This window comes from Hippocampus zosterae, chromosome 13 (genome assembly GCF_025434085.1).
Source record: "Hippocampus zosterae strain Florida chromosome 13, ASM2543408v3, whole genome shotgun sequence".
Lineage (NCBI taxonomy): Eukaryota > Metazoa > Chordata > Actinopteri > Syngnathiformes > Syngnathidae > Hippocampus > Hippocampus zosterae.
The window spans coordinates 7,537,985-7,664,824 of record NC_067463.1 but is presented as its reverse complement, the minus strand read 5'-3'; the positions used below and the strand labels follow the sequence as shown (position 1 = coordinate 7,664,824).

Here is a 126,840-nt window from a genome sequence, read left to right as displayed (position 1 = left end):
ACCTGTCCGAAAACGTCTTTACGTTTGTAGAGTCGGGAATATTTGGTGCGTTTTCATATTTTTGAAAATATTTTATGCGTGGTAAAACCGACCTTTTAATGAAGCTACCCAGCGTGCACCGCGATAACAACTTGATGTTGAAGATTGGTCAAGATTTTGACTACCCTTTGACCTCCTTACGTTTATAAAAAAAAAAAGGTCCAACCAAAGGATCAATCCCACATCCAATTACTACATCATACGTTGTTAATCAGTCTATTTGACATCAAAACAACGTTGCCCCGCACAACTTGACATCAAGTTGACATGGATTGGATGTCTACAAACAAGGTATTGAATTGATGTCACAATAAAATTATAAGACAAACTTGTGCCTCACATTTCGCTCTAAAACACTCGGAGGCACACAGGTGTTTCGGGGGTGTCCAGATTGCACCGGCCGGGAAGTCAGGTGTGTTGTCTTCTCAACCAGCGCCCAGGTCTTCGTCGGCATTGCTCAAAGGTTTTTGATGGTAAATACCCACATTATGGTGATATTGTTATCATTATTACACCCCCCCCCCCCCGCCCCTGTCCTTCATTGTAAAAGGTGTATTGTCAATGTTTCGAAACGCTTGACATTAATGAATGCTAATAGCAGTTAGCCAACTAAGAGTACCGGTAGTCAAAGCTAATGACAATACACTTTTTCACTTTCAACTGCAGTAAATGCCACTATTAAAATATATACCGCGCATCGTCAAATTAAGGTAGTGTGTTTTGTTGTTTTTACCTTGATTAGTGCTTATCTTAATTTTACACTTGCGTTGTAGTTAATCAGAAAAAAGAAGTACTTAACATTGTATGCTGTGCACAACAAACAAAAAAACGGATTATGTCATGGCAATATTGGATATGACAATTATAACTAATTAAAAATGCATATGCGCTATATAGAAATAACCGTTTAATTTATTTGGACAACAAAGTGGTAAAATACAACCTATGAGCCAAAATCATGAGAGGACGCTCCCCTTCAATAGTGATGCAACACACGTCACTACCACACGATGGCGCCTGTTGACAGTACTCATCGGCCACTTTATAAGGTACAGGCAAAAATAACATCTCATCACTATTATTGATAATAATTTTATTATAATTAACTAATGAATAAAATAAGCATGATTCAAATGTAAGAGAATTGTGTATTTTAGCGACAAGATCATTCTCATCAATAATGTTAGGGTTAATTCCTTCACGATTAATCAAGCAATTATTTAATAATAAATACAATGTGTCACGTTCACCTTAATCTTTTTAAAAATATTTTCAGTGAATCAATTAAGCCATAACCTAAGATGACAAATGAATAAAAAAAACAGCATTTTAACGAGCTGAAAACTGCTAAATGGGTACAATAAATATGACCTTCAAATTAGGTCAATGCTGCGTGAGGCCAGATAAAAAATAAAAACGCTTCAGCCTTAAATGGTTTTCACTGGACAGCCGTGAGGTTGACCACTCCTTGAACTTCCCATATCAGCCAGTTGGTGGCACTGAGGAACTAAAAGGCAACTCTCAAACTGCCGCTTTTACTGGGCGACACATTAGTAGAAATAACACAGCACTTTATTCGCCTTGGTATAGAGGAGAAGCCCACTCTGAGTGGAGCTCCACGGCCCCCCTTCCTCCCTTGCCCCCCCACGAGGTCAGAGTTGAAGCTCAGCTGGCAGACACAGAAGGTTTGCTGGGGATTGAGCGTCCCTCTCACGTGAGCTCTTCACGCAGCCGGCCGGGCAGCAGGCTTGCTTGCACCTGCTTCTTGCCTCTCCTCTTGCGGCTTATTCCCTAAACTCGCTCCACTTGTTGTAGGCTACATCCCACATTATCGGCAATTTATCTGATCTAATTTCAACATCCTGCATTGTCAAGGTGGCACGATAGTGTCTTAACAGTGGAGATAAAAAGTCTACACACCCCTGGTGGTGATGGAAAAGTCAAAATGAGTCCAAATAAAGACATATTTTTACATATATGCCTCATCTTTCCGCATTTCTCAATCAAACCACAACAACAGAAAATTGTTAAGCACATTTGTTTTCCTATATTAGGTCACTATAACATTTTTTTCACATTTTCCATGACAAAATTCCCAAATTAAATCAGATTTTTTTTCAAACCATTTCTAAATTGATTTTCAAACCAAACTCTCAATGTTAAGCTAATTCAGGAGTTGTGAATTAAACAGTGATTTAATCCTTTCCAACTTCAAATTGTTTCGGTTTTTTTTTTCAGTTAAATTCTCATGTTAAGAGTTTCCAATATTTTAGCATAGCTATCACTAATGAAATACTGTTGTTCCTAAATGCAGCGCATGATGTAAAATCCTCATTGATTCTGCTGATTTTAGCTCATTTTGTTAATACTAGAAGCCAGTATTTCCCCTGACACTACGGCATTTCAGTTGTGCGTCAAACATTCAGCAGTCACATGCAATTACTCCGGAAATTACATTCTCGAGTTTGTTCATACATCTCGATATCATAGGGGTCACGTGGTGTGCGTGTGATGAAGATTTTGAGGTCGTGGACAAAAAAAGTCGTTTCTTGATAAGATCTGTCAGTTTGAAGGAGGGGATCATGGAGGGGATTTGCATTTTGAGTATGAAGAGCTGCAGGTGTCAGACAGTTAAAAAACGCCCCACGACTCTCATCAACATTCACTGAAAGCACCGCACATCCACTACAATCACTACCATGACGTATTTAGAGAAAGTGTGTGTGTGTGTTTGTTCAGGAGCATTACTGGTTCCATTTGGCAATAGTTAATGTGTATTTAAGGGGTGGCAAGCACAATTAAAATGTTGCATCTTAGCATGGAGCAGATCGAGAAACCTATTTGTTTGTGCGCGACTTCCAAAGTGTGTATGTTGAAATTGTCCATATTTCAAATTTTTTTAAATTAATACTACAGTATTTGATTATGGTTTTACCCTTTCAGTATTGGATATAGGACCACATACGGTGCAGCAACACATGTAGATAGATTATATACAATTGCCAAACGGTAGCTTATCTCATCTAATATATCATTTAATTTCAAAGTACCTACCAGATATTTTATTAGATTTAATCGCAGCTCACTTCATGCATTTCTCTCGTTTGGTCAAAACCAAAGATAACATCTCCTCTTTTCTCCGCTCATATCGATGTCACCAATCATGCCTCATTTTTTTTTTCATGCATATCAATTTAGATCTTCAAATCTCATCACATGCACTATGCCTGACAATATTGCTGCTGTACTGAGAAGCCAAGAGAGGAGCTGAGTCGCTCGCAAAGTATTCACGATGAGCAAAGGCTTTGGCGGGGTTTTATAGTTGACATGCCAAACCATTAGACCAGAGAATGCTTTTGTCGGTTTGACTTTGATTAAGATGAAATTCAGCAACTGACGGGAGACCGTTCACCCAATCAACAGTCCTAATGTCTTTTTTTTTTTTTTTTGTATCTTCTGCTTCAGTATGATTCCGATATAGAATTACCATCCTATATTTTAAAAACACTCGTGGCTTGTTTCTTGCTCCACAATGCTCAAATCCCACAGCTCTTTGAGGATGAGCTGGTGGCCTCAAATCCAAGGGGGCACGCGGGGAGGCTGACTGGAGCTGGAGCGAAAGGAGATTATTTGATTATTTCTCTTCTCTTGGCCTTGTTCCATGTAACTGCAAAAGAAGCCATGCGCAGACACGCCGTGTGTACCTTTGACACGAGTTTCAAACCACCACCGTATGAGGGTGGTGCCGCGGGCAGAGCGGTACCTACACACACGCATACACACACAGAAATCCCCATGACCAATCAGGACGAGATGGAGACACACAGTGAGCGGGGGGACAGGTTGATGGACATGGCAGGAGTAGTGGTGGAGGGAGTTTGGGAAAGACTGAAAGATGGCATTGGTGAGAAACCGTGAGGAAAAGAAGACAGGTTCAAGAGAATTCTTTTGGGTTTTTGCTTTTTAGAACTGATAAGTGGGAGATAAAATATTGAGTTGGTTTTGGTTCAAGGATGGGGTTACGGCAGGGGTGGGCAATTATTTTTTGCATAGGGCCACATGAGAACCAGAAAATATTATGGAGGGCCGGATCAAAAGGGTGAACTAATTTCGACATAATATTCATTGGATTTCTTTATTTAAAAAGCAGTATTTTGCATTTTTTGGCACGTTTTTCAGACTTTAAGAGTACATTATTCTGTCGTATCGAACGGGATTTGCTTGACTTGGCGCTACTGCGGGGTTCCATATCGTCTCCCCCTTCCTCCCTATGCTCTGCAACTTCAACTAACTGTGTCACCTGGCGTTGAAATGCCTGTCATTACAAGTCCAAATGAAATGAATGCAGTTGTTGACATCGAACCATAATTGTGTACCAACCTTCGGCGGGCCGGATTAAAAAGACCAACGGGCCGGATTTGGCTCGCTGGCCGTAGTTTGCCTACCACCGGGTTACGGTTTGGTTAAGAGTTAGGGTTAAGTTAACCATGACCCTCAAGTAAACAACCCTTTAAAAATATTTACATTCTATTCATCAGTATTGAAAACCAAATGGAAGCTGCGTTTCTCATGCCACGCAAGGTTGCATTTTAGCACCCGCATATCAACTCCGTTTATTTTACAGAGTTCACATTTACGTCAAGGCACTTTACACATTAAGCAGGTCAAGAGCCTGACTCCTCGCACATTATATATACACACACATTGTGGTCTTTACTAGTCAGTGTGTAATCTGAAAGGTTCAAAAGTCAAACTTTTACAAAGTTGCTATCAACTAAGGAGGGCGAAAATAGTCTTCCAGTCCCTTTTGTGATCCAATTTGGTAGTTTGTCAGGGTTCAAAAGTCTCTCTTTACACTGCAGCTCCGTGAGCCTGTGTAAGCAGAAGTATGCGCATCAGCACCACCAAATTGGATGAATTAGACAAAGTCAACGCTGCTCACAGTCTATGTTGGGAATAACAAGATCAGTCTCAAAGGGGGAGGAACGTCGATTCAGCATGTGCCCGTCAGCTTGGAAATAAGCTCCCTGGACACTTTATTAGGTGCACTTGCGCACGGTACAATGAGATGCAGTGAAACAGCTGATTGGAAAATTCTACCTTTGAAATATATACATTTTAAAATAGTAAAGATAAAATTAATAGGCAATCGGGGTGGTCACCCATCACCGATGGCCTACGACATTTTGCATTTTAAATTGAGTAACAATTGCTCGTCCATCGACGGCTCATTGATTCAAGTCGTATTTAAGAAGCATGGTTCTTCATTAGTACAAGGAGGCCTGATAAATCAATTTGTGTCCCTGGGCAATGCATCACTGACCTTTTGATTGAGGGATCAGCCGCCGTTTGTGCATCCAGCTTGTCTTGATGGCCGGAGAGAAGGCCCGATTGACCCCGTGACCCCTGTATGTGTGCTTATGTCCGGCGTTGCCTTCGGCGGGTTAATGAGTGCCGGCTGCTGGGGGCAGGCCGGGCCTGTAAGTGACACAGCCTCGTGACTGCCCCTTCACGCTAAACCTGCAGGCCGCACGACTGCCTTTGCAGTGTCCGCCGTCATTTGGACAGCTGCTGCACAAGCTTTTTTGCTGAAACGTCCTCCACAAAGAATCCCATCAAATGTCGACACACCCCTTTTCAAATAACCCCTGTTTATTTTGTGACATAAACCAACAAGACCAATATAAATTGTCTAAACAAAGAATTTTCACCGCAAGTGTGATGTACGTAATATAGTTGCATAATTGTGCACACACACTGAAAACTGGGCTCAGAATTAAACGGAATGGGAGTCAGCACGTGCCGGATTCATCCGAAATAATGTTATTATTATAAAGTATATTAGTAGCCTTTTTTCTGTTTAAATTATTAGTGTTATTATTATTATGAACAACAGTTATTTTTTATTTCTTAGCATTCAATGGTTTTTGTCATTGTTTATTTTAAAACTAAAAAACTAATATTTTGTAAAATTTAACATTGCATATCATTTAAATAAAATTGGAACACTGAAAAGTTGCTTAGGTAAATCAGCCTATTTGATATTACCGGTAAATATAAAAATACATTGTTTTTCAGTGCTGCGATTCGCTGGGAACCAGTTCAGGGTGTATCCCGCCTGCTGCCCGAAGGCAGCTGGGATAGGTGCCGGCACGCCCGCCACCCTCATGAGGACGAGAAAACGGATGGATGGACGCTTCCAAGTGACCGTTTTCAAGTTAAGTGAGTCATTCAAACGAATCACACTTCAAAGTAATGCATAGCAGTAATCATGTTCTCTTTTTAAAATGTGCCTAACTCATTGAAATATTATTTTGCCCTTCTCCAGTCGCCACTCTTGTTACTATGACGCCATACATCACGACAAGTAAACATTATAACCGCTCGTGTCACTACGATTAACACTATAATAACTCTGAACCCTTAAACTCTAAAAGCGATTGGGTGCATCGTAACGGTTTTAATGCATACCCTTTCTATTAATTGCATTGTGGCTTCCATGCATTGAAATGGCAGCTCCACACACACACACACACACACACACACACACACACACACACACGAGTGAGGTCATCACGCAGCAGATACACCACATTCCCAGCTTCCTTCCCTCCCGCCATTCTGTGCCAGGGTGGACGTTGGCTAACGTGAAGAGAGGGGTAATGAATTTTAAACTGCAAGAGTAACAGCTCTCAGACATGCGGTTTCAGTGTGCGAGCAAGGGGGCGAGTGGGTGGGCGTGTGTGCGTTTGGGATTTGTGTCTATGTATCTGTGAATGTGCGTGTGTGTGTGTGTGTCTGTGTGTGTGTATACGGAGGATAAAGACCTTGCAAACGGCCCTGGCTTAGCTGACAGGTGACAAGGGTGCTGGTGAAAGGGGATTTTGTAATACCCACAGTGGGCAAGCGAGGAAGGGACGTGTGAAAAGGGAGAAAAAGAAGACTTTTCTTGAGCCGCTGAAGGAGCAGAGAAAGGAGGCCTTGGAGGCTTTTGCATGGCCCTAATCAAACTGCTCCACCGTCTAGCGCGCTCATTTTTATTCAAAACCTCCAAATGCTCAAATGACGCCAATGGGATTGATCCCCGTGTCAGCGCCTGTGTGGTATTTCCTTTCTCCGCTTTTTCCGCCCCGTCCTCAACTTTGACATATCAGTCAAGCTGCGCTACAATACGCAAATAAGAGCCACACACGTTCTAATGGTTAGAAAGTGACGCTTAAATGTGGTTTGGCAGCATTAAGGGCAATGGCCGAAACGACACCACCTCATCATCAATCACTCATCTAACCAATGTTTAAAGCTCGTGTTGATCGCCATATTTGGTAACATGAGAGTGAGTTCAGTTTTCTCACAACGAGGACGTCAAACTGCAAAAATGATAACCATAAAAGCTTTATGACACTTCATTAAAACTGGTGGGTCTAAGTAACCCAAATTGAGTGAAAACCGAACCCAGCACTTGGTCCAAAAGGGACAGAGCCTTGTTTAGCTATGCTGCCCCTGCACATTGGGTCAAGATTTCACTTCCAGCAAGGGCACAAAACAACCCACAAGTTATCGGTATAGCTCTGGTAAAAAAAAAAAAAGTACATTTTGGAAGAAGCACACGTCTCTCTAACACGCAAACGGTATTCAGTGGCGACTCCTGCGCTGTCGAAGAAGCCGCACCCGCCCGCACTTGAATAGGCGTGGGAGTGCTCATCCCCCTCGAAGACCAACCTGGCATCTGTTACACTCACCCCGGAAAGACTCACTCAGGGCATCCAAACGCGACGCCGGTGAGACTTGAGTGTACAAAAATTAGTTTTGGTGACAAAATAGAACCTGATTCAGAAGGTGACACACTAAGCAGCACAGCGATCGCAGCACTTTCACGACTATTACAGAAGTATTTGAAGGTAAAATTAAAAAAAAAAAATCAAATATTTTTTCATTTCTTTATATTTATTTACAGTAATTGGATGTTGGTGGGGGGTTTTTTTGGCCCAGAAAAAAAAGTGCTTCGATTTAACGGCCAATCGTTATTCATGGACGATCCCTCTTCCTCATCCGCCAGTTAAATTGAGGTCTCGTGACCCTGAAAAAGTCTTGTCTGCTGAAATTGAACCAATTTCACTCGTAACATTTTTTCGAATATGTTGGCGGCGGTTGGCTGACTCGTTGGGTAATACCGGTGACATTGAAGAGAGGTATAGTCCAAAAATCAAATGAAAATCAATCAAAGTAACCCAGGGAATGACCCAACTTTTGGTGTGATTTGAGTCACAGTAAAATGAATACCGTATTGGCTCGAATATACTGTAAGATGGCCCTGATTACAAGACGCCCCCCTTTTTCAAGACTCGAGTGTGAAAAAATACTTTTTGAACACCAAATTAATTTTTACACAGAAAGTAATGACAGTACATCTGAAACAAATGATTATAATAATATATTTGAGAGGAAAAGCATGTTATTTTGCCTCCATCAAATCTTAATATCTGAACATTTAAATATGTTCCTTTTGACCCAGCAGTCTTCCAGAGGAAAGCACTCTGAATAAAGAACTGGGTAACTGAGTTAACCTGGGTTAAATCGCCCTGCTGTGTGCCCCAGTTGGTCCAACAGAGAACATTTACTCAGTCAAACAGTGACCCCCTCCCCACCCCTGTTGCTCCGCCACCCGACCACCCCCTCATCCCTTCATGCAGCCTTGTCGCCCAGTGCCGGTGAAAAGGCGAGCGCAGATTAATCACGCAATTGCCGAGTGTTTGTGTGGTCCTGCTCCGGAAGGACGGGGAGACACCGAGAGAGGAGGCCTCCATCTCAGCGTGTCAGTGTGTGGGAACCACATCGGCAGAAATCCCCGGCAAGACACTTTGTTTTTCCCTCCCTCGCGATCCCACCCCTTCTCTCCTTTTCCTATGAATCCATTTTTGGGGGGCTTTGGACATGGTTTCATTTTTATTCATAGGGTGGAGGCAAGGGTGTCCAAAAAGCAGGGGCCAAGCGTATGTGTGCGGATGTAGTAGGTGCGAGCCGGCTAACAATAGCGGCAGTGTTGTTTGGCGAGTTGCAATCCAGGACTTTCGGACATTCTTCCCATGTCAGTATAATCACTACTGGGAGGTAGCTCCATCGGGGATTACCATATCATTAATAGCAGCCGTGACTTTTGTTCAAAGGCCACTTGTGTAATGTTGCCTTGCGGACGACGCCTAATCCGCTGAGCCGCAGCTGTAGGAAAGCGCAAAAGACCCCGTCGCCGAGGTCTTCCCGGAGTCACACGGGAGACGCGGCGTCATCTCCATGTCCAAGCGAGGCGCTCAAAGACGCGCACAAACAAGCGTCAAATACAAAGTTCCTCCCCATAGAGGAAAGAGAAACATCCATTCGACACTTCCCAACTGATCCCTCATTCTCCTAAACCAACCGCGACCCCCACTGCCCCTCTCTTTGCCCCCCCCCCACCCTCCCGCCTACGAATCCTCAGTGCCCCTCTCAGATGGTGGGCCAGATTAGGAGGACAAACAATAACAGTTTTCAATGTAAAAATGTGCATCTTGCTAGTGTTTTTTTTTTACTTGTCTCCGTGACGAGGGGATGGCGAGAGAAAAGGAGTTAGTAGCCATTCACAAAGTTATCTGTGGGTGTCTTCTCGACACAAGCGGGGGCTTGTTGTCCATACCCTACATAATCCTACCCCAGGTGCACCTGCCGCCGGTGGATTGTAAAATGGGGAAAATCTTGATTGCGTCTTGAGAATGATGTCATTGTTTGTTTGTTTGTTTTGAGTCCAATAGGACAATCTCTGTTCAAATTTCTTTGCTCAAGGATCACATTTGATTTTTAAATAAAATTTGTGTTAATTAATTTTTTGGGGTTCGATAGCATTTACCTGAAGGGGAGTAGCTGGAAGAGGTGGTGGGCAGGGTGTGTGTGTGGAGGGGGTCCAGTAGGATTTTCCCTGCCTTGTCTTGATTCTCGCCATGTGCAAGTCCTTGAGAGTGGGTTGGGTGGTACCAATGATTTTTTTTCCTCAAGTCGTAATTGTCTATTTCCCTCAGATTTTTGTCCTTTTTTTTATGGCAGCCCAAAACCAGATTGGAATACGGGACTGATTGGCGACTCCTGTGTAGAACCGTCTCATTAGCTCATGTGGCAAGCTGTGCTTAGCTCAGTAGCCTCAGAAAGTACATCCTCTGCTGCGCCTTTTTTCAAGATGGGGTTAATATTGGTCTCCCACTTGATGTCCTGAGAGAATTGATTCCCAGGAACTTGAAGGTCTCGACGGTTGGTGATGTTATGAATCAGATGCTCGGTCAAAATGTTCCAATGCATAATGCAGCGTTTGGGAAAAAAAAAAATCAATCTCCACACAACACATACTGTAGGTGCAAATATAATACACAATATTCTTGTATTGCACAGTTATATTTATGCTATTTATGTAGACATTGGGCGGTGTACTCTCTTAAAGCATCCGACAGTGTTTGGCAGAGTAAAAAACGAGGCGTTGCCAAGTCAAGAGCGCAGCATGTTGCGCGCTTGTCCCCAAGCCCTTGTTTGTATTGCTAATAGCTACCAATGCTAATGTAACAAAACAACAACACTCCTTTTGTGTGTGTGCTGGCTGTGTGCAGATGGCAGAAGCTGGGCTTCTATGAGGAGGATTCTTGAGACTCACCTGCCACTTAACATTCTCATGCATAAAATGAGTCGAACTTTGAGCGCAAAAAAAAAAGAATGTAATGGAAATAGTATGAATATATTTATAGACTACATAAAATATTGCCACGTTGGGCTGAATTTGGACATTTTCACCTAGGGGTGGTCTTGCTTTTGTCGCCTGCTCTACACTTGCCCGAGTGATGTGTGTGACTTCCATGGGGTTGCCCTGCATGTGTTGTGTTGCAACATGTTGTCATGTCCTCTACACGGGCTCCCTGCTGAGAGGCTATAAGTGAGGTCAGCGGGGGGCTTTGGCTGTTCACCCCCGCTCCGTCCACCTCCGCCAAATTTAGTCTTTACTGTTACATATAGAGTATTTGCTCTTAGTTTTTCTACCGCTCAGTGTGAGAACATGTTGCCGTCTTTCTTTGCTTCAGTCCGTTGACGGAGCGGAATCCTCCCCCTCAATAAAAGCGTCACACTAGCAGCAGTCACACAGAAACATTTATAAGCTGCATCTTTCACTGGGTTCATTCAGTCACTTGGACTCCCCCTCTGGACGGGTAACTCACGGGGTGACCTCGCGGGGGCGACCGCCAGGCCCCGGGGGGCACCCTCTGGACGCGGATAAATACAGCGGAGCAGCCGTCAACCGGTGGCACAAAAGAGGCGGCCGTGGCACTTTTGGCCCCTCGTGAGTCCAGCCAAGCGCACGGGGAGCACATTAGGAACCCGAGGTTTTATTTTCCCTTTGGCCCACTCGGCCGTTGCGTTGATTATGTTAGGTGCCTGACCACATCACACACATCAGACACATGAATAGTACGCACGGTCATTCAGCGCAGCAAAGACTTGAAAGTTGCTCTCTCCCGATTGACGGTGTCACACTTCATGTGCACTTCTTGCCAATGAACCGTGATGTTTTTTTTTTTAAAGGAGTCGATATAAACGGCTTCCTAACCCATAATAATCAAACAAATATACAGAGTGATGATAATATACAACTTACTGTCTTGTTGCGGCCGTGTTGACATAACCAATGCACCCCTGGCAAAATGTCCTTTTTCAACATTTTGTCCGCCCAAAAACATAGAAGCGCACTATGGCTTGGCAAATGACGCCTTCATTGTGCAAATTAACAGGCTTGCTCTGTTTTGTCCTCGTGGATAACAAAAACCACGGGACACTTTTTGGCATTATTGTGTTGGGGATTCTTAATCTGTGGCACAGCCACCGTTAGGGGTGCTCGAGCACTACCCCTGGGGTGCACCATGCAGTCTGGCATAATAATTATGCCAGACTGCCATGAAGAATAAAATTGACAGAATGACCCCAAAAAAGATTCAAGTAAATAAATAATAAAATCAAATGTCAAAATGATTAAATATAAACATTTGGAAATGAGAATATAAAATTATAACAATACATTAAAAATCATTTAAAAAGATGAAAGAAACACATTTTAAAATGACAGCAAAAAAAATAAAATAAAAAAATGTGAACCAAAAAACAAGCCAGAAATTAAAAAAAAAAATCAAAAAGCCACAAAAATTTTCAAACAAAACACAAAAATACCTGTGTAAAAAAAAAGCCAATTACTAGTGCTCTAAAACTTCTAAACATAACGAATGTGACGTTTCAATAAAACAGAATGTTTTCCCCCACGCGTTAAACATTTAAACAAAGCACTTTGTTTTGACTTTTTTTTGAAAGAGTGTGAAGGGGGGTGTGCCAGCTCTGCAGGGATGTCGTGAGGGGGGTTTAAAAAAAAAATGGCAAAGGCCACTTGAAATCCCGGCCCTCCTTGTTCCCATAACAAACAAGAAAGAGGAATAAATGTGAGGGCGTGACAGAGACGAGCGTCCACCAGTGGGGTATTTCGTACAGTATTCAACATGTTTTCATTGATACAAGAAGATGCCTTTGAACCCCCCTCCTGTAAGACACCGCCACTTGTATGGCCCCATTCACTTCTGCCTCCGATATGTTGCTCCTAAATAGAGGTAGTGTTGATTGGGGGCAACTCGGACAGATTTGCATAATCTGATGGCATGGCGGCGGGATTGCCAAACGCTTGCCAAGTGCAAAATAGGTGAAAAAGACCGCAACTCTGCGTGACCCCCCTGGCATGTTAGATATTTTTTTAAGTCATTTAGATGGTCCACTTGGTTCAAGTGTAACAAAACAAATGTGTGTGTTTTTTTGTGTGCTTAAATTTGAATGTCTGCATACAGTAAAGTGACCTGTGTGTTGTTGTTGCCAAAGGGGCCTCATTCATTCATTCATTCACGTCTGCACTGCTCTTACAGTGAGCGCGGTGCCAAGCGGGGCTTCTCTTCTGATGGGAAAACTGTTCCTCGTGTGCTTGCCAAGTTTTGGCATTATTAGCCCATGAGGAGGGGGAGGTGGCATCGGGGAAGGGGTGGGGTGGGGGTGGGGGTTGGGCGGGGGAGGTGTGATAGATAGGGCTATCTCATGTGGGAATGATCCCTATCCACCCCCCTGCCCCACCCCCCTTTGCTCCCCCGTGTTAAGCCTCAGATCGGATTGTGAGGTGCGTAAAGGCAGCCAATGCGATGCCGATGCTGCACTCCGATTAACGGTTGGACTTCTCACAGCTTGTGTACGTCCAAACAAAACATCATTGTGCACACAATGATTGCGGGAATGTTCACCGGGGCCCACATGGAGCATGATGCGAGGGACTTCCATGGCTATGAATGTGATTTGGAGGAGACGTTTCTAATGAAAATGCATCGAAACTAGGCACTTCCAGAGCCAGAAAACAAAGTTTTGAAAACATTGCACAGGTCAATTATTTGGTTTGAGTGTGTATTGAAGATATTTGGCTTTCAAATCAAATGATGAATATGAGATAAAAGATCAATAACTTTTCAACTTTTCAAGTGAGCAAAAATCTTGAGACAGAAATCATGAAATGAACTGAACGTGAACAAATCGACTTCAGCAGACTCTTGCGTTCATTCATTTGAAATGCTTTTGCAGGCCTTTACCGCAGCCTCTTTCAGTTCTTGTTTATATTTGTTGGCTTCTTTCGTCAGTCTTCAATCAAATATTTAGGCAATCGATTTAATAAGCAACACCTGAACACCTTGAAACACCCGCTAGTTACATTTTCCAAAACGTTTACCCACTTAAAAATGAGTGCCTTTAAACAAAAGCTGCTCTATCCTGAATTGGGTATCTCCTGATTTTTATTCCGTGAAATAAAATTCAAACTTTGATCTGGATTTGTTGAAATACGCAATATTGATTTGAAATAGCTTCAAGCTAATTTAATTGGTTAATCAGGCAGCGCCTCTGTTTACATGACAATAAATGCAATTTCTTTTTATCCACGCTCACATTATTATTATTCATGCGATGTGTGTGTGAGGCTTTTTTCTTTTTTTTTTTTTGTTCATGTGGATGAACATGCCGAGGCCCTCGCTTCACTTTGTGTTTGCGGTCACCATTCATCCGCATGCATGGCCACTGTCTTCTTTTGGGGTTAGGGGGTGTGGGAGGTGTGGGGGGTGGTCTGCTTAATGCCGCTTAACGTGTTTTATTCAAGCATCCAGGCGAATGATGCAGGTTTATTCATATGCATCCATCACTGAGCCAGCCACCCTGAAATCATTCTTGTGTACACATATCAGCATGTGTACACAATAAGCTCTTTTTGTGTCTTTTATTAATATTGAATGCGTCTTGAGATACCACATGGGGAGACGTGGACTGTTTCATGTCTTAGGAAGAAAAAAAAATGAAAAAGAGTACAAGAAATAGCGTTTCCTTCAGAGTGAAACTTTAATTTCATGGTGTCGATGACGTTTCTTCGCAGTCACTCAAGGATGAAGCATGATTGTTCGCCTTTCAGCCTTCACTCACAATGAGGCGGCTCTCCTTTAGCTGTTTAAGCTCTCCTTTTTCCACATCCAAACGCCACGCATACAACTTTGTTATAAGAGCTGAGGAGAAACGCGTTATTCCTCCTCACAGGGCCGCTTCTGTCCCGACTGACGTGAGGACACTTCACTGTGGGATCATTGAAATAGTAAGAGCACATCACCAATTTGACGCTTTTGTGTGCATCGCTTGTGTAAATGTGTTTGTGTGAAGTGGAAATGCCATTTTGCAAGAAATAACAAAAAGACAAGAATGAACGACTTTAAAGTCGTCTTCCTTGACAAACGTACCTGTGGTCACTTTTGAGTTTCACTGGCCTGTGAATAGAACTTTATTGTTATTGTTTCATTATCGTGTTTGTTGTGGTGTACATCCGCACCGCATCATCACACCATGAGTGCAAATTGCCAAATCGCCACGCTGCGTCGGCTTGCACGCATCCGCAAGAATACTGAAACTCGGTCGAGCCCGCACATGTGCATATTGACCCAGCGCTTCACGCCAGACTAGCACCGGCCTAAAATGGAGCCCTCAGTCCCCATTTCTCCCCAATGGAACTTTACACCACACAATGGATTCACTCACAGTGGTGGAAAGGATTTACAAGAGAACTAATAGAAACTTGGGGTTTTTATTCATCCATTTTCCAAACCGCTTTATCCTCACAAGGGTCGTGGGGGGTGCTGGAGCCTATCCCAGCCGTGTTCGGGCAGTTGGCGGGGGACACCCTGAACCGGTTGCCAGCATATCGCAGGGCACACATACACGAACAACCATCTGCACTCTCACTCAACATTGGGGACACTTAAGAGCAGTGGTGGGCAAACTACGGCCTGCGGGTCGAATCCGTCCCGTTGGTTTTTTAATCCGGCCCGCCGAAGGTTGGTCCACAATTAAGGTCCGATGTGAATGATTGCATTCATTTCAATTGGACTTGTAATGACAGGCATTTCACCGCCAAGTGGCGCATTGTCTTGAAGTTGCAGAACACGGGGTGGGGGGCAATCTTTTCGACCACCTAGTACCTCTGTATCGCTCTACTTCTACTGGTCTGATCATAACCCATCTGCAGCGATGCACAGGCTAAAATAGGTCATCAACAACACCTTTGTCATTTAAAAAAAGTATATGAAAATCGTTTTTTTTAATGTACCATAGCTCATGCTGACCTGGCCCTTCTGTCAAATTTTAAAAGTCAATGCGGCCTCCGAGCCAAAAAGTTTGCCCACCCCTGCTTTAGAGTTATCAATCAGCCTGCCTTGCATAGGTTGACGTGCTAACCACTGGACTACCGGGCCGCCCCGCTGAACAAATTCAACACCCCCTCCCCGCATATTTACACAATTGTATTTTTTTTATGTGGCGTAGTTCCCTATAGGGCGCTCCTGAAAGATGTGCAACAAGAGGGACTTAAATTCAGCACTTCCTATATGTATCCTATAGATGCCCATTTAAAAGCGAGTGCTGCCTTATTTGAATTAGAAAAGAATATTTTAACTTATTTATTTTATTTGAATCTTTTTTTTATGTATAGCATTTGTTACAGATAGATGTTAAAAATCTGTACATTTTCGGAGTCGCTCCAGTAGTATCATGAGTAGTTGTTAATATTCCTGCTGCGGCTATCTAATAATCATAATGTGTATAAAAATGCCAAAGTAACAATAACTTTTCCTCCAAAAATTTATTCACATCATGTACATTTTACAAGTCCTATCTCCATCCTCCGCATTGATATAAATAAAACTACAAGGCAACAGGTTTGTGTGTGTGTGTGTGCGTGTGTGTGTGTGTGTGTGTTACATGGCGTGCTGCGCACTGTGCAAAGTGAACGTGTTGTGATGCGCGTGGCCGAGCAAATTGAAGTAGTGATGATGTTCGAGTCCCTGCACCGGCGACAAGTAACCGCCGTGCTGCTGCGCATGCGCCGCACTCAACGCTACTGCGGGCGGGTACGAGATGGCCGGCCCGCGGGACGAGCCGTGCCATGATAAGTGTCCCGGCGGACTCTGCTGCTGCTGCTGTTGGTGCTGGTGCTGGTGATGCTGGTACAGCGTGGCCTCTACGGGGCTGTGCAGAGTCTGGTGCTCCGGGGACGAGTGCAGCTGGTGACCCAGGTAGTCTGATGTCTCGGGGCCGGCGGAACCGAACACGGGATCGGTGACCGCGTGCGATTTGGACTGCAGGAAGGCGAGGATGCGCGCGTACTTGATGTCTTTGGTCTCGGCTCGGTCCTCCGTGGTCAGATAGTGGACCAGGTTCTTCATGCACTCGTGGTAGCCGTAGTGGAAGTAGTTGGCGAACTCGGTGAGCAACTCGCCTGCAGCGACGCACACGCGACAACTTTATGAATGAAACGAGCATGGCTGATGTTGTGATGAATGAATATGTGAAACCTCAGTGACACTTTTTAAAATGTCACTTTGTTGCCATTTCCTTATTATTATATTATTATTATTGGGGTTTTTTTTTCGTGGCCGTGTAATCGTTGAATCCAAATTTTCAAACACCCTTATCATATCTCCTCTCATTCTATCGTTCCACTTTGTAATATGACAACTTTTTCATGTTTGATCCACTGAAAAACGGATGTTTAATGCAGTCGTTTGTTTAATGTAGTCATCAAGGGTTTGCACGAAATAAGAATCATCTGGATCCAGCAACATTTTTAAGTAGATGCATTCATTCATTCATTCATTCATTCATTCATTCATCTTCCGAACCGCTTGATCCTCACTAGGGTCGCGGCGGGTGCTGGAGCCTATCCCTGCTGTCTTTAGGCACTAGTTGGGGGACACCCTGAATCGGTTGCCAGCCAATCACAGGGCACACAGAGACGAACAACCATCCACGCTCACACTCACACCTAGGGACAATTTAGAGTGTTCAATCAGCCTGCCACGCATGTTTTTGGAATGTGGGAGGAAACCGGAGCACTCGGAGAAAACCCACGCAGGCCCGCAGAGAACATGCAAACTCCACACAGGGAGGCCGGAGCTGGAATCGAACCCGGTACCTCTGCACTGTGAAGCCGACGTGCTAACCACTGGGCTACTGGGCCGCCCAAGTAGATGTGTAGCCTACTAAAAAAAAAAAAAAAAACCTGGACCCAGGTGCTTTTATTTCGCGCAACCACCTGATAAAACAAAGCTGACTGGATTTAACACGCAATTTTTTTCAGTGTGGGTAAAAGTGTCTTGTACCTCTCCAGACGTCATAAAACACAAAACAGGAGGACACCGATCTTTCATTTGTTATTGTCATTCTATTGTCATGTCTGCACTTTTTGTGCAGTATTTGGTTTTTTTGGGGGGGGGGCGTGTACTTTGACGTGTAAATGTAACTTTGTAATTTTTGTGTCAACTCAAAAGCTCATTTCAGAATCTGAATCTTTTTTTTTGTATCTTGTCTTTAGGTTTTCATTTTTTCACACCCGGTCACTTCATTAGGTACACGTGCAGATGTTCCAATACAAAAAAATGTACCCCCGACGTTAAAAAAGATGACTTTGAGCTATTCAACATAACATTGGTTCCTGTTGGAATTGTAATTTACTCTCGAGATGCACTGCAAAAGCAATCTGGGTAAAACCATTTTTCGCCGTGGGGGGAAGGGTTAAATAGAGACACTAAAAATAAGTCACGACAACGAACGTGTATATTATTGCCCGCTCACTATTTGTCGTTTTGAATCTCAAACGCCCCCATCGAGTTTCCCCCACTCACCTTTTTCTCTCCCTCTCGGGAAATCGGCAGAGTGGAGAGCCCTCAAATACTGCACTGTCATTTCCAAAATTTCAGCCTTCTCCAGCTTCCCAGAGTTCTTTATGGGGGAAGAAAATGACACGATAACCGTGCATGTATTGAACCAAAATCTCATTTGACGTCACCATGCGATGGGAAAAAAAAGAGATCAATACCTGTTTGGCCAGCGCCATCGGTACAGTTTTCCCCAGCTCGTTGAGGCAGCGATTGATACGATCTCGTCTTCGTTTCTCAATGACTTTGTGGGAAATGGGCGTTCTCTGCAAACACGGACAGAAATCAAGAAACACGTTTTTTTGTTTGTTTTTGTTTTATTTTTTTTTGTGGTAGAAACTGTTCTTATTTATTCCAAACAGAGAACAACGTCCACTTGCTGGAGTGGAACGAAAACGCAGTGGTGCGCGCCAGGCTGCTTTACGCACAGCTTCTGGCCAGCCTTCCTGCCTTAATTACGTCATTAAAACGTAGGGAGACTCCAGTGGCAAATGCAGTTCAAGTACATTTAGCACATTTTAAGGGACTGTATAGCCGAATAAGGTGATGTAATATGTGTGAGCGTGATGCCCGACCGACGCGAAGGAGTTGCCCACACGAAAAACATCATTCCAGCACCATAAAAATAAGCGACGATAAATATTCAAGTCGTGCAATATATTATAGCCTAACATTTTAAAAGTAGAAGAGTGACGTGCGCGTGCTTACCTTTCGTTCCTTCATTTTAGATGTCGTCGAAAGAAAATCTCGTTTCAAAAAAAAATAATCATAAAAAGGTCTCCCAAGGTGTTGCAACTTGCAGCAGACGCGCGAAGCCGTGGAAAGGAGAACGAAATGTAAGCACTGGAAAACAAGGCGACCCCTTTTAAAGGGGCTCATCCAGTGGGGGATTCGCTAAAATGTAAATTATTCCTGGCAGGGATTAGACGGGGACCATGCGTGCACACTGGGTTTAATGTGCGTTTAGGATCGGTTGGAGAAACTTTTAGGGGGGCGGTGGTGAGGGGGGGGGGGGCAGTGCTGGTGTCAGGGGGGCTAACCTGGCTTTGTTAACCCACGTGGCTGCTTGAAAGCCACGTGATTCGTCGTGGGATCCTATTTGCATTGTCGAGGGTGAGGCGGGAAAGCCTTGGAACGAAAGAGGCGCATGCATGAGCGCACGGCCAAAAAAAAACCAACCAAACAAGAATAAGAAAGAAAAACAAAAAAAGACAAGAGGGCGTCTGGTTTTTTTTCCTCACATGACGGCCTGTTTGGTCGTCCTCCGTTTCTCTCACACAAACAAACACACACACTCCCAATGTCATGTACGGCCTGTCCACTGCGGTTAGACTAATGAAATCAGCTTTAAATGGGCTGTTCCGCCAAGTTTACCAGAGCTCTTTTTTGGACACCCCTTTAGTGTCACACGATTTATTCTTGCATTTTGTTGTGTGTGTGTTTTGTTGTTCTTGGTTTCATTTTTATGCTTGATCTTTTCTTTGGGCGCAGGCGAGGGCAGGTGCATGCCTGCGTGCCTTGCGGGGGCCTGCTGGCACGCGAGCGTTGGTCCGCGTCAAGGCGCACGCGAGGACCCGCCACTGGAGACCCCTTTTTGGAGGGGGGCTCAATTTGTATCCTATTATCCTATAAGAAAATGTCCATTCAGTGCCTTGAATAGTTTCATTGGCCTAAATTTTAATAATGCTCTGCGAAGAAAGGGAGAAATAAAGAAGAATGCAGCTGGTGGGAGCGCGCATTATCCGCCGTCACCTGCGAGATGGATAGCTTGGAGACCCCTATTCATTTGCCTAATTTCGGTCAACTTAACAAACTTTGGGAGAAATTATACTGCCATTGTTGCGAGGGGTGAGGCCTTCTGATCGAATTAACAGCGTGTTTTGATCCGGTAAATGTCATTAGAAAGCGAGAAACAATCGCGTTTCAAGGCGCCCGGGGAATGCGCCAACGCGGGGACGCCAAGGCGCAAAGTGCACAAAGGCGGCTGCTGAAGGCCCTCAAAGTTTTTCCCCTCTCCAAACAAAGGGCATTATTTTATACTTGAATACATTTCGTACAACAATTGGCTGTTTGCTTCAAACATATCTGCAGCGGCAAGGTTAACAACAGGTTTATTGTGTGCGTGCACCCGGACGGCTCTCATGCGTCAAAACAAGACGGCTCGCATGCAGTCTCGCCTTTTCACGGAGCTTTTCATGCACCCCCCAACCAGACCCCCACCACTGCCCCCCCCCCCCCCCAAAAAAAGAACCGCTAGTCTATATTTGATCCCGCAAGCAATGTCAAAGAATTAAAATGAAAAAAGATTGAAAAAGAGCATGGGGAGATCGTGAAAGAAAAGCCTCAGCAGACGTCTGGAGAGTTTTGGACAGAGCTTCTTTTTCGGGGAGCACCATGGAGAGAAAGGCGCGAGCGAGCGCGAAGAGGGCATAAAATCCAATTACTTAACTGTGCACTTGTTTAAAAACACTTTCCCCCTCTTTTCTTTCAATGTGTTTGTACTTTCCAATGTGCACTTGTTGCACTCGTGTGTGTGTGTGTGTGTGTGTGTGTGTGCCGCACAACTGGAAGCATCTGCTCGTCCGCTTTGGTGGAAAAGCGCCAAAGCTGCATGCAGCCGAATAACGCGCCGCCGGTTTCGTGTGGAGTTCTCACTGCATAGTCTTTGATCACCATGAACCTCGTGAATTTTGATCTACATATCGCACGCTTTTGCAAATGTTGTCCTTTCCCCAAAATATATTTTATAAGGACGAGCTGTAAAACCATTTGGACCTGGCTTGCTGCCATATATTTACAAATGAACTTAGTCAATGTATAGAATGTTATATTCATCCCCCCACCTTTTGAATTTAATAATAATATCAAATGAATACTGAATTAAGTGATTAGCATTCGGAGTGGCAAATGCATTTTTCCTATATGACAACTTGACCGACATTTTAAACTGAGATTTTCTCATCTTGAAATGCAGTTGGCCTAATTTCTCATAAAACAATTCCTCAAACTGTAAATTTGGCATCCAAGCGCAAAAACAGCATCTCTATCAATCGAGTAATATTGCAAGAAATCAACCATGTCACCTTTTCATTATGTAGAAAATATGTGACAGATGAAATATAACGTTTGTGTATATACACACTAAAAATGCTGGGTTATGCTCCCAAACCACTTGCAGTTGTCGCTGTGGATTTTGAGCAGATGACACTCTTAACAACAGCTCGGTCAAAAATAAGACACATTGGGTCAAAAAGCATCGAACCTACTTTTTGGATTGTTCATTTACCCATGGGTCACCCCCCCCCCCCCCATATTGTTTTATTGGTTATTAATTCGACCCACCTTTTGGGCTAAATCAGAGGTGAGCAAACTACGGCCCGCGGGCCAGATCCGGCCCGTTGGTCTTTTTAATGCGGCCCGCAATTAGGACAATTAAGGTTCAATGTGAATGATTGCATTCATTTCATTTGGACTTGTAATGACATGCATTTCACCGGCAGGTGGCGCATTGACTTGAAGTTGCAGAACACAGGCTGACCTGGCCCTTCTGTCAAATTTTAAAAGTCAATGCGGCCCCCGAGCCAAAAAGTTTGCCCACCCCTGGGCTAAATAAATAACCCTAAATATTGGTTTGCTCCCTTTTTGACCCACTTTAGGTTATTTCTGACCCGACTGTTTTCATGTGTACACTCTAAAAACTATTTTGTCAAAAATAACACAACCTTGGTACAAAATAAAATAATTGGACTGACCTGCTATGTGGGCCTATTTGACACAACGTTCTGGGTTGTTTTGATAGAAAAACAAAAACCCCAATATTGAGTGAAATTGACCCAAGAACCGGGTCGGGTCCATTTTTTTTTTAACCAAGCAGTTTTAAAGGTATAAGTTACTTTTACCCAAGCTTTGGGTTCATTTTATTGACCCAATAGACTGGGTTGATGATAACATCTATCAAAGTTGGCATTTGGGTTTGGCAATGTTTTTCAGCTGTTTGAATAATGGACTAAAATAGACTTATAAATGTGGATGTCATGCACGGAGGCCCAGGGAAACAAACCTAGTATAAATGACCTTTTATTGTCATTGATATTTTACATAAATGCTTGTTACACCCTTTGCACTGTATGTGCATGTACCAATATGCGCTTTCTAACACAGTAGCACACGCTTTTATTGCTTGTTTATATTAAAGCCTCTTGTCTGCATAAGACAATCCTCCTTAAATAGTGGGGCGATGCTGGGGGAACGCGTATGACGTTGGGGAACGTGCTAACCACCCACCCAACCCCATCCTAGGTCATTGTAATTGCATTATTTTTACAGTAAGTGGCAGTGCTGCTCCCATTGTCAGAGTGTGCGCTCGGAGCATTGGCTCGAAGCGGAAGCTGAAAGTTGTATCGGGGTTTCAACCCTTGGAAAAGCTCTGCGATGCAAAACATTTTCATCGGAGCCATTAATGCTGATTTCCTCATTTTTAATTACAATAATATTATTTTACAAACCTGTTTACATTGTTGACTTCGTTTTTGTTTTGCGGTTTGAAGTAGTTTGAAGAGTGTGTTCCTGACTTCATGTGATTGATTAATTCGAATTTATTATTTATTTAATTAAATAGCTTTTTACAGTATCAGTAGAGTTTAAATCAGGATTTCATATTTGTTTGAATTTCAGGCAACTTGTTGCATTTTAAATATTTTGTGGCAGACTAAAAATAATGTTAATTATTCTTTGTTTGCTTTCCGTTTGTTCCTTCTTCAACGTTAATAGCGATACAACTGTTATGCAAAGCTGTACTTATGGATGGTGCTGTTCGCTGCAGCGGTGGAGAGTTGGTGGGGCATGAAGTATTTCCTCTCCCGGCCTGGGGGGCGTAGCAGAAAATAATTGAGAAGCGCTGGTATAAAGTAATAAAGTAACCACGGACTTGATTACACAATATGGTGAAATAGTTGCTTTTATCACATTCGTACATGACAGAAATGCTGACTGGAGAATCTCGGTGGAAGTCTCCATGCAGGCTGATGGGTGACAGAGGAACCGAGCAATGTGTGTCTCTGTGTGTTGTCTGGCGCTGCTTCGTGACCCGCGGTGACCCCTTGCCCCGCATTCACCCCCAACACACACGCTCGTAATTCTTTGGCTCGGCGCGCCACCCTCAGGCTCAAGAGAGTCACTTCACACAGCCCTGTTTGAGCCCTCGACAGAAAATTGGCATCAGATAAATGCCTCAATGGCTTTATGGAAAATCACGTGAGCATTTATTCCATATCAAAGCTCTCCAATAATTGCTCAAACAAAATTTCCTCATCAGTAACATTTAGTTGTCCTCTTCTGGTTCCTTCCTGATTCTTTCCTCCTTCCTTGTTGTGGTTGTAGTTGGACTCCGCCAAAGTGTGTGCCGATGTTGGGTATTGGGCCTTCGGTCAAACTCAGACAAGTCCTACATCAAGCCTCTACATCTACAGGTTCATCTATGTGATTGACAGATAACACTTGAAGAATCTGCACATGAACATCCTTGCCATGAGGTCCAAGAGGACACCTGACCTATGATGTATGATGTTTTCATCGCTCAAAACGGTTCCGCTTTATCAAATATTTTGGTTACCAATAGTCAATTCAGAGTTAAAATAACAGAAGTCTCATTCAGGGCGATGCAGTTCACTTCTACATTCTTGTAGAAGTGCTGCCACAATAAGGAACATTTTGACATACGAATCTTCTGTCGGTGTTATTTTTTTTACCGCGACCGATGTGATTTTGCTATGTAGCCTGTCAAAAATGTGTTGTAAGTCAACTTAATTCGTAAACAGCATTTTGTATTTTGCGGACGATGGGAAGGGTCGCGTGTTTTGCAAGAGGGAATGCAAAGTTTAAGGGATACAAACTGAAGCACACAGCAAAAGCACAAACATGAAAAGTTTATGGGCAAGTTTATCAAAGGTGATCATTCGAAACGGTGCATATCATTTGAACGTCGAGTGAAGGCGTGCCAGCAACTGGAACGCCTAATAACAAATCCGACCAATAGCAGCTCTACTGTCAAGTTTCAAGGAAGCACGTGAAGTAACGCGGCCTCTGATTGGCTGTTTTTGCAACTGCGATTTTCACAACAGTACGTTTGGTCTTCTTTCGGAAGTGTCACTCTTGTCTGTCACAGGTCAGTACCAATTTATTTTCCCACTACGCTCAACGTTACCCGTTTTGTTTTAAAATTTACGTTGCTCAAGTACGCGTTGTAGTCTGCACCGGAACTATGTTATGTTAAAAAGTCTGCTTTGCTTTGTTTACATGAAAATGCCGTTCTTGTTGATTTGAGTAAACGTTCCATGACGGCGTACGCATTTAGAAATCACCACGACACATTAAGCACCGCGTGGAATTTAATCTAGTCGAGGAAGAGTTGGATGACCACGCATGTATGAATTACGATTCCTTCGCCAGTAAATTCCACAAGTTTTCTGATAGCGCTTATCAAATGATGAACAGTTGAATGTGGCTCGCTCTGTGTCGGGCGAGCCCGGTTGTCAAGCAACCGTACAAATAAAAGACCGCAACATCCTCGCTATTGGTCATGTAAATCCACTTAAAAAACTAAAATGACAACAGTGTAAGGCATATTGGCAGCTGGAGTGGTTACCAGTATCACGTACGTCCAATTCAAATGGCTGCAGAGGGTTGGAATAACTTCACAATGACATAACGCGTCTGGCAAACGTGGAAGAATTTTTTTAAATTCCAGAATAAGAAACACTTTTTATGTAAAAACACCGAGCCCGGTTGTCCAGTGGTTAGCACGTCGGCTTCACAGCGCAGAGGTACCGGGTTCGATTGCAGCTCCGGCCTCACTGTGTGGAGTTTGCATGTTCTCCGCGAGCCTGCGTGGGTTTTCTCCGGGTGCTCCGGTTTCCTCCCACATTCTAAAAACATGCGTGGCAGGCTGATTGAACACTCTAAATTGTCCCTAGGTGTGAGTGTTGGCGCGGATGGTTGTTCGTCTCTATGTGCCCTGCGATTGGCTGGCAACCGATTCAGGGTGTCCCCCGCCTACTGCCCGAAGACGGCTGGGATAGGCTCCAGCGCCCCCCGCGACCCTAGTGAGGATCAAGCGGTTCGGAAAATGGATGTAAAAACACGTATGCAATACAGTAGCAACACAATGTATTAAGACACTTGTTTTAACTTAGGAAGCTTTGATTGTCATTGTGCAGGTAAACAAAAGTGGGATGCAACTCCTGCTTTATGTTTCAAAAATGAAAACTAAGAAAATCGTAAACAAAGAAGCAATATAAATTTTCTACACAGTGGTAATTGAGTCAAGGATATTGAATGTGCGAAGTAAACAGAACTTGGAAATAATCCCATAATGACACTCATATTTTGTGTGTTCTGTGATGTTTGTAATTGCGAGTAGCAAGAATATCTATTAGGTGTATTGTGATTTTAGTGCATTGTTGGGCTATGGGAAGAAGCTATGTCTGAGTTTTGCTTCATCGGGTCCTGATGCGCCTGCTGGAGGGAAAACAGGTCGGGGGGGCCGGGGGGGGTGGTTGGTGTCACCTGTGATGGAAATGCTGTCCTGATATCCTTATCTACGGAGTCCCTTGAGGTGACATGGCAAAAATAAATAACATCGCAAACATTGCAAGATAATGCAATTATTGCGTATTTGCGAGGACATGCAATGTTTTTTTTTTCTTACATGTCACCTTAAGGGCTCCGTACTTATCAAATGTTAACGCCAGCATGGTCAGAGCTCATCTGCGGAGTTTGAAAAAAGTACTAAGCCTATTTTAACAAATCAAGGGGTAGAAAGTCATCTTATATGTTTTCAAAAGTAAAATTTCATCAAAGATACAAATACTCAAGTATACACAGCTTTAAAAAAATAACTTACCGTTACAATGCAAACAAACTATTTTTCTGTTTTGTTACTTTCCATCCCTGTACATGCTCAGCGGCAATTATCTTGGTTTGATTTTAATTCTGTGCATGACACTGAAACATATGGCCTTGGCTTAAAAACGCCATGGTTGTTGTTTATGTTGCACTTGATGTCCGTTGGCTTGATTAGACTTCATGTGAAGCTTAACTTTTGTAAACCACATCAAACTTTGGGTGTCCAAAGTATTTTGAAGTCAGTAGGGTATCCGCTAGATAAGATTTTATTCTAGGCTATTATCATGACCAGGCTTTATATTAAGATAGCTATCCGCTAAATATTCTTTACGCAAGTGATTTGTAGCTTCTTGAGACTTAATACTTACCGGTAGTTGTCTTTTGGATGAGACAATGCTAAGCTAAGTGGCTAATGGCTTGATTCGAGTTGGCTCGTTGTGACCTTATCCTTTGATAAGTTCCTGGTACCCGAAGATGACTTTATGTTCTCCTGCAGATAAGACTTCATGCTAGATGTTGTGGGTGGGATGAGCTGTGAGTAAGTTCAAAGCATTTTTTGGAGAGAGGCGCCGTGAATTTAACAGCAGAACAAAGCATGTTTTCATTCGTGTGGAACAAACGTGTCCAATTGAATGTAACATGGAAAAGGCGGGCACCGGCGGGTTAACAAGATCGGATCGTACTTCTGTGGAATACAGACATTGCTTTCAACAGAAGTAAAAGAGAGGGTCACTTTGTGGCTGTTGTGAAAGCGCTATATAAATCAGCATGTATTGTATTGTATTGTTGTGTGGCTATCTGCAAACACCCGCTCTTGGTTTTGACACGCTATGATCACATTCAGACCTAGCAGTAGGGAACAGGAGCGGTGGCGCAGGGCTGGAATTTTTTTTAGCCTGAAAATAGAAAAGTAACCTTAATTGAATTGAAAGGAATCATGTGACGGCGTCTCAATGGAGAGTGGCGCATTCAGCTTGACTTGATCATCAGTCCACAGAAGTGATTCCGTTTCTTGTTTTGAGCACCAACTCTGTTTGTCTGTTGGGAGTTTGCGCAGTGTACGTTTCTCCCTGTTTTGCGGACATTTCTATGCATTACACTGCAACATATGGCCTTGGCTTAAAAACGCCATGGTTGTTGTTTTAAGTGGATTAGTAGGAACAGGGACATTTCCAGATGACTTGTGTGTACAAAGATGTACAGTATTAGGGCAATAGTAAAAAGAAGAAAAAAAAAATTAAGATTTACATCAGCATCTTTTGAGAATAAGTCTTATATGGTAAACACTTTACATTGGGGGTTGTGCTGAGCGTTTGATTTGATTTGAAGTACCAAGAACTAAACTGAGGCTCAGAGGGGATGGAGCCTTTTCTGTTGCTGGTCCCTCTCTCTGGAACGACCTCCCACTGAACATTCGGCAAGCCTCCTCGCTGCCCATCTTCAAAGCCCTCCTCAAAACTCACTTGTATTCTTTGGCGTTCGACTCAGCATGACTTGGATTTGTTCTTGATTTTACTGCTTGGTGCTTTCGACCGCCTTTATTACCGATTCGTCTTACTGTTTATTGTGTATGTTAAATCGCTCCACGTACAGCAGTTTGTATGCAGCGATGGCTGTTTGAAAGTGCTCTATAAATACTCTTGACTTGGCTTGACTTGATTTGACCAAGTAAACAAACAAAAGATTGAAGTCATATTTTTCAATGTGAATATATTTGCGACAGTAGTTTATTAATTTATTTATTCTTTTAGGATGAAAGTCATATTTTCAAAACAAAAAGTTATATATTTGTATGTTTCAGGGTTTTTTTTTTCAATAAAAATGTTGGATGGGTGTTGTTTTGTTTTCCAACAGATCTGTATCCCTTTCATAGGACGTCAATTAGATGCAAATTTTTTGATTTGCAGTCCTGGTCCCTAACCCCCGTGATTGGCAACTGAATATTTTCCAGATTCGTATTCATACATTTTCGAGGGAAGTTAAATATTTCAGATGTATTTCTCGGATGATATTTTTGAGGGAAAAAGGATTAAAGTCATGTATTTTACAGAAACAAAGTCATCCTTAATTTTCAAGCTAATTTTACTTTTATATGAAAGCATAAAAAGCAAGACTTCATTTTGTTTTTCGTTTGTATTTTCTTTTGTTCTTTTGATTACGGCAAAAATACATTTTGTACAATACTGGATATTTATATCTGAGACCCGCAAGCCAAACTCAACAGACCATATCCAGAAATGCTTCAAGCAAATTTGAGGAATTTTCCACTGTAAAGTGGCATTGCTGTCTCTGTGACCTCTATCGGCAGGTCATGTGCACTGATGCTGTGTTGGGAGCAAATGACGAGTGCACGCCCTTTGCCCCAGTTTACAAATCTCGTCCTCCCCCCTCCACTCCATACGCCAAGTGTCTTTCTCCTCTCTGGCCATGTGAGGTGTACAATTTCATGTCGGGGGTCAAGATCCGTAGCGTGAGCACACCCACCGCCAGTGAGAACTGTTGCCGCTGCCTCCGAGCTGACGTGTAGTGACACCATTTTCTGCTTCTTTTCTCCATGCTGCATATGACACATGGCATATGATATGATATTTCGAGTCAACAAGCAGGATGAGGATTCACGGAGCGCAAGGCGTCAAACTGGCTTTCACAACATCTTTATATTAGACTGACAGGATAACGTGGGCTGAAGTCAGAATTTAGAGTGTTCAATCCGCCTGCCATGCATGTTTTTGGAATGTGGGAGGAAACCGGCGCACCCGGAGAAAACCCACGCAGCCCGGGGAGAACATGCCGACTCCACACAGGGAGGCCGCAGCTGGAATTGAATCCGGTACCTGTGTACTCGGAAGTCGACGTGCGAACCACTGGACTACCGGGCCGCCCCCTAACAATTTACCAAGGCTTAAAACCACAGTTTGAGTGATTTGTGCCGCTCTCCATCCAAATATAATCGATTCCTCAGCAAAGCTTTTGGGATGGCTACCATATAGCATTGTAAGCTAACTATAAGTGGCATTTTTGCTCCTGCCAACTCCTGTAGCACGGCTCTCTTCTCTTATTCCCCAAACAGCATTTTACTGGACCATAAGTATTTCTTGCACTGAACTGAGCCAAAACGGACATTTCTGCCAACCAAACCACGGCTCTGACGCCCTGGCTATGGTAAATGTCAGCGGCTTGTGGTCCACGATGGCCTTTAAGTGACGGGTGGCGAGGAAAAATTCTAGGAGCTCCTTGTCAAAGGTGCTGTACATCCTGTCGCTGCTGAAGAAGGCCAGTCGTTGCCAGGCCCCGCCCACTCACTCCTCTGACTGCAAGGAGTCTGTCGTGAGAGCGACTGGGCATTGGGCGATTGGTGCGCCGGCAGCGCTGCATTGACCAACGCAGCCTTGGCAGAGTTGAAAGCTTGGTTCATCCCACGGGAGCAGTCCACCTCATCCTTGGGCTCACAGAGCCTTATTCAAGAGCCACATGATATGACTTGCGTGGCTAATGAAATGCTTATAAAAGTTCGCCATGCTCAAGAACTCACCGCAGTGTACTGACTGCTGTGAGTCATTCAAAACATTCTGGCATGCTGCAAATGGACTCGGGCCGTAGTTCAAACCCCGCCTACCCTGTGACCGCCTGCGTGATACAGTACTAGCTGTCAAACAGACCCGTTATGACAGTGTTTTAATATCGCAACTTCCTGTGTGTGTTTTGAAATGTGTGTTTGCACATGAGTTGAGTCCATCTTCATGTTGCGTTGTTTCCTATGACGCCGCTGCCCCAATGCCCCTTCCCCTCCACTGGTCCAGACTGTGGGTGGGTGGGGTTTTGGGGTCGGGGGTGGTGGTCTATGGGGTGACCTGCAAAGGCGATCTGTCATTGGCTCGCCGTCCTCCCAGGCCAAGTATGGAGAGTGGAGGTGTTGTTGGTTGGCAAAGTAACTTTTGCCTCCAATAACGCTCAGCCAAGTATGATATTGCTGGCCCGTGCTTGCAACTGTACAGTCGGTCAGGGTACAAAGACAAACTGACCTTCAAAAAAAAACAAAACATTGTGTACACATTCTGAGACCTCAGAAATCCATTTTTTTTTCAGACGAAATTCCCAAATGTGAATGGATACGTTTTACAAATGTCCTTCATCCTTGGATATTTATCAACCAATTCCCACAATTCCTTACATTGAGCTGGCCTCATCTTCTCCGTAATCTTGAGCAATATTAGATGCTCTTGGCAGAGGATCAAGAATATGCTCCAGCATATTGTTATCAGTCTACGTGTTGCTCATTTGGATTCAAATAGGCGTTGCTTCAAGGGTAACTTCACAGCTGATGTTTGTTAGCCTGTCTTCTATTTCCCAATAATAATTAGCATTGAGCTAGTGGGCCTTTAAGGAAAAGTTATATGGTTTGAAATAGATGCCGTGTAATTATTTTGTAAACTTCAGCTGGGGGATGGCAACCGAGGGCTTGTAGCCTCTTACAGCTGGCAAGTCAAAAAAGGATTTGCCCCCCGCCCCTCAGACGCACACACAAAACTCGTAAGATGGGTCACTTGTATCTCAAGGCACTTCACTTTTCCCCTTTTGTGCAGGGATTGTCTCAGGCTTGACCTTGTTGGCATTTAAGAGGTCAAAGGCCATCAACGGTAATTTGGAGTACACGTCAACTGAGTGACTTCAATTGTGTTGTCAGAGCAAAGCCAACAACAACAACAACAAAAATGTTGGATGGAGCTCTCCAGAATGAGAAAGAAATCCATCTTGTGCCCCTCTTTTGGAAGGTTGAGCAGTGACGTTGGTCGCACGTGTGTGTGTGTGTGTGTGTCTGTGTGTGTGTGTGTGCGCGTGTGTTCCTGCCTCAGAGGAGGAGTGAGGGGCGGCGTGTTTGTGCTATTCATAGTGCGAGAAGAGAACCTCCGAAGTCTTTTAGAAGTCACAGAGTCCTTCCTCGTAGAAAGCCCCTCGCTTCTGGAAAGACTTTCTCTCGCTCATTCACGGCACCTTTTGAACCCGTGAGTACGGTGATTTGACGTTGTTGCTGAATTTAAGTGCATGTCAGCACCCTGTTAGGTCTCATCGGACTCGTCTTGGTCACGTTTATTTTTGAATTGTCCTAAATATAACGCACGTACGACTTTTTGGTCTAGAGGTGAATAAAGGATGTTAGTGGTGAATTCATTTATGATTGAACAAAAAAGATGATGAATGTTATTCCCCCCCCCCCCCCAAAGTCCCCCCGTTCCCCCTCCAAGCATGCACTGGCCCCACTGGTCACGATATCAGCATTTAATTATAGAAGTAGGTGAGAAGTCAATTGTGTCGACCGCGGCTGTTCATTTACCTGTTGGCGTATGACGTAAGTGGATACCCGTCAAAAGTTTGGGCTCCATGAGACGTATCCTTATTTTGGAAATTCTGTTAGGATAACATTAAAACCCTTTTCGTGCACCCTGTAACACAATAATATAAGCTGTCCACTGTTGTAACCGCTGACCCTGAAAGGGTTCAATTAATCAGAAATACAGGATGGATATTTTTTTTCATGTTTAAAAACAATGTTTTCTTTGCAACATTTGAGTGTTTATCGAGTGCCCCCAATTTGGTGCTGGGCGTTGTTTTGATTTTGGACGATACTGATTCCAGTTCCTTGATTTTGGTTCAAGGTCCTCACGATACTCAATTCTGATTCTTACATTTAAAAAAATGCATGGTTTAAATGAGTCATTTTGGGAATGAAATCCATTTTTGAACATCTCCACCTTTTCATTTAAAAAACTTTAAAAATTTCTATCAATTTCTCACTAATTTCTCAATTTTTTTACCAATATATTAATATCAAACTTATGAAATGGAATTTTTCTCAAGAGAGCTTTATTTTTGAGAACATCAATACCATTTAATTATGCAAGGAAAATCTTGGCAGTCTAATGAAATCATGTTTACCTGTGGCTCATCTAATTTGCGTCAGGAATGAGACGTGCCCTATAAACTGCAGTTCCAAGTGTAGTATAAGACTTGCGACTGGTATCATAATGTGGTGATTTCTGAGCAATGCTTCCTTCGGTAGACATTTTGTGCACATGCTCGTGTTATCATTGAAATTTTAAAACCGTAAAGCAAAAGGTGAGGAGCTGCCCAAGAGCAAATCGCATGGCCCAGCCGTACGACGTTGACTCGAGATCATGGCGACCATTCATTCCATCAGTGACGTTATTCCACCGAGATACATTTGCTTCAGAGTCGCAGTTTGATTTGGAAAATATCCACATTGCTTTCGGAACGGTATTCAAATTCTGTCAAGGCGCTGAATATGCAAATGTTTCTCCTCTCTTGTCTCTAACTGCAGTCGCACAACAAGCATGCAGGCTCAGGAAGTCCTGAGACAGCTGCGGCTTCCAGAGCTGGACGACCTGCGCCAGTACATTCGCGGACTCCACGCTAACACGCTTTTGGGCATGGGCGCCGTTGCCGCCTTCACCACCTACTGGTTCTCCACCCGGCCGCGAGCCCTCCAGCCGCCGTGCGACCTCACCATGCAGTCGGTGGTCATGCAAGTATGGCGTCTCTTTTTTCTCCCAGCATGCGGAAGGACTTACAACTTTCATTCTAGGTGGCACAACGACCACAGAGATGTCAAAATTGAGCGACCGACAACTAATTCCCGATCAATTTTAATTCGAGGGCTATTTTAAGAATCACGTCATGGTTCAGAGCCATCGTTGAACTTGGAGCTGTCCAACCGCTCTATTGACAGCCTGTCAATAATTATTCTCTGAGTTCTCTAGTCCGCGAACAGCAGATGGATTATTTTGGTGTTGAATCCAAGTGAGACGTTTACTAACATCGACTTTCACTTTGTGACTAACTTCAAACCCTCTCGTGTGAGATTATTTGTTGATTTGTCGTATTTTGATTGCTAACAAACACCGAATAAAAATAATTGGCTTGTCGGAAACCGCAATTGGGGAAGAAAAAAGTTTTCTGCAAATGAAAATTTAAATCATTCATGCGCAAATGATGATAATCCGATAAACTGTCCACTGTCGTAATTGCTGTCCGTGAAAAGGTTAAAAGTAACTTTTTGTCCAACAGAACGACCGTCGTATGAGTTAGAATAGTGAGAATGTACAATTTTTTTTCCCGTAATACTTTCACTCAATGTAAGGTTGAGAAACACGGAGGTAAAAATCTGAAATGGAGGATTTTCCCTCAACTATGATCCTTTTTTAAAAAAAAAAAGTGTTATCATCACTCAGAGTACCGCCGATCTATTTTCTGTAACACTTTCTGTCCTCACCGGCGTCGCGACTCAACTGAAATCGTTCCCACTTTGGGAGTCGAGATTAGAATTGATAAGATTCCGATTCCACTATCGATTCCTCCCTTCGGTGCTATTTCGAATTTGCGAGTATTAAAAGTTGCCCTGTTGTTATATTTGCTTGTAAAAACGTCATCAAAATTTCGACCTTTGGCCGGTGCCGTAAATCATCCGAGCTGTGCTCGTAAGGTCAGTACGCAACGGGCGTCATTCGGCATGCCTGGCATTGAGAAGAGATTCGTTTCCCAAAACGGCAAACGATGCCCCGGTATTGAAACTCGGTATTGAAGCGGTTTTCGATTCCCATCCCTAAGTCGGCTGTACCTCGGAAATAAAACGGCCTTGGCTTGATCCGCGTGGGGCGGTTTTCCAACAGTTCTGGCTTTTCTCTCCATCAGAGTGAAGAACACGCGAGACGGTCGGCGCTCAACAGCAGCGATGAACACATGAGTTACTACCACAGCGATGCGACGACAATGTACGACGGGTTTCTACGAGGGCTCCGAGTGTCAGGTGAGTTGTTTTAGCAGCTGTAAAAGGCACCGATCCTCGTTGAGCCAGTCCGTAAAGATAAGCGCCGCTTCCTCTCCTAGATAACGGACCGTGTTTAGGAGCCAGAAAACCAAACGGGCCTTACGAGTGGCAGACTTACAGAGAGGTGAGGCATCTGCCGTGAGAATGTCATCCAAGACTGAACAAGTCACAGCCCGCACCCAGTGACAGAACTTTGTCTTTGTGCGGCACAGGTTGCGGACCGGGCCGAGAACGTGGGCTCCGCCTTGCTTCACAAGGGCCACTCTCAGTCGGGAGACAAGTTCATTGGGATCTTTGCCCAGAATAGACCAGAGGTAACGCGCATCCGCGTCGGTCATGTCGAACGTCACCGCGCGACAGCGGGACCTTCCATTGTCAATCACAAATCGTCGACTAGGTCACATCCAGTTTCTTTCTATCATTGACTTGACTTTGTTCTGCTGAGCGACAAGGACAGAAACAACGGAAAGGGGGCTAATTTTCACAAGACACACAAGCTGACTCTGCGGGATATTCCGTAATTGTGGGGGCTAGGCTTGGCCAACACAAAACGATTGCAACAATTGTCTTGGTTAGGTTGTTGAAGGGGGCGGGGCGCGTGTTACCCTTAACCAATAGAGAAAGCACGCCTTACGTCACCGATTCCAAAAATAGATCATTATTTCAGTATCCATACTTTGTGTTCCGTGACATTTTTTTCTACCGTCAAATGGGTGACTTGGCTCAATGAAATTTGGGAGCCATTGCTTTGGATGAGCTGAAGTCTTATAAGTTTGCAACGTGAACTCTGGATTTTTAAAATTGTATTTTTTTTGTGTGTGTGACATTTGGCTTGGAATTGTAAATTCAGGGGCATTCAAAGTGCTCCGAATTCGCTCCGTACATGTGTGTGAACGATCAAACCCAACGAGGCCTTCTCTGCTGTCCCAAATGTGATCAGAAACACTGACCCACGTTTCCTACTTCAATTCTAATATTCATTTCATAAAATTGTATTCATGGATTTCCGGCAGTCTATTCTCTTCATATCGTCAGCTTTCTCTTGGCTGCACTGCTTCCAGTATGTGCCCGTGGATGTGATATTTTTTTTCCATTTCATTTTTGGATTTGATTTTTTTCTGTCGTGTGCCGCTGTCTACGGACAAAACGACCAGAAGCAAGTCGGGTTTTCTGTCATTATCAAACAACTCATCATGATCATGTTTTCTATTTTTCAGTGGACCATTTCCGAGCTGGCTTGTTACACATACTCCCTCGTAACCGTTCCGCTGTACGACACGCTGGGCGCAGAGGCCATCAGTTTCATCATCGATAAAGGTGCCTTCGCTATCTCTGTGATGTCATCGGGGTGCAGGCGGGGAGGACAACGCCTATTGTCAATTTGCCACACGTTCTCCAGCCGCTATCAGCACGGTGATCTGCGACATGCCCGAAAAAGCCAGTTTGATTCTCGACTGTTTCGACGAGAGAGAGCGAACGGTGAAGACGATCGTGGTGATGGAGCCGTTTGACGGCGAGCTGGTGGCCCGCGGACAAACGTGCGGAGTCGACGTTGTGAGCCTGAAGGCGTTTGAGGTTTGCATATTTGACTGCTGTATTGTCTTTTTGCGCCAAACAAGTTCACATTTGGATATTTGTTTGTTTATCATTTGAATTGGAGATTTCACATCTCATTTAACATGAGTTCAATCAAAGGCAGAGGGGCATCTTGGTTTGCCGCTGAATCTTTAAAAGATAGATTCAAGCTTCTTGGGGGTCTATATTTCTAGCTGAGAGTTGTCAAATGGATGTCTCTGTTTGGAGTGGGGGCGGTCACATGGGAATCTGTTCTTCAATCGGCCAAATACGAAGAAGCCCATTTGTTCAGTTTGGCCATCTGAGATGATGAAGACAATTTTCCCAAGTGTACATTTTCACTGTTTTCGCAGGACTTGGGTAAAGCCAACTACCATGACCCTGTGGTGAGTAGAAGAAAGAAATGTCTCTCTCTCTATCTATCTATCTATCTATCCATCCATCCATCCATCCATCCATCCATCCATCCATCGCAAGCGAGCTAGTTGTCTAGCTGGCCGGCTGGCTCGAGATATATATCCACTTTAAAGGCACACTGATTATCAGCAATCCATTATTGTAACAATGACTAGACTTGGTGCATTTTTAGTTCCGATTTTTTTTGTGTGTAACACGATTACAGCCACCGAAACCAGAGGACCTTGCGCTGATCTGCTTCACATCTGGAACTACAGGTAATTATGGGAAAACTATCCTGTGTAACCGTTTAACTCACTCTATTTTATTATTATTATTTTTAAAGCTTTTAATCTACTTTCTCCTTTCAGGAAACCCGAAGGGTGCAATCCTCACTCATGGAAATGTCATCTCAAACACTGCAGCTTTTCTTAAAATAACAGAGGTAAAGGGGAGAGTGGGGGGGGGGGGGGTAATAATTTTATAGATTATTTTCAAATCCATTCATAGACTCAAAACGTGAGCAAGATAGTATCTGGTTTCTTTCATCTGCTCCTTGACCTCCTCTCCCATGTGTGTCCAGATCATCTGCAGCCAATGCTTTTATAGATTTTTTTTTTTTTTGCCCCCTCCAACCCCCTCCTTCTTCATCCTTACTCTTCTTCTGTGTGTGGCGTCAGGGCAAAATGCAAGCCACTGCCAAAGACGTACACATCTCCTTTCTCCCTTTGGCCCATATGTTAGAGAGAGTGGTGCAGGTATGCCACGCCCCCTTCACTAACCACGAGATGCGCATGTGGTTTGTGTGCGTCTTTTACAGGCGAATGGCATGCTGAGCTGTCGTGATGTTTTCATATCCTATCTCCCCTTAGCGCATATGTTTGAGAGAGTTCTTCAGGTACGCCACTGACTGTTCACTCGGGCATGTTTCATCACGAAAACCAATGTTTAAAATTCAAGCCGTTGTCGTCAGTATGCCAATGTGCGTCCTGGTCACTTATTGCAACAGTGTGGTTGTGTTGAGCACGAATATTCACTGGTTTGGATTCTGACTCTGGATGCTGCAACTTCTGAATTTTGCCCCCTAAGGTTGACACTACTAGCCCAGAAAATGTCCCTGACTGCTTTTTCTTACACCGACTCCAAGCCCATTTCAAGAGCAAGGTTATGACACCTGCCTGAGATGGAACATGAACTGGTTTCAACTTGCTCCATCAGGGCGTCATCCTCATGCAAGGAGCTCGTATCGGATTCTTCCAAGGCGACATTCGGCTCTTGATGGACGACCTGAAAGAACTGCGCCCGACGTTTTTCCCTGTGGTGCCACGTCTCCTAAACCGCATGTTTGACAAGGTCAGCCCACATTTAGGATTTTCTTGTTTTTGAGGGATGGGGGTGGGACTGCGCACTTGGAGCAGAAGGTCGCATGCAAAACTCTTTCTCTTCGCAGATATTTAGCCAAGCCAACACCCGACTAAAAAGATGGATGCTTGATCTGGCTTTCCGGAGGAAGCTTTCAGAGCTGAATAGCGGCGTGGTCAGGAGGGACAGTATCTGGGATAAGCTTATCTTCAAAAAAGTACAGGTAAGTGGCCAAAAATGCTAAACCCTTACTTCAACGTAGGGGCTATGCTCCAGATCAGCCGCGCGAGATGTTAAAGCCACAATACAGAAATACCCGATTTTAAATGCGGTGCATTTTTACAGCATTAGTTGGGTCAACATGGCCTCAGTTGTTCTTCACATTTACTTCCTTCTGCAGGCGAGCTTGGGTGGACGCGTGCGGCTGATGCTTACAGGCGCGGCGCCCGTGTCTCCCACCGTGCTCACTTTCCTACGAGTTGCGCTGGGGTGTCAGGTAGATGCGTAACCACAGCACCACTTGTATTTCGGATTGTTTTCAGTGACGCTCCGAGCGTTCTGCTTTTCCTCAGTTTTACGAAGGCTACGGCCAGACAGAATGCACGGCAGGATGCTCCATGTCCATGCCTGGTGACTGGACAGCTGGTAACGGTTCACCTCTTTCCAAATCTCCCCATCCAGGGAAAGGAAGACGATCGGCTCTCGAGGCAAGTCATTGAAGGGTGCGTGGTGTATTATTTTTCAGGTCACGTCGGACCTCCGTTGCCCTGCAATGCCATCAAACTGGTGGATGTGCCAGACATGAACTACTTAGCAAGCAACAATGAAGGAGAGGTGAGGAGTTCATACGTTTGTTGGGTTCCCAAATACTTTCCATTCCCCTCCTATCATCACTTTTGTCTAAAAAGTATTCAGGGAGAGAGAGCGGTTCAACGCAATCCATTCTTTTTGGCGGTTGAACTTTGATTTGTTCAACTTTCAAAACACTTTCGATTGAGTTTATGAAACAGATTGATTTAAAAAAAACAAAACATTTGCAATCTATCTATTCACGTTGTACATCTATTTTCTGTAAGGCGTGTCATCACTACCCAGTCAGCAAAATTGGTGTGGCCCAGCTCTGGGGCAGACACGGCAAGTACACTCTGCCCACATACCTCAATGAATGCAGTGGCCCACGTCTGGCATCCATGATGTGGGCCGCATTCGGCCCAGATCTGAGCCGCATTGTAAAACCAGATCTGGCCCGACGCCGGGCCAGAACAGGTTGCTCATATCAGCCTGAATTCAACCTCAACTAAGCCACATCTTTCATGAGCCATATTTGACCCACATTAAAAAAAAAAGTCTCAAAACAACTGAGATTTATGGATGAAGCTTTGTAACATGCCGCTCCAAAAATATACCAACTTCATTTGCTCCCTCTAAGTAACACGTTTGGTATTTTAAGTCCAGGTTTATCAAACATGTTCATTTTTGCAAAATAAATTTTATGGGGACTGTATCTTAATTTTAATTGTGTTCAAATATTACACTAAAACCTCCTGGCTAGCTCGCCACTTCACGCAACGTGTACGTAGGACAAAATACTCCAGTGAGCTTTTAGCCACAATCCAAATAATGAGCTACATGTATGTTCACCCCCTCCGTGAGTCGTCACCTTACCGTGGTGGAGGGGTTTGTGTGTCCCAATGATCCTAGAAGCTAAGTTGTCTGGGGCTTTATGCCCCTGGCAGGGTCACCCATGGCAAACAGGTTCTAGGTGAGGGGCCAGACAAAGCACGGCTCAAAGACCCCAATGATGATTACGATAAATGGATCTCGGTTTCCCTTGCCCGGACGCGGGTCACCGGGGCCCCCCTCTGGAGCCAGGCCTGGAGGTGGGGCTCGTTGGCAGGCGCCTGGTGGCCGGGCCTACACCCATGGGGCCCGGCCGGGCACAGCCCGAAGAGGCAATGTGGGTCCCCCTTCCCATGGGCTCACCACCCATGAGAGGGGCCAAAGGGGTCGGGTGCAATGTGAGCTGGGCGGCAGCCAAAGGCGGGGACCCTGGCGGTCCGATCCTCGGCTGCAGAAGCTAGCTCTTGGGACATGGAATGTCACAAGTCTGGCAGGGAAGGAGCCCGAGCTTGTGTGTGAGGCAGAGAATTTCCGACTGGATATAGTCGGACTTGCCTCCACACACAGCCTGGGTTCTGGTACCAGTTCTCTCGAGAGGGGTTGGACTCTCTTCCACTCTGGAGTTGCTCACGGTGAGAGGCGCAGAGCAGGTGTGGGCATACTCATTGCCCCCCGGCTCAGTGCCTGTACATTGGGGTTCACACCGGTAGACGAGAGGGTTGCCTCCCTCCGCCTTCGGGTGGGTGGACGGGCCGTGACTGTTGTTTGTGCATACGCACCCAACAACAGTTCAGCGTACCCACCCTTTTTGGAGTCCTTGGAGGGTGTGCTGGAGAGTACTCCTGCTGGGGACTCCCTTGTTCTGCTGGGGGACTTCAATGCTCACGTGGGCAATGACAGTGAGACCTGGAGGCGCGTGATTGGGAGGAACGGCCCCCCCGATCAGAACCCGAGTGGTGTTTTGTTATTGGACTTCTGTGCTCGTCACGGATTGTCCATAACGAACACCTTGTTCAAACATAAGAGTGTCCATATGTGCACTTGGCACCAGGACACCCTAGGCCGCAGTTCGATGATCGACTTTGTAGTTGTATCATCGGATTTGCGGCCGCATGTTCTGGACACTCGGGTGAAGAGAGGGGCGGAGCTGTCAACTGATCACCACCTGGTGGTGAGTAGGCTCCGATGGTGGGGGAAGATGCCGGTCCGTCCTGGCAGACCCAAACGTATTGTGAGGGTTTGTTGGGAGCGTCTGGCGGAATCCCCTGTCAGAAGGAGTTTCAACTCCCACCTCCGACAGAGCTTTTCCCATGTTCCGGGGGAGGCGGGGGACATTGAGCCCGAGTGGACCATGTTCCGTGCCTCTATTGTTGAGGCGGCCAATCTGAGTTGTGGCCGTAAGGTGGTTGGTGCCTGTCGTGGCGGCAACCCCCGTACTCGCTGGTGGACACCAGCAGTAAGGGATGCCGTCAAGCTGAAGAAGGAGTCCTATCGAGCCTTTATGGCCTGTGGGACCCCAGAGGCAGCTGACGGGTATCGATTGGCCAAGCGGGCCGCGGCTTCGGTGGTCGCCGAGGCAAAAACCCGAGCGTGGGAAGAGTTCGGTGAGGCCATGGAAGCCGACTTCCGGACGGCTTCGAGGAAATTCTGGTCCACCATCCGACGTCTCAGGAGGGGGAAGCAGTGCACCACTAACACTGTGTACAGTGGGGATGGGGCGCTGCTGACTTTGACTCGGGACGTTGTGAACCGGTGGGCAGAGTACTTCGAAGACCTCCTCAACTCCACCAACACGCCTTCCTTGGAGGAAGCAGAGCCTTGGGACTCTGAGGTGGGCTCTCCTATCTCTGTGGTTGAAGTCACCGATGTGGTTAAAAAGCTCCTCGGTGGCAAGGCCCCAGGGGTGGATGAGATCCGCCCGGAGTTCCTCAAGGCTCTGGATGTTGTGGGGCTGTCCTGGTTGACACGCCTCTGCAACATCGCGTGGTCAACAGGGAGAGTGCCTCTTGATTGGCAGACCGGGGTGGTAGTCCCTCTTTTTAAAAAGGGGGACCGGAGGGTGTGTTCCAACTACAGAGGGATCACACTCCTCAGCCTCCCTGGTAAGGTCTATTCAGGGGTGCTGGAGAGGAGGGTCCGTCAGGAAGTCGAGCCTCAGATTGAGGAGGAGCAGTGTGGTTTTCGTCCCAGCCGTGGAACAGTGGACCAGCTCTACACCCTTAGCAGGGTCCTTGAGGGTATGTGGGAATTCGCCCAACCAGTCTACATGTGTTTTGTGGACTTGGAGAAGGCGTTTGACCGTGTCCCTCGGGGAGTTCTGTGGGGGGTGCTTCGTGGGTATGGAGTACCGAACCCCCTGATACGGGCTGTTCGGTCACTATACCACCGATGTCAGAGTTTGGTTCGCATTGCCGGCAGTAAGTCTGAATCGTTTCCAGTGAGGGTAGGACTCCGCCAAGGCTGCCCTTTGTCGCCGATTCTGTTCATAACCTTTATGGACAGAATTTCTAGGCGCAGCCGAAGCGTTGAGGGGGTCCGTTTTGGGGGCCTCAGTATTGCATCCCTGCTTTTTGCAGATGATGTGGTGCTGTTGGCTCCTTCAAACGGGGCTCTCCAACTCTCACTGGAGCGTTTCGCAGCCGAGTGTGAAGTGGTTGGGATGAAAATCAGCACCTCCAAATCTGAAACCATGGTCCTCAGTCGGAAAAGGGTGGAGTGCCCCCTCCGGGTCGGGGAGGAGATCTTACCCCAAGTGGAGGAGTTCAAGTATCTTGGGGTCTTGTTCACGAGTGGGGGTAGGAGGGAGCGGGAGATCGACAGGCGGATCGGTGCAGCGTCTGCTGTGATGCGGACGTTGTATCGGTCTGTCGTGGTGAAGAAGGAGCTGAGCCAAAGGGCGAAGCTCTCAATTTACGGGTCGATGTACGTTCCAACCCTCACCTATAGTCACGAGCTATGGGTCGTGACCGAAAGAACGAGATCCCGGATACAAGCGGCTGAAATGAGTTTTCTCCGCAGGGTGTCCGGGCTCTCCCTTAGAGATAAGGTGAGAAACTCAGTCATCCGGGAGGGGCTCAGAGTCGAGCCGCTTCTCCTCCACATCGAGAGGAGCCAGATGAGGTGGCTTGGGCATCTGATTCGGATGCCTCCTGAGCGCCTCCCCGGTGAGGTGTTCCGGTCATGTCCCACCGGGAGGAGACCCCGAGGAAGACCCAGGACACGCTGGAGAGACTATGTCACCCAGCTTGCCTGGGAACGACTCGGGATCCCCCGGGGAGAGCTGGAAGAAGTAGCTAGGGAGAGGGAAGTCTGGGCTTCCCTGCTAAAGCTGTTGCCCCCGCGACCCGGCCCCGGATAAGCGGTAGATGATGGATGGATGGATGGATGGATGGATGGATGGATGTATGTTCACACTTGGACTCGTATCAAAAGACTTTATTTGGCTTAGGCAGGTGCAACAAGTAAAACACGGGGACAAGTCACGCATGAATGGATTTATCGCGATTTTTGTTTGAAGAATCACTAAGTCTCTAATTGATACTCTTCCCACAAATATTTACGTTTGCCCAGCTCATTCGTTTCATCGATGGTTCCGTTCACTTCAACTGGAATGATTTACTCAAGGCCTTCTCAATCATATATAGGATGCAGAGTTTTTTGACGCTCTTTTGGTCATATCTTATGTCGTGACTGGTAAACATTTAAATGCTGTCCTCTTCCGAACCGTCATTAGGTGTGCGTCAAAGGAGCAAATGTCTTCCTGGGATACCTGGGCGACCCCGGGAAAACGGCGGAGGCCATCGACAAAGACGGATGGCTGCACACGGGGGATATTGGCAAATGGCTTCCAGTAAGTGCAGGACTTTGAGATGAGGGATGATGATGATGACGAAGGTTCCCTTTTATAACGTCTTGCTGCATTTTCTAACAGAACGGCACTTTGAAGATCATCGACAGGAAGAAGCACATCTTCAAGCTGGCTCAAGGAGAATACATTGCCCCGGAGAAAATCGAGAACATTTACAACCGTAGCGACCCGGTGGCCCAGATATTCGTGCACGGTGACAGCTTACAGGTTTGTTGTTCTCCCTCAACATACCAAACGCAATTTGTTTGTTGACTTGAACTTTTGTTGCACTTGTAAAGGCATCCTTGGTGGCCATCGTTGTGCCCGATCCTGACCGTTTACCCATTTGGATCAAAAGACGAGGCATCAGCGGCTCCTACTTGGAGTTGTGCAAGAGCATTGTGAGTTTATTTTGACAACAGAATTCACACAAACTTTATTTTGACAACAACATTACCCAAAACACTCCCGCCCAATTTCTTTGGATGCCAATGTTTGCTGTGATTGACGGCAGGACGTGAAGAACGCCATTTTGGAGGACATCCAGAAGCTGGGCAAAGAAGCTGGACTCAAGTCTTTTGAACAGGTAATCTGTGCAATTTTCAATTGCTGATTGTATTGGATCAGCGTATATTGACATATATTTTTGACAATATTCTGATTGGAGATGTACCAATGTAACTCTTCAACAAGAATGTAGCCTTTCATGTAATCTCCACCCCCCCCCCCCCCCCCCCCCCCAGGTGCGAGACATTGCGTTACACTCAGAGATGTTCACTGTGCAGAACGGCTTGCTGACACCAACGCTCAAGGCAAAGAGGGCACAACTTCAGAGTCATTTTAGAGCGCAGATAGATAAACTTTATGCTGGCATTAAGGTCTAAGCGGATCGAAGTGGAATGTTACACTTGAATGGGAACATGTTTGCCAGGGACAATGCTGACATTTTGGGGGCAGGGGTGGAGCGGCTTTCCTCAACAGGGTACCAAATCGAGTGAGTGCTTGATAATTATCGTAGAAGTGTAAACTGAAGGTCTCAAAATGTGTTCATATAAGTGGATATTTATATCAAATTGTTTCAGATGAATATTTAAATTGTGCTTAGTATTATAATACAGAATTATATTATTGAATGTTGTTTGCATATATTTGCATTCCCCCGTTTCTCAACAATGTCACCTGGTAAGTTTTATGCAAGTGGGGGGTTAGTTAGTTTTTGTGAACGCTTCACTTTGGAGCACAGAAATAAGCAGCATTTTTCATGCTGCCTTTGTCACACAACATGGCTTAAAGGTGACTCGTCATATTTGGAATTGAGACCGTGCCCCTTAAAGCAAATTGCGTGTGTTTAATGTATAAAATAATTTTTGGGGGGCTTGTATTGTGAGAAAAATTGTGACTTGAGATTTCAATAAAGTGCATCAGTAACTTCTCTTGGACGCGCGTCATCTTTTACTGGGAATGGAAATTTTACACGCAGCTGAGCAGCAGCTCGTCGGAGATTTCGCTGCTGCTCATCTCAAAGTCGTCGAGGCAGTCTGAGAATTCTTGGTCATCTTCGGCGTCTCCTCCCCACACGACTGTAGATTCGTGATCCCGACCCGCCTCCTTTGGTTCTTGGCTGGGTTCAATGTTGCCTTCCTCGTCCATCACGAAGGCCTGGTCCTCTTCATCCTGTCGTGGAGCACAGGACAGAACAGGATTGATTTGGCAGATTTTCAATGTGAGAAAGAGACTGGGGTTTTTTTGGGGGGTGGGTTTGAGACGACCGAAAAGGGTTGCACTTTATATCAAGACATGAATTCATTTAAATAAAATACAATTCATCCATCAATGAATGCCACGCAAATTTAAAGGTCTTGTCAGTCCGTCGCTGATCGACGCTCATTTTGCTGACAGAGAAGAAATGCTCATTATCATTACTGTCATTTTAAAATTCAGTTGAGCATCATTGATAAAAATGAATGGCTCTTGGAATCATGTCTTGCTGTTGTCAAAAACGGAACACTTACTAACCTGCATCATGATGTAACTGATGCACATCTCCTGCGGCAATGGGTAACCTGTAACATAATTACAATTTGATTGTGCTTAATATTAATACCGCGATAGCCGCATAATTATCTGTGACCAAAAACAAAGCAATGAAAAAAAATGTGTGTACTGTACTGCCTCGCAACCTACTTGAGGATCTGAAGTTCCTGCATTCAGGATCGTGACATTTCTGGTACCACACTTCCTCTTTGAGATCCACCACGATCCTGCGCACAAAGAACGGACTCGCATTCAAAGCGGTGGCTCGCAGGACGGTGATCGGGGGATGTCAGCGACTCAACGCACATGATGTTGTTGCTTTTGTGAAAGCGGCCCACGTTGTCACACCAGCGGTACTTGGCGATGTCGTAGACCAGCAGCTGTTGGGCAGCAAAGTAGTTCCAGCGCCTGATGCCTGCGAAGAGCAGAGATGGTTGACACAAGGAGGAAAAAATAGACCACATGACAGGCCCGTCTAAAAAATGACAAATAGTGAAACACATTCAGATTCATTAAACATTTTTTAATAAGGCCTATTCCTTTGATGACATTCATTTTGATTGTTACTTATGTAATATTCCAATTTCTTGAGACGGTGAATAGGGAGTTTTCATTATCTTGTAAGCTATACTCAATTTGTAAAGTATTCTGATAATGATCAAGATTAAAAGGGTGAATTATCTTTCCGATCACAACACTTGCTTCCTTGTACGGCATCCCTCCTAACCACCGTCAAAACAAAGTCGTCCACTTCTCGGTGAGGAGACGCGAGGCAGCCCGAAAGCAAGCCTGTCAAATTTTTAAAAAGGACCATTTTGAGTTAATGAAACAAGAACATTGCGACGCCACAGCGAGACTCCCCAAGTCCTCACCTGAATCAGACGGTAAACCCATTTGGCGCTGAACCCCGGTGGTTCGACACGCCCGAGCGTCTGCGCCTTCCCACGTTAGAATTCTCTGGCCTGTGAAGCTGACCGGACACAGCAATAAGAATGCTTGTCGAATGTTGCAGTGGATTTGCTTTTTAGGAAATTCTACATACCTCACGTTACACACTAAAGACGCCAAGAACACACTTTCCTCCGGAGACACACTCTTGCTGAGTTTGGAGATGAATTTATTGTCGTCGGCTAAGGAGAAGGCAGCATTCTTCCCGACCTTGGATGACTTGTAAAGACGGAAATTTCTGTTCTTGGTGTAAACTCCTGTTGGGTGTCATTGAAAGAAAGAAAACACACCAAGGCACATACAAAGACTTACAAGTGGTCAAAGTTAGGACTTGCTTGGTGGTCGTGAGCTTAATAACAAGCAACAGATAGTGAACAATTTTATTGAAAAGCTCTTTACAGGCACTCCCAGTCAAGGTTTATTTATTGTCAAACTAAACATAAAACAAAGACAATTCCACGTGTGGTTCACCAAGCCACACAGTTTTGTCCAATGGAAGTTTGCTAGCTTAATGCTAACTTACGATGCAAAATGCCTTAGACGGGCTAACAAAACCAGCATTTGCGTAGATGGTTTAACACAAACACTGCAGCAACACATGTAGAGTGACAATGTAACAGGACTCACAGGCATATTCTCATTACCGTAATCTGACTGTAGCTTCATTTACATATGTATGCATTTATTATACCGCTTCTCTAGGCCAAGGCACAATGAACGGATGGAATCAAGGCGCAGAAACAAACACACATGACTATACATAGAGAGACCGACAAAACATATGGTGTGTCTTACCGAGATCGACAAACAGAGCAGGGCGTCCGTCCTTGTTTTTCACGTGAAGGAAACTGAGGTCAGTCTCTTGGTTCTGCGTTCGGCTGCTATAAATGAAATTGTGATGAGTGAAAACACGAATAAATCGACCTCATTTCAAAGCCCCTTGTAAATCGTTTCACCAAACTGAAGTACAAACCCTTCTTCATTGCTACCGTCCAGGACAGGTTGAAGAATGGCATGAATGAAAGCACCTAAAGGCAACGACAACATGATTTCATGTCGATGGCAATACAGAACGTGACAAAAGCCGGCGCACTGCCGCAAAAACGCACCGGCGTGAATGTTGTCTTTGAAAGCCGCATTTGGAAGATTGAAGATGAGGTGACGACTGAACTTGTCCTCTGTGCTGGAGTCTAGACTGAGGATGCTTGTTGCACAGCATTCGACACCATAAACGTCCTTCAGCTTTTGACAAACATACTGTCAACAAAAAAAGACACATGCGTTTGGACATTTTAAGAATAATGACAAATACAAACTTGTGGATATGAATAATAAACGCCGGCATATAAAACACAACATATAACATACTTAGTCAGCCTTGTTATCTTTATCAAGTTTTACATTTAAATGTTGGGCATGAATATGAATAAAAATTACAATATGACATTATTATTTTGAATAACAAAATTCTTTACTGAAGCCGCAGAACAATGTAGACTACAGCTTTACTTTTTCAACTCAACTTCAGCCATTAATTAACTTCAACAATAATTTGATTTACCAAGATTTCCATTCGTAATTATTAACCAATATGTTAGTTAATAATTATCAAGGAATTATATGCTCAGAAATAGCCAAACCTGGATCAACATGGCCACCATCTTTTTGCCATCGGCCTCTCTGTTTGAGGGCTTGTGGAACTCCAAGTCGAAGTAGAGTTTGCAAACAGCGCCCTCTGGTATCACCTCGTAGCAGTGCATCAAGGACTGAGTGTATGTCCTGAGTAAGAAATGTCACAAAATAAATAAATATGAAAATAATTGACCAGGATTTGCAGTACAGTGGAATATGAAAATTCAAAGTCACTAAAGGTCATACAATTTGTTTAGCTTAATGCTAATTAAAATACTAAACTCTATAGACAGGACAAACAGTAGCATCTGTGCAAATGTTGCTTGAATGTAAACAATGGAACGACACAGACAATATAACAATACCCATATGTATAGATTCGTTATTTTTTGCGATAGATGAATACACCAACAGTACACCGAGTCACTGTATTATATTGGCCCAAGGCAAAGCTCGCACACAAGAAGCAGCCTTTCCAGCAGCTCCTATTTTTTTGTTGTTCTACTTCCTTTCATAACTTTGCTGCTGTGAATCTGGAATTTCTCCATTGCGAGACTAATAAAGGTATTCTTAATAATGTCAAAGCAAAGAAATGTGTAAAATTTGTTTAATTATCTACATTCTATTTAATCATCCCATTCATGAATGGTTTTATAAAATACATTAAAGGAGTGCGACTTATTTCTTAGTTTTTCAGATTAATCTAGAAATTAGGCAAAAATTTAACACTTTTATTTTGAAACTGTTCCCGGCAGCGTGTCACGGCTGACTTGACTCGTTTTCCAGACTTTATTTGGGGGTGGGGGTCGTTTATTACGGTCACAAATTACATCTTTACCTGTAATAGTGCCACAGTTCACTGTAACTGGTCACCAGGAATATCCTTTGACCCCAGGGCGCATTCTCTTTTTCCAATGCAAAGACATGTACAGGCTGAGGGACAAATGAAGAATACCAATGTTAGGCAGGAAACCCACTGTTTGATGCGGCTGAGACCACCAGAGTGATTCTATACAGTACCTCCTTGCAACTCTGAGCAAAGCCAATAGCAACATTTTGCCGATAGAACAGTTTCCAGACAGAGGAAGGCTGGCAGGGCCAAAGCCGTGGCTTGTAGCGCGGGATCACGGGATTGTGATGGAAGTTCTCGGCCAACTGCTCCACCTTCTTTAGACGCTCGCCCCACTTCTTCATTCTTGGTGGCGTATTTACCCTCCTCTAGGCCTGATACCGTCGCATCTCCAGATGGAACACTGGTGATGACAAGCGACACTTCTTTTCAGCCTTTAATCTGCAAACAGAAATTCTGACTCTCAAAATAGTGACAACAAACGCCGGCCATTTTTGGTTTTAGAGTTTGGCGCGGCTGTAAACGGAAATACGTCATCTTCTATCCACGTAACGTCTGAACAAATAAAAGCTCACACTACAGAATAAGTAGTATGTTGAAATAAATTAAAGCGAGCTTTAATTATGTAAGACTTGAAATGTAGACACATTTGATTAGTGTGCAGTAAAATATTTGTTTTGTTAACCAATAATTATACTGTTCAACAAATATTACTCATCCATACATCCATCTGCTAAACCGCTTAATTTATTTTCAATTGGAGATGCAAATTACTCTCAATTTTTTTTTTTTTGCACTGATACCAAATCTTCCCAGGTTTTTGATTTTTTTAATAAAAGCACCATGGTCGACTGGTTAGCACATGCACCTTACAATACAGAGGTGCAGGGTTCGATTCCGAGCCTACGTGGGTTTTCTATCGGTACTCCAGTTTCCCACCCCACATTCCAAAAAACATGAATGGTAGGTTAATTGGACACTTTATATTGTCAACCGGTGTGAGTGTGAATGGTTGTTTGTCTATGTGTGCCCTGCGATTGGCTGGCAACCAGTTCAGGGTGTGCCCTGCCTATTGCCTGGTGACGGCTGGGAGAGGCTCCAGCACGCCCGCGACCCTTGTGAGGATAAGCAGATCAGAAAATCTATCAAATTTAAACTGTACATGCTTGCTCCTCCCACACACAGAAAAGTCATCCGTCAAAGTGCACAAAATGTGAGGCTCAGCAGGGCCTGTGTACTTTGCTGCCGTAGCCACAGAAGGAAGGAAGTGTACTGGAGGTCAGGAGACGAAAATTCTCAAAAGGAGGAATCGTACCGTTGTCAGGGTTCAACTCGAGGGAAACGCTGAAAAAAAAAACAACATTCTCCAGTCCCATCAGGTGAGTGCAGAGAGTCAAAAGATTCTGTTGCATTGACTGAGAATGATTTTGGGAGAATAGGTCCAACGTTTCTGCTAGAATTAGAGCAAGTGGCCACCAGTGTAAATATTTAGCCCTAAGAATGAAATGAAAAGTACATACATAAAGTCAAAGATATATCTTCAAAGGCAAGACAGAAAAGTGTTAAATAGTAGTCCACTTTCTAGTGCAGGTCGCCATTGTTGGCATAAACCAGTAGCTGCAGCAAGAGACATAACTGCTCCCAATGGCATGTTATTTCCTTCCACAGGAAAGGAAAAAGGAGTTGCCTCGGGTGATAATTTTGTTTTTCACTTCCACATTGTTTTTGCAGAGTGCCTCCCACACCCTATGCCTCCAGCCATTTTTTTTTTTACCCTAGATGGACTTGATTTTGTAATCCCGCACCATTACGTTGTCACCGAGGTGAGCTTCTTTCCACATTTCTACCCATCCCTGCGGTAAGTGTACGCGAGCTGAGGTGATCAATGTGGCGGGATTCTCAAAGGAGCCGATAAGACTCACCTGAGCTCACTTTGAAAGAATTTGAACAAAAAGTTGAGCGGACGATCATAATTTCCACCAAAAAAAAACACTTGGCCTTCTTTTCTGCAGACATTAAAAAGAAGAGAAGATGAGAGATGTGAAGAGAGAGTTCCTGGTGGCCTTTACGTTGCTCTACTGCACGGTAAGTTTCAGAAGAGGACATGCGTTGTGTTACGGTTAGACAAAGTGCAGAAAATACTCACTCCTTCTCACACAGAAAGTGAAGCAAATCATTATGCTTCAATTTGTTTCTGTGAAACAAAAATGCATTTGAAAGTGCACTGTATATTGAAAGCATACTGATATCGGTGTACCGGTTAACTTATTCTATTCGGTTTCAAATAGTAAGCTTGGTATAAGTATGTTGTGTAACTATGATACAAAGATGTGAAAGTCGAGTGTACAAATTCATTTGCAAGTTAATACGAAGCGTGGGATCTTAGATTGATATTCTCTGCCCGATCCTGTTTTAAAATCATGTAAATATCAACTAATTGTTTTTAGAACATCACTAAAACTCAATACAAATATAATAACATTAAAATAAAACAGTCTAATTTTATGTGGAAAATTTTCAACATACAGTAATTCTTATCACATTTTCGGAACATTACTTTTTCTGGGCGATTATGTTGCATTGTGATACAAGTGACTTGAATTTGCAAACTTTTCATGACACAGTGTTCCCACCGCTTCTTAAAGTTCATAAATATCCATTAAAAAAACAAGTTGTAAAATTATGTTGTTAATTTTTAGGGAAAGCTTCAAAAATCAATACAAATCCTTAAAAAATAACCTGTCGTGTTCATTTCATTTGTGTATGTTGTGTAAGCCCCTTCCAATTTATAGTTTTGTCAGAAAATGCGCCTGGCGCACTTCCCCTCAAACCCTGCTGTCGGGCTACATGTCTTCCTAGTTCCCGCTCTGCTTTTCCCGCCGTCTCTGATCAGTTACGATGATGATCACGTGATCACTTGGGGCCAATTTGACATAAAGTATGTCAAATAAAGAGTTAACTGATTGCCCTTAAAATAAAGATGTGCCCTTTCTTTGGCAGCAATGATTTGAACACCAGCTCAGTGATATGTGACTTTCTGTTCATTAAATCCACCGTGAATCCCCTGCTGAATGGAGAAAAAGTCCTTAAAAAATGGTTAAACTAGCCCTCAAATAAATAAAAAGCAAGTGGAAGAGTGGGGAACCCTGTGACATAAGCTTTCAACCAAATAACGTAAATGTATCGCCTTAACAACATACGAATAGCTTAGTGCTAACACATAATGGAAAACCCCATTGGCATGCAAACGGTTAGCATCAACGGTCACTGTTTCCCCACCCTTTAAGTAACGGATAATTGAAGACGAATGACGACACAACAATATTGAATGGTATTCTTTATCCTCTATGAAAAAAACCAAAAAATATTTCTGCAACTTACTTAACAGTCGTAGAAGAAGTTTATTCTCCTTAAAGTGTCTGCGTGACTATATTATACAGTAAGTAGTACCTGCCGGTGGCCAAGGCAGGCACACCAGGGGCTAGCGGCACAATGAACGAAACATGAGTGCTTATTTTCACTTCCCTTTCAAGGTGAGTGCAGTTAAACGACTGGACATGGCCCCGAACGCTGTGGACACCTTGTACGAGGGCTGCCGCGAAGACACCATGGAGAAATTAATCCGCTCTGATGTGCTGCAACAAGAGCTGAGCCAAGACATTAACTTCCAGCTAGCGTGGAGCGAAAAGTGTTCCACGCTACTACCGGGAGGCGTGAAGGAACACACCGCCGCCCTCTTGGCCTTTGCTAACGGCGGCCAAGCGTTCAAGAAAGCCTTCAACGACGCGGTGGAGACCATGGGCGTCAACGTCAGCACCTACGAGGATCATTTCCACTATAAGTCCTTGCACTTCCTGCTCACGGACGCCATGAGCCTCGTGAAGCCGATGACGTGTAAGAATGTTTATCGGATTTCTGAAATGGATTACGATGTGGAAAAGGGCGCTCGAGTGAGATTCGGACGATTCATTACGGTCCAGTCGGATGTCTCCATGAAGGAAGATGTGGAGGATGGTGTCTATTTCAACATCACCACGTGCTTTTTTGTCACCCTGGAGGGTTTTTGCGGCCTCACGGAGGACCTCGCCATCTTGTCCCCCGCCGAGGAGTTCACAGTGGAGGACGTCAAGCAAGGAGGCAATGGCGACTACACTGAGATCATTCTGAAACACTCCAACCTGAAGGCCACTCACGACTGCTACATATCACGGTAAGGCCAGGAAAAGGCAGACACACTGCAATGAATGTACCGTTGGAACCTCGATTCAATGGACGCCAAGCCAACAAACAGAATATAGCGTCCAGTCTACTGAAAGTCCCCTTTCCAAAGCACCGTATTTTTCGCACTAAAAGGCGCACCTTCAATGAATGGCCTATTTTGTAATTTTCTTCATATATTGGACGCACTGGATTATAAGGCGCAATCTACAATGCATCCTCTAGATGTCGCTACGCTCCTTACGTTCAATTCGAGAGGCGTTGAACGGAAAGAAAGGAAGCATGAACTCTTGGCGCACAAACTTTGATGAGCATTGTTTCGATAAAATACTCTATAATACTATATTTTGTGTGTTGCAGGGCCCCAGCAGACAGCGCACCCCTGTGGCTGGTGATGGCGCTTGTGTCCTTTTTCCTATTTGAGACGCTCCCCCGTTAGCATCATGAAAGCTGAGATGCTAACGACAACGATGCCTGCGACGGCGCACTGACTGCGAGGCGGGACAAATTCTAGACGCATCACTGTGTGCATTTGAGCACGACTAGTACGAGTATGTTTAGGATTCTTTGCTTTTTGTGCACTAAAATGTATGATTGCTTTTAAGAACTGTATCAATGTAACTGACAGACTGTAATGAAAATGTTTGGTTTTGATTGCTATGATCAGAAGTATCTGTTTACTAATATGCTTGTCGGTTTTCATGTACTATAGGCACGAGCGATTTTTGTTAATTTTGCGATTGTGATTTAATATGCAATTCTTTTCCCTCCCAAGATCTGGTTTCCATGTATTTTTTTTTTCAACAAAAAAAAAACAAGCAATAAAGGAATCTGTATTACAATAAACAATATCAGATTTATTATAATTAAATGTTTTGGCCTCATATGTTCGGCTAACACTCCAATAAAGGCAAATGAACACTGAATTAATATGAAAGACGGTTAGCGACTGCAATTACAGTTGATAACTTGGTCAACACTTTGACTTGCAGTCTTTAAGCGTTCACTGTGACAGCTTCACAAAATTTGACCAAAGGTTTAGCGTAAACCTTAGTCAGTAAATCAGACGTAAACTTACAACAATAATGCAAACAAATCTGTGGCTTTATCCCTTCAAACTTTCATGTTTCATGAAATAATATGTAAACATGTGGACTGCACTTCTTAAACTTGTATCAACACTGACTAAAATAAATAAATTATGGATGGATGGATACCTAAATAAAATATCAATATATATGCTTGTATATAAATATCTATACAAAGCAATGTGCTTTGCAATATTTGAAACAATAAATATACAACACAGTCAAACCTCGGTTTGCGTCCATAATCCGTTCCAGAAGGCTGTTCGAAAACTGAAATTGTTCAAAAACCGAAACCACATGTTTACTGAACACGTCTGCTCACAATGGAAAGCAAAATGAAGGTTTAGAGCCATAAGGAAAATTTGGTTAAATTATAGATGTAGCTTTTTGAATAATTAGAATTTAATAGTTGCAAGGAGTTTGGTTTATATTAGATATTTTATTTAGAACAAATTTATTAAGAACATCTAAGTATCTGGGCTCCATTGGTTGTCCTGTTTTTAGTCTGTTAAGAGGCTAGATTTATGTAAGCATCATTAGGAAGACAGTAGGGCATGGAGCAACACCTTTTTTTGACCGTACTTCGTGTTTGCTTATTTCGTACTTCATGTGAACTGATTTCGTATTTCGTTTAAGTGTATTGTAGAGGTTTTATTAATCCATTTGATAAAGCCTTAATTTGTGTTCAAGAAAATAAAGCAAATCTTTTTTTTTGGATCAACGATGGCGGCCTCGTGTATTCCTTGTCGTCGCCGTGGAAAGGAAAAGCCCGTCGAAGAAAAGCACGAGTCAAAAACCTACATCCCCTGCTGACGTATCGACAAAAGGATACTAAGTTGCCGCTATAGAAGGCGAGAGGAGTCAAATGGTGCATACAAGTGCGCTCAGTTTGTTCGAGAACCGAAATTTGTTCGTCATCCGAGGCATAAAAAACTCGAGATTTTTGGTCGAAAACCGAGTTGGAGGAGAACCGAGACGTTCGAAAACCGAGGTTCGATTGTACTGTAAAACTTTTTGATACATGGTGATCTCACCCATATAGACCCCATCTGTTGGCCATAGTTACTGCTATTTTTTAATATATTTGCTATATTTCTGAGCGTTCCAATTAAAAAAAATAAAAATAAAAAAACCATAGTTCACAGAAATTGACACCCAGGGAGCTCCTCATTGTGATTACAACTTTTTCGTCTTGAAATAAAGTCAACTTTCTATTACGACGTTTCCCCCTCAAAAAACACAAACTCGTTATTGTAGAATCACTTTCTTGAAAATGAGCAACTTTTTGTTTTAGTCCTACGGCATTTAGGTAGTTGGCGTTAGCATCATGACAGGGATTTGGGGAAATATTTCACCTCTGGACCCCAAAAATCTGACAACAAGTGACAGACTGTAGCGTACCATAACTCCTTTATTATCAGCCTACGTTTTGGACTTGGACCTACGTGTATTCCCATGCGAGCACACACTCTTGTCCTTGCTCAGGATGCTGGTGTCCACGTGTGACTGAGTGCATATGCTGCTCTGGCGGCCCGGGCGGCGCCGTCTGTTCTGGAGCTCCAGCTCGTCGTAGCTGGTCACCCGGATGAATGGACACCAGCGGAAAACACGCTTGAAGCCGGCTCGAAACCTGATCCAAGATCCACACCCCAATCCATTTCTTTCCCCGCTTTCAGTAAGCTTCCGAATGTAAGTGGTTTCATGAGGGTGAGGTGGGGGCGGGTGGGGGGTCACTTACCTGCTATTGAGGCAGCAGTAGATGATAGGGTTGTACATGGTGGAGCTCATGGCCAGCCACAGCACTGCCAAGTAGATCTGCTGGATGGACTTCCACTTACTCAGACCTTTGTTGAGGCCCGTCACCATGAAGTAGACGTGATAAGGCAGCCAGCAGAGGGCGAAGGTCACCACCACAACCATCATCATCTTCACGATCTGGGGTGACGGACGAGGGGGAAGGAAATTCAGCTGAGATGATATCGCCACTCTGTCGTACAGTACTTATGTACCTTCACCTCCTTAAGGCATCATCCACCTTTCAACCAGCCACGGTAAAAACCGTAAAAAGTGATGAAGCACTTGAGCTGTAAGTTCCTCTGCAAGGGTCAGATGAGACCAAGCCAAAACGCCCTCAAGCTCAACATGGATGACGCCTTTCCACCCTGAATGGAAGCCCCGACACATTATGCCAGCTTTGTTTCGCCGACATGTCCCGAAAACCCTTTAATCTTTCCCGGGCTCCATTTCGACGGCTAATTGCGCCTTTGATGGCGTTTGTCTTCAGTGATGAGCTTGAAACTATTGCACCTGTCTCCCTTTCTATTTGTGGCCATTGCTCGAAAACGTTTGTGGTGTCAATTAGGGCCGTTCCTTATGTTCCGACCGGCATGAAAGTTAGCCTCAAACGAATGCAAGGAAATGCATTCGTTTTTTTTTCCAGTGAATGTTTCTGTAATGAAACTGCCTGCCAGGTTACCTTGTGGCATTTGTTATTATTTATGAATAAAATTGTTCCCGTTTGGCATTAATCCCGCTGCTGTCTAGATGAACTCTTACATCACAGCACCTGCGATTGTCCTTAATCCTCATAGCAGCCTCACTCTGTGCACAACCACTGAGGGATGTCAACCGGGCGAGTTCATTCATGTTGGTGCAGACAAGAAGTGACTAGCATTGGCAAGGATTTTCCATCAGATCCGTTTGTCACTGCGCAGAAATAATTCACACAAAAACTTTGAAGGGAGGGCCAAGGGTCAAGAAGACCTCATAGAAGGGTGGTTGGTGCAAATCCTTTTATCCTTTTAGGTGCAGAGCCATAGGTTTTCATTTGTGTTCCCATTTTTCTATTTTGACTGATACTAAAGGGAATAAAATAATCGAGAGCTTCTGTGCCGGAGAGATCTCCCAAAAAGTGCCTAATCAGAAGACTTGGTAGTTACCGAGTATATACAGATATTCGAATCGGCTTTTGCCTTCAACAGAGACCTGAAGATTTTGCAGCAGCACCTACTGCGTTTTAGTGTAACTGTAAATGTGAATAAAATGCCGAACAGATTATTTATTTTTTTTTCCCCGAATACGACGCAATGGTATAGGAGTTGCTAATACATTTACTATACCTTCCTTTTTGCCCGCAGCTGTCCATGATAGTTATCCGATGTGTCTCCTGGGATTTCACCTCCCCAAAGGGTTACACCGATGATGGAGTAAGTGATGGCCATCACCACTAAGGGCACCACATAGACCAGGACAGTCACGATGATGTGATACCTGCAAGGGGAGACACAATCACACAACGTTAGACGTACGACAACAGCAAAAAAGAATAATGCAGGAAGCTCGTTGCTCTTTGGCTCACATGAAGGGATCGTCTGCCATGCGGGGCCAGGCTACGTAGCAGAGCGTCCTGCGGGGCAAGGCTCGAATTGTGGAAAAGTACCCGAGGGGGAAGGCCAGGACGACGGCCAGACTCCAGATGGTCACGATCACAGCCAGAGTGGCTTTGGCGGACAGGCGAGGCTTTAGAGGATGGATGATGGCCATGTACCTGCATCCACAAGCAGAAACAAATTAATTTACTCCACTCATATGTCTGAGTTGATCCTCTAGGGTTTTTCCCTTTCAGCTTTAGAAACATACATGTACATTTTTGAACCTGGAAAAGGTACATTATAAGGTACAGTATAAGCTGTTACATAAGGCCAGGGTCAATTGATTTAGATTCCACCTTGAGGGACACTACTGGACTTCTATGGCTTTAATTGAAAAGGGATTTCATCAAACTAAATAACATTACCATGTCACATGTAGAGCAAGTATACATTTGAAGCAAAAAAAGTAGTAATAAAGTAATACATTTTAGAAGTTGCGGTTTATAATTTGGTCTCTTGGATGGACTACTTTCAAATTTCATGCCCCCCCCCCCCCAAAGAAAATCTACACTATTGATCAGTCCCCAGGCAGTTTTTTTTTTATTTTTTATAAATGATAATCGAAAGTGGCAGGCTCCCTTTGATGATGCAACATTAACAGCTCAACAAACATGGATAATTTACTTTTTATGAAAAGTGATGGTTTTGGAGACAAGAAATGACGCCAGCATTATTGTCCTTGCGTCGTGCATTATTTCAACAATCCAAATATACGCTTCTTCGGTTAACTCGTTAATTTTAAGGCTACAAACTGATCATTTTTAAGTGGGACACTTCAACAACATACTTTGGATGCTTTGGCTTTCCTGCATTTGACAACAAAGAAATAAAGAGTTTGTAAAACTAATTGGCCCTTGTTGTCCCCCCCCCCAACTTAAAAATATGAGTCAAAACATGCCAGCAACTTTATTTTGAGGCAAAAAACTCTTGCTTGCTTTGTTGTGCTAACATTGTTGCTATAAATGTCAATCATTTATATTGTCACGTTGATTTGAGGAGCACGAGTGTTTTAGCACCCCGCCCACCAAAATGATGTCATTTTTACAATAAAATGGTTAAAAATAAACAACAACAATAATACCGTCCAGCACAATCTAATGCAATTTCAAAAACGTAAAACGTTGCCTCTACCTGAAAGCGCGTTTCGGGTGCCGTCTATGTGCTGTACCTGTCAAGAGCAATGGCGGTCATGGTGTAAATGCTGGCGAACACCGCCGTGACCGGGAACAAGTTGTGGAACGTGCAGTAGAGCGCCCCGAAGTACCACTCTCCGTGGGCTGCGTAGATAAAGTTCACAAGCGTGTTGAACGCGGCCGTGGACGCGTCGCACACCGCCAAATTGAGCAGGAAACAGTTGGTGACGGTCCTCATCCGCTTGTGGGCCAAGATGATCCAGATGACCACCGCGTTGCCCAGCAGGGCCACGCCGAGGACGGCGCAGTAAGCCAGGGCCCACAGAGCCACTCGCCACGCCGGCTGCACGAACTGGTTAGCCGGGGGGCCGTTCGGATCGGAGCTGGAGGACATTCCTGCTGGAGGATGCTCACGCGAAGCTTCGGATAGACCACAAGTGCGGGGTCCTGATGCGGCCACTTAAATCACGCATATTTCAACCCCTCCCTCGGGATTGGGGTGGGAGGCTCGCACATTAAAATGATCATAATATACGATAATTCGTCCATGTAATACATTTACAACCCCTACAATTCAATTAACTGTCATTTACATTTGACACACCAAAGAAGACTGTTATTAACAAGACTGCCACATTTGCAGAATTTGCGATAGGACATGAAAACGCGCGGGCCATGCAAATCAAAATCCAGTAAAACGGCTGGGATTGAGGGCGTGCTCCAGTGAAAATGGCTGCGACTGAATGAGTTAATAGACCTGCCGACAAATTTTTGACGGTCCAGGTCAACTGGGACAGCCAGAATTAGTTGCCAGCCAATTGCAGGGCACACACAAGTGAACAACCATCCGTGCTCACACCTAGGGACAATTTCGAGAGTTCAATCAGCCTGCCATGTTTGTTTTTGGAATGTGGGAGGAAACCAGAGTACCCGGAGAAAACCCACACAGGCACGGGGAGAACATACAAACTCCACACAGGAAGGCCGGAGCCGAGATCAACCTCACGACCTCTGCACTGTGAGGTCGACGCGCTAACTACTTGACCATCGGGCCGCATGGCCTCAAACACATTATGCGTTTCTGTGAGTTTCTTTTGTGCATTCAACCATCCCCCCACCCCAATCAAATTAGCCATTTCTGCAGTGCTGCGTGGACCACTGCACTGCTCACATTGAGTGACCAAAAAATAAAAAAAAAACCACACACAAAAGGTCAAAAAGTGTGTTTTCCTCTCAGCGAGACCTCATTACCTCTTTTGGGCCACTCCCCAGCTCAAATGTCACCGTTCTGTTCACCTCCCCGCACCTCCTGCTCCCATCGCTAAAAAGGTTACGGCTTCTGAAGTTCATTCACGGCATTCCCAATTCTTCCTCGATGTCACATGAATAAATCAGATGTCGTTTCATCTCAATGGGGGCGGCAGGGTGAGGACGTTTGAATGGCGTTGCATCATGTCGAGAGCTATTTCTATATTATTTGTGGCAAAATTCAAAAGTGCATTTCTACAACCCCACCCCAAAAATGAACAAAAAGTCATTTGATCATTCACTGACTGTCAATTATTTCTTTTTGTAAAGGCAGAAACGTTTAGAATACTACCGTAATGTGCGTCTGGTGCCATCTCTTGGTCGGATTGTGTGTCTGTAACTAAGTGTGCACATATAAACCTTGTAAACCACCTTGTAAAATACAAAGTTAAGAGTTTTACCAGGTGAATGTCTCACAAGTGACACTGCGCTTCAATCGCCGTCGCCTGTGGTGTCACGTGAGGAATCAGCGTACCGTCACTGGAGATCATTTCAGCAAGTATCAAAAGGTGTGTCGCCCTCCCACCCCCACTATATATTTGAAAAGTAAAATACCGCTCATGTTTCAACATTAACAAGTAAAATTGTGATATTTTTTTTAAGCATTTGGGGTTTTTTGGGGTTCATTTTTGGCGTTATGGGAGCTGGGGTCCATTATATAGTTTTAAGTTGTAATACCACCATCTGTCACTAGACGGCACACATCACTTAATTGGATTTATACTACTGCCCAGTACGACAGCGAGTACAGGCTTAATAATGCTGTTGGAAATTTGGAACGACATGCACGACAAACATAGTCCCTTAATACTGTAAACATTTTACAACGATCATTTTTGTGTAAATATAAATAAATTGCACAAAGTGAGTTCTTGTACTTAGTGTTGCTGTTCAGCAGTTTTGTGCTGCCCTTGAATGGCAATTTTTATGCATGGAACCCCCCACGCCCCCCACACACAGTATGTGGTTATTTCTTGATTGTTCAAAGCCTTTGTTGCGGAAGGCTGGATCTTTGAAACATGCATTGAACATGAAATATATTGAAGATGCTCTGGTAGTCACTGATTCTATATAAACAGCCATATTTTGACATGGATTTCGCCCACATTCAAAATGTCATTTTTGTCATACATCTCATTAGGAAGCGCCATCCACCATCAGCGCTGATGAAAAAAAAATTGTGCGTCCATTCCACCATTTAAGTTGCCCAATCCTGTTTTCAAACCATACTAAAATATACAGTGAGTCCTCGATTTATGACGGAGCTCTGTTTCGATGGCAGCGAGTGACATTTAACTCAATTTTGAGTCAAAACGTTCCACTAACCTACAATAATGTAGTATTAAAGTCATAAATCCAGAAAACGCTTTGTGTGTGTGTGTGGGGGGGGGGGGTGATTTAAGGTCATAAATTGAACACGCCTTCTTGTGAATGCTGATCTAAGTTCTCTGCATGGGATGCAGTCTATAAATTGAGAACTCACAGTTTCTAATACCCCATGAAAAGCCCCCCGGGAATGCACACTTTTTGTACTTATTGCTTCAATGGAGTTATGTTTACACCCTGTCAAGTCATCGCTGTAATTTATTATCACAGCGGCTACTTTTGGTTTCAATAGGAGACAGTGAGCATGTACTTCCTCTTACATCACAAAGTGAAATGTGATCTGCGAGAGGAGGGCCTTCATAACCCACAAATGGGCGGACTGGATCAGAGAACTGTAACTGGGGCTGAGTTCCTGCTTGCTTTTTAACCAGCATGCAAACTCCTCTCAGGCATTAGTTGGCGGGCTATACGTAACACCGAAGATTATAATCGGTCAACAAAACACTGCCGTTGGTTACGAAGCTGGGTGTTGGTACACAGGTAAGGCAACTATGGTGCGGGGTTTTATAATTATGTGCGACAGTCCAAAAAAAAAAGATTCAACTTAGGTTTTATGCCTGTGTCCTGCATTCTGCATGGATGTTCCCTAAGTAGCTGTTGTGCGTGTCAGCTGGATGGGGTCCAACTCCAAACACTCAAACGATTCCAGCCGTTGGAAGGACTTGATGAACTTAATGAAGCAGTCTATTAGGAGGTGTGTGTGTGTGTGTGGGAGGGGGGGGGGGGTATTTCTGTTTTTTTCATTTCTTGGGAATGGTCATGAGATCAACTTTCTGTACGATCTGCACTTTAACTACAACATGTCAAGAATGTGACAAATTTAGAAAGCAGGGCTCAGATTTATTTCAACATCAAAAAAAAAAAAGGATGACATGTCTAAGTCAGCCCCCTTTCAAAGATAACGCCGGTCCACTGTCGCTGATGGGACCGGAAGAACAATGTATGTATGAACAATGTATTAGTGTCTGACAATGTTCTCGTGGGGAGCTTGCTCTCAGTGCAGCGTGACAGAGGTGGCAGAACACGAAGCAAACACTCCGGAGAAGTCTCACACTCCAGACAAGTCTCACCGAAATGATCTCTCTCTTCATAATAAATAGATGAGTAACTGGACAAACCGCACAGTCTGGAGTTTAACCTTCAACCTCTTTCTCTGGGTCACTCATTCAAGACGATGGCTCAGTGCCAACGAGACTTTTGCACTTTGACGCCTTTTAGTAGCACGGTGGGGTGGGGGTAGGATTTGTTCTCTATGCGCTTGCATGGATTATCTCGTGGTTACCTCCCACATTCCAAAAACATACAGGTTAGTTTAGGTTGAGGACCAAATGGTGTGGATGTGCCCTTTGGGTTTCCTGTACGCGTATTAACAACCTCACCGAGTGTTAAAACTGTGATCTTACTCCAACAGGTGGATACATAGGTTGATTGTGGCTTTTGCCATGTAGTGGAAACACATTTACCGGTAATAGCTCTGCATGTCACTGTACGTCTCTGGCAAAAAAAAAAAAAAGAACCAACAGTGTACATTACATTCTTAAAAATAAATAAATTGGACCAATTTAGTGAAACTGAATAACTTCCCACACCTCACCGAAATGTTCAAAGGTAATCTGAATGGAATGTGGACAATGCATTGGATCAATTCTTGAAAACACAAATAGTGATTCTGAAATGGGATTCAACCTCCTAATCCAATTGGGGGTTGAATCAGGACAAAGCATCAGTTTGTATTGTTTCAAATTTATTCATGGAATCGGAATAACTTGATCCTAAATAGGAGGATTTTTTTTCTGTTCCAAGCTGTTTGGTGGATTCAGGGGCAAGGGGGTAGGGGGGGGTTTCAGGAATAAAATCTGAAATTGTATTTGGTGAAATAAATATCACTTATCATGCAGTAGATATCCATCTTATTGATTATAAACACGGTGAAGCTGCATTTGCTGTTATGCCGCACGCAAATACAAGATGTCAACAGAAGTCGGCGCCAAATGTAAATGCCTTTTTAAAATCCAGGTTATCTGTAAAAGCGTTTCAATGTTGTCAACATTTATGCCCCTGGCAGGGTCACCCATGCCAAACAGGTTATAGGTGAGGGACCAGACGAAGCACGGCTCAAAGACCCCTTATGACGAGTAAAATTAATGGATCTCAGTTTCCCTTGCCCGGACGCAGGTCACCGGGGCCCCCCTCTGGAGCCAGGCCTGGAGGTGGGGCTCGTTGGCAAGCGCCTGGTGGCCGGGCCTACACCCATGGGGCCCGGCCGGGCACAGCCCGAAGAGGCAACGTGGGTCCCCCTTCTCATGGGCTCACCACCCATGGGAGGGGCCAAAGGGATCGGGTGCAATGTGAGCTGGGCAGCAGCCAAAGGCGGGGACCCTGGCGGTCTGATCCTCGGCTGCAGAAGCTAGCTCTAGGGACGTGGAATGTCACCTCTCTGGCAGGGAAGGAGCCAGAGCTGGTGTGCGAGGTAGAGAAGTTCCGACTGGATATAGTCGGACTTGCCTCCACACATAGCCTGGGTTCTGGCACCAGTTCTCTCGAGAGGGGTTGGACTCTCTTCCACTCTGGAGTTGCTCACAGTGAGAGGCGCAGAGCATACTCATTGCCCCCCCGGCTCAATGCCTGTACATTGGGGTTCACACCAGTAGACGAGAGCGTTGCCTCCCTCCGCCTTCGGGTGGGTGGATGGGTCCTGACAGTTGTTTGTGCATATGCACCAAACAGCAGCTCAGCATACCCACCCTTTTTGGAGTCCTTGGAGGGTGTGCTGGAGAGTACTCCTGCTGGGGACTCCCTTGTTCTGCTGGGGGACTTCAATGCTCACGTGGACAATGACAGCGAGACCTGGAAGAGCGTGATTGGGAGGAACGGCCCCCCCGATCTGAACTCGAGTGGTGTTTTGTTATTGGACTTCTGTCCTCATTACGGATTGTCCGTAACAAACACCTTGTTAAAACATAAGGGTGTCCATATGTGCACTTGGCACCAGGACACCCTTGGCCGCAGTTCGATGATTGACTTTGTGGTTGTATCATCGGATTTGCGGCCACATGTTTTGGACACTCGGGTGAAGAGAGGGGCGGAGCTGTCAACTGATCACCACCTGGTGGTGAGTAGGCTCCGATGGTGGGGGAAGATGCCGGTCCGTCCTGGCAGACCCAAACGTATTGTGAGGGTTTGTTGGGAGCGTCTGGCGGAATCCCCTGTCAGAAGGAGTTTCAACTCCCACCTCCGACAGAGCTTTTCCCATGTTCCGGGGGAGACGGGGGACATTGAGTCCGAGTGGACCATGTTCCGTGCCTCTATTGTTGAGGCGGCCAATCTGAGTTGTGGCCGTAAGGTGGTTGGTGCCTGTCGTGGCGGCAACCCCCGTACTCGCTGGTGGACACCAGCAGTAAGGGATGCCGTCAAGCTGACGAAGGAGTCCTATCAGGCCTTTATGGCCTGTGGGACCCCAGAGGCAGCTGACGCGTATCGACTGGCGAAGCGGAACGCAGCTTCGGTGGTCGCCGAGGCAAAAACCCTGGCGTGGGAAGAGTTCGGTGAGGCCATGGAAGCCGACTTCCGGACGGCTTAGAGGAAATTCTGGTCCACCATCCGACTTCTCAGGAGGGGGAAGCAGTGCACCATTAACACTGTGTACAGTGGAGGTGGGGCACTGCTGACTGACTGCTGACTCGGGACGTTGTGAACCGGTGGGCACAGTACTTCGAAGACGTCCTCAATTCCACCAACACGCCTTCCTCAGAGGAAGCTGAGTATGAGAATCCTGAGGTGGGCTCCCCTATCTCTGTGGTTGAAGTCACCGATGTGGTTAAAAAGCTCCTCGGTGGCAAGGCCCCAGGGGTGGATGAGATCCGCCCGGAGTTCCTCAAGGCTCTGGATGCTGTGGGGCTGTCCTGGTTGACACGCCTCTGCAGCATCGCGGAGAGTGCCTCTGGATTGGCAGACCGGGGTGGTGGTCCCTCTTTTTAAAAAGGGGGACTGGGGGGTGTGTTCCAACTACAGAGGGATCACACTCCTCAGCCTCCCTGGTAAGGTCTATTCAGGGGTGCTGGAGAGGAGGATCCGTCGGGAAGTCGAGCCTCAGATTGAGGAGGAGCAGTGTGGTTTTCGTCCTGGCCGTGGAACTGTGGACCAGCTCTACACCCGTAGCAGGGTCCTCGAGGGGACGTGGGAACTTGCCCAACCAGTCTACATGTGTTTTGTGAACTTGGAGAAGGCATTTGACCGTGTCCCTCGCGGGGTTCTGTGGGGGATGCTTCGGGAGTATGGGGTACCGAGCCCCCTAATACGGGCTGTTCGGTCCCTATACTGCCGATGTCAGAGTTTGGTTCGTATTGTCGGCAATAAGTCGGAATCGTTTCCAGTGAGGGTTGGACTCCGCCAAGGCTGCTCTTTGTCCCCGATTCTGTTCATCACCTTTATGGACAGAATTTCTAGGCGCAGCCGAAGCGTTGAGGGGGTCCGTTTTGGGGGCCTCAGTATTGCATCTCTGCTTTTTGCAGATGATGTGGTATTGTTGGCTCCTTCAAGCAGGACTCTCCAACTCTCACTGGAGCGTTTCGCAGCCGAGTGTGAAGCGGTTGGGATGAGGATCAGCACCTCCAAATCTGAAACCATGGTCCTCAGTCGGAAAAGGTTGGAGTGCCCTCTCCGGGTCGGGGAGGAGATCTTGACCCAAGTGGAGGAGTTTAGGTATCTTGGGGTCTTGTTCACGAGTGAGGGCGGGAGGGAGCGAGAGATCGACAGGCGGATCGGTGCAGCGTCTGCTGTGATGCGGACGTTGTATCGGTCTGTCGTGGTAAATAAGGAGCTGAGCGAAAGGGCGAAGCTCTCAATTTACCGGTCGATCTACGTCCCAACCCTCATCTATGGTCACGAGCTATGGGTCGTGACCGAAAGAACCAGATCCCGGATACAAGCGGCCGAAATTAGTTTTCTCCGCAGGGTGTCCGGGCTCTCCCGTAGAGATAAGGTGAGAAGCTCGGTCATCCGGGAGGGGCTCAGAGTAGAGCCGCTTCTCCTCCATATCGAGAGGAGACAGATGAGGTGGCTCGGGAATCTAATTAGGACGCCTCCTGGACGCCTCCCTGGTGAGGTGTTCCGGGCATGTCCCACTGGCAGGAGACCCCGAGGACACGCTGGAGAGACTATGTCACCCAGCTCGGGATCCGCCAGGAAGAGCTCGTAGAAGTGGCTGGGGAGAGAGAAGTCTGGGCTTCCCTCCTAAAGCTGCTGCCCTCGCGACCCGACCCCGGGTAAACGGTGGAAAATGGATGGATGGATGTTGTCAACATACATTTTTGGGGTGAGTTTGCTAAGCTGCTTTTGTTTCCTCCACTTTGCTTTGGAGGGTTTTGTCCCTAAACGTTTTTTGTATTTGAGGCACATCACGCACCTTCGCTACCACTTTAGTATATTTTATAACGTTTCAAAATTGACAGTTTGATTTTGAAGCACATGGGATCTGTGTTTGCCTTTTTTTTTTTACGCTGGGCCGATATCGTGTGCTTGCTCAACAGATACTGCCCCAAGTCTTACTAAGTGAGCATCATCAGCTTGTCTTCTTGAGAGATGGAGCACTTCTCTTTGCCAGCGCTGTCCCGCATCGTCATAAGCGGCGGTATGCACGGCAATGAGATGACGGGAGTGTACGTGGTGCGAGAGATTTCAAAAAAGAAGGTTGACAAGATCGGCTCCGCCTCTCTAACGACAGTCCTCTCCAACCCGGAGGCTGTTAAAGTGTGTCAACGGTACATCAACAAAGATCTCAATCGTTGCTTCACAAATGCTTTGCTGAGGTACGTTCAAACCGGGGTGGGGGCTCCTTTACATTTTGATGTTGCTAAAACTAAAACGCGCTGCGTTTCGGGACTTCCAGCGCTCCTCTAACGGCCTCCTCGCCGTACGAGACAAAGCGAGCTCACGAGCTGAACGCTCTGTTCGGCCCCAAAGGAAGCCCACAAGCCGTGGACATCCTGTGTGACCTCCACAACACCACAGCCAACATGGGCATGTGCTTCATCTTTTACCGCCTTGACTGGATCACTCTGCACATTATTAAATACATCCAGGTAAATCAAACACACACACACGCTGCGCTAGCAGTTTGGTTTCATTGGACTTGAATGCATTCTGCCACGACGGGAGACTGCTGTCGTATTTACTTGCCGGAAATTCCTTCAACTGCCTTAATGTTGATGACGGCCTCTTGGGAAGCCTCCCTTGTCCAGTTTTTCCCCCTTTCCATCAATTTTGGAAAGAGCGCTTGGTAAAGCGGCGGCGCCATATTTTCTCAACTTCACTGTGTTCCATGGAAATTGTTTTACACGTTGGATATCTTTGAACAGTGAGATCCCTTTGTGGGCTAATTCTTGTGCTGCAAGATGTGACTAAATGTTAGCAAAGTGGCGACTAGAATATCTGAATTTTATTGGGGGGTTAAGGAGGGGACACTTAAAATGGTGGCAGAGGTGTGCTGACTCCCTTTTGCCACAAGTCTAAATGTGACTGGTTCGGAGCAAACACATCCACCGGGATTGACGTGCACACTTGTGCAACCACATTATTTCAGTTGTTGTTGTTTTTAACTTCCCCACCCAAAGATGGGACTTTTTTTTTCTTGACCCTTTTTGGGACAGCGGTTACTACAGTGGACAGCTTATCATGTTATCATGTTATCGGGTTACAGGTTATCCTTATTGTCGAATGAAAGGGTGAAGTTGAACAGGTCATAGGTGTCACTAAGGGCCGAAAAGGTTTGAAAGAATTGAAATTGGCTTTATCTTTTAGACCACAACCCCCCCACCCCCAGGATTTTAACGATGAGTTGAATTTTTCTCGATCGATAACTGTGCGAATCTTAATGACAAAGTGCCAGCACATGCAGGAAGAATGAATGTATGAGTAATTTGGCGTGTACGTGTACCCTTTCAAGAAGATCGTGTACTGTAGCTATTTTATTGTATTTCAAGTGATGGCAAAAAAGTTGCATGGTTTGTTTTTGTCAGAGTAAAGCATCATTTGGGCCTGTGAGAGCAATCCAGTTGGACACGCCGCTTCCGGAGGCTTACTCATTCGAATCTGTGGCCAAACATGGATTCAGTAAGTGTGTGCGCTTTAATGTGTTGGCTGAGAGCCATAATTCTCGAGGAACTACTTCACTGGTGTTCAAAACCCAATGTTTTTTTTTAAGGTACTATATTATTTTTCTGGAGTTGGAAGCTGGAATTTCATGTATTTCTATACCTAGCTGATAACTGTTTCCAAACGCCAATTTTGGTTGTGTTTTCTCTTGTTGTGAACAGCCTTGGAGGTCGGACCTCAACCCACCGGCGTGATCAGAGCGGACATCTACAACATGGTGATGGAAACGCTCAACCACATCATGGATTGGCTTGAAAAATTCAATTCTGGTGAGCTCATCTAATTTAATGATGCAGAAAAATAATAATTAAAAAGATATATAATCAGAATGAAAATCAGAGTAAGGAATTTAAATATTAGAATGAAGAAAAAAATCAGTATTTACAAGAATGAAGTTGAAATATTAAACAGAAGGGAAAAAGGTCAATGTGATGAGAAATATTGAAAACGATGCAACGCGGGTAAAAAGAAGTGATATGAAAATGATGTTTAAAAAAGGAGGTTCTATTTAACAAAAAAAAAAAAGAAATTGCAGTCACGAGAGTGAGAACGGGGGCTGCCCGGTGGTCCAGTGGTTAGCGCGTCAATGACCTCACACCTCACAGTGCGGAGGTACCGGGTTCAATCCCAGCTCCGCCCTCCCTGTGTGGAGTTTGCATGTTCTCCCCGGACCTGTGTGGGCCTTCTCCGGGTACTCCGGTTTCCTCCCGCATTCTACAAACATGCATGGCAGGATGATCATGGCAGGCTAATTGAACACTCGAAATTGTCCCCAAGTGTGAGCGTGAGCGCGAATGGTTGTTCGTCTCTATGTGCCCTGCGATTGGCTGGCAACTGGTTCAGGGTGTCCCCCGCCTCCTGCCCGAAGACGGCTGGGATAAGCTCAAGACACTTTCTGGCGGACTACTGAGTGAAGCGAAAACGATGTGGATGTGGTTCATCACATTGTTGTCACCTCACAATCCTCCAATGACGGAAATGCAGCCACGCAATTTAAGCTGGACGGTTTTATTTTTGAAGGGGTTAGATGCGTTCTCATAATATTTTGACTTGATTCTCATCATTTTTCAATTCCATATTACCACCAAATTGTCTCAAAGTGTTAAGGCTGTCCTCCACTTAACAGGATGTACGTTTGAGGGTGGTGAAGTGGAGGCCTTTTGTAAGACCAACGCCCTCGACTACCCGAGAGACCCGACCACCAATGACATCATCGCCGCCGTTCATCCCCAGCTGCAGGTAGAGCACAGCTTCCCACCTAAGTTTTGCGATTATGATTCCTAGACGACGGCCTTCGATTCGGGAGCTCCGCGCTCTCAAGAGTGTTCGTTTTCCAAGTTTTGTCCTCTCTCTCTCTCTCGCCATACAGGACAACGACTTCAAGCTTCTCCGTCCCGGGGATCCTATTTTCCAGTCGTTTAATGGGGAGACGGTCAAGTACGAGGGAGAGGAGGCCTACCCTTTCTTTGTGAACGAATGTGCCTACTACGAGAAGAAGATTGCCTTCCAGTTAGCTCGCAAGATCAGTATCAGCCTCCCGTCCATCAGCGTGACGAAGGACTGAGAACCCATCGAAGCGGGCGATTTCAAATCGAAAAGGAAGACAACATTTTCATTGATCAGGCGTGATTGAAGAATTAACTTTATTAACGAAGTGATTGAAGAATTAACTAACGTAATTACGCTTCCCCCGGAGAAACAGAAGAAACTGGGCCAACTGCTTAGCTGATCTGGCAACTGCGTCACAGTTAAGATTAAGATATCCTTTATTTGTCCCGCAATGGGGAAATTACAATCAGAATTCAGAAAGGAAAACGCTGGGTAGGGAGAGGGGGAAAAAAAACAAAAACAAGTTACAAGCTCTTCTCGTTTATTGCGTCATGTGAACGACTTGGGCGACACTGAAATGTCTACAACCTGGTGATCACAACCAATTGCGTCTATATTTGTGCATGGCAAGAGTGCGAGCTGCAGGCAGTGTTCTCATTAACTCTTGTTTGGTTTCTCGTCAAATAGAGTACACTTGCGACTGCAAATATTAAACAGGTTTAACATGGACGACCGGCGGCGGGGGATGGGTGGGAATCCCTTTCAGTCCAAGCCCAAGTGCAAAATGTTGCTTTGCAATAATATTCTGCCGCCGGTCATCAAAACACAGCATTTTGATTAATATTGAGTAGGATGAATAAGAATCAAGCAGATGAATCCACCCGTTTTCATCCACAGCAACGTTGACATTGGCTGCTGTCAGCTGAAACTGACATCAGCGTGCCCTTGGGCTCGAATCGCATGCTCAACTGCTTTCTCGGTTTCGTCCCGTGATATTGACAATGCGAGCCCGAAGGCACTTTGACGCCAATTTTAGTCGACAGCAGACGGTTGCAGAATGTCATTTCTGAAGTCTTATTTTCATTAAGGTGGCCAGTTTCATTCTTAACAGCAATTAAATACACCAAAAGGCTGCTAGTGTTCTGCTTTATGATTGTCAAGCTGTCGTGAGTGATTGCTTAATGATTTTTCTACTCACCAATGAGCCTTTTAATGTTTTAATGAAACTTGAATCAACACGCCGTGTACTATGTTGCTCGATGCCGTTTTAATTCCAGTCAAAACAGATTTTTTTAAAACTGATTTTCTTTTTTACTAAAACAATTTCAAACGGATTGAAATGTAAAAAGTTATGTGAATGATTTCTCTTACCAATTTTTTTTTGTCAGACGTCCACTATATTTCGAGACAAGTGGTGTTTGGATATAATTTAATAAAAGACGGACATATTTAACTGGGCGGCACAAGGTCGACCTCACATTGCAGAGGTGCAGGGTTTGATTCCGGCTCCGGCCTTCTTGTGTGGAGTTTGCATGTTTTCTCCGTGCCTGTGTGGGTTTTCTCCGGCTTCCTCCCACATTCCAAAAACATGCATGGCAGGTTCACAGAATGCTCTAAATTGTCCCTAAGTGTGAATGTGAGCGCGAATTGTCTATATGTGCCCTACGATTGGCTGGCAACCGGTTCAGGGTGTCCCCTGCCTCCTGCCCAAAGACAGCTTGGATAGGCTCCAGCACCCCCCGTGTGAGGATAAATGAATTACAAAATGGCTGGATGGCTATTAAACTGCATAGTCAACATTTATTTTGGACCCCAAAAAAAGACACAGATATCACCATTCCCTCCCCAACCCCGATGTACAAAATTTGAGCCTCTTCGAAGAAGAATTCCACAGAACTAACTACATTTGGGAATGCTCGACATTAAGAGTGGTTTTATCAAAAGTAAATGATCACCAGGACACAAATCACTTGAAAGGATTGAGATTAACTGGCACAAACATCAAGCGCAGCACAAGTGGTTCCAATTCAAATGAAGTGACATTTTGTCAGTGCGACACACGTAAGCTGGAGTGGGACAAACTTTGAAACAAACGGCTGAGATTTCTTGAAGCATTGTGCAACTGATGATGTTAAAAAAAAAAGGAAAAAAAACGTTAATGGCAAAGTGAGGAGCAGCAGTGAAATGGCAATTAAAAAGAAGCCAATCGCTACAGCAAAACCACAAGTAATAAATAATTGAGCATGCACTTTTGGAGGAAAGGCCACACAGATGCGATACCACAAATGGATGTTGTTTCATGGCTGTTGTCAGTACATATGATGACCGGCTACAAACATCCTCTTCTCCGCTTTGAGATTTTGATTGTACTCAGTCGCCATTTTTAGGCCACCCTATACGCGACCATGCGCGAGTAGTTCTTGCGGTGGCTGCGTGCCGCCCAGAGGAACAAGGCGGACGCCATCATCTGCAGCGGGAAGGAGATGAGGGCGAGGTAGAAGGACCAGCCCAGCGATGACTCGGGCGGTCTGGCGTACTGGTGGAGGAGATCCACGCCGACTAGGAAGCAGCACACGCTGCCCAGACAGCACAGAGCTGACGGGGAAGAGGAGGGATGTCAGTGATGGGGACGCCGCCACATTGACTGCCCAATTGCGGACATCTTCCCAGCGGGGTGAGGGGAGTGGGGGGTTGCGATATATTTGCATTGTCAGGCCCCTCACACACAAGAAAGGTCATTGTTGTGCGTTTCTCTTCCTTTTATGGAGCTGTGCAGTTCCACATGGGAACTACACAACTTCCACATGGGAAGCCATTTCAGATGGTATTTGATCTGCTTCAGATCCATCTTAAGGTGCAGGCACTCATACTTAGATTGTCCTAATTCAGGGGTGTCAAACTCGTTTTTGTCGCGGGCCACTTTGGAGTTGCGTCTTCTCTCGGAGGGCCGTTTCATAAATGTTTCATCAAATTGTATCATTACTTGCACACAACAAATGGCTGGTTCCTAGTTTGTGCAATTTGTTGTTTGTTCAATCATTGTTCAAGTGACAGGGATGGCAATGGCTAGTGATGAAAATAAAGCGTAAAGGGGCGTGGCCTGGACGGGGCGACCAATCACAACAAGTAAGACATCATACACGTCCAATCGCAGGGCTGTTTACAATCGGAAGATGACTGATCGGGAGAGCTCGTAAAAACTCGACGATCAGGTACCTGACCCCCCCTAAAATTTTCTCAACGGATTTAGACGATTCACAAAAATGATCAATTTAAGAAATAAAATGGCGGATTTCTGCGTACCCGCGGAAAATTGCCATCCCTGAAGTGTGTGTGAATAGGGTATCAAATTTCTTGCAAAGCCTCAACATTGTTGCACATGACAATTGGTACAGATTTTAGTAAGGATCATTGAAGTTGCCACGCATGATTTGCTTTCGCGGGCCACATAATACAACCTGGCGGGTCGCATATGCCCTTGACTTTGACACCTGTGTCCTAATTGGTAAGATTCAGGGCACTGGTAGAATGACTGCCTTTATATTTATGTCCCCCCACCCCAATTAGTTGACATCTGCTCCCTGTTTGATACACACTTCTGAAATCAACCTCTCTATTTGCAGCCATGTTATTAGTGTAAGCGGTCCATGTCAGCGGGGATGACATTTAAATGAACCAATCAATAAACGTAATGAAACTGCCTGACTTTCAGTGACTTCCCCGCGTACGCAGGCATTTGGCGTTCTTACCCGCGTACGCAGGCATTTGGCGTTCTTACCCGCGAGAAGATGCAGCACTCCCACGGCCAGGGTGGGCGTGAAGCTGCGGCACAGGCAAGCGCAGACGCCCACGAGGCCGCTGAGGAACACCAATGCCAGAGACACCAAGGGCAGGAGAAACTGGCACCTCCACAAGTCTGCAGCAACATTTAAACCATTAGGACTACGGAATGGAAATTGCATTATTTATTTTGTGGATTACTTCAGCGAACCCCTCCTCTACTGTAGATTTTCAAGCCATTATTTTCATTTATTTAGTTTTTGACACAAGTATACAACTCTCCTCAAGCAAATCAGTATTTTGAGTTGTGCATCTTCATTGTAGTACCACTTTAGGCTGTGAAATTTCAGGTGGCACTGAAGTCGACTGGTAAAGATGCGGCATGATTTACAATAAAAAGAGTCGAGTCAAGTCAACAGTATTTATAGAGCACTTTCAAACAGCCATCGCTGCATACAAAGTGCTGTACATGGAGCGATTTAACATGCACAATAAACAGGAAGACGAATCGGTAATAAAGGCGGTCGAAAGCACCAAGCAGTAAAATCAAGAACAATCCAAGTCATGCTGAGTCGAACGCCAAAGAATACAAGTGAGTTTTGAGGAGGGCTTTAAAGATGGGCAGCGAGGAGGCTTGCCGAATGTTCAGTGGGAGGTCATTCCAGAGAGAGGGACCAGCAACAGAAAAGGCTCGATCCCCTCTGAGCCTCTCAACGACCAAGATCTAGTGATAGTCCTTGTTCCCACAAAGCAGAGAATTGTTTGTACGCATTGCTGCACGGCTGAGTTAAAATATCACTTGCTTGAGGGTTGAAAATTAAATTTCATCGATGCTAATTTCCGTTTGTTTGTCTATAACGACTATTTTTTTAAGAACAATTATGCAAATTGAAAATGACAACAACCTGCCCTAGGAGTGGGTTGGATAAGCTCATTAAAATTGATATGCTGCAAAGATAATATGAAGTGGAAAGCTGTGTTTGTACAAGTAGGAAAAAAAGACCACGAAAGACAACCAAGGAGGTTAAGACATTACTTCTCAATAAATCGCATTCGTAGTTAGCATTCAAGGCCAGAAACGGGGCCACAAAACATACAACATAAAACACAATCCCAGTAGAGGGCATTTGCGTCAGGCTTACATGTCCTTAGCAGGTCCTCTTCACTGTTGTGGTTTTCAGGGTGGTCGTGCCTTGGCAAGAAACGCTGAGGAAGAGTGAAGCGCTCGCAGTGCCTCATAAACTTGGGATCTAAAGGAAATGTATTAAAAAAAAAAAATCAGTTCATACATACAATCATCATCAGACATTGGCTGACTGGTGAAGGCCACGTCCAGCTCTGCATGAGATTCCCTGGGTGGCATGCCGGGGTGCTCTAGTACAGTAGTTCTCGAATGTCTTACGCCAGGGGTGCCCATTTGGTCGATCCTGATCTACCGGTAGATCTAAGACAGGTCCCTAGTAGATCCGAGGAGTGTCGAGCAGAAAAAAAAACAAAACAACCAGTTGTGTGTCTTTGTACATGTTGGTAATATATATTTTGTGTTAATATGCGCTGCACCCTAATCATTCTATCAGTCTCATTTCACCAAAAAATGTTTAAAAATTTTTTAAAAAGCAGGTAAATCTTGAATTTACGATGGCGCATGATTACGTCACCGGAAGTTGTTAGCGCTCAGCAGTCTGCAATCAGAGCTGTTGCGGTCTATCTTTGATCGTCTTTATTCTCATTCAGAGTTTGCTTCATGTACAATTCACCGAGGGCGCGGGCAAATAGGAATCTAGGAGGGCCCAGGGAAGCACTTGAAAATGGTACGTGTGAGCTGCGATAGTTAACAGGCTGCAAAGGTGCATCGCATGCCTCAGTTTCAGGCTGTTTCTCATCACGGCGTGCGTGCGTGCGTGCATGGTGTGTGCGCGCGCGCGCACGTGCCGGTAATGGTAGATCCCGGGAGGTTAATTGATTGAAAAGTAAATCTTCGGTCCAAAAAGTGTGGGCACCCCTGTCTTACGCGAATACAGCAACCAAGTATAAGTAAAGCACAGGTTTCTAATGGTTGTTACCTGGTTCCTTGAACCAGTGGGACTGGCTGGGCACCAGGATGCACCACCACCACAGTCCCATGGTGCCATTGAGGTGATACAAGGGCTCGCCGGGTGCCTTCTCATCGAAGTTGCCGTCGACAGAGTCGTCACTCAACAATGAGGCGTTGCTTCCATCATGTGCACCCGGCGGGATGCTGTACTGGTACCAGTGCTGGGTTCCCACGGCCACAGAGAGGTACACGGTGGCCAGCAGGCTCAGCACGGAGCCGATAACTAGGGCTGTGGCATAGCGGTTATCCACCATGGTATCAGCTCACTGGTTCAACTGCTCCCTGGTGGAAAACACTAGTAAAGTTTGAAGAGAGAGGGGAAAAAAAGCATAAACGCATTATAAATAATAACAAATTCTATTGTTTAAGCATGTGCTCTTAGTGCTGCCCCCAAGAAGAACAAAATATCTTGATCATCTGTCATCAGGCAGTACTACGCAAGGTCCACCCTGAACTGGTTGCTAACCAATTGCAGGGCACAAATAGACAAACATCGGAGTCATAAACATCATCATGACATATTTTCTTTTGTGTGTGTGTGTGTTTAGCAAGCTTTCCATTGATACCAACCTTTTATAAATACAACCAAGACGAAGAAGGTAACAAGAATACCAACGTTGGATTGAACAAAAACGAAAACTTGACCCCGATAGACTTATGACAAATGGTTGGCCAAAAACGGCGGTTTTACCTTTACTTCACAGTCATGCCCTTCTTAAATATTCACAGGAAATTATATTTAAAGCAATGCTGGAATCATCTTTTTGTCTGATGCGGACTGAATAAATTGATCTTTTAAAAATGTACACATAAAAATAGGGCAACTATCTGTTTACAGTCAGGCAAAACTGTGCACCAGGTGACAAATTAGTCGTACTTGACACACATACTGGTGGCATTACAAGCGATTACTGGTTGATTCATGTCGAGCTTCACTGCTCGTACTGGTACCGTTAACTACAATGTTGCCTCACTCTTACGTGGAGTTGTCTGACTACTTGTGTTTGTGCGCTGAACGGTCTTACGAGGACAAAGAGCGTCCCTATATTTGAATTTAAAAACTGGCTATCGAAAGAGAACCAGTTGCTGGTTCGCAACTTGCTTTTCAGGTATCTTATCCATCGCTTGTCACAGATACCTATTAAAGATATGGTTCATTATCAGACAGCAATCAGCACCGTATCCGCTTGAACTTTAGATTTGCTGACGTAAAAAAATCCAATAAATAATGTGATTCGTAATTACCTCATTTTGTTTAGCCAAAGGGCGGTTTCTTCCGTTCAGGAAACCAGCGGGGTAGCCCGACCTTCCTTCTTCTACGCCGTTTCCTTCTTCTTCTCCTGTACCGACACCGCTGGCAACAGGTGTTAAAGCTAACACTGCCAACTAGCGGAGCAAATGAGCTTACATCACAGATGGCCCATCTACTGGTGCATCTCAATACATTTACAATAAGGTTCGAATGTTCCGTTAATTTAATAGGTCAATTAAAAAAAATTAATATACAGTATTAGATAGGTTAATTAATAGATGTGCTGGAGCCTATTTCAACTGTCTTGGGGCAGTCGGCGGGGTACACCTTGAAGTGTGGCCAGCCAATCACAGAGGACACATAGATGACACTCACGCCAAAGGACAATTTACAATACATCCTGATTTATATAGCGCGTTCACAACAGCAGGATCTGTAACAAAGCGCTTAACAAAACAATTGACACAAAGTAAAATAATAAACAAACACATAACATAAACACAGTCGTGCAGTCCTAACCACATTTCCCTCATACTTTTAGACTGTTCAATTGACCAGCCATGCATGTTTTTGGAATGTGAGAGGAGACCGGAGGACCTGGAGAAAACCCATGGAGGCATGGGGAGAACATGTAAACTCCACACAGGAAGGTTGGAGCCTTAACGTAGGACCTCTAGAGTGTGAGTTGGATATGCTAACTGGACTACCACTGTGCCACCCATTAGATAATCCAAACAAAAGAAAAATGAAAATCTTTGTGCAGTATAATCCTTCATTTTTATTAAAAGTCAGTACATTTAAAAACAGGTCTGGTATTTAAAAAAAATTAATGAACAAAACATCAGCCATTGTACTTTGACATGTAAAAGTGTATATCCCTGATGTGTTTTGGGGCATTAATGCTATCACTTTGGCAACATACTGATAAAATTTTAAATGTCATGATGTGATCAAGTATTTAAGACACTGACTCTTTCACAGTCTACATTCAGTCACAAATCAAGTGATGCTTTTCAAGAAGCAAGACATGATGCACATTGTGCAAGAGAAACTTCCCTTTTCCTGAAATCAAATCCCCTCTAAACATGCCTGTGCTCACTGTGCACAGTTGCGTTTACGATGGGCGTGGTGGTGAATTCCACCGTGCATGGTCCTGAGAGGCACGGGGCCGACTCCAGCTCCAGGACTGTCACGTTGTTGGGGGCGTCAGTGGTGAGGATGCTGGCCGGGACGTAAAGAGTCAACTGGGGGCCTCGAGTCGGCCAGTAGCGTCCCAAATTGAAACCGTTGATCCAAACCTGTCCCTGAGGAGCAAAAGAGAATACTCATTGAGTGAGATCGAAAGTTAGTAGCCCACGTACCACACTTTGAGAATCTGTGATTATAGATAACTAAAGTCATGCAAGTTAACGTGCCTTGTTCCATTTGGGCATGCTAATGTAGGTGTCCTGAGGTAGATCGGGTATGCCATCAGGAATGATGAAAGTTCCGCCATAGAAGGCGGGTAGTGACAGGTTACTTGGAGGAAGAGGGCCAGACGACGTGGGCTTCATTTCCCAGAGGATGCCCTGGTTAACCGCTTGGTCGATACCGAGGCTGTACATGGTCCACCCTGTGAGCGGGACATTGCCTATCGTCAGGTTACTCACAAGGCCCTGCGCAAAGAGAGAACACGCAAGGAACCAAGTCAAGTGTGTGTCATTTCCTACTTTCAAATGATCACATTCGCTCAAATAGAAGTAGATGCCTGCTTTGTCTTATCAGAAAAAACCCCGCAATGCAGTGGCTCTAGCAAATTCAGTTCATTGACATGGTTTTTCACCAAGCTTATTATAGTTCATGAAAACAAACAAACTAAATCTAAAATTGAAAAAAAACCTAATCTTAAATAAAATGAGAGTGCATTTAAAAAAAACAAAAGCCAACTGAAACTACATTTTACATTTATAAAACTAACAGACTAAGGATAAGTATCGCAAGAATGTCCTTCCTTTTCATCGTTGTCATTTCGTATGTGGGTTTACGGGGTTGAGCTTACAGGGGTGTACCGGTATTTATTTTGGTATTACTGTGGCAAAGAAGGTGGATCATTCATTTGTAGTTTACTTTATTACACAGTGCTTCCGGTGTCCTTTTCTTGAACTTTCGCTCAACAAATGTGCCAAATATTAAAATAATAATATAAAACAATGCATAAAAAAAGAATAAAAACTATCAAATTTGCTCCAAAATCTAATTAAAATTGAATGGAATTAATCAACAGTCAAACGGAAATAAAAATGAATTATAATGAAAAAGCGCTTTGTTCCAGCTGCAGCTGTTGTGAAAGCATTGTTTAAAGAAACATGAATTGTATTGTATATTTCATTATTGCATACTTCAAAAGTACACAATTACTGTACTTTTTTCCTCATGAAATACACATCGCAACATATTGTTGTTTGCTTCATGGACGGCTAAAAAAAAAAAAGTTAAAATTATGAGCAGTTCCAAACCTTGAAGTCATTGATGCCTTTTCCATAGTTGATCCGGCCCATGTTCTCCACTAAGATGTCCACTTGACTGCCAGCTTTGCCTGTCACATTAATGCTTAGGACTTTGCCTCTCTCCAGAATACCCGAAGCCACCTTGAAATAAAGCCAGCATGTATATGTGGGCATTTGTTCTGCTTCATAGAAATCTCAACCCATTGCTTAAAGGGCTTAAACAAGACAATATAGATGCTAATGGACAATAGCTTTCAACTTCTGGAAGGAAAGGCTAAGCTATGTGGTTACAAGAGTAAATATACCTTTTAGTGATTCAAAACATGTTTCATTTTTGAAGAACACTTGAATTCATGCTACAGGATTTCTATCTTGGTCGTGTTTGTAGTACTTGGAGAGGTAAATATATTCGTGTTGAATCATTTATTTCCTGAATACATGGGTTTTCAGTATATGATGCTGATGCTTTAGGATCCTCTCTATTTTAACTGCTTTGTCGCCATCTTGTGGTCTTTGTATGCAATTACGAGGGCCTTTTAGGGGCAGTATCAATTACTCTCAGATTTTCAAAATCTGCAGCAAGGTTCGGTGTTCAGATTTTACTTTATGAGAAACAATCAATTCCTGGCATACCCCGTCCACAGACACATATGCTCGGTCGTGGACCCCGTTCAGCGGCGACGCCAGTGACGTGGGCGTGCTGCAGTTCACCGGCAGCTTAGTCCTGTAGAACACATAGCCAAACGCCTACAGGACAGGACAGGACAAAGCGGACATTTAAAACAAAGACACAAGTATCCATCCACTCACCCATCCCATCAGCAAGCTCTGTAAAAGCCTTATAATGATCCCGATCATTTCCAAAGATCTAAAACGTGCAGGATAGGGTCCTTCGACGGACCGTAGTTGGTGATCCCTGACAAAGCATTTCAACGGCCAGTCGAGACATGAGCTAACATCTGGCAAACACACTAAACACAGGGGTAAGGAACTTTGGTTCATCGAGAGCCATATTCTGCCGGTTTTAGATCCCTCCCGAATCCAACACACCTGATTCAATTGTTCATGATTGTTCCAGGCCATGACAGAGCTTGCTGAGGAGTTCCGTTGCCCCCCGCATCAGTGTGTGGTGGACTCATTACAGTTTCATTGGTCCACTGTGATGTTTTCGATGACTTCAGTGGGGTCGAATGTTATGACACTTTGAGTGACTCTAGTTATGGTTTGAAGCTCGTCTATAAAAATTCATAAACCACGTCACATTAAAATGCATATTGTCCAAAATGTGGGAACAAGTAGTATCTTATAATCCGTAAAATATGGTATGTAAGGCCAAGTCCAGAAGCGCTAATTACTGATGTCATTATCATTTGATTTTTTTTGATAATTGATGAGAAAAAGAAGCCAGAAATCAAATTTTAAACTTTAATATTAATGTAGACAATCAGATGAAAACATGAGGAGATACCTGGTTGAGGTCAATGAACGTCTGAGGGAATAAGCTTTCCACTGGTCCAGAGAAGGAGATTGTCTCTAAGGCTTCCGACACAGTCTGGAGCTGTCATAATAGAACCAGCATTCATTTTACTTCACGTGAAGAAAGGTTTTCAACAATTCAAAAACAGTAGTAAAGTTTAGTTCGAACGTCATTCCAGACAACACGGCCTCCGGTTCACTCGCTAGCCCGCAACGTTATGTCAATCCAATAAATTGGAATGTTATCGTATACAATAAAATGCTGTCGTGTTATGATATTGAGTTTTTAAAGAGTATAAAGAATATATGCCTGTGAGTATCTGTATATTGTCTACATGTGTTTGTCTTCAAATATCCGTTGCTTAAAGGGTTCTAAAACCGCAACTTTGGATCCTAACTACTAGCACGTCAATGGAATTTTCCATGTTATTTTAGCATTAAACTAGCAGGCTTGTACGGATGGTAATGCAGTTTGGTGGTTTTGACGTGGGAATTGTCGCTGTTTTATGCTCAGTTTGACAGTAAACTTCAAGTGGTAGTGGTATTAAACAGGTTGAAGCAACTTTTTGAAAAAGTGTGAACTAACTTTCAGGGTTTAACTGTGTAAGCAGAAGATTGTGGCATAGTGTGGCTACCTGCTGCATTTTAACAGCACCATATGCAAACTTTGGACTTGATGGCGGGATGAGCCCTTCGGGTATTTTGCAGTACTGTTAAAGAGAAAATATGTGAATTGCGTTCCATGTCACATAAAGAAGAATGCAATGAAATTCATGTGCACACACCATTTTGATCACCTCCCGGATTGCAAAGTACTTCTCAGTCAAGTCTCCGGCCTCAGTAAGCGGAGCGTTGTAGTCGTAACTGGTTGGCTGTGCAGCGTAAGGTGAATTGGCACCTGCGGGGGGGTCAAATGTGATCACACGCCATAAAAGCTAGGCTTTTATATAAAATATATATATATATATATATATATATATATATATATATATATATATATATATATATATTTTTTTTTTATTTATACTAACCATTCCAGTACCCAAAGTTGGTCCCGCCAATAAACATGTACCTGTAAGGAGACCAAAAATGATTTTCAAGGCTACAAAGACTCCAGACGTAATCTTACAATCTCCATCCGTGCATTATCCGAGCCTCAGATCCTCTTCAGGGTCACAGTCGTGCTGGAGCCCACCCCAGCTGACTTCGGACAGTAGGCAGGGTACATCCCGAAGTGGTTGTCATCCAATCACTTCATTTTGATAAAGTTTTGATTTTCTAATAAAGCACCTGTTTTCTCAAATTGCATTCGACATACACAATGTATTGTTGATCATGCATTTCCGAATGCATTTCCGTTGCTGGGCAATTTTCGAGTGGGTGGGAGGTTGAGGGAATGGGTGTCAGTTGACCAAAATACAGGTCTAATGTTGAATTGGGTCTACATGTGGACTCACACAGATTCATTTCCTCCCCCTTGAAAAAAAGAGGACTCACAGGTTGACATTTGCACCCATCGCCAGAATCTCATTGAGGGTGACGACGACATCTTTGGTCGAGACGGCGGAGTGAGGCGAGCCCCAGTGGTCCAGCCAGCCCGTGTAGTACTCAGAGTTCACCTGCAGGTGCAGATAAGGGAAGGGAAGGAAAGAAAGTGCGAGTCTCTTTAAATTAAAACTTAAAAAAAAAAAGGTTTTAAGTGGAAGCTTCAATTACAGTGGTACCCTGGCGTATAAGTTTAACTCCTTCCATGTTGATAAATCATATAAAACACCTTTCCATATTTAAATGAACAGAATGCTATTAATCCGTTCCAGCACCCCAAAAACAAATACACATTTTATTGGATGAGAAAAATATCAAGCTACAGTATTGAACTGTTTCAAACATAAAGTAATAACTTAAATGGAGAGGAGACTAAAGAACTCATCGGTTAGAGCTCATAGTTTTTATGCTTTAATTCAATAGGCATTGTGCTGCTCCTTCCGGTGTGCGTATCTGGGCCTTCAGTGGCTAATATCATAGATACTACATTTGAAAAATAATCGAATTGTGATATTTTGTCCCTCAATACTACAATTGTTCCCCCCCCCCCCCGAAGGTCCTCTTCCCATGTATTTTTTAACAAACACAAGCGATACATTAATTTGGATTGCAATAAACAAGACCATATTTATTACCCATCAATGTTTGCTTCTTATAGGTTAGGCTTTTGCTAAAATAAAGGCAAATCGACATTATCTTCCACAATTGCAATTGTGAACTTCATAATTCACTACGACGGCAAACAAACAAGTGTGGTGTTAACAAAAGTCACTAATTCATAAATCAGATTCCAACAATAATGCAAACAAATCTGTGGTTGTTTTGATTTGATATCTGCGTAGAGTAGACTGACACACGAACTTGGTCACTGAACAACTCGTCAAGTTAAGGTACCACTATATGAGCAAGAAAGATGAATAAGGTCGATGCTTGCCAAAGGTCCATAAGGTTCTGCGTGTCGCTGTGTTGCAAATGCTGCGGACACATTGGAACCTGAAATAAAGGAAGATACACACCATCAAATCACTCGTCGGACTTGTCGTTATCTGGCCGCTGACCAACCTGGGCCGAAGTCAACGGTGGCGTAGACGCCTTGGATGGCTCCGCACTTGAGGAAGCCCAGCGAGGAGCCATCGGTGGTGAACAGCACCACCTCCTCGCCCAGGTAAAACCGCATCAGCTTGTAGAGGTGACGCATGTAGTTGTAGTCGCATGCAAAGTAGCTGCCGTATTCATTCTCCACCTGAACAGCCACACGTTAAAGACCCTGTAATTACTATGCAATACCCAACTGTGGAATTAAGTGAAAAAAGTTTTTTCAACATTTGGCTTTTCCTCATTTTTTTTTTTTTTTTGTTGGGGAGGTAAAATCATTCTGCTTGACACACTTGGAATCTGGCCTGAGTCGCCCCCTCAGCCACCACACAAGAACTTGCCACTATGCGGCAAGACGAAAAAAAATTCAGGCATGCCAGCCTTTAGTCGCCGTGGTCGCTTCACGAGCAATCAGCAAAAAAAAAAAAAAGCTGCGCAGAGAAGCATTATGTCTCGCAGACTCAGCACCTTCACCAGTTGCAGTAAGTGCACTCAGAGTCAAGTGCATAGAATAGATTCCAGGACATTTTTACCAATTCAGTATTTGATTATAATGCCAATCTTTATTGATCACTCCCGTTTTCACAGAAAGAGATGACAACAAGACAGCAAACGACCTGCACGCTGATGATCGGGCCGCCATTCTGATAGAGGAAAGGTTTCATCATCGGCAGCAGCTTGCCCATCCAGCTATCCACCGCTGCTATGTAATCTGAAAAAAAATAGATATATTTTGTGTTTACAGTGTTTACATAATCAACGTGAGCAATTTCACCTGGATCTGAAGAGCGCAGCACTATGTCTCGCTTGCGGAGAAGCCAGACAGGCAGTCCTCCCTGGTGGACAGATATTGTATTCTTTTATATATTGTTGTTTTAGACCACAGGTGTCAAAGTCAAGGCCCGGGGGCCAGATCTGGCCCGCCACATCATTTTATGTGGCCCACGAAAGCAAATCACGCATCTCAAGTTCCATGATGTTTGCTAAAGTCTGAACCAAAATTTCAAATTGTCATATGTAATCCACAATAACAGTCATTATTCTTGACTTCTCATTTTAGAAACTAGTTATTCATAAATTTGTTGTGCGCTGTGTATGTAATATGTGGAGGTGATTAAAAATTTATGTGGTTTCCCAAAATTCATTACGGCCCTCCAAGTCAAACTGTAACTACAATGTGGCCTGTTACAAAAATGAGTTTGACATCCCTGTTTTAGACACTGGCCACAAGCATAAGGTACTTAAATAGGTCAATGGGTTCGACACCAACGTCACAAGTAATATGTCTCGATTTGTCAGCGAGGTAAACATTTAAGAATGTGAGCTTTATTATGACAGTGAAATTCAGGGTTTGGCATTTGCACATTTTTTTTTTGAAAACTTATCATCCATTATTTGCTGAAAAACGATTGTGAAAAAAACGAACATCGTTTTGTTTAGGGTTTTTTTTTTCTCAGTCCAACCCAATTAAAGTGTTACTTTGGCACCATCCGGTAGAATCTCTGTTATTGTTCGGTTTAGTTTACTGATAGTTTTCCATCTGCAATTTGAGATGTCCTGTTTTGCCGGCAATCCTTGCACAGTCATAAGTGACGCAAACGTTTCTGCTTTTCACCTTGATGCAGCAACTAACGGCCCATGTAGTCTACTTTGCTGCGGGCGTTTGCCTGTATACACGAACATTTATAATTGTGTAAAATGCCAAAAGTTGAGTTTCAAGATTTAATGCAGTTTGTGTAAAGGGCTATGGCACGTGTGTGAGCCTGTTATTGAGGCTAATATTCTAGTAAATATTATTGATATCTTCATGTGAAGGTGGTGTGTTTTGTATTTAATAATTCAGCTACTGAATACTTGTCTCTGCAAATGCCTCGTCAGCATTCCAGGGTGTACCCCATCAATCTCACAAAGTCAGCTGGGCTAGGTTTCATCTTAACCACTATAATTAGGAAGAGCGCAATAGAAAATGGATGGATGGATGGATGGATGGATGGATGGATGGATGGATGGATGGATGGATGGATGGATGGATGGATAGAGTTTTTCTTACCATGTCCCACTCTGCACAAATATAAGGCCCTGGTCGAAGGATGACCAATAGGCCGATATCCTGAGCCAGCTGAAGGAAATGTTCCAAATCTCTGTCTCCGCTGAAGTCGTAGCTGCCTGGAGAATCCTCATGGAAGTTCCATGGAATATACCTGCAATGGAAAAAAATTGCAGCTAAAACATTGCAAATATATCACGACGCGAATCTAGAACGGCACATGAATGACGTATCAAAACAGGTTGTGTCTTTTTTTTCTTTTTTTTTTAACGGTATTCGTATTTATATATTCCGGCAGCATTGGCACATGGGACGTTGAAACAGTCACATACGTCTGGATGGCATTCAGGCCTGCCATGTACATCTTGAGTAGCCGGTCTTTCCAGTAGGCCCTGGGGATCCTGCTGTAGTGGATGCTGCCTGAGATGTAGCGGAACTTCTCTCCATCTTTGCGGAAGCAGTCGTTCTGGTAGTCCACGCTGAAGGATGGAGGTGCGGCCCCCTGTGAATACACAAGCAAACTCCTTTTATTGAAGTTTTATTGCCACATACATGTTCACTGGAGGAAAGACAACTGCTTTGCTTACATGTTTTTTTTTTTATGGCAGATCAGCTGACGTTAAGGATGCGTCAGCTGAGTCAGGCACTCAATATGAGTCAGTGAATTATGACTTGGTTTAAAGCGGACATATGGAAAATTGTCTGTTTAATGATTTAAATTGGACTGAAATATCCTCTATCCTCGTTGTAATGAATGAAAGTGCTGCAACTCACTTCCAGCGCCACCAAAAAACAACACAAACATTCCTCATTCCTTTCTCCCAACTGCTTATCCTCACAAGATTTTTTTATAAGAAAAATTTAATTATACGGTACTGTACTTGATAAAAAATGAATAAAAATTAAAAACATTTTGTTTGCCTATTTGTACGCTTTAATACATTGTGGAGCTTCTTGTCTGCATGCCTTAAATTGTCCACAAGGTGCAGTACAATTTATATGTGCATAGAAGTATACAGTACATGTACATGATGATGGTCACTACTACTCAGAAAGCTGCAGTAACATTAATCCATGAGGATAAAAATATAGACCTATTGTCTGCCTACGTGGTGTTGCTTCGCTATTTGTATTCTTCCTGAAACGATTATAAAACCACATTATCGATGCTAGTTTTGGTCGCCTGCCTGTAGTGTTTGGCATGTGTGTTACCAAGTTATCGTGCTTGTTTAAATAGACAACGTGTAACTCTCCTTGTGTTACATTAATTTCAAAACAGAGTAGCAAAAACAGTTTGAACCAAACATTTGGGGAGTTTTTTTTGCACGATACGCCAAACTACTAGTTGTTAAATTCGCTGCCATCATGCGCTCGTAATGCTATTTTTAGCTCACAAAGACAGTACACACACAAAATAAATGAACAAGGTGAATCGGAGCAAATGTACATTGATATTTTCATATTGAATACGAATGAAAAACCCATCCGTTCTGGTTTTGGCCAACTATGATTGCTTAAAAGGGACAACCTGAGCATCTCAAACCTAACTTACTTTTGTATCATACAAATATTGATACGATGACTGATTTGACTGTCGATCAATCATCCGAGGTCATATATATATAAATAGAACTATATACAATTTGTTTGAAAAAAAGTGTGGCATGGGATCTGGATTTTTATTGAGTGAGAGCTGAAAAATGATTTGATTCGTTTTAATTATTTTCGGGTCAGGTTTTCAAACAGATAGTTACTGTGGCTTGGAAAGGGTGGTCGTCGTGTAAACTTTTAGCTAAGTTCTTTTCAGTTAAAGTGACATTTGTGCTAAGATATCTGACGCGATAATACTATCGAACAATCTTGGAGTTCTTTTACCGTCAGCCCGAGGAGCAGCAGCAAGCTTCCGAGACCCAGCAGCGACATGACTAAACCTCGCCCAAAACCTTTCCAGGTTCTTGTCAAACTACATAAAAACGTACGTGTTTTTTTTCTTTGTTCCGAGTCTTAAAATGGTTTTACATTTATGTTCAAGCTAAAATGAGTTATAATACGGCATCTTGTGGTGCGGAAGTTCGAATCATGTGATGCCATTTTTAAGATGCCGTAATGACGCTTTTTGATCAAAGGACGGCAGCGTTGCAAAGACGACTGAAAATTGGGCAGCCTTTGAAAGCGACAAAGAAAAACGAGCTGTTTTCGGAATAAGATTTGTTTTGAAGAGCGAGTGAAAAGCTATTGCATGTTGCTACCTGCGGACGTTTCTCCAGAAGTACTTTTGTGTCATTAATTATTAATTTTATGAAGAGGCTATACAGTATTAGTTGCTGCAGCGTTCGGCTTTTCTCTGCAGTTCACCCTCCGACCAAAGGGTGGCGGTAATGAAAAGACACGTTGTTTACAACAATACGGAAGAACGTCACCACGACCGAGTCAGCTCAGGGCTCCCACGTGGGAAGATAGGGGTGAAACTGGCGTAGAGAAACATGTCGAAAAACAAAGCGAACGGCGCGTCTACAGCGGGACAAGTAGCGGACGACAACCAGGACCTACTCCGCATGACCACGCGGACCCGCAGCGGCCGCATGGTGCGTCGCCCATCCGGACTCCAGAACTGTGAGGTCCCGGCGAGGACTCCCGTCAGACGGAGCAGAAGGTCCATCATACCGGAGCAGAGTGAAGCGGAGCAACAAGCACCGGAGCTGGACGAAGACAATCCCGCAATGAGTGTCGGCCAGGAGACGGCGAAGGAGAAGTCCGCAGTGAGTGTTGAGCAGAGTGAACCGGAGCAACAAGCGCCGAAGCCGGTCGAAGAGAATCCCGCAGTGAGTGTCGGCCAGGAGACCGTGAAGGAGAAGTCCTCAGTGAGTGTCGGCCTGGAGACGGTGGAGGAGAAGCCTGCAGTGTGTGTTAAACCGGGGACTGTTGCGGATAAACCCGCCATATGTGTCGAGCCGGAGGGGCCTCGCTTAGACCCCGCAGTAGAGGTGGACAAAGCCGGTCAAGTGTCCAAGCCTGCCCCTGTCGAAAGACCACCAGCGATCCCAGAGACGGAGTCGCATCCTCCCAAGAAGAAGCGCCGTCAGAGAAAAAGTGTCAAAGCGGCTGTTGCTATTCCTCTGGGGAAGCCAAAATCAGGACGTGTGTGGAAGGACCGCAACAAGCAGAGGTGACATTACATTATTAACGTTGTTGTTCTAAGTGCATTGTTTCAATATGGGTGTTTGACACATATATTACATAACATATATAAAGCAGCATGTATTGTATTGTATGCAAATTACCACGGAAATGAGAGAGAGGACCAGCGAACGCATCTTCATATTCTAAAGAACCGCTTACATTCTCGACTAATAATAAAGATCGAGAAGATTGGATTAGTTGTACAGTACTGTACTACATTTGAATACTTGAACCCCCTTTTTGTGGAATACTTGAGACATCGCCCAGACTCTACCTTGAGAATCCCTGACATAAGTTGAGTTTGAAACACCTGTTTTAAAGATTAAACACAAATATGCTGAGTTAAATACAACCAAAGCACACTTCGGGAGTGATTCTTTGGCGTACAACTGGAGGGAAACCGCATACCACACTTTGAGAACGTCAATAAGCACCTGGTACTCACTGGATAGCAGTTGAGTAAATATATTCATAGAACTCACTCAAGTTATAGCAAATAAACACCTCCCCCTGGATACTATTAATTTATTTGAGGATTTTTAGAAGCTGACAAATGCTTGTTGTTTTGTGGACTAACCTGCTACCGATTTTAATGTGTGTCAGGGTTATAATAGTTTGGGATTTTTCATTAGTTACTTTTTAAATGTAGTTTTTGAATTATTTAAAAAAAAATGTTAGCTTGAATTAGTTTTTGGAGATCTTATGTTTAAATGCTTGTTTGTATTAGTCATAGTATTTGTTTTCGTTTTTTTGTAATACAGTATATATGGCGTATTCATAGAATTCAAGAAAAAAAAGGATCCAAGAAAAATTCAGTAATAAAGTAAGCTAATGTCTATTTGACCTTGTTTCTAAAACCAAAATAACACCAAACCCAAAAGCACGTGTATGAATTTATGTAATGACGACAAAGGACATTTTCGCAAAAATTAATTCAATCACCTTGGTGCGCTTGTGTATGTAGGTTCTCTGCGCTGGTACGAGACGCATCACTGTGTACTTCCTGGAAGAAGAAAATGCAGGCGAAGCGAGAGAAGCAGCTGGTACAGAAGTACTCATCGCAACTGAAAGAGCAGAAAGCCCAAGCGAAAGAGGTATACAAAAAAAAAAACCATTAACAACAAAGCATTATGCTCCACCTTATTCACTCCCCATGTACTCCGCCGCCTCCACAGGAGAAGCGGAAACGGCGAGAAGACAACTTGAAGCGGCGCGAGGAGAACGAACGCAAAGCGGAGGTTGTGCAAGTGGTACGTAAGAACACTGTGACGGTTGATGGTTGTATAGAATGAGTTTAAAATGAGCCTTGTTGTACAACATAATGAGTGCCTCCCTTTTTTTCCCCCCAGATCCGAAACACGGCAAAGCTCAAGAGGATGAAAAAGAAGCAGCTGAGGAAGATCGAGAAGCGCGACACGCTCGCGCTACTGCAAAAGTCCAACAACAACAACAATGACCAGAAGAAGAACGAGAACCAGAACAACAATAACAAAGCCAAGCGAGCAAAGAAAAGCAAGAGTGCAAATTTGACTTGAAGACTTCTTTGTCACCAAGTTGTTTCTCTTCACAGAAGATTTACGAATAACGAGAGCTTCTAAGCTTTCCTCCGAGCAGTGGAAAGCAAGACGTTTCAAATATTCTGCCCGTATCATGCAATTGTTGCCGTACAGGTCCCTCAAGTTTGGTTTCAGCCTGTGATTATTTTTTTTTTTTTCAATTTGCAGGACTTTCTATTAAATAAAGTATCTCCTGAAAATTCATGAATGCTTTTCTATTTGTCAGAGTGGAACATAAATGCAGAGATTTCAGTTTCGAACGATTCGATTAAAATCTATTGAACGAAAGTTAAAACATTTAACCTAAATGTCTGAAAACATTTTGGAGTGTGAAGTGAAATACAACTGATCTGTATTAGCAAACGTAATATGCGTTTTTAAAAAAAGTTTAAGCCACAATAATGTAACCTGATTCCTGGATTGGTCGCAGTCATTGAATGAACCAGCATGTTTTGCTTTTTGTATGAGCTGCTTCTTCAAGGGTTGTTTAAACAACAAGAAAGTATGAAGGAATTTCTTGAACAAAGAAGTTTTGCATTCAAAACAGACACTTGCGTCACCATATTAATCACTGTGATGATATCGCCTTTATCCCCCCGCATTGACTGGCAGCAAACACGTCAACCACTTATGCAGTAACGGGAAGGGAGATAGTAGCTGGGTCAGTATCGCTATTCAGTGCCTTTGGTTTCTCATCAGAATCAGTCAGTTGACATGAAAAGATTTGCAAACCAGGACAATAAGTCTCTAAAAATGTGTTTAAATTTTTTTATTATTATTATTTTAACGAATGGACATAATGTCCCACCAGAGTTGTGTATGTATGGAGTGCGTGTCAAGTGTAACATAAAAATGAAAAGTTCAAAGACCTTCCATACAGCAATACCGAAACAAATACTTGTAAAATGAACCCCAAAAGCTAACATATGTTAATTGCCAAATTATCTTAAGTTTTCTGAACGTAACATGTTGTTCCAGTTAGTGTTCATTTTTGTTTCAGTACTTTTATTAACAAAATACAGTACAATTAAACGATTTTTCCATTTTTGTTTAAGATGTTGTTTCAGTTAGTGTTCATTTTTGTGGGGGTGGGGGAAGTACTTTCATTGTACTGTATTTTGTTAAAACACTTTCCATTTTTGTTTTATTTTGTTATCAATCAAGTCCTCATGCCCTCATCGCTTTGCTCATTACCAAGAGTGTAGTGAATGCTTCAATATTACTACATGCATTTTTAAAAAATAGTTTTATTGTCCACAAGAAGTCATTTGATAAAACGAGAAGTTTTGATCTCATAAAATGACGATAGGTCCTACCATCGCATCGAAAAAGAGGTTTCAAAGCTGTTCAATGGCACTCCCGAATGAATTTTACTGTCAAACTAAACGGGCACGCCAGAAGGAGCAGCACCATGAATTGGATTTGCAGCATTAAATAGTGATGCACAAACTGTTGATTGTAATTCTTAAGATGCAATTTAATAAGGATATTGCTCTATGGTTCAAGTACAATATTATAGCGTGCTATTTTTCCTGATGAACAACATGGCCATTTTTGGGGGCGGGGTGTGCGTGTATGTGAAAATACATAAAACTTAAATGCCGTTTTGGTGTTTATTGTTTTACCATTTAATGCAATAGTTGATGTAAAAAAGAAGTTGTGCTGCAATGGGGTGAAAAGTAGGAAGTCACCAACACCCCCTGACCTCAACCCAATCGAGAACCTCCAAACAGCAACCCTGAGACCCCAACGCAAGAAACGTATAATTAAAAAAAAGCCAACTGGCATATGAAAGCAGTGACAAAATTCCACCAGAACACAACGTAGATTGTGGGACGAGGAAGTTTCATTCCGACCTGTGGGCAGCGACGCGGTGACGTGCGAAAAGGATCACAAGGTGTGAACGCATGAAAATATGGACGTGTAAAATAATGGGTGACAGGTGCAGACAAAGGCGTCCCCACCTTTTCGCTCATTCCGCAAATGTCTTCTTATGTGGACAAACACCGATGACGGAATTGTCAGCGACGTGCAGGTACACAGTGGCGTCTTTGTGCACACTTGTTTACTTTGCGGGCCACACCACAGTGATGCGATGACCCTGAAAAGAAAAGCACAAAAGGTGAGCAAGGTGGAAAGAATGATCACCATACGTCTTGTCGTGGCTGTCACCGTGCCTATAAAGATGCAAAAGTCACACGCAACGAGACACTCACGGGGCCTCAACTCATCAAAGACTTCTGCGAAACTCAATCAAGTTGACAATTGGTAAGTACAAGCGTTTCACGTCACCCGATGAACCAATTAGAAGTGGTTCATTTAGCTTTTTTTTTTTTCAAAACGTGTAGACATATCTATCCTATTTATAATCATAATAATAATTAGTACTGCTCATCGTCATAATAAAGAAGCAACGAAAATCAAAGCAAGTAGTGAAACCCTGAAAAGAAAAATGGGTAGAAAGAGTCCCAAAGTATATTTACAATCTGATTCGTGTATTCTTGTGAGATGAATACATTGTGATGTTATTTCCTCGGTAATATTAAAATGTTACACTTGTATTTTATCAATTTTTTACATCTGATGTTTATTGTCAAATGTCGATTTTTATTTCACGATGTCACGGCTTGTATGCTCCTTCCCTTCATAATACTACAAACATATTTGAAAATTATATTGATTATTTTTTTCCTTTCGTAATGTGGATCTTTTTATTGGGTGATTTTTTTTTTCCTCCTAAAATTATTATCATGATGGACATATTTTTCTCACATTACTGCCATAAAATTTTACGTTGCATTCCTGTTATATTTTTTGTAAGTCTCATATACTTTTTAGGGGGGGGGTAATATTGAAACGTTAATGCTGCATAGTTTTTAATTTCTACTAATATTAATGCAAACACATTTTCCTATTTTGAAAAAAGAATTCATCCATTCATCAAAGGATTACAACTAATCCGCTTGAATGTTTTTTCTTGTAATGTTTGGACTTTTTTTAAAAATACAATTAAAAGGTTTTTAATTTTGTTTTACGATCACAAATTACAATTTATAGAATTGGGTTTTTCACCGATATTTTTCTTCTCATAAAATATCATCTTTTTCTTGCAATATTCTGACTTTATTCTTGAAAAATTAAACTTAAAATAAAATCTGTCAAAAAATTCAATTTTGTTTTTGTAATTGTGCAACCTTATCCTCGTTTAACCGAGAGACTTTTGTTCTCTTCGTAAATAAGTTTGTAGGAAAACTAATAAACAGCATTTTTCCTTTTTGGTTTTTAGATATTTCTGAGCTTTGTTTTCTTGGGGAAAAAAAGAATGCTCTGGCCAATCCTGCTCCAAGTCCTGATCATTGGTAAGCATCTCATTTTTATTCCTGCTCTTCACATCTATTGAGGACGACGCATAAAACTCATGACTGTTTTTTTTCTCTCGATCCCCCGCCCCGATGGCATCCATAAATGCTCAAGGTGCTATGCCCACACAAGCTGCCCAAACCACACCCAATGCTGCCACCGGCAATGCTATGACCACAGTGAACAATGCTGCGACTGGCAATGCCGCAACCACAGCTGTGAACCCTGCAACCACAGCCGTCAATGCTGCGACGGGCAATGCTGCAACCACTGCTGCAAACGTGGCAACTGGAAACGCTGCAACTACAGCTGGCAATGCCGCAACTGGTAACGCTATGACCACGGCTGCTAACGCAGCAACTGGCAACGCTGCAACCACACCTGTGAACGCTGCAACCACAGCCGTCAATGCTGCGACGGGCAATGCTGCAACCACTGCTGCGAACGCGGCAACTGGCAACGCTGCAACCACAGCCGTCAATGCTGCGACTGGAAACGCTGCAACTACAGCTGGCAATGCTGCAACTGGCAACGCTGCGACCACGGCTGCTAACGCAGCAACTGGCAACGCTGCAACCACAGCTGTGAACGCTGCAACCACAGCTGGCAATGCTGCGACTGGAAACGCTGCAACTACAGCTGGCAATGCTGCAACTGGCAACGCTGCGACCACGGCTGCTAACGCAGCGACTGGAAACGCTGCAACTACAGCTGGCAATGCTGCAACTGGCAACGCTGCGACCACAGCTGCTAACGCAGCAACTGGCAACGCTGCAACCACAGCAGTCAATGCTGCGACGGGCAATGCTGCAACCACTGTTGCGAACATGGCAACTGGAAACGCTGCAACCACAGCTGTCAATGCTGCAACTGGAAACGCTGCAACAACAGCTGGCAATGCTGCAACTGGAAACGCTGCAACAACAGCTGGCAATGCTGCAACTGGTAACGCTGTGACCACAGCTGCTGGCGCAGCAACTGGAAACACTGCAACCACAGCCGTCAATGCTGCGACGGGCAATGCTGCAACCACTGCTGCGAACGCGGCAACTGGCAACGCTGCAACCACAGCCGTCAATGCTGCGACTGGAAACGCTGCAACTACAGCTGGCAATGCTGCAACTGGCAACGCTGCGACCACGGCTGCTAACGCAGCAACTGGCAACGCTGCAACCACAGCTGTGAACGCTGCAACCACAGCTGGCAATGCTGCGACTGGAAACGCTGCAACTACAGCTGGCAATGCTGCAACTGGCAACGCTGCGACCACAGCTGCTAACGCAGCAACTGGCAACGCTGCAACCACAGCTGTGAACGCTGCAACCACAGCAGTCAATGCTGCGACGGGCAATGCTGCAACCACTGTTGCGAACATGGCAACTGGAAACGCTGCAACCACAGCTGTCAATGCTGCAACTGGAAACGCTGCAACAACAGCTGGCAATGCTGCAACTGGTAACGCTGTGACCACGGCTGCTGGCGCAGCAACTGGAAACACTGCAACCACAGCCGTCAATGCTGCGACGGGCAATGCTGCAACCACTGCTGCGAACGCGGCAACTGGCAACGCTGCAACCACAGCCGTCAATGCTGCGACTGGAAACGCTGCAACTACAGCTGGCAATGCTGCAACTGGCAACGCTGCGACCACGGCTGCTAACGCAGCAACTGGCAACGCTGCAACCACAGCTGTGAACCCTGCAACCACAGCCGTCAATGCTGCGACGGGCAATGCTGCAACCACTGCTGCGAACGCGGCAACTGGCAACGCTGCAACCACAGCCGTCAATGCTGCGACTGGAAACGCTGCAACTACAGCTGGCAATGCTGCAACTGGCAACGCTGCGACCACGGCTGCTAACGCAGCAACTGGCAACGCTGCAACCACAGCTGTGAACCCTGCAACCACAGCCGTCAATGCTGCGACGGGCAATGCTGCAACCACTGCTGCAAACGTGGCAACTGGAAACGCTGCAACTACAGCTGGCAATGCCGCAACTGGTAACGCTATGACCACGGCTGCTAACGCAGCAACTGGCAACGCTGCAACCACACCTGTGAACGCTGCAACCACAGCCGTCAATGCTGCGACGGGCAATGCTGCAACCACTGCTGCGAACGCGGCAACTGGCAACGCTGCAACCACAGCCGTCAATGCTGCGACTGGAAACGCTGCAACTACAGCTGGCAATGCTGCAACTGGCAACGCTGCGACCACGGCTGCTAACGCAGCAACTGGCAACGCTGCAACCACAGCTGTGAACGCTGCAACCACAGCTGGCAATGCTGCGACCACAGCTGCTAACGCAGCAACTGGCAACGCTGCAACCACAGCTGTGAACGCTGCAACCACAGCAGTCAATGCTGCGACGGGCAATGCTGCAACCACTGTTGCGAACATGGCAACTGGAAACGCTGCAACCACAGCCGTCAATGCTGCGACTGGAAACGCTGCAACTACAGCTGGCAATGCTGCAACTGGCAACGCTGCGACCACAGCTGCTAACGCAGCGACTGGAAACGCTGCAACTACAGCTGGCAATGCTGCAACTGGCAACGCTGCGACCACAGCTGCTAACGCAGCAACTGGCAACGCTGCAACCACAGCTGTGAACGCTGCAACCACAGCAGTCAATGCTGCGACGGGCAATGCTGCAACCACTGTTGCGAACATGGCAACTGGAAACGCTGCAACCACAGCTGTCAATGCTGCAACTGGAAACGCTGCAACAACAGCTGGCAATGCTGCAACTGGTAACGCTGTGACCACGGCTGCTGGCGCAGCAACTGGAAACACTGCAACCACAGCCGTCAATGCTGCGACGGGCAATGCTGCAACCACTGCTGCGAACGCGGCAACTGGCAACGCTGCAACCACAGCCGTCAATGCTGCGACTGGAAACGCTGCAACTACAGCTGGCAATGCTGCAACTGGCAACGCTGCGACCACGGCTGCTAACGCAGCAACTGGCAACGCTGCAACCACAGCTGTGAACGCTGCAACCACAGCTGGCAATGCTGCGACTGGAAACGCTGCAACTACAGCTGGCAATGCTGCAACTGGCAACGCTGCGACCACAGCTGCTAACGCAGCGACTGGAAACGCTGCAACTACAGCTGGCAATGCTGCAACTGGCAACGCTGCGACCACAGCTGCTAACGCAGCAACTGGCAACGCTGCAACCACAGCTGTGAACGCTGCAACCACAGCAGTCAATGCTGCAACGGGCAATGCTGCAACCACTGTTGGGAACATGGCAACTGGAAACGCTGCAACCACAGCTGTCAATGCTGCAACTGGAAACGCTGCAACAACAGCTGGCAATGCTCCAACTGGTAACGCTGTGACCACGGCTGCTGGCGCAGCAACTGGAAACACTGCAACCACAGCCGTCAATGCTGCGACGGGCAATGCTGCAACCACTGCTGCGAACGCGGCAACTGGCAACGCTGCAACCACAGCCGTCAATGCTGCGACTGGAAACGCTGCAACTACAGCTGGCAATGCTGCAACTGGCAACGCTGCGACCACGGCTGCTAACGCAGCAACTGGCAACGCTGCAACCACAGCTGTGAACGCTGCAACCACAGCTGGCAATGCTGTGACTGGAAACGCTGCAACTACAGCTGGCAATGCTGCAACTGGCAACGCTGCGACCACAGCTGCTAACGCAGCGACTGGAAACGCTGCAACTACAGCTGGCAATGCTGCAACTGGCAACGCTGCGACCACGGCTGCTAACGCAGCAACTGGCAACGCTGCAACCACAGCTGTGAACGCTGCAACCACAGCTGGCAATGCTGCGACTGGAAACGCTGCAACTACAGCTGGCAATGCTGCAACTGGCAACGCTGCGACCACAGCTGCTAACGCAGCGACTGGAAACGCTGCAACTACAGCTGGCAATGCTGCAACTGGCAACGCTGCGACCACGGCTGCTAATGCAGCAACTGGCAACGCTGCAACCACAGCTGTGAACGCTGCAACCACAGCTGGCAATGCTGCGACTGGAAACGCTGCAACTACAGCTGGCAATGCTGCAACTGGCAACGCTGCGACCACAGCTGCTAACGCAGCGACTGGAAACGCTGCAACTACAGCTGGCAATGCTGCAACTGGCAACGCTGCGACCACAGCTGCTAACGCAGCAACTGGCAACGCTGCAACCACAGCTGTGAACGCTGCAACCACAGCAGTCAATGCTGCGACGGGCAATGCTGCAACCACTGTTGCGAACATGGCAACTGGAAACGCTGCAACCACAGCTGTCAATGCTGCAACTGGAAACGCTGCAACAACAGCTGGCAATGCTGCAACTGGCAACGCTGCGACCACGGCTGCTAACGCAGCAACTGGCAACGCTGCAACCACAGCTGTGAACGCTGCAACCACAGCTGGCAATGCTGCGACTGGAAACGCTGCAACTACAGCTGGCAATGCTGCAACCACAGCAGTCAATGCTGCAACTACTGCTGCGAACGCGGCAACTGGAAACGCTGCAACCACAGCCGTCAGTGCTGCGACGGGCAATGCTGCAACCACGGCTGCTAATGCAGCAACTGGAAATGCTGCAACCACAGCCATCAATGCTGCAACTGGTAATGCTGCAACCACAGCTGTGAACGCTGCAACCACAACCGTCAATGCTGTGACGGGCAATGCTGCAACCACAGCTGTGAACGCTACGACTGGAAACGTTGCAACCACAGCTGGAAACGTTGCAACCACAGCTGTCAATGCTGCAACCACAGCTGTGAACGCTACGACTGGAAACGTTGCAACCACAGCTGGAAACGTTGCAACCACAGCTGTCAATGCTGCAACCACAGCTGTCAATGCGGCAACTACAGCCGTCAATGCGGCAACCACAGCCGTCAATCCTGCAACCGGTAATGTCACGCCCACAGCTGGCAATGGCGCAACTGGCAATACCGGAGCTGCAACAACAAATGCAAACAGCGCAACGACAACAAGCACTGCCGTTACATCCTTCCACGTGAGTGGCGTCCTCTTTTGTCACCTCTGCGTGGCACTCCTTAAACTATCCACAATGTAAACTCGCTGGGATGGTTGATTTAATTTAAAATGTCACCGAAAGTGCACTGACAGGTCGAAACAAAGATGTGGATGACTTGTATTTTAATGTTGTCATTTTGAAAAGGAAAAAAAAAAAAAAAAAGTAACAATTACTTAACATGTTAAGTTTGACACCGTGGGTGCGAGTATTTTTATTGTTTTAGTTCCCACTGCCATTTTTAAATATGTATGTGTAACAGCGAAAGTATGGACAATATTGTACAGACTATGTAATTTATTGAGTTGGCATTCATGAAGTGACAAATAAATTAATTTCAATAGATGTTGATTGTCATGACAAGTTCAATGGAAACGATTTCATCATATGCATTACATCAATTAATGAAACTGTGACATATGTGACATAACCCCTCCCCCCCAATCCATTTTAAATACTTTTGAGTCGAATTTGACCCGTGCCCTGCGATTGGCTGGCAACCGTTTCAGGGTATCCCCCGCCTACTGCCCGAAGACAGCTGGGATAGGCTCCAGCACCCCCCGCGACCCTAGTGAGGATCAAGCGGCTCGGAAAATGAATGAATGAATGAATAAATTTGACCTGTTTTGACATTTGAAAACAATACAAATAAATGTTTGGTTTTTTTTTTTTACAATGAAATTCAATGACTCTTCTCAAACTGACCCAACATATACCAACATTTGAATATAAAATGTCATTCCTCAAGACAAATCTTGTGTACAGAGCCTGATTTGAACCAGAATTCAACTAAAATAGATTTTTATTTTGCAGTTATGTTGAATTATGGAAAATGTTGGTAGAGGTGTGAATCTTTAAACTACCAAACTAACTGCATGCCATCACCATGTGTATTATAATTTTTATTTGATTTTTTTGTGGGCGGAAGGGAACCTGAAGCAGTCTGGAGAGCTAACTGTGTTACACAGTGAGCATGAACAGGTTGGTTTTTTATGGCTCATGGGGGAATCTTGAAAGAGTAATTCAACATAAAAATGATCATACATACTGAACACAAGGAGCAGAAGTCATAAGATTCTTTGGGCCAGGAGAGTCTGAATGGACAAGTTCATCATTGTTCCTACTCAGACGTGAAAAAAAATCAATTATGTACTCACCCAACCAGGAGAGGATATGTACTTGTAAGCTAATGGACCGGCACAGAGACGTCTACCATGTCCAACTGTCACGGCAACTTCAAAAGTCCAATTCCTGTTTTTTATCCCTTTTTGGCTGCGTCAAGAAAAAACATTCCACAGATCAAAAACGCAGCAAAACACAAAAGCTCAAACCTGTTATCAGTTGCAATTACACAATATGGCCACACGATAGCCCTATAAGACAACATTTCCGGGTACTGTAGCTGGCCAAATTGGCGGCAGTCCAGATTTTTGGGAATGTGGAGGGAGTTGTAAAAAAAAAAAAGAATTTGGGGGGCGGGGGGGATTATATATCCGAGACTGGTAGGGTCGCTGAACCGCTGGGCTGTGAGCTAGACGCGACAACCAATATGTTGTGGATATCGCACCGCCATTGTTTATTTTCCCACAGAAGCTCATCGATATTAGATATCAGATTTGTCAGACAAAGAAGCCGACTCAAATCTCAGAAACTTTAATACAGTTCAAGTCAGTAACATGCAATTGTTTTCCTTTGAAAACGAATAACCATGAAATTAGCTTCCCAAAAAACATGAAAAAACAAACAAACAAATCATAGTATTATTTCCCTCTCAAAATAGCAATATACAAAAATAGAGCTTACAAATGCTGTACAGCTATTATTATTATTTCCAAAAATATTCTGCTGCAGAATTCTTAGTTTGACACACAATGTCTGGTAAAGCCCACAAACAAAACATCTGTGTTAACAACAAAGGCAGGGTTGTTGTCTATTGGACATTATTATTATTGTGTTTTTTTCTGGTTACCACAAAGCTACAGAGAAATAAATAACAAGTGTGCTTGTCCTTAAACATCCAGAGATTCAAATGAAATTCTGATTTGATTGATGAAGCATTCAGAGAATACCGGTAACTCTGCTCTCGTACAGACATCCACTTTGCTCTCTTCGATCTTTTTTGTTCAATATTGCAAAAAATGTTTTGTCTCCTTTGGCACTTGGACTGGAATTAGGATATTTGACGTTCACAAAAAACACGCAAATAACAAGCAACATTTTTTTATGGCAGGAGATGATCGCTTAAAGCGGGGTACACAGACACCCTTAATTGGACCTGATCTGAACACTCATTCTGATCAAAGTCAGAAATGGCCCAATTATTAATATTATCCTATGGCATGGGGTGCATTAAAAGTCATTTTTTCTTCCCAATTTACTCGGAAAACAGTCGAGAGAGACAACTACAGAGACACTAGGCCTAATTTGAGCCATTTCCACCCTTTCTGATCAAAGTCAGTACAGTAAAAGCCAAATTGTTAGATGTCTCTGGAAGATTATCCTATGGTGAGGAAAGTGAACGAGACACATAAATGATAATCAAACCTAATTTGAACCACGTCACTCCTTCTTCATCAAAGTCAGCAAACGGACGATTATCGGTTAAATTTCAAATATGATCATGTGGTGTTTTGTTTAGTTTTTTTTTCTCGCTTATGGTATGTGGGGTCTCTCACAAAAAAAAAAGTGGTATGCATGTACCCCGTTTCAAGATCATTTTATGCCATCAGGACACTACCATTGCAAACATGTTACAGAGGTGACGGAGAGTACACACGCAGAAGTTAGCATGCGTTCACACTGAACGAAGCAGGATACATTCAAGGACGTAAGACTTGCATTGCTACCAGTGAACAACAAGTACTCGAACACAAAATCGCGTTTTGAGGGAGTATGTGTAACATTTGTTAAGTAATGCAGCTTTTCAATAAAAAAAATAAAATAAAATAAGAAGACAGTGAAGCACACAGCGTCACAAAAACTGCCATTTTGTTGCTAATTTTGTTCATTCAATAATGTATTGCCATTTCATTTGATCAGGCATTCCCAAACTGTGGGTCTGTGGGGACAGTGGCTCGCCAACAGTCAGAATAACAATATTAAGCTATTTAATTCCTCAAAATGTGTCTCAAGTACTGGTGTCAAACTCCGGCTCCTCGAGGGCCACTATCCTGCATGTTTTAGACGTTTCCCTCCTCCCTCCTCCAGCATAGCCGATTCAAATGATCCGGATCGTAATTAGGCTCCTGTAGAGCTGCTCATTTTGAATCAAGGGTGCTGGAGGGGGGGGGGGGGGGGCATCAAACATTTAGATTGTAAAACAGGTAGGATAGTGGCTCTCGAGGCCCGGAGTTTTGACACCTGTGGCAACGGTGAAAGAAGCAGTGGCTGCGGTTTTTGTTCTGAAAAAAGGCTAATGTTGAGAAGAACTTGTATAGATGTGCACCAAAAAAGTTGTGTCCATATAATATGGCACCTTGTATATATAACAATGCATTCTAAAGTATGGAAGCGTGTTGTGTAACTCTGACAGAGTGTTGTTAAAGGCACAATCAATAATTTTCCCAAAACAGTTCAGAGACACTTACACCTCAAATTAGCCATATTGGCCAATTAGAGTGGTTGCTTGAGATCTGAGTCAAATCATCAGCAAACGCATTTAAACCTGTACCAGGCTCCCCACTAAAAAGAAAACAAGCAATTATGAGGTGTTTCAGAAGGAAAATAGCACTCTGTAACTTCATCCATCCATCCGTTTTCTAATCCGCTTTATCCTAACAAGTGGCACGAGGATAAAGAATATTCAATACCAGTGAATCTCATTTTGTCAGTGTGCATATGTTGCTGCACCGTTTGTGTTCAAGTATCACACCACAACATAGATGCTATTTGTGAAGCGGTTCAAGGCGTCTCCCATTATGTGTTAGCATTAAGCTAAGGTCATGCCATTGTTTTAAAGACAAAACATACAAATTCTCTGTTTTCTGTTTAGCTTGACCGTAAAATTGAACTGGGTGGAGCAATAAACAGCTCAAAAACATGATTTTATTCAATTCCGTACCATCTACCAAATGGGTGCTTGATGTAACGTGAGTTAATCGAGTTCACAGCCACCATGAATGCTCCCATTTCGACTTTTTGCTCGCAAGTCAAAGCACAAAATTGGCTAAACAGCAGCTTGTGTCTCGAAAAACTCATCAGTCGGGGTCACTCAAATCTCAAGGCACTAATTTACTATTGAAAATAAAATAGCCATTTGTGGCATTTTTTTAAAATGACATTTGAATGGAAATTCTGCTTCATTTTTCTATAAACATCTGAACAACAGTTGAGTAAATCACAACTTCAAATACTCACTTATACATGTGATAATCACTTATATCATTCAAAAATGTATTTCTGCACAGGTTATTTTTGAAAACAATTTGTAGACAGTCAAATACTTAAAGCAAATTTGTGTGTTATTTGTTCTGGGTATAGACATGGTCCAATGGAACTCCAGATTGTTTTTTCTTCAACGTTTATTGCATTTCACCTTTTGGAATGTTACTGATTGTGCCTTTACGTGTGTTTTTTGTTTAGTTTAGTTTTTTTTTTTTTAACTGCTGCTCTAGAAAGTGGTCAGCACTTTTAGCGAGTGGAGCTCACAACCAGGGACGCAAAAAAGCAGGGCTCAGTGGTCCAAACAAAACGGTAGAGAAAGAGAGAGAGAAGGGAAAGCTCGAGAAAGATTCATCCCGCGTGTGAACGTGTGTGTGTGCGCCTCAGTGTGTGTCTGCGCGTGAATGGAAATGCTGCTTCATTACATCCAGTGAGCGCTGACTCTAGCAAGGGGGCAACTCCCTTTCAACCATAAATACAGACGAAAAGTCAAAACTTCTGATGCATTTTTAGTGCCGCTTTAACACGTTTCGGTGAACGAATAACAATAAGTGGCCTTCATGCTTATAAAGTGTTTTTGTTTTTTTGAAAGCCCCGACACTTTATAATGCCGATTTAAAATATTCATACTACGTGAAGTTGTGTTTCTACATTTAAGGACTGCAGTTTTCTTCATTTTCTTCAAAAACAGTGTATCATATTCAGATATTATTACCCTACAAAAGTCGTTAAATCAAAATGTACCATATTTCCTCATATAATGACCTTCACTCTAATTGACACCACTCTTTAATTAATGAATGACAAAATAAACACCACATCGCAAACACCTCCTTCGCTCCCCGGGTATGACCTTTACTAAGACAAGGTAACTCTAAAGCTGTCATTTCTGGCGGGGTTTAAAGCGAATGTGCTGCCAGATGTAGCCCAGAAATTTTCAACAGCAAGTCAAAAACAAGATCAATAACATCATGTAAAGTGTTGCTGTTGTGGAGAAATCCTGCATGTCCAAATTTCATCAATTTAATAATTTTTCCCCCCGTACAAATATTAGTCTGACTCCACATTTCATATTGACTACCGTATTTTCCACACTGAAAGGCGCACTGGATTATGAGGCGCACGTTCAATGAATGGCCTATTTTGTAATTTTTTTCATACTTTGGGTACACCGTGTTATAAGACGCAAACTACAATGCATCCACTAGATGGAGCTACGCTCAAGGAAACACCAACAGAAATAACGATCGGATGTCGGATTTCATAAAGCAGCGACACAGTTCAATGAACCAACAGCAAGTTATAACATTGACTTGGTAACGTTGAACTCTCTTGCTGCTGCTCTATTTCTGTGTTCAACTGCGTAACAGATTGCCTTAAGTTTGAACGCTGCAGTGTCAGCATGTCTTGAGCAAGGAGCCATTTTGGGGTTGAAATACTACCGTAATGACCATACGCAAGGCGCATCGGATTTTAAGGCGCGCTGTGAGCTTTTAAGAAAATGAAAGGCTTTTAAGTGCGCCTTTTAGAGCGGAAAATATAGTAATTAAACATTTGAAAATATTTCGAGTGTAAATTTATTAAGTCTTACGAATAAAGGTCTGACCGCTAATTGGCGCCTTCTACTCTCTGCAGTATTGTAAATTAGTGCCGCCACCTTCACCCAACAGCCGCTATATGAGGAGACATGGTCCTTTATTTAGTGAAACCCTTATTGACTTGCAGAATACAAAACCATCAAAACAGTTGCATAATAATAATAATGACTAAAAAGACGGCACTTTAGATAAAGTTTTGCACGTGTAACTCATTCATTTAAAATGAATGCACTGTGTGTGTGAAGTCATGAAAATATCTGACTATTTCCAAATGTTTTCCAGAAGTATTTTTGGGTCCCTTTGGGAATTATGTTTTGCGTCAAAGTTTACCGACGACAAAATGAAAACCTGTGAGGCGATATGCTGAACATGGAAGTAATGGTCAAAAATCTGATATAAAACATACCTTTGCTACCACAATGGCAAGGAATTGGGTTTTGACTTCTTGTAAAGTGCTTGTTAAATAAAAATAAAAAAAATACCCCCCCCCCAAAAAAGAAGAGTATTTTGTGTATTATAGATCTTGGCTGCTGTGTTCGTCGTCATCCTGATGTCCACAAACAAAAACAAGTTGTTTAAGAACCATATCAACGTTCTTTGCGTGTCCATGAAGAAAGAAAAACAGTTAATCCAGCCGATGATCAATCCAAGCGAGCTGAAGAAAAACTTTGAGTCCCTGTGAAGATAATGTACTGTACTGTCTTTTTCACCAGGTGGGTCCGCCGAGCCACAACAAACTGGACCTGTACAGACGACTATTTTACTTATGTGTACAAAGACAAATGTAAATGTGTAAATGTCTATGTATGTGTGTATATATATATATATATATATATATATATATATATATATATATATATATATATATGTGTGTGTGTTTTATAGTGTCACCATTATGTTGGCTTCAGGTTCACTAGACCAGGTTCTCGACACCGGGCAGAGGCTGCTGGATGGGCACGGCATGTTCCGTGGTCCCGGCCTGCTGGGCAAGCTGTAAGACGGGCATGTTGCACAGCGGGCACACTTTCCTCACTTCCAGCCACTTGATGAGGCATCTGGCAAATAGGGAGAGAAGGTCATGTAGGGATCAACGACAGGAAAGTACAAAGCCAGCATGATCCGAAACGCCTGATTGGGTGCACAGGACATTTCCAGTCCTCTGTGACACATTGCAGGTGAGCTGGAGCCTATCACGGGTGACCTTGAGAGGCAGTTTACATTGCGGACTGGTCACCAGTCAATCAAATCGAGACAAAATATTAATTTACATTAAGGCTAAATGATTATGGAAAATAAACTAATTGCGTTTTTTTGCCGCTCATATTGCGATTATTTTTTCAAGGAAAGTCGTCCTCATTTTTTTTTAACAAACGCAAGCAAGACATTCCTCTGTTTTACAAGAACCGATTTCAGATTCATCATACAGGAATAAAATAATTGCAGATGAACTGTGAATTAATATGAAAGACACTTTTCCACTGCACAAAAACATTAGCCATGTTTTGTTTTGTTTTTTTAATCAGATTTCTATCAATAGTCTTTACAAATGGCATTTATTTCCAAAGTTATCAACTGTTCGAGAATAATTTGATTGTTTTGAGACAAACCTCCCAATGATAACAGCATATTTTTTTTCAAATAAAAACAAATCCAGTGCACCGTTCTATTATGCGCAGTAGTGTCTCAAGATACTTCACAGGTTGGAAACAACTGAAAATAGTCATTTGTTGAATTTGGAGCGTTCTGAGGTGATATTTGCTGAAACGCCATTTCAATTCATAACAACCAAATAGGTCAAGTTACATTTTAACATGGGAGTTGTTTAATTAGCGGCCTCGCAAGTCTTGCCTCCAATGAACTTGGGAGTTTTTGCAGATTCTCTGATTTGAGTTTCTTTGTAGGATGTCAGGAATAACTTCTCTGAGCTGCTGTTTGGACACACTTGTTGAGTTCAGTCTCAATAGATTTGCTAGCTAGCTCTCTGAGGCCGCTTTTGAGGCATACACTCACCCACGCACGCACACACGCTTAATATGTGACAATAATTGGCGGTTATTCTGAAAGCAAGTGAGGAGAAACTAGGCCGGGGGGTCATGCTGATATCAACAACTCAGTTGAAAGGGCGCAGGCTGTGTGTATGTGGGGCAAAGTTAGCTCGGTCAAGTGGTCATGGACTCTGCAGAGTTCCCTTACACATTTATCTGTGAAAGTTGCAATTTGGAGGAGAAACTACCGGAACCATTCACTTGTTTATTCCTCGCTAGTATAAGATGCATGGGCTATTTATTTATTTTTTTTATTTTTAAATGGGGCAGATGACTCATTTTTGGGGCTTTTTTTTAACTTAATCCCAAAACCGGATAGATCCATGTCTACTTTCCTGTGTGTGTCCGCATGAAAAGGCAACAAAGCGTTGCACTTACTTCCGATGAAATGCATGTTTGCACGGACAAATCCCCAGCTCGTCTTTCTGCTTGAACTCCTCCAAGCAAACCGCGCACATCTGCAAGACAGCAAGAAAGGCAACTTTATTTGTTTTCATTTTATTTTTAGACAGAATTTATTTTCCAAATGACATCAAACAGCTTTGCACTCTCCTGAAATAATAAGAAAAAGTAGGGCCGTGACCGCGTGACGTGAATTCTCGACAGAAAATGCGGCAATTTCGGCAAATTGTGCGGATAGTGACATTGTTTAAAAGCGCGTTCGTGTAAACAGATTCCCATGGGTCACCATTCCCTGAATTATTTGAAACAAAATATATGGGACCAAAAAAAGTAGGTAGTTCACCACCGCTGCTTGTGTGCGTGAGTGTGCTAGTAACATCACATGACAATGTCAGATGCCATCTTTCTATTTGCAATAACACAAACAAGAAACTCCTGACGCTTGTTGTGACACAACAAGCCATCAAATATGTCTCCATAATGCCCTGGGCCAGATGAACAAGAAATGCTTCGAGTGAGAGCACTCTTGGCTGCATTCAACATGTTATTTCCAAATTCTAAATAGACTCCCTTTTTCCAGATAGGAACAAAAAATGGTTAGTCTAATTATGCCAGTTCATAAATAAAGGCCTCCACGTATCTACAACGGAGTAAATAAACTTGCGGAAATATGGTCAGTAAAACAATGGGACTATTGTTTTGACAGGTCATGGTTTGACAATTATGGTCAGCAGAGTATTACAGGGAAGTACATCGCTCGTTTGATATTCATGAATAACTAAGTTGGCACAACAGAACAATTGCCTCTTGTGATCTACATTGGCAACTTTGCTCACAACACAAAGTTGTTTTTGGGGTACTGCGGTGTTGTTCATTTCATAGGCCCCTTTGTGCTTCAGGGCAGAGATTCTTTTTTTAAGTTATGATTTTTAATATTGCTCTCTTAAAATGATGTGCAACGGCTTCTCTCTTAAAAAGCATCAAAGCTATACCGTGCGTGGTGAAATGGTGACATGACAGGATGTTTTGATGAGAAGCCAACTTCTTGGTAGTCCGTTGTTAAAAATACAAAAACAAAACAAAGCATTTTGACAGCAAAGACAGTATCTTCAAGTGATCGAAGATGATGAAGAAAGGCGAGAACTGACCTCATGCAAATTTAACTCTTTCACCTTTTCCTTCTGAATGACCTTGAAAGGAATATCAGAGAAAGAAAAGCATTAGTCACGCTAGCATTGTATAAAAAGCAAGTTATTTATTCAAGGCTATAGCGAGGGGACGAATGCGTTTTATATTCATAATTGCTCTAACTCAAGGCTAGCTTTACCTCGGCTAAGAGATGCTGTATTTAGGGCTGTCCTCCCCAATTCATCTTTGTAGAATCGATTATACAATTCCAATGATTACTGTATTTTCCGCATGATAAGGCGCACCTAAAAGCATTCGGTTTTCGCAAAAGCTGATGATGCGCCTAATCCGATGCCCCTTATATATATACACCGTATTTTCACGACCATTCGGCGCACCGTATGGCTGGGCGCAGTCTCATTAATGGGTGCCATTTCTGTATTTTACACATAGACAAAACGCACTGTATCATTGGCCGCAGTTTTACAGTGGTAAAACATACGGCATGCATGCGCGCACGCTAAAAACACGTTAGCTTGAAGCATACGGTAGCATGCCAAGACGTACAGATACAAGCTAAAAACACATTTTTAAAAAGGCAATGGAAGCAAAACCGAGTTCCGTTGTATTTTATTTAGCCATCGTACAATGTACTCACGTTTTTCAATCAATCATCACCCAGAAATCCATCAAAGTCCTCATCCTCTGTATCAGAATTGAACAATTGTGCAAGTAACGGTAATCCATCAAAAACGCTGTGTTCCCTCTCATTGTCAGAGTCACTCTCATTGCCATGTGGCTCCACAGAAATGTGCCGGCTTTGCCAAAAACTCGAACAACAGTGCAAGCAGAGACGCTCATCCAAGCAGCCACAATCCATTCGCAAATTGTGGCGTAATTCGCCCAGCGCTGCCTCTCACTCTTTGTAAAGTTGTGTTTGCCATCGACCATCCATTGTTCCCATGCCGTTCGCAACTTTACTTTGAACGCCCGGTTGATGCCGATGTCCAGCGGTTGGAGTTCTTTAGTCAAGCCTCCGGGAATAACGGCAAGCTCAGAGTTCATTTGCTTGACTTGGTTTTTCACCGCTGCTGTGAGATGGGCACGCATGCCAAAAGCATAACCGATGGCTTGAAGTTTGAACTGAGCTTCATAGGCGTGTCTCTTTGTCGAATTTATTTTCGGGGGTTCTTAGAAACCAAAACCGAAGTTGTTTTGCAACAATGCACATAGCCACACTCTATACAGGTGTTGGAACCTGCTTGGGGCGTCCCTTTAGCGTCCACTTACACGCCCACCCTTCACTCATTGGCGGATTTCTACCCCGCATGCCTTTCCTCTCTCACGTCTGCCTTTTCTCTATATAAACAGCGTGTCGGCTGTCAGTCAGGTTTTGGAACTCAGCGCATACACAAGACGCGCCGCATCATAAGGCGTCCTGTCCATTTTGGAGAAAATTTAAGACTTTTAATGCCGCCTTATAGTCGTGAAAATACGGTGTGTATATATATATATATATATATATATATATATATGGATCAATATTCTTCTTGCTTTGATGTAGCATTTTAAATGCTCTGTAAAGCGCTTTGTTATAGTTGCAGCCACTTGTGACAGCTTTAGGTAAATAAAGCTGGACTGTATTGTATCGTATTCCCTTGAGCGTATCTCCATCTAGTGGATGCAGAAGACAACCGCAGCCACTATTGTGGCTTCTATTCTATGGGCCTTGTAATGCGGTGCACCCTGCATATAAAAGCAGTTTTAAAATAGGTCATTCATTGAAGGTGCATCTTATACTCCCCAAGTGCCTTATAGTGCGGAAAATACGGTACCCACCCAAGCGTGGTTCCAGGTGGAGCAAATATATGGAGTTTCATCATGTTTAATTATAGTTTCGAGGCAGAAACCTTTGTGGTTGACCCAGCTAAGTTAGCCGATCAACCTTAACTCATTCGGTACCAGCCAATTCTAGATCAAGTCTGAAAAGACGTTTAAAAACGTCTTTGGGAGTGAATGAGTTAATAGCTCACGAAGACAGATGTGGAAGTTGATCTACCAATTATGTGCAAAATGCGCTTAATTGCCACGCAGTTCATTTCGTGCAGCGTTCCACGACTGTCTTGTAATTACAGCGGTCTCTGCCATTTTTATAGTTGTCACCAACAGTGCAATCTGTTTCAGTGAGTAAACACAACATATCGCATGCTATTTGGGATCTTTGAAAATCAGCGCTTCTCTTTTGGCTTTCGCACTGAAAGCCGTCAACTGCCTCATTCTTGTCAGAGCACATGCTGATGATTGCAGAAGCTCGCCCCCCCGTCCCCTCACTCTCGTAACAAATATTGCCAGACAGCTGTGTGTACCGTTTTCAGATGACCGTAATTCTTACTTGTTTGTATGCATAGAGCTCTTTGTGCGCCTGGTGCCGTAACCTGGGTAGACGTAAAGACAAAACATCTTTCCGATTAGCAAGTTACTTCTACATTCACCACATAATTACTACACAGATCATTCAGAGATCCTTGGCGGTGTAGGGGGACAGAAAAAAAACAAACAAACTTACTTGTCAAATACTTGCCTCATGACACTAATTATAAATATGCTACGGAGATATCAGATGATAGCGAAATGTAAAAGGTGCTACATTTTGCATGAGATCACACGACTATGAGAGGGCATTTGAGGAGGTTGCTTGTGTTGGCTTCGTCCTACTTGACTGCCTTTGCGGTCATGAGACTCATCGCTGAATCATTGGCATTGGACTAACCAATGACAGGTGAAGTCAAACGCTAACTACTGCTCTCTGAGATCTGAAAATGCATTCGAAGCAGTTGCATGTATGATTTGATTTCCTACGCACATATAGCTTTGACGAAAAAATAAAATACATAAAATAAAAAACAATTGGAACTAATGCAAACGTTAAGGGGCAGAACCCAGTTTTGCTTGGACCTCTCCATGTAGCTCTTTGTAAACATTGCCAAAATGAAATCACCTGAGTGAGGAGAGAACAGGCATAGCACTTAAAAGGAGCGGCTAGGCTAAGAGAGCGACAACAAACATGGAGGACAGGGGGGAAGGATGAGCGAGAGAAACAAGAGATATTCATAGGTTTGTAAGAATTACCTCCATTACAAGTAACCTTAACCTCTCGCAGCAGAGTGAGAGGGATCTGTAAAACAAGCAGCACAGTCTAGGAGAGAAACTGACATTTTTTTAATGAATTAAACAAAACAAAAAAACGAAGTCAGCAGGTAAAGATGCAGACTCCCAAGGGTCGAGACGGGGGTTTAAGCCGACATTCCCACTAGATGCGCATTTCATAATTAAACTTCCAAAGGTATCACAGGTCTATTTTCAACAAGCAGCAGAGATGTGTTTAATTCATTTTTTTCTACCGACTAAAACGACTGATAAATTAGGCTTTTAAAAATATATAAAATATTCCCCTTTCCGTTAGTACTGTATGTTTGTCATCGTTGTTCCAACTAACAGGGTGCAATTAGACAGATTCTACTGATTGGAGTGAATTCTCTCTTCATGGGAAGACTACAAATTGTAAATTATGTTTTATCTTATGACGGGGAAAGAACAACATGCAAATGCCGAATGGACACTGTTGAAGTGTATTCATGATGTCACGTTTTTGTTGAATATACTGTTATGTTGTACTATCATGCCATTTATGATTTTCAATTCCATTCGTAGTGGCAGAACTCAACGGTCCTGTTTGGTAAAGCCTGGCTGTCGCCCCCCCCCCCCCCCCCCCGGGCTCTCTTTTAATTAGTGTTTGAAGACACCTGCTTAGTGTGGCCATGTTGTAATCCAAGCAAAATGTGCATATTAATTAAACATAGAACATCTTGGTCTGGCTTTTTCAACAAATTGCAGGATGTGGTGAGAATACGAGATAACCAAGAGCAGTATTGCATTCAGTTACGAAACCTTGCTGGCTGGCGCACACTTGGACTTGTTTGAGTTTAATTCTGGGGGGAGGAGAAGAACTATAGTTGTTAAATCTACAAACGACCACTGGCGGAAAGTCGAGTATGGATGTGGCCACACTAGCAGCCACAAAAGATGCTGTAATGCTAGAAATGACATTAAAAAAAAAGGTTTAGTGCACCTAGACAGGGATGCTAACTTTGGGAGACTGCATGTTTAGATGCTTTGAAATGAGCAAAAATGCTATTTTTGTTTGCATTTGAAAAGGTCAAATTTATTTTTTGGGGGGGAGGGAGGGGATATAAAATCATGGTACTGCATCAAAAGTGAATCATCGGCACCGCCACAACATCCCACACACACTTTTTTTTTTCCTGGACCACCCCCAAGAAACTAACACAATGGGGCATAAATGGGAAGACACCACACTTAATAAATTTAGAAATGAAGAAGTCTTGAGTAAACATTGACTGATTCAACCTTTGCGGACATACAATGGTATCTTGTGTAATCTGGGAGTACCTGCTTTTGCCGATGGCAAAGCACCAATAGCGAGTTGCATCACATTAAACAAAGTAGATACTAAGTAGGGCAAAAGTGGCAATAGGTAAAGATTAAGAGGAGCTCTTTTGACGCAAAGTGCCATGATTATCAGAACGCAGACAATAGGTTTTGATGGTTATATTTTAGTATCACTTTCAATTCAGATTCATACCTTATCACGATTGGAAAAAAAAAACTTCTCCAAACTGTGCTGTTGAAATGATTCACACCTACAAACACAATGAATACAACACTTTTTTTTTAATGACCAAAATCTTACAGTTGACACATGACTCCAAGTGTATTTGCAGCACGGTTGCTGCTCTGGCTAACATTGTCCTTGATCTAATATTCCCCTGAGATTGAAAAAACGTTATTAGGCATGTTTAAGACTTCGTACCAATTAGTTGTAATACACACTTTTCGATTTAACTTAAAAGGCCAGTAAAATCTGGACTACACTGGATCCCTCCAAGTAAAACTAACAACGCTGTTGCAATATTTGTGGAGGTGGTCGGCCTTGCGGTTGCCTAGGTTGACCGTTTTGCAACATTTGTTTAGCTATAAATACATTTTAAGTTCTATTCTTGTCGAAACGCGCACATGCACTCCGTGTAAAAACTGCCGCATCTTAGTTTTCTTTCCGGGGCAACTCTAGTTAACTGTGTTTGGCCATTTGACACACCCGGCAGAATGACGGTGTTTTCCATTATACGCACCCGGCGCACCTGACAATTTGGTGACTGAAAGTCGACGAGACCTTAGACCAGCTAAAAGCGTGTGTTTGCTTGGGAGTGGAAGGCAGTCTCAAGTCACCACTTTACAGTGGCCACCTTCCCATCATCCACAAGTGGAGATCTTGTAGTTCTTATAAATGTACTTTGCGCCTGCCGATCTCCTGCATTAGTGAGTTCCGTTATGTCGACTGCGTGCCTCTCCTGAGCCGAATTTAAAGGGAATGAGAGGATCCACTTCAAGTGGCTGGGAATCAAGTCAGCTGTGTACACACCCACAATGGCGCAAGTACCCATCTCTACATGCACGCGTCCGTGAAATTACCTTAAGAAAGTTATCTCCGCTCATGCATAGTTAGACCATGCTTTGCGTCAGACTTGCGCAAAATATGAAAATGGGATTTTTTTTTTTAATGTACTCCATTGTGCATTGGAATGAGGCCATGTAGCGTACAGTCCACAATGTCCAGTTAAACTGATCAAGCTAAAAAGGTGCAATCATGCTTACCTTATTAAGTAGCAGCAGAAGAGGAGGCTGAGGATGAAGACAAAGATGGCTGTCCCAAACACAACAATGTAAATATTAAGAGGCAGGTTCTGGAACCCTATATTTGGCATCCTGAAACTGTAGTGTGACGAATCGGAGCTCATAGATGCTCTGGAAAGCAAGAGAGACCACGATCAGACACCTTATCGTACACGCAGACCAACACATCATAAAAGAAGTGAAACGAAAAGGTCACTGAAGAGGGTTTTACTTTCAAAATGACTTGACTCACTTCTTAGCACGGTGTGTTCGTACTGTAAGTACTAGACGGTGCCGGTATTTAATTTCAAGAGAGCATCAATAATCAATATCAGCAAAACCCTTCATTTTTGGTTATTGGCCATGGTTAACCACATACAGATATCCATCCATCCATCCATTTTGCGATCCGCTTTATCCTCGCAAGGGTCGTGGGGGCTGCTAGAGCCTATCCCAGCTGTCTTCAGGCAGTAGGCAGGGGACATCCTGAACCGGTTGAATGTGGGAGGAAACCGGAGTACCCGGAGAAAACCCACGCAGGCCCGGGGAGAACATGCAAACTCCTCACAGGGAGGCCAGAGCTGGAATTGAACCTGCACTTGAGATCAATGCGCTAACCACTGGGGCGGACATATGCAATTAGCACACGGCTAACTGTATATGTCAACAGAAACGGCAGAAAGTGAATAGAATTACACATAATTAAACATAACACAACATGAATAATACATCAATGACATCCTCGAGGCAGGAATATTTTATTCAGGGGATAAACTGATGCTTGGTTTCCCCACACAAGCTCGAACCAACATCATCCATAAAGGCTGGACACAACAACAAGAGCGGTTGTAGTCAAGGGGCTCTTCCAGAATCTTGGAAAGGGACATGACTGGACATGTCTCAAGGAAGGAGGCACGCAGCCCAGGAATAAATCACCTTTACTCCTTGTGGAAGTGAGGAAAGACACTCCCCATATGCAAACATCGGAATAGAGGGAGGTTTTGTCTAGTTATCGACGTGTAATGTGAGACGATTTTTCCGAGCGATTCCACTTGCACCCAGTGCAATGTACCACCGGCGAGGTTTCCATCTGTCCTTCTGAGGGCAACTTCATTCTAACCCAAAATAAATAGAGTTTTGACGTCATTGTTTTTTTGTGTTGTTTTTTAAGAAAAAAAAATTGAATCACTGACAGAGAAGAGGTTGGAAAGCTCATGGACTGGTCTGGCAACTGGATTTATTTTGACAAGAGACCCGAAAATACAATAGTTGCTCATAACGCGTGTGTATGCTTCAGGATGTTCTGCACTGACCAATGGCAATAACGCAAAATGTAGAAACTCTAGACTTAAGGACGTTCGCCGACACCACGGTGGCGAAAGTAGACTGGGAAATGTAAACACAGGAAAGCACATAGACGTTCTCGAGATGCACTAGTGCGACTGTCCTCAAATTACTGGGATGGGAATCCTTTCTAAAATCAGTAGCTGAAGCCGTTCCATAGAAAAGCAGGTCAGTCTGATCAGAGGGCCAAACAGAAGAATCAAAGTTCAAACTGAAACTGAGCAAAGGGGAACTTTCTTTTTTTTAATCTGAGACCACAAAATGTCTTGGTGCCAACCTTGGAAGAAATTTGACAGCACTATCAAATTGTGTTTTCTTCACGTAGAAGCACAGGTTGTAAAAATCCATATGAGAGATCATTGATTTTATGCTTAACATCAGGACTGATTGACATCGAGTCAAGAGAAGAGAGGACCTTGCAAGGGCCTTGTCAGGGGATTCATCTTTTGACGTCTCTGCCCGGCCTTTGCCACATTTATAGACTCCATGACAGACATAACACCTGTTTCACTATTCTGAACAAAGCCGCCCCCAACCCCCACATCTACACTCAGTCAATGGCAGCTCAATTTTCTTGTGAGCCCAAACAGCACTAGGGAGACACGTATTGTGTCTGAAAGAAAGAACACAAAAAGAGTATTGACCAAGCTACATTTTGCAGTTCCATGTTTGCCCTTGACACTCCGTTACTGCGTCCAGAGTCGGCTAATTGTTCATTTTTCTGTGATAATAGAACAGGCCAAAGAGAAAAATAACATTTCTGGCAGGGGTAAGCTAGAGATCATGGGGTGATGCCTTTACTAAGATATGAACATGATTGCGTATTCTAATGTCAATCACAGTTTTAGGGAAAGTGAAACAAGTCAGGTCCAAAAATGTCTCACGTGCTATTGGGTCACTAGGGCAGTGATCATACTTCAAAAAGTGGCAATACATCTTCGCTGGCATGCTTGTCATTGCCGGCTCAGCGCCAGTGAAGGAAAGCCGTAGGGGGTTTATATTATGAGCATGCAACTTGACCCGTGGAGCAGTATCGGTTTCGGGCATCATTTAGATTCCAACGAATCTAGAAATCCAACCCTTGCTGTAAGCAAACGGAATGGTGTCAATTCAATCGTTTAAAAAACCAAAAACAAAATACACCTAATCTCCACCGAACGTTATTTCCACAAACAGGAGAGGGGTTGCAAATATGAATCCTTTAAAATTGAATAAAAAGCTAAAAATGCTCCACTGAGATCTAATGTTTCCTTGGTGAGAATACAAAGCTTTCACACCACATTTGTTTTACTCTGCGTGCACGGGGAAGATCGGGGCAGGGCTGATTAAGGAGGCGGATGACGGTGATGGGAAACCGAGTCAACTGGTCAGACGAGGCGAAGACAAACAAACACGAGAACAAGAGATAAACGTTGCACAGACGGAGCTCGATTGAACGGCAGATTTAACTTCCTAAAAGTGCTCTCGGTATGACCGCAGCACTTCTGCAATGTTCCGCGAGTTGCATCTGACCACGAATTAACCCGCATGTTATCCTTTTATTCCCTCAACAAAGCAATCACCATGTAGCTTGACGTGACAGTATCCGTATGTCTTGTGGCTGGAAACGCTTCTTCTCGTGGTTTGTCGCCGCTTATCCTCTTCCCCGTGATTTCTACCACCTTGTGTTTCTCTCGCACCAAACGTTTGACATTGTTACATAACCACACTTGTGCATCCCGTTCACTGGCACGAGCAAGTGCAGGCACAAGACTCTTCACACGGTCATCCAACACCCGTACCACTTCTTAAGGTGCCTCTGCCAAGGTTTCATTGTCATGAAATCCTCCGTCCTTTCCACCAAGTGTCTGAAAATAGCGACGCAAGATTGAATCACTGACTGGTATCAAACTTGATAACAATGATAGGATGGAACTCAAGACACACCCTTTTGTGACTCACCGTGTCACCAAACTGTCAGGATGACAGCCAAAGACCTCAACACAATGAACACAACGACTCACCAGTCAGAAAACATCTTAAAGGCTCCCGCCAAGACTCGAATTATGACCCATTTCTCCAAATTGATCAATCCGAACTTATGGATGTCACATTATCACTACAGAATGGGGAACTGCACAGTCAGGTGGTCTGAATTAGTCATTTTCCAAAACTCCAAACATAGATTTGTAGGAATTATCCACCAAAACACAAGTGCTGTTTCCACCTACCTCCACAGCATGAAAATTCAGAAGTAGGAGCTCCAAGGAGAAGTGGAAATTTCCACTCGCAGCCATGAGCGCTATGAGCCATGCACATCTGAAACCCAATATGCTGAAGGGCCGGACTAAAGACCGGTGCCTCAGAGCCAGAACGAGGAAATATGCAGCAGGTCCCGCTGTTTATTTGACATGTCCGCACTAATAGCGCGAAGTGGCTTTGGGCAGAAGGCAGTCCAAAGGGTGATTGCTACACTTCTCATTAACTCATTCACTCCCAAAGACGTTTTTAAACGTCTTTTCAGACTTGGTCTAGAATTGGCTGATTGGCTGAAATATTAATCGTGATTATTTTGGTCCCAATTGAAATTATGATTATTCAATGGATCTTTTAATGGTTTGTACAAAACAAGAAAATATTTAAATATAAAAAGTATCCATCCATCCACCCATCTTCCACCGCTTATGCGAGGTTGTGTCGCGGGGGCAGCAGCTTTAGCAGGGAAGCTAAAAATTATTACCAATCAAATTCTTTGCAACATTGCAGCGATGTAAAAGTTGCTTTGGGACCAAACAAATTTGATGACAATTGTTATTTCATTCCACTTCCAAATTGCCATAGAACCGTAACATTTACCGTAAGTCAACAATTTCAATAGATCCCAAAAGTGCAAATTTAGACATGATCAAATGGAACAGTATCTCGACAATATTACATCTAATTGAATTCCAATGAACCTTACAGATCTCCAAACAACTTCAGCTCATGAGTGAAAATCTGACGTGTGTGGCAAAAAGAGGCTAACAAATAGCAGACGAGAACCACCGCTAAAAAAGAAGCGATGACCTTTTCTAAAATTGCACCCCCCCATCCCCTCTTCTCACAGCAAAGTCCACCATTCCGGCATAGCCCCTTATAGCAACACAAGATGACACAAACAAGGAGCTGACACGCACAGCTGTCTCCCAGCTATTTTTTTCTATTTATTTATTTATTTATTTATTTTTGTGGTGGTGGTTCCCTGGCCTCCACACATATCAGGTTGCTTATCTTACATCATCAATAACACAAATAGTTTAATGTTTCACTGCAAAATGTGTGGCTGTTTTAGTCCGCAGTTGGCCTACAATCCCTGAATGTATTGTGGCCTGAATGCAAGGTGATCGCTCAAAGTCAAATCTGTCCCATTTCGACATTTCCGTGGTTATCTGCTAGCGAGAAGGGAGGGGAAACAAATTTGCAAACTTGACCACTTGCGCAACTTTCAACTGTCGTAGTACATTAGTACTTCCAGGGTCGCACTCAGGGCCAATAACGTCATCACTACTAGTGGAGAAACCTAAGAAGGAACCACAATAAACCGTACAAAAGTGTCAAGATGAGGGGGGGTTGGAGGGTGTTGATCAGTACACATGCGCGTGAACCTTCCTGTATATAGCGATTGCAAAAGTAGAAGGAAATTGATTCTCAAATAATTGTATAAGTCAAAGGATGTAGGTAACGTATCAAGTATAAGGTTAGGCAATACAACCGATTTCCTGAGCTGAGTAATTTTGGATCAAACCATATTGGCCAACAATTATTCAGTGGCGCAACATTATAGGCGTATGCTGTATCATCTCTGGGCTGACAACTCTAATGCCCGATCCTCTAAAATCCATCGCGTTGCCACATCATTGTGAAAACGACCTTAAACAACAAGCTGGGAAGCACGATGATACAGCCTGGGGAGCGCTCATATTGTTTAGGACTAACAGAATCTATCGTATAGCCCAGGGGTGTCAAACTCATTTCAACAAATGCGAACGCTGGTCAACAGCAAATTTTAATCACAGAGAGTTTAATGTGTCCAAAAATGTATTTTTGATGCAGCTTTATAAAATATCTTTACTTTTTTCCTAGCACATCCAAATTTTGAGGTTTTCTTTTTAAGCTTGACCTACAAAAGCTTGCGCCATGTGAACTTTACCATGTGTAGTAATTTATCGCCATGACGTTTCAGATAAGAAATTTCTACCTGTTGCTGAACCTAAAACTTACTTCCTAAATATATTTTACATTACATACTATTATTATTATGAAAACTTGATCTGCTCGAGAAAACAAAAAACAAGGGCAGATTCAGTATCAGCTCAGCAAATTCATCAAGAAAAGTTTAGCATTGTATTGGGAAAAGATGCTGTTTTTGAGTATTTTGAAAATGTATTCATCTTTTTGAGGCCTTGTTTAATTTGCTGACCACTTGTCCAACTGTGCCAATTGAAAACTGTTCCGTTTTTATCAATCGCCTCTGATGCAAAACAGTCTTATCGCTCACTCTGAAAACAAATGTCAAATATCTAAAAGTATTTCTTCAGTTTAATGTCTTGAAGATCAGTCCAGGGCGCACGACTCTCACCCAAAGTATGACAGGGTCCGACTCAACAACGAAGTGCTACAGAGAATCTGTGGATGGATTGATGGTATTATTTACTGAGCGGATAAAAAAAATGTTACCGTTATTTCCGCAGCACCAGATACTTGACAGGAACCCTCAACATACCAAAGACACATTCGCGGTAGTCTGCTCGAAATGCAATGCACTCCGACAACAACAGCACCTTACTGTGACACTATGTGGCACCCACATGATTCCTTCTCTAAACGAAACCATTTGACGAAATCACTGCAAAGGTATGAGAAAAATGACTTCATTAGTGTTATTGTGACAAGAAACCCGAGTCCCAGTGTAACCATTTCCATTCCTCCAAGCTATATTTCATTGTACTGCCAACCGCTGTCTTATTAAAACAATTATACCATGTCTGTCATAAAACTGTCATTCATCTCCAGGAACACAGGGTGCAACATTATGCAATAGTAAGTTGATATTGTTGAATTCATGTCTAATGTGCGATGTTACAGCCATCAGCAGGTGCGAGATGTCGGGTTACATAATATTGTGTCCTCTCTGTCCGCACAAGGGACACAAGCTAAAGTGCTAGCTTCTTGTCCACATAAATGCCGAAATGTATTTGACTGCCGCTATTCGAAAAAAGAGTACCGGTAAGTGACACAAACTGGGGCAATAGTCAAGTTTAAGTTTTGGCTTGGGGACTGAAGGGAGCCTGGTATAAGCTGACATAAAATTAAGTCACAACTGCATAAGCATTGAAAATACACTCACAGGTCGTGATGTCAAGTGCAGTGTCTCAGCAAAATCTGATTTGATTCATGTCTCCCACGCAGTCAGCTGGGATCGGCTCCAGCTTACCTGTGACCCCGAATGAGGATAAGCAGTACAAAAATGGACGGATGGATAAATAGGCAGTCGAGTAGAGGTTAGCATTTCTGCCTCACCAAAGTTCTGGGTTCAAATTTGAGATCAGGCCATCATGTGTGGAGTTTGTATTTCCTCCACATTCTTGCCTAAATTTTCTTCCACATCCCCAAAGCTTCCATGTTCGGTTCAATGACGACTTTTAAATTGCTCAAGATGTGAAACTCCACATGAAAGTGAGCACGTTTCCAACCTCAAGTATCATAAACGTGAGTCAGATGTGCCGACAACTAGTCCACATTGCTGCCTTTACACATAGGCTGCCAAAAGCATGCAGAATCGTGAATATAAATACTGAATTTTACCCCACCATTTTGTGCAAGTGTGTCTAATATTTTGTCCAGTTTGTGTGTCGGTCACTGTGACATGATGATGAAAATGACATTCAGTCACGTCGACAAGAATAGAAACGAAACCGTTTGACATTTGACCGGGACAATGCCCCCGCGGAGGAATGTTACACACAAGGTCGCCCGTCAATGTATGCTGACATGTTAATTAGCACCCGAGTGTGTCAGAATCTTGTCGAAAAGGACGAGAGAGAGCCCCCGGGGCGTAGGCTCGCTTGCTAGCTCAATCAGCCCCTTGTGGTCAGCATCTCATAAAAGCAAACGCGTGGTTACGGTCCACGTCAACAAAAACACTCGAATCAAACACAAAGTCATTCGTGAATAATTTTAGGTGAGCGTTTTAATGACGTTTAGTGGCCTCGTTTTAAAGAGCATCGCTGCTCGTTGCCAAGTGACTTTAGCTAGCTCGTAGTAATTATGTAAGTGAATGGGTGAACGAGAAGAAACGTTCAAATCACTCACCAAGCAGGCACGTCCCAAAACCTCGTTGCCGTCTTCTTCTTGTTCAGTGTCTCCGAAGTCTGGAAGTTGGAAAGTGGAACTAAATAATAAATAAAAATAGAAATCCTTAACTGAAATTGACGTTGCTGCGGCAAGGGGGGGGGGGGGGGGGTTCACCTACGCCCGCCTGTGGTGATGTTGTTGACCGCGACTTAATAGAATAAAAATGACACAAGCAAACAAAAGAGAGTGTATCTCAATTGCCGATTACGACTCTGGAGGCAACGCTATCGCGAAAAAAGGTGCAGAGAATTATAGGGTGCGTTGTTCGATTTGATCAGTCGTCTCCGTTGTGGGAGGGTGCTTCCTTCAAATTCACGGGAGGAGAATGCGAGACAAGCAGCACGGTCCGCACGTAAACGTGTGTTTGTTGTTCTTTTTTTTTGTAGCGTCCACCACCACCACGAGTGGCTCAATGCACACGTCTCCCTCTCATTAAGGCCGGATGACAACAAGAGAGCTGAGCGAGTGAAGTTGCTGGCTCTTTTGGAGGACGGCGTGTCTGCGGGGTACGATGCCAAAAGTGTAGCATGAGGGAGGGGGCGCGCTTTTTAAGAAGTGGATGTAGCGTCGGTGTTTTAACAAGGGTTGTGCAGGTCGATCCAAATATCGATAGATTCGATACTAAATTGAGAATCAAAATTATGTCGATCCCAAAGCACTCTTCTGTTGTATACCCTTTACATTTGTTTCTTTTGATTTCTCATGGGTTCCTCACTAATCCACTTTTTAGTGACACTTATGCCGCTAACGACACAGCGGTGGCGGCACTGGTGGTAACAGCAACACGGGAGGATAGTTGAAGAAAGAATGTGAATATGAAGATTATTGCTACATGTGCCACTTTAAGGTACAGGTATGTTTCCATTTAGGATACTATATTATGGCATGGTTAAGAACCCAACAAGAGGGTTAAATCTGCATGAAACATGATATTTAATAGGACAAATGACATAGAATACCATAATATTTGGAACTGGTTGCCAGCCAATCGCAGGGCACACAGAGACAAACAACCATCCATGCTCACACTCACACCTCGGGACAACTTAGAGTGTTCAATTAGCCTGCCATGCATGTTTTTGGAATGTGGGAGGAAACCGGAGTACCCAGAGGAAACCCACGCAGGCCCGAGCAGAACATGCAAACTCCACACAGGGAGGCCGGAGCTGGAATTGAACCTGGTACCCCTGCACTGTGAGGTCGACGCGCTAACCACTGGACCACCGGGCTGCCCAGCTGAAGCATATTACCCACAATTCTACTCTAAAGCTATTCTTTTTAGAGTGACTAATACTCTTTTCATCCACGACACATGAAATGACATTTGAAGGTGTCGAAACCGCTCTTTGCCAACTCCCAATACCTCACTACTTCCTCCTTCAAAAATATGAATGCGGTATCCAGGAAGTCACATTTTGGCCACCCAGCCCGGCACTTTATTCCCTTTGACTCAAGTGGAGGAGCGCTCCCATTGCCCAATAAACGTCACTGTGAGCGCATGTGAATGAGATGCGAGTGACAGGGTCGCTTTGTGAGATGTGTGCGGAGCGAGTGTGCCATGTGACACTCTTGAATGGGTTGCCAAGGATTGGCTAGGGGGGAAGGATGGCAGCGTCCATCCACAAAGACCCATTGAAGGAGCACAAACTCCCTCTGCTCTTCCTTCCCCTTCATGGAGGAAGCTGCTGCTTGGTACCTACTCAAAGGAGGGATTATTTGTAAAGAATTGTAGAGAGGAGCACTATTATCACCATGTTACACTTCCTTCATTTCCTTTGGTACTGCCTATCCTATCTGATAGTCCAATAACAAGTATTCCACTCATCACCACAGATGATTTATGCAATTAGCTAATATTGATTTAGTCATGTCTGGAGTGAACTGAGCTTCCTTTGTCAAACATCCAGCCATCCAATATCTAATCCGCTTATCCTCACAATGGCCATGGGCGTGCTCGAGCCGATTCCAGTTGTCTGCCAATCACAAGGTGCATAAAGACAAACAACCATTTCCGCTCACAGTCATACCTAGGGACAATTTAGAGCTGGAATCGAACCCTAAAGCTGAGCACTGTGAGGCCGACTTGCTCACCAGTCGACAGCATATCTGCTATTTAATAAAAAGTAATAATGCATCAGTTTTATATGGTAATTTTCTGTCACACACTCAAAGCGTCCACAAAATGGATACATTGCTCATGCACACGCTGATGGCGGTCAACTACTACTCCATCGACACAGGAGTCGGACACAGTGGGATTGAAAGTCTGGGCCCTTTAGTTATAGGGTTTAACTTGTTTTTAAGTGAGCTCTGCATGTCGTTGCGTCTCAAACTGTGTGCACCCACTTGAGCTCTCATATTTATGTCTGTTTGCTTCCATCTAGTGGTTAATAAGAATACTACATGTCCAGATATCTAAACTGTTGTCTTTTACCACTTAATGGTTTTCCTCACAGTGGATTTTTTTGTGGGGAGTTTTTACCATTTTGATACAGCGCCGCATTGGATTTAAGACTTCTTCCCAGGCAATCACGGGACATGAAATGAAAGAACTTCAAAGGGGAGCAGTTTTAAACCTCCAAGTAAGGTTTCATGAAGTGTGGATATTCCACCATTGTTTCAGTATTAGGTCAGCACAATGCTTGGAGACTTCCCTGCTATGTCCCTACGAGTGCACAACAGGTAAAAATATATATATATATATAAAAAATTCTCCCTACTGACACTTTGCGTCTCTGATTGGTTGTTTATCTTAAGGTGCGGTGGCTTCTTAATAAGCACATTACAAGTGTGACGTCACATCGAAAAACTGTGTACAATGTTTATTCACTGCGCCGAATTTCGCCGTTTTCTTTGGCATTATGGTCTCAAACAGTAACTCCGTTGGTGATTTGTGACGCAAGGTGAAACATACAGTCCGAGCAGCGGCACAGCAGCTAACTCCATTATAGCAGCTGAGACTGCAAAACTCTGACAGGTCAAACTTATCTTTGTAGATGCTAAAAATAAATCAGCCCTTCAATGTCTTCGTCCCAAACAATGAAGAGCGGTCATCACTTCCTCTTTTGATGGCCCTCATACTTGTTGCTTTCAAACTTGCCGCAAGTGTGTGGAGGTTAGGAGGACATGAAATAGGCAGTCTCATGACTGTACGTATTTGCGAAATAATGCCAGTTTTTAATAAATGTACCTATAACCTGATTACATGTTTGTTTTCTGTAATTGTAACGGAATAGCATTACATTTTTGTCATCCTGAAGACGGAACACGGGTACAATGTATTCCCGTTACTCCTCAAGCCTCATACACTTGAGCGATAAGGTGGCCTCTAGAGGACGGTGTTGATTTTCAATCGTGAGAAATTAGGGTAACCAAATCCCCATTCTGGTCAAATGCCGAGTTTTTGTGACATATAAAAATTAGCCCAAGATGAATCCTTAGAAAAACATTCCATTATTAATGTGACGTTAATCCTACTCCACATAGCCAAAAAAAACATTTTTTTAAACAACCCCTGCACTTTCAAAGGGGACGTACAAACACAGAACTGAGATAATGTGGTTGTACAAGTATGGAGATCCTCTTGGGATGTGGCTGTGATTATTGGAGAAAGAACCAATGTTTAACTTGGGCCCAGTTAGACGAGGGTATGAGCAACCCCTGTGGTCCGACTGGAACGCGTCAAAGATGACTGCCGCCAGCCTCAAGGGTACATGAGATAAGATACCTAAGATGTCTCAAGTGCAAAAAAAAAAAAACAACAAAAAACCCCTGTGCTTTCAGCAAGCATACTGAGTACCCAGCCTCACAGTCACCGTGTCATTTGTGTTTAGTACAAGACTTCTTTGTCATTTATAATAATTTTGCAGCCACACTCAGAGCTGGGAGCAGTGAGAATGATCTAAATTTCTCTAACAGTCCAAAAGTCTGTCCTGGCTCCCATTAAAAATCTATTTGAACGTGATTGGTTGATTCTGAATGCGGCCACAACAACATCTATGAGGGTGTGCACACTTGTGCAACCACATTATCAGCGTTGTTCTTTTTTTTGTACCCTCCAGCCTCGAAAAAAAAGTTGGTTTTTTTTCATCGATTTCTCCATTTTTCTTCCAAAGTGAGTTACCTAGAAATTTGTGTGCACCCATCCAAGTCTGACACTGGAAATGGATCGTGGATTTTTCCTGAGACTTGTGAATGTCAAAATAATCAATTTTAAAAAACATTGCACACTTGAAATATGAAAATAATGAATCCGTGGGACATCACATGCCTACCACATTTAGAAGTAGAAATATATTTTTAAAAAATTCTGTATGAAATAAATCCAATACAAGTACTTTAATTGGAATATTGTGCTTATGCATGAGTGGCCAAGTCACTTTAACACAGTGGTCACCAACATGGTGCCCGCGGGCACCAGGTAGCCCGTGAAGACCACTTGAGTAGCCCGCCAGTGCCTGGACATTGTGATTTGCTAGTAGAAATTATGATTTAAAAATGCAAACATTGGCAGTACTGTGAGACATTTCGAAACACGATCAAAGTCTGACAATTTAAATCATCAAGTATTAAAAATAACACATCCTCATATTATTGAAGGTATTTTGGACAAATATGTTATTTCAGACGTGTATCAATTTGGTAGCCCTTCACACAATCGGTACACATGAAGTTGCTCTCACCCTCAAAAATGTTGGTGACACCTGCTTTAACATATTTGACGACCGACATTGAAGCAAATCAAAACAGATGATTCAAAATGTACCAAGTACATTTTTCATCTATTCATTCCTGTGCGACGAGTAAATTTGCAAATTACGATTCTTGAATTTTTTTTTGTTGCAAACAAACTTCTGCCTCACATTTAAACATGTTAATCAGTAATATAGTTAAATAATTGCACTCGGAATAGACACTTACAGTGTGTAGCCATACATTTCATCCTTGTGCACCTAAAAATTTGGGGTTAGGGCTCTGAGTAAAAAAAAAAAAAATGTAAAAAAAAATCAGCCAGGACCCCTGAACCAAAACCTCTAAAGATTCACCCTTTTGTGCACCATCAAGTTTAGTTGCGTTCATTCTGTTTGACTGTGGATAAACGGTTTTCGCATCTGCACCGTGATTGCGACTGCCAACGTTTTTGACAGTTTACAAATCTTGCCAGGCATCCGCGGCAATGTCATATTTTTTTCCCCATGGTGACCTGAAACGTGGTTTCAGTGGGTAGGGGGACATTTTTGTAATGAAATGCCTGGCAGCTCACAAGTGTTGCAAATAAAATTTGGCAACATGAACATGCACATCACCCAGCTGGTGAGACCGTTCGAATCAACAAGTTAGTACAGCTGCACTGTATGTTGTGAAACAGGAGACGTGCATGTGTGCATAACTGGGCCAACTCCCCCAGAGAGACACATGGCGAAGTGGCGAGGAACGTGGTTGGCTATTAGATGACAAACACGGACGACGAAAAGAAGAGCCCAGTTTGCCGACCAGACAAAGAGCAAAGTATGGAAATGTGCC

At 43.9% G+C, this 126,840-nt stretch overlaps 11 protein-coding genes across 22 annotated transcripts; 5 read left to right on the top strand and 6 right to left on the bottom strand.

The window, feature by feature from the left end:
* Positions 1-16,263: 16,263 nt before the first annotated feature.
* helt (helt bHLH transcription factor) lies at positions 16,264-19,325 on the bottom strand. The gene is made up of 4 exons (XM_052084732.1): positions 19,065-19,325; positions 18,518-18,622; positions 18,324-18,420; positions 16,264-16,918 (listed from the first exon to the last, which is right to left on the bottom strand). Exons 1-4 carry the CDS (start codon positions 19,233-19,235, stop codon positions 16,398-16,400), a joined length of 894 nt encoding a protein of 297 aa, XP_051940692.1. The 5' UTR covers positions 19,236-19,325; the 3' UTR covers positions 16,264-16,397.
* A 5,117-nt stretch (positions 19,326-24,442) lies between these two features.
* On the top strand, positions 24,443-44,332 carry acsl1a (acyl-CoA synthetase long chain family member 1a). Of its 3 annotated transcripts, none has more exons than XM_052084713.1 (21): positions 24,443-24,519; positions 32,596-32,803; positions 33,966-34,080; positions 34,161-34,225; positions 34,314-34,415; positions 35,319-35,418; positions 35,501-35,676; positions 36,030-36,062; positions 36,299-36,350; positions 36,444-36,517; positions 36,893-36,970; positions 37,291-37,425; positions 37,523-37,657; positions 37,835-37,930; positions 38,007-38,079; positions 38,180-38,268; positions 42,788-42,904; positions 42,986-43,129; positions 43,201-43,302; positions 43,416-43,487; positions 43,645-44,332. In XM_052084713.1, exons 2-21 carry the CDS (start codon positions 32,609-32,611, stop codon positions 43,783-43,785), a joined length of 2,094 nt encoding a protein of 697 aa, XP_051940673.1. In that variant the 5' UTR covers positions 24,443-24,519; positions 32,596-32,608; the 3' UTR covers positions 43,786-44,332. The 3 variants fall into 3 exon arrangements, with proteins under 3 accessions (XP_051940673.1, XP_051940672.1, XP_051940671.1); XM_052084712.1 differs by lacking the exons at positions 24,443-24,519; positions 36,893-36,970 and adding exons at positions 31,175-31,261; positions 36,753-36,830; XM_052084711.1 differs by lacking the exon at positions 24,443-24,519 and adding an exon at positions 31,177-31,261.
* On the bottom strand, positions 43,858-48,912 carry primpol (primase and polymerase (DNA-directed)). Its single transcript, XM_052084717.1, has 13 exons — positions 48,536-48,912; positions 48,354-48,448; positions 47,524-47,662; positions 46,993-47,140; positions 46,857-46,911; positions 46,679-46,764; positions 45,978-46,140; positions 45,808-45,905; positions 45,638-45,724; positions 45,242-45,350; positions 45,086-45,162; positions 44,918-44,964; positions 43,858-44,575 (listed from the first exon to the last, which is right to left on the bottom strand). The coding sequence occupies exons 1-13, from the start codon at positions 48,707-48,709 to the stop codon at positions 44,372-44,374; spliced, it is 1,482 nt and encodes a 493-aa protein (XP_051940677.1). The 5' UTR covers positions 48,710-48,912; the 3' UTR covers positions 43,858-44,371.
* A 630-nt stretch (positions 48,913-49,542) lies between these two features.
* si:ch211-145b13.6 (T-cell ecto-ADP-ribosyltransferase 2) lies at positions 49,543-53,383 on the top strand. Of its 4 annotated transcripts, none has more exons than XM_052084736.1 (5): positions 49,543-49,744; positions 50,145-50,188; positions 50,378-50,450; positions 51,899-52,575; positions 52,944-53,383. In XM_052084736.1, the coding sequence occupies exons 3-5, from the start codon at positions 50,397-50,399 to the stop codon at positions 53,020-53,022; spliced, it is 810 nt and encodes a 269-aa protein (XP_051940696.1). In that variant the 5' UTR covers positions 49,543-49,744; positions 50,145-50,188; positions 50,378-50,396; the 3' UTR covers positions 53,023-53,383. The 4 variants fall into 4 exon arrangements, with proteins under 4 accessions (XP_051940696.1, XP_051940695.1, XP_051940694.1 ...); XM_052084735.1 differs by having other exon boundaries at positions 50,145-50,223; XM_052084734.1 differs by having other exon boundaries at positions 50,097-50,188.
* Positions 53,384-54,155: 772 nt separating this feature from the next.
* On the bottom strand, positions 54,156-59,382 carry LOC127613619 (neuromedin-K receptor-like). 2 transcript variants are annotated; one of them, XM_052084725.1, is made up of 5 exons: positions 58,271-59,382; positions 57,030-57,218; positions 56,791-56,941; positions 55,410-55,606; positions 54,156-55,331 (listed from the first exon to the last, which is right to left on the bottom strand). In XM_052084725.1, exons 1-5 carry the CDS (start codon positions 58,627-58,629, stop codon positions 55,094-55,096), a joined length of 1,134 nt encoding a protein of 377 aa, XP_051940685.1. In that variant the 5' UTR covers positions 58,630-59,382; the 3' UTR covers positions 54,156-55,093. The 2 variants fall into 2 exon arrangements, with proteins under 2 accessions (XP_051940685.1, XP_051940686.1); XM_052084726.1 differs by having other exon boundaries at positions 54,156-55,301; positions 58,271-59,381.
* A 1,861-nt stretch (positions 59,383-61,243) lies between these two features.
* On the top strand, positions 61,244-70,863 carry LOC127613624 (N-acyl-aromatic-L-amino acid amidohydrolase (carboxylate-forming) B-like). The gene is made up of 7 exons (XM_052084730.1): positions 61,244-61,409; positions 66,510-66,736; positions 66,817-67,009; positions 67,946-68,039; positions 68,243-68,350; positions 69,208-69,320; positions 69,451-70,863. The coding sequence occupies exons 2-7, from the start codon at positions 66,510-66,512 to the stop codon at positions 69,643-69,645; spliced, it is 930 nt and encodes a 309-aa protein (XP_051940690.1). The 5' UTR covers positions 61,244-61,409; the 3' UTR covers positions 69,646-70,863.
* cldnd1b (claudin domain containing 1b) lies at positions 70,512-76,651 on the bottom strand. 2 transcript variants are annotated; one of them, XM_052084737.1, is made up of 5 exons: positions 76,531-76,651; positions 75,254-75,580; positions 74,333-74,440; positions 73,189-73,326; positions 70,512-72,005 (listed from the first exon to the last, which is right to left on the bottom strand). In XM_052084737.1, the coding sequence occupies exons 2-5, from the start codon at positions 75,537-75,539 to the stop codon at positions 71,794-71,796; spliced, it is 744 nt and encodes a 247-aa protein (XP_051940697.1). In that variant the 5' UTR covers positions 75,540-75,580; positions 76,531-76,651; the 3' UTR covers positions 70,512-71,793. The 2 variants fall into 2 exon arrangements, with proteins under 2 accessions (XP_051940697.1, XP_051940698.1); XM_052084738.1 differs by having other exon boundaries at positions 75,254-75,567; positions 76,531-76,638.
* Positions 76,652-77,291: 640 nt separating this feature from the next.
* Positions 77,292-87,292, bottom strand: glb1 (galactosidase, beta 1). Its single transcript, XM_052084715.1, has 16 exons — positions 87,062-87,292; positions 85,519-85,688; positions 85,190-85,340; positions 83,915-83,975; positions 83,757-83,851; positions 83,107-83,287; positions 82,979-83,037; positions 81,997-82,118; positions 81,531-81,571; positions 81,285-81,397; positions 81,135-81,209; positions 80,492-80,581; positions 79,657-79,770; positions 79,033-79,164; positions 77,953-78,192; positions 77,292-77,841 (listed from the first exon to the last, which is right to left on the bottom strand). Exons 1-16 carry the CDS (start codon positions 87,107-87,109, stop codon positions 77,617-77,619), a joined length of 1,917 nt encoding a protein of 638 aa, XP_051940675.1. The 5' UTR covers positions 87,110-87,292; the 3' UTR covers positions 77,292-77,616.
* A 323-nt stretch (positions 87,293-87,615) lies between these two features.
* On the top strand, positions 87,616-90,126 carry ccdc86 (coiled-coil domain containing 86). Its single transcript, XM_052084728.1, has 4 exons — positions 87,616-88,352; positions 89,331-89,460; positions 89,542-89,616; positions 89,716-90,126. Exons 1-4 carry the CDS (start codon positions 87,670-87,672, stop codon positions 89,899-89,901), a joined length of 1,074 nt encoding a protein of 357 aa, XP_051940688.1. The 5' UTR covers positions 87,616-87,669; the 3' UTR covers positions 89,902-90,126.
* A 1,932-nt stretch (positions 90,127-92,058) lies between these two features.
* Positions 92,059-98,642, top strand: LOC127613600 (S-layer protein-like). The gene is made up of 3 exons (XM_052084703.1): positions 92,059-92,190; positions 93,209-93,281; positions 93,397-98,642. Exons 2-3 carry the CDS (start codon positions 93,245-93,247, stop codon positions 98,337-98,339), a joined length of 4,980 nt encoding a protein of 1,659 aa, XP_051940663.1. The 5' UTR covers positions 92,059-92,190; positions 93,209-93,244; the 3' UTR covers positions 98,340-98,642.
* Positions 98,643-99,934: 1,292 nt separating this feature from the next.
* On the bottom strand, positions 99,935-121,875 carry rnf24 (ring finger protein 24). Of its 5 annotated transcripts, none has more exons than XM_052084744.1 (7): positions 121,432-121,875; positions 121,276-121,354; positions 113,584-113,733; positions 110,243-110,285; positions 107,871-107,912; positions 106,699-106,778; positions 99,935-105,330 (listed from the first exon to the last, which is right to left on the bottom strand). In XM_052084744.1, exons 3-7 carry the CDS (start codon positions 113,724-113,726, stop codon positions 105,189-105,191), a joined length of 450 nt encoding a protein of 149 aa, XP_051940704.1. In that variant the 5' UTR covers positions 113,727-113,733; positions 121,276-121,354; positions 121,432-121,875; the 3' UTR covers positions 99,935-105,188. The 5 variants fall into 5 exon arrangements, with proteins under 5 accessions (XP_051940704.1, XP_051940705.1, XP_051940702.1 ...); XM_052084745.1 differs by having other exon boundaries at positions 121,276-121,334; XM_052084742.1 differs by lacking the exons at positions 121,276-121,354; positions 121,432-121,875 and adding an exon at positions 117,156-117,455 and having other exon boundaries at positions 99,935-105,018; positions 105,167-105,330.
* Positions 121,876-126,840: the final 4,965 nt, after the last annotated feature.

Bases quoted from the DNA above. Each gene is read 5' to 3' on its own strand.
- helt (XM_052084732.1), bottom strand. From the start codon at position 19,235: ATGAGCCCCTTTAAAAGGGGTCGCCTTGTTTTCCAGTGCTTACATTTC. The intron at 18,421-18,517 runs GTATTGATCTCT...TCCCCCATAAAG, and splicing joins CGATGGCGCTGGCCAAACAG to AACTCTGGGAAGCTGGAGAA. The intron at 16,919-18,323 runs GTGAGTGGGGGA...GCGTCGCTGCAG, and splicing joins CCCGAGAGGGAGAGAAAAAG to GCGAGTTGCTCACCGAGTTC.
- acsl1a (XM_052084713.1), top strand. From the start codon at position 32,609: ATGCAGGCTCAGGAAGTCCTGAGACAGCTGCGGCTTCCAGAGCTGGAC. The intron at 35,677-36,029 runs GTTTGCATATTT...CTGTTTTCGCAG, and splicing joins TGAGCCTGAAGGCGTTTGAG to GACTTGGGTAAAGCCAACTA. The intron at 38,269-42,787 runs GTGAGGAGTTCA...AACCGTCATTAG, and splicing joins CAAGCAACAATGAAGGAGAG to GTGTGCGTCAAAGGAGCAAA.
- primpol (XM_052084717.1), bottom strand. From the start codon at position 48,709: ATGAAGAAGTGGGGCGAGCGTCTAAAGAAGGTGGAGCAGTTGGCCGAG. The intron at 46,141-46,678 runs GTAAGACACACC...GACACCCAACAG, and splicing joins TGCTCTGTTTGTCGATCTCG to GAGTTTACACCAAGAACAGA. The intron at 45,163-45,241 runs GTGCGTTGAGTC...CTTTGTGCGCAG, and splicing joins CACAAAAGCAACAACATCAT to GATCGTGGTGGATCTCAAAG.
- si:ch211-145b13.6 (XM_052084736.1), top strand. From the start codon at position 50,397: ATGAGAGATGTGAAGAGAGAGTTCCTGGTGGCCTTTACGTTGCTCTAC. The intron at 50,451-51,898 runs GTAAGTTTCAGA...TTCCCTTTCAAG, and splicing joins TTACGTTGCTCTACTGCACG to GTGAGTGCAGTTAAACGACT. The intron at 52,576-52,943 runs GTAAGGCCAGGA...TGTGTGTTGCAG, and splicing joins CACGACTGCTACATATCACG to GGCCCCAGCAGACAGCGCAC.
- LOC127613619 (XM_052084725.1), bottom strand. From the start codon at position 58,629: ATGTCCTCCAGCTCCGATCCGAACGGCCCCCCGGCTAACCAGTTCGTG. The intron at 57,219-58,270 runs GTACAGCACATA...TTGTGGATGCAG, and splicing joins ACCGCCATTGCTCTTGACAG to GTACATGGCCATCATCCATC. The intron at 55,607-56,790 runs GTATAGTAAATG...CCGTCACCCCAG, and splicing joins AGCTGCGGGCAAAAAGGAAG to ATCGTGAAGATGATGATGGT.
- LOC127613624 (XM_052084730.1), top strand. From the start codon at position 66,510: ATGGAGCACTTCTCTTTGCCAGCGCTGTCCCGCATCGTCATAAGCGGC. The intron at 67,010-67,945 runs GTAAATCAAACA...TGTTTTTGTCAG, and splicing joins ACATTATTAAATACATCCAG to AGTAAAGCATCATTTGGGCC. The intron at 69,321-69,450 runs GTAGAGCACAGC...CTCGCCATACAG, and splicing joins CCGTTCATCCCCAGCTGCAG to GACAACGACTTCAAGCTTCT.
- cldnd1b (XM_052084737.1), bottom strand. From the start codon at position 75,539: ATGGTGGATAACCGCTATGCCACAGCCCTAGTTATCGGCTCCGTGCTG. The intron at 73,327-74,332 runs GTAAGCCTGACG...ATGTTGCTGCAG, and splicing joins AGAGGACCTGCTAAGGACAT to ACTTGTGGAGGTGCCAGTTT. The intron at 72,006-73,188 runs GTAAGAACGCCA...CTTCCCCGTCAG, and splicing joins AGTGCTGCATCTTCTCGCGG to CTCTGTGCTGTCTGGGCAGC.
- glb1 (XM_052084715.1), bottom strand. From the start codon at position 87,109: ATGTCGCTGCTGGGTCTCGGAAGCTTGCTGCTGCTCCTCGGGCTGACG. The intron at 83,976-85,189 runs GTAAGAAAAACT...TCTGTCCACCAG, and splicing joins TTTGTGCAGAGTGGGACATG to GGAGGACTGCCTGTCTGGCT. The intron at 78,193-79,032 runs GTTTGGAACTGC...CTCTTTGCGCAG, and splicing joins AAGGCATCAATGACTTCAAG to GGCCTTGTGAGTAACCTGAC.
- ccdc86 (XM_052084728.1), top strand. From the start codon at position 87,670: ATGTCGAAAAACAAAGCGAACGGCGCGTCTACAGCGGGACAAGTAGCG. The intron at 88,353-89,330 runs GTGACATTACAT...TTGTGTATGTAG, and splicing joins AAGGACCGCAACAAGCAGAG to GTTCTCTGCGCTGGTACGAG. The intron at 89,617-89,715 runs GTACGTAAGAAC...TTTTCCCCCCAG, and splicing joins AAGCGGAGGTTGTGCAAGTG to ATCCGAAACACGGCAAAGCT.
- LOC127613600 (XM_052084703.1), top strand. From the start codon at position 93,245: ATGCTCTGGCCAATCCTGCTCCAAGTCCTGATCATTG. The intron at 93,282-93,396 runs GTAAGCATCTCA...TAAATGCTCAAG, and splicing joins GCTCCAAGTCCTGATCATTG to GTGCTATGCCCACACAAGCT.
- rnf24 (XM_052084742.1), bottom strand. The intron at 106,779-107,870 runs GTCAGTTCTCGC...GCTGTCTTGCAG, and splicing joins AAGAGTTAAATTTGCATGAG to ATGTGCGCGGTTTGCTTGGA. The intron at 105,331-106,698 runs GTAAGTGCAACG...CCTATTTGCCAG, and splicing joins AAACATGCATTTCATCGGAA to ATGCCTCATCAAGTGGCTGG.